The 144,179-nt window shown below is 46.0% G+C and overlaps 2 protein-coding genes and 1 long non-coding RNA gene across 4 annotated transcripts; all 3 read right to left on the bottom strand.

Moving 5' to 3' along the window:
• Positions 1–60,892: 60,892 nt before the first annotated feature.
• On the bottom strand, positions 60,893–64,889 carry LOC147000684 (uncharacterized). Its single transcript, XR_015045769.1, has 3 exons — positions 64,585–64,889; positions 61,565–61,673; positions 60,893–61,123 (listed from the first exon to the last, which is right to left on the bottom strand). It is a non-coding gene; the product is annotated as an uncharacterized LOC147000684 (long non-coding RNA).
• Positions 64,890–79,260: 14,371 nt separating this feature from the next.
• Mrps6 (mitochondrial ribosomal protein S6) lies at positions 79,261–130,619 on the bottom strand. Its single transcript, XM_021184592.2, has 3 exons — positions 130,443–130,619; positions 92,234–92,373; positions 79,261–79,753 (listed from the first exon to the last, which is right to left on the bottom strand). The coding sequence occupies exons 1-3, from the start codon at positions 130,485–130,487 to the stop codon at positions 79,561–79,563; spliced, it is 378 nt and encodes a 125-aa protein (XP_021040251.2). The 5' UTR covers positions 130,488–130,619; the 3' UTR covers positions 79,261–79,560.
• Slc5a3 (solute carrier family 5 member 3) lies at positions 100,276–130,531 on the bottom strand. 2 transcript variants are annotated; one of them, XM_029470337.2, is made up of 2 exons: positions 122,085–122,502; positions 100,276–112,080 (listed from the first exon to the last, which is right to left on the bottom strand). In XM_029470337.2, exon 2 carries the CDS (start codon positions 111,741–111,743, stop codon positions 109,587–109,589), a length of 2,157 nt encoding a protein of 718 aa, XP_029326197.1. In that variant the 5' UTR covers positions 111,744–112,080; positions 122,085–122,502; the 3' UTR covers positions 100,276–109,586. The 2 variants fall into 2 exon arrangements, with proteins under 2 accessions (XP_029326197.1, XP_021040939.1); XM_021185280.3 differs by lacking the exon at positions 122,085–122,502 and adding an exon at positions 130,443–130,531 and having other exon boundaries at positions 101,404–112,080.
• Positions 130,620–144,179: the final 13,560 nt, after the last annotated feature.

Here is a 144,179-nt window from a genome sequence, read left to right as displayed (position 1 = left end):
GCTCCTTTGTCCCTGTGGGCTAGATGTCCCCGGGGAGAAGGGAAACACACACACAACCCCTATACCTAAGGCTCAGGGAACATCAAGGTAGAGGTGGAAGGGAAGGCTGTAAGAGCCAGAGGACCAGGATATCTGCTGCTAGACAGTGTCTTCCAGACGTGATAGGGAAGCTACACCTACAAAACAACATGACCACCTAAACAAAACCTGCATAACGACGACTCTGGTTGACATGCCAATGTAGATGGGAGAAATTGCACAAGCTGCCCCCCCCCCATTAGATGGAGACCTATACGCAATCAGTGGCTGCTGAGAGAAGGAGAATGGGCTTTCTCTAGGTGTGAGCCTCCTGATAGGTTATCCAAGCCACAAATGGTCAGCTCTAAACATATGTACACACAAGCAGTACTAAATACACTCAGAAGGACATATAGATCGATCGATGGATAGATAGATAGATAGATAGATAGATGAATAGATAAATATATAGATACATGGATAGATAGATGAATAGATAGATGGGTGGATGGACAGATGGATGGGTAATGAATAGATTAGATAGATAGATAGATAGATAGATAGATAGATAGATAGATAGATATTTAGATGGATGGATGAATGGATAGATGAAAGATAGATAGATGAATAGATAAATACATAGATACATGGAAAGATGGATAGATAATGAATGGATAGATAGATGAATGGATAGATGATAGAGGATAGATACATGAATAAATATATAGATACATGTAAAGATGGATGGATGGATAGACAGATGGATGGATAATAAATAGATTAGATAGATAGATAGATAGATAGATAGATAGATAGATAGATAGATAGATGGATAGATGAATAGATAGATAGATAGATAGATAGATAGATAGATAGATAGATAGATAGATAGAACAGGGGACCTCGGATGCCTTGAAGGAGGAGTGTAGTGTGCGGGTGCAAACACGGGCTGAGGGAGTGAAAAGACACAATCTATGTTCCTCCCTCCTTCACTGACCTAAGCTGAAATGTCCTCCACCCTCCTCTAACAGGATGGGAGATGTGGGTAGGAGGAGCTAGCAAGCAAAACAACAACAGCAACAACTAAAACCTCAAAAAATTCAAGTAAAAGAGGCCAAGGGAAGGCAGAGTCCAGTGCATATTCACCTCGCTCTTGGGAAGGCATCTTTCCCAGAGGAGCCCCTAGATCCTCAGAGATGCCCAATCCAGCCTTGGGTTCATGACAGGACCCAGACAAGACCACAGCTGGCTAATGAGACTGACTGTACCTGGCTTCTGCCAGGCCAAGCCCTGACTGGATTGGTTCTGAAGAGAAATATTTGTACTAAAGGGATTAAGTGGACAAACGATTTCATCACCTCTTATCTATCCTGGCTTAGAAAAACAGCAGACGAGCCGGGCGTGGTGGCGCACGCCTTTAATCCCAGCACTCGGGAGGCAGAGGTAGGCGGATTTCTGAGTTCGAGGCCAGCCTGGTCTACAAAGTGAGTTCCAGGACAGCCAGAGCTATACAGAGAAACCCTGTCTCGAAAAAAACCAAAAAGAAAAAAGAAAAAGAAAAACAGCAGACATGGTGTGGATCAGCGGCCCCTCTGCACCTTGTGCTGTGGGGATCAGCGACCCCGTGGTGCCTGTGCCTGTGCCTGGCTTCTCTTGGGAGCTGCCTTTTCCCAGAGCCCTGTCTCAGTTTATTTTGCACTGCCCACTTCCTCTGGAACTGCGAGAGGAAAACAGGATTTTCATGGATATCCCCAGGTGCCCAGCATGGATTCCTAAGCATTCCAAGGCCTTCTGAGCACTCAGAACCCAAGGCTATCATCACTTTATGGTCTATCCATGTGAGTGGTTCAGAGCTCTAGCCCTCCAGACAAAATGCCATCTCTCAGCTGGGAAGAGCTCTAGAGGTCCTTCCAAGACCCTGACCCCTTCAGCCAGCACAACTGCACAGACACACAGATGCACAGACACACAGATGCACAGACACACAGACGCACAGATGCACAGCGTCAGAGTGTGCGTTCAGATCGTCCACACGTGACCCTACTCTTACGTACTTCCGCTCTCCCAGCAACCATTTTGTAGCTCATCTTTGGACTCATGCACCCTCCCTACCCCTAGACCTGAGGCCGAGGATTCTTGCCTCTACTCCCCCATCACTGGGCGTGTATCTCAGACTACCGCAGAGTTCTCTTAGGCCCAACACTTCTCTCCAAACAAGCGCATACAAACCGAGAGTGGGTATTCCTGTGGCCAAGTCCCGCTCGCCCGCATACCCTTCCATCCGCCCATGGCATGCAGGCACTCCTCTCCTGCAGCTCCTCCTTCCTCTCCGAACTCTCTCCGAGGTTGGGAAACTGTAGCAAACTCCTCAGCCTCTGCTCTTTCTTTGAGAATTCCCTCCAGCTAAGCTTTATGATTCCTGCTATATCACAGTCTCCTGAGGGAGCGCGCGCGCGCGCGTGTGTGTGTGTGTGTGTGTGTGTGTGTGTGTGCGCACGCGCGTGTGCGTGTGTGTGTGTGTGTGTGTGTGCGCGCGCACGCGCGTGTGCGTGTGCGTGTGTGTGTGTGTGTGTGTGTGTGTGTGTGTGTGTGTGCACGCGCGCGCGCGTAGGTAATGTTCATGGGGGGCTGGGGAGATGGCTCAGCGGTTAAGAGCACTGACTGCTCTTCTTCTGAGTTCAATTCCCAGCAACCACATGTAATGGGATCTAATGCTCTTTTGAGACAAGGTTTCACTATGTAGCTCTGGCTGGCCCTGGAGCTCACTATATAGACCAGACCAGCTCTGAATCCTAGAGATGCCTGCCTTTGCTATCACGCTGGGCATTGTCTGTCTGTCTGTCTGTCTGTCTGTGACAAGGTCTTCCATATCCCAGGCTGGCCTCAGATTTGGTGTCAATAGGGATAATATTTGACATTGGTACCTCCTGAGTGCTGGGACTCCCAGTGTGCAGAAGCAGGTCTGGTTTGTGTAGTACCAGCTAGCAGGGCTCAGCTGAGCCACATCCCAACCCTGTATTTTTTTTTCTTTAATGTACATTACAGTTAATAACACACTTACTTGTATGTATATACTGTCCAGTTTTCCCAAAAATCTAACAGATTAATAGGATGTTTTGTGAGAACTTTATTTTTTTTTCCTTCTTTCCATTGCTTGCTAGTAATAAAACATCATGAGCTTGTTTTCAAAAAAAAAAAAAAAAAATGGGATCTAATGCCCTCTTCTGGTGTGTCTGAAGACAGCTACGATGTACTCATATACATAAAATAAATACATCTTTAAAAAAAGAAATGTTCATGTAGATATGTGTACATATATGCATGTGGAGAGAGTCCAGTGATACTAGATGCGTCCTTGATTAATCCCCACATACCAATATCATCATCATCACCATCACCACCATCATCATCATCATCGCCATCGCCATCATCACTGACAGGATGCCTCAGTAAACCAGAAGCTAATCAGTTAAGTTAGGCCAACTGTCCAGTGAGTTCAAAGGAGCTTCCTGTGTCTGCCCCACCCAGTGCTAGGGTTACAGACACACACACTCCTACACTTAGCTTTTACATGGGTTCTGAGAATATGAACTCAAGTCCCCTTGTGTGCACAGTAGGCACTTTATTCACTGAGCTGTTGCCAGTGCTGAGGAAATTAAAAACAAAAACAAAACAGGAAAGCCTCCATACCTGTTATGAGGTCCCACCCACTCACCCACCACCGCTAATTAAGAATTAATATTATCAACTTATTAATGTTAATTATACAATTAATTGTTGGTGTTAATAATACATTAATTAAGAATGTTAATTTGTTTTTATTAAATAATAATTTATGTAAATTATGCAGGATTGATCATCACCAAGCCCTAAACAGTTCAAGATGGTCGCAGAGTGTGAAAAGACTCGAAGCAGCCTGTGGAGCTGCCCGGTAGCCTGTGGAGGCAGCTCTGCGCCCTAAATATAAAGATTTTATTAGCCCGAGCAGAACCTTGGTGTATGCATACACTCAGCAGGAGCTGAGGTCACTTCAATGCCCCAGGCTGACCCAGAGAGCCTGCTCTGTTGCCTCTAAAATGGAAATTCTTGAGTGTTGGGAGTCGACTCCTAGCAGAAAGCGGCTATCATCTCTGAAGCCATCTCGGGCTATTTACTTACAGGTTGGTACTTTTCCATCCTGATGAGAGGTTTGTTTTCCTAGCTTGATGTTTTTGCAAGCAGCCCACCACAGCTGAACACACTTTGATAACAACCTGGTCTTCCCAGACACATCCTGGACTTGCAGTTTAGTGCCCCCAGCTGCAAGGCACTTGTGGTTAAGTGTCTCCAGCTGCCCTCCCCAGCTTCTGCTTATATACCCATACCCATTGTTGCCTTCCAATAAACGAGACTTGATCAGATAGCCTGTCTTGTCTCCATTCTTCACAGCCCTTTTTTTTTTTTTTTTTTTTTTTTTTTGAGATAGGGTTTCTCTGTATAGCCCTGGCTATCCTGGAACTCACTTTGTAGACCAGGCTGGCCTCGAACTCAGAAACCCGCCTGCCTCTGCCTCCCGAGTTCTGGGATTGCACCACCACGCCTGGCTCTTCACAGCTCTTGCTCCTCCATCCCCACTCTCTCTCTTGTAGACCCCGTTGACTGACCCTCAGACCGGGTCACTTGAGTCTGATGCTCTTGACCCTGAGTGGGGAGGAGGGTGTGTCTTTCCAGCTCTCAGCCCCTTAGCGCGATCTAGACTCGGAGCTCCATCAGACCACCTGCTTGAGAGGCAGTCCAGGTCCTCATGCCGTATCTAGCACATCTCTGCACTTGACACTTGTCCTTACCCAGCAAACTCGATGGCAAATGTCTCCCACTTCCTCCACCTCCGTTCTCATCGCTGCTTCTGAATCCTTGTCGCTTGCCCAGCTCAGCTCTCAGCCTCCAGGTTCCTTGGACCTCTTCTCTAGCGACCGTCTTCGATCCTCTCCCTTGGCCTCCCAATCCCATGTTCATACCTGGACATGGTCAAGCTCAAGGACCCCTCTACCCCTTAAGCCCAAGTGACCCACGCACTAAGCAACTGTCTCCTGCTCTAGCCCCTCTCAATCCCGTAATCCAGTTCTTATCATCTGTTCTGCCTTCCACCATATCCTACTTTACACTCAGTGGTCTAGTCTTCCCCCAATACTAGACACCCCCTTCTATAATCATGCAACTGCAGTCCGGGGAGGGGAGAGGAGGGAAGGGGAGGGAGGGGAGAAGATGAGAGGGGAATGGAGGTGAGGAAAGGGGAGAGAGGCAACCTCTCCACCTCCATCTTCTTCCTTCAAGGCCCCTTCTGCCACTTAGCCAGTTCACTCCTCACCACGCCCCTTGCGCTCACTCCTCACCACGCCCCCTACGTTCACTCCACCACCACTGAAGAAACCCAGCTCTGTAAGGTCTCTAACCACTTCCATTCTAAACAGAATGGCCACGTCTGTACCTCTCTATTACGGCCCCGCTGACACCTCAAATACTACCGAATACTCTCTCCCTTTGGCTCCTTCACATTTTCCCCCTTCCCTTCTCCATGACTTCAATGTCTGGTACTCCGCCCACAATTGGGGCGGGTCTTCCCGAATCAATTAAGTCAGGGTCTGTTTCAGGTCTTCTTCGCCCTCTACTTTATCCTTGGGTGATCCCTCTGTTGCCATTACTATAAGCGTCATATAAGTGCTGGTTTGTTTTCTCTGCAAAGACAGAACTATCAGTGGGTGGCTTCTCTCCCAAGTTACAAAACTGCCCTGGGCCATGGTGATGTGTGGGCCCCAGACTGTGTAGTGAGTGCATCTCAACACCCTAACAACGCTGTGTCTATCAGCCTTCCAGAAGAGGGAACCAGGCAGGAAACTCTCCTGCGAGGACAGGACTCAGAAGTGACCGCATTTCTTCTGCACAACGTCCATCAGTCAGAAGCGAGATGAGGGCCTCCTGAGCTCTGAGGGATGCTGGAAACAGCAGACTTCAAACCCCTCCACGTTTGAAAGAAAGACAAATAATGAGAAGAAATTTAGCAAAATTGGGCCACAAAAAAGTGGTAGCTTTTTGTCAAGTTAAAAAAATAAAAAGTTTTCCACTCTACCACCTGTCTCTATAATTACATAAAAGAAAGGACATCTTAATGCTAAAATTGGAGATGACATATTCTCAAAATAGAGAAAAGTCTTTTAAGTGAATTTTAGATTTAGGGAGGAAGCACTATGCTGTCTTTGTGTTATCTGAGCAGCTGTCTTCTGACCTGAATGGAAGCCCAGACAGAAGGATGGCTGAGAGGGTCACCTACATCATTTATCTCTCAAAGCCATTGACTTAGGGGCAGCCACTTCCCATGTCATTAGACGCTGGGATCCTGTGTGAATCGCTTACTGCTGTGATAAAACCAGAGACTTTATCTGGACTTACGACTCCACAGTCTATTATGCTATGGTGGCTGGAGCAGGGAGTTGCGTCTTCAATGCCAGCTGTAAGCAGAGAGAGCAAATTGAACGTAAAGAGAGGTTGTCTTCTCAAAGCCAACCTCCAGTGACCTTTTTCCTCCAGGAATGCCACACCTCCTAAACCTCTCTAAACAGCACCACACCCGGGACGCGGTGCACCAAGCTCAGCTCCCACTGCATGCTGGTTGGGAGCTTTCTCCGTCTCTTTTTGTTTCTTGATTCTCTTTGTGCAGTGAGGCTCACTGCTGTGGCCGCCTCTCGCATCCCTCCACAGACCTTTGAACTATGTCAGAGTTCTGCAAAAGTCATCCTGGAAGGTAGCTGTCACCTCCGCTGGTGCTCCGTGCAGGGGAGGGGCGCTACATCTATCTGAGAATCTTGAAAGGTGAGACATGTTAGTCAACAGGGCCCCCTTCTTTCGCTTCCTGTAACCTCTGTAGAGGAACAAGACCCTAGACAGACCCCCCCAATGGGGACCCTTGAAGCAGGCTACGCATGCGCTGTACCCCAGTGGCCGCGAGGACCACGCTTTGTCTGAATTGCTGTAAAGTGAGTTCCTACTACACGTGACCCTTACTTTTCCCCTTGTTCAGATTCCATCCCACCCTGTACCCTCCACATTTCTCTGGACTGGAGATCTTATGTAACAGAAACCCCTGACCTCCAGTGACCCACCTACCCAAGGGACTGAAGTGATACTTAAGAGCTGGGGAGTCTCCTGCCAGCGCTTCTTCTACCTATAGGAAGTGGAGGAGGAAGAGCGTTCTGAACCCCTGCTTGCTCTCTCTGTCTCTGTCTCTCTGTCTCTCTGTCTCTCTCATCTCCCTTCCTCTCTCTCTCTCTCTCTCTCTCTCTGTCTCTCTCTCTCTCTCTCTCTCTCTCTCTCTCTCTGTCTCTCTCTCTGTGTGTGAGTGTGTGTGTGTGTGTGTGTGTGTGTGTGTGTGTGTGTGTGAAAACTCTCATGAGTATACATGAATGTGCATGCCACCAAAGGTAAGTCCTAGCTGTCATGCCTTAGGATCCATACAACTTTTTATTTTTTTAAGAATTAAATATTTTGATCAGAAGGCCTGGGAAGGCAGACCACGCCTGAGATGACCGCTGCCTACCCCAATTTCTACCCCATCTGTGGTCTGCTGGAGTGCATCAAGGGCCCAGTCCTGCAGATCCCAACTTGCAGCATCTCCAGAACACAGGGAAAGTCTGGGACATCCCAGAGGAGTCTCAGCGAGGATCCAATATGGATGGGATAGCAGAAGCCAGAGGCCTGGAACCAGACCAGTGACTCATTGCAATGAACATTTGCAAGCAAAGATGTGTGGACCAAAGGGTGTACTGTGGGACACACTGTCACACACCACAGCTTCCACAACGAGATTTTTTTTTTTCTTTTGTGGGGAATCTTTTTTCAAGAGCAGAAGGTAGGTACACAGGGCCAGGGAGGTGGGTGGGATTGGGATACATGATGAGAGATTCACAAAGGATCAAAAAAGCTAAATTAAAAAAGAATTATCTATTTTATGTGAGTGTTTTCACTTGCATGTGTGTATGTGCACTGAATATGTGCCCAGTGTCCACAGAAGCCAGAGTGCTGGATCTACTGGGCTCAGTTCCATGTGGTTGTGAGGTGGGTACTGGGAACTGAGCTTGGTCCCCTTCAGGAGCAGCCACCCTCCAGCCCCTGTGGTGTTTTTTTCTTTAATAGTTACTATTTTTATTTCATGTGTACATGTGAATGCCTACATACATGTATATGTACTGTGGCTGGTGTTCAAGGAGTCCAGAAGAGGGCATCAGATCCCCTGGAGCTGGAGCAGTTGTGAGCCTCCCAGCGTGGCTTCTGGGAACCGAACCTGTTCTGTTCTGCAGGAGTAGCCAGGGACATCCAGCTGACCTAAACCCTGAGTCTGCTCTCCAGTCCTTCAACTTGGCTCTTCAGGCAGTATCTCTCACAGTCCTAGAACTCTCCAAGTAGGCACCCAAGAGACCTGCGTGGGGATTACCAGAGTGAGCCACCGCACCTGAACACACATGTATATATATATTTTTAAAGTGGCTTTTGGGAACTGATCTCAGGCCCTTGTGTTTACATGACAAAGTTCTTTACTGACAGGCCGTCTCCCAAATCCACACAGCCTTTCTCTCTTCCTGATGCAGAGTATATTCTGAAGATCCAGGAGCATTCTCAGGTGTGTATCTAGGAAGGAAGCCAGCCAGGATGGGCTGGCTTCTGAACTGCTTTTCCTGAATTCTGCCTTTGAAGAAAAACAAAACAAAACAAAACAAAACAAAACAAAACAAAACAAAACAAAACAAAACCCTCACTCAAAGATCCCTTATAGCCTATTCCTGGATCCCAACGCTATTGGTTTTTTTTCCCAAGAATCCTTTTTTTCATCTCATTCAGACACTGGAGAACTTCTACAACTGGATTTTGAGAAAAGGCTTTGAGAGCATACAATCCAAGGGAAAACTCATGATAACTGGAGAACCTGAGGCTCAAAGAAGTCACGTGGCCACAGCACAAGGTTGCATGGTAGCCATCCCCCGGATTTATATCATGTGACCAGATATATTCAGCTAGGTACCCTATAGGGGCTAGCCTGAAAATCTGGAGTCTTGTTTTGAAGGATGAGTTAGCTGAGGCTGGCCCTGCCCCTTGGAGTCTCTGTTACCCCCTGTGCCAAATGGAGTTGCTAAACAGAGAAGTCACACAGGAAATTCTCATGGAAGGAGTCTTCAAATCTGTTAAGAAAATGTTCCCTCGTTACGGAAGAATGAGCCGAGATGCGAAACCAGCCCTGGTTTTTCTTTTAACCAAGAAGAGAAATTAGTGGCAAGAGAATATTTTGATAATGAATGGAAAGCTTGTCGAGACATTCCTGAGCAGGGAAAGGCAAACAAACTTTGGGTTTCTTCTCCTTCTTCTTCTTCTTCTTCTTCTTCTTCTTCTTCTTCTTCTTCTTCTTCTTCTTTGGTTTTGTTTGTTTTGGTTTTTAATGAGAGTTGTCTCAAAGGAGGACAGAAGGGGTTTACAAGTCTCAAGCCAGTTTGAAGAGATACTTGGGGTACAGAGTCTGATGTGGGTTTCTGCTCCTCCCATGCACACACAGTTTACATGTGTACCTGTGTGTGCATGTATGTATTTGTTCATATGTGTGCATGTATATGTGTGAGTGTGAGAGAGAAAGTGTGTGTGTGTTATCTCCTAAAGCAACCCTAGTTAATGGAAAAATTTTAAAATATTTGGAAATGATCTTAGAACTTTACAGGACAGTACAGTATCTATTTCAAAAACAACCTGGAAGCATTTGGTGTCCACTTTGGCCTGGTAAATTTCCACTGTGGGCAGCTCTACAGAATTCCTTCATTCCAGCCCAATTCACTTGGAGTGGCATGATTTGATTAAGAATTTCTTCACTTTTAATTGCATGCCAAGCCTCCGGGGCATCGCTTTCGGGTGGCCCCCAGTGACTGGAACAGGGAGGAGAGCACATGTGATCCTCTAAAGGTTTGCATCTGACCTGGTCCTCTAGTGAAATCCTGTCTGGCCCCTGGCAAGCTCACGTCTATTAGAAACAGACCTGGCTCAGCTGGCAGTGAGCTTTTCTACGGTCCATTACAAAGAGCATCCAGAGGAAAGACTGAATCCACAGAGCTCACAGCCTCTCGGGGAGGTGGATTCTTGATGTATTTGGCTGAAGTCCACCCACCCCCTGGGAAATTACATCCTGAGCTACCCTGCTGCAAACCGTGCCACCACAATATGGTAGGAAAAGGCTTAGCATCAAAAATCAACAGCTACGTGAGTCTACTCTGGTGCAAACAAGGCGATAACAATTTCACTGGCAGGCTTGGGAAAGGTACTGGAGATATAGACTAATGCGTACCATGTGGTTAAGTCCCACAAATAGTATTGAAAGATGGGGCCCTTGATTTTTGAGGCATCTGTTTGTAATGGTTAGCTTCCATTGGCTGCCTAACACCATAGAATCACTGAGGAAGGGGTCCTAGTGTGGGGTATTCTAGATCAGGCTGCCCAGTGGGCCTGTCTGTAGGGGATTATCCTGATTGCATTAATTCAGGCGGGAAGACCCACTCGCTGTAGGTGGGGCCCCGTCCTGAGCAGGAGCATCCCGGAGAAGATGAGTGAGTCAATGATTACCAGCCAGCAGGCATCCATGCTTTGCTCTCTTGAGGGACTGAAGAGTTCCAAGACCAGTGCAGAAGTTCTAAGCCTGACTCTTTCTTTGCTTCGGCGACTATGCATTTGATGTAAAAAGTTGCTTCAGGTTCCATCTCCCTGACTTCCCCAGGGATTGACTGGAGCCTGAGACTAGGACCGGAATAAACCATTTCTTCCTTAAGTTGCTTTGGTCAGGAATTTTATCGAAGCATCAGAGAAGGACTTGAAGCCCCTATTACCTCACCCTCTGTGATAGTTTGCATATGCTCTGCCCAGGAAGTGGCACTATTTGGAGGTGTGGCCTTGTTGGAGTAGGTGTGGCCTTGTTAGAGTGGGTGTGGCCTTGCTGGAGTAGGTGTGTCACTGTGGGCTTGAGCTTTAAGACCCTTGTCCTAGCTTCCTAGAAGTCAGCCTTCCACTAGCAGCAGCCTTCAGATGAAGATATAGAACTCTCACCTCCTCCTGCACCATGCCTGCCTGGATACTGCCACGCTCCCACCTTGATGATAATAGACTGAACCTCTGAACCTGTAAGCCAGCCCCAATTCAATGACGTCCTTATAAGACTTGTGTTGGTCAGGGTGTCTGTTCACAGCAGTAAAACCCTAACTAATTAAGACACCCTCCCTCAAAGATTCCCCATTTTGATCACATATCCATCCTACCCCATGTACTGAGGTCTCATGACCCGGTCTGGGGGAGGGGCTAAAGAGAACCAATTGTCCTTTGTTCCAATGGGATGAAACTAAGGCCCAGGTTGGCCCCATAAGACTAATTGCTACATGTAGGGGTCATCGAGCCATGGGACTGGCTTCTCTCCTGAGAGACTGTAGCAACATTGCCCGCATTCCCAGCATGCTATTTCTCAAGCTGATGTTCCTTATGAAACCAGCCAGAGGATGAGGCCAAGATCAAGAACCAAGGAAAGGACAAATCCCGCGGGGCTAACCAAGCATCCCCAAAGCCTGTCATCTCCGAGTTTCCCATCAGTCCCTGGGACAGAATTCCTGGTAGCCTGAAGTCCCCAGACAGGAGGTGTCGTGAATGAGGCCCTCAACATGACTGGCCTCGGAGTCTTTACCTGGAAATCCCCTTTTTCCCCCTAGTCAGGCGCTCTTCCCGAGAGCGCACCTCTCTGCTGGCAAACAGTCCCCCTGCTAGGAACTCCTCTCTTCATTTGTGCACCCTCCCAATTATGTACCCTCCCCATAGGGCTCTGATCCAAATTAGTGAGCCTTATTACACACACATACACACACACACACACACACACACACACACAAATAAAAACACACCTCACGCATGCGCAGTAGGAAGTTACCATTCTCAAACAGGAAACTGAACAGGAACCCGCGCAAGACCGTTGTGGCACCTTTCAGAAAGAAGCGCTGAGAGGACCGGGTAGGATGTGTGGAGGGGAATAAACAGAAATGTTCTGCTCTGTTTTAGTTTCTTTTCCCTTTGTTACCACGGAATAGTTGACAAACGCAACCTGGGGAAGGAATGATCTGGCTTGGTTCACAGACCAGGTACAGTCCATCATGGTGGAGCGATGTCATGGGGCGGCTGGCCACGTGGCGCCCACAGCCCTAAAGCAGAGATCATGCAGGTGCTCAGAACTTTCTCCATCTTACTGATTCATTCTGGTCCTTCAGACCCTGGAATGGTAGGAGCCACAGTTAAGGTGTGTCTGTCCACCGCAAACAATCTTATCTAGAAACTTCCTCGTGGGCGCACCTAGAGGACTGTCTTATATGTGATGGGAGATCTTATCAAGGTGACAATCAATATTAATCATCACAAGTTTGGGAATAATTTACAAAAGAGCCCGGGGTCTGGGCAACTTAAAACACCATCCATGGTTTTAGCTGCGGTGTCACTGGGGACTTGGTTTTTTTGTTTGTTTTGTTTTGTTTTGTTTTTCAGTACAACTACTCTTTGCATTAGGATGCTTGGGCCACCAAGGCAGCGGCATCCATAGGTAAATTATTCTCCTATGTAATCCAATCCCCTGGAGGGAGCTTTGGGATGGCTGAAGAAATGGTTCTCAGATGGCAACAAGGACTTACTTCTTTCCATTCCTGGTTTTGGTGTGGGCTTTGCGTTCAGACTGGTGTCAAGACCGCGGCAGGAATTCTAGGCATTTTAATAATGATCCCCACCGAGTAAACAACTCCCTTTGCAGACTATGCCAAACTCTGCTGACTCAAGGCCCCAGCACTAAGGATGGCATTTAGTTGTCCAGAGACATGGACCAGACCTTGAAAAGGCAGATAGCTTGTTCTGAAGTCACCAACTAGGAAACAGGAGACTCGGTATGTAATGTACAGTTCGTGGCCTTAAGAAAGAAGAAGCCCAACCCCCAGGGGATATCAGTGAAGCTTCTGTCCCACACCATGAGGCAGGGAGTCAAGCCTGGGGAGGCTCCTGCAAGAAGCCCTGAAAGCACTTCAGTAGTAAGGCAAGCCTTGCCCGGAGCACTGGTCCTTTTACATCCCAGAGCTTTATGCAGCTCTAAACATAGCACAGGGAGACCTCTGCCAGGACAACTCATTACTGAGCACCTCCTAGGACCTGGTCCTAGTGGAGGGCACAGCAGCAGGCTCACAAAGGGAAGACAAAAGATAGACTTGCCTGTGCGTCTAATCTTTTTTTCAAAGATTATGATGGGCGGGGAGCATGTGGCTCAACTGGTAGAGGGCTTGCCAGCATGGATAAGGATGCTCTGGGCCTTCTCCCCAGCATCACATAAAGCAGGAACGGCAGTTTAGGTTTCTAATCTCAGCATTGGGGGGCAGGAGGCAGAAGCAGGAAGACCAGGAGCTCAGGTCAGCCTTCACCAGAGAGTGAGCCCTAATGGCAAATACAGCTCTAGGGCCTGAGGGATCTTCCTCTGGGTGCCATCTTCAAGAAGGAAATGGAATGTCCGTGTGGACATGAGAGACACGGGACCCCGGTGCATGAAGAATAAGAGGCAAGATGCCATGGAGGGCTGAGGCACACAAAGTGCAGCTCCAAACTGGGAAAACAGTAACACCAGACTAAAGGGATCCCACACACCAGTCTGATAAGTCACGGGATGCTTACCGCCTATTTGGACTTTGGGGAATGAAAATGGGAAAACGTCTATCAGAATTCAAGCCGGTCTGGATGGAGAGTATGAAATCCTTCTAATGGCCGATATGATAGCCTCAGGCCATAGGATGACTGTGAGAGGTAGGTCAATGGTCAGCGTCGTCTCCCAGTGGGGATTGCTCCAGCCGAGAGGATCAGAGTCCAGTTCCCAGCATCTGCATGTGGTGGCTCACAAACACCTGTCCCTCGAGTGTGGGGAGCAGCTAATGCCTCTGGCCTCATCCCCTGCTCTTTGCCCCTGAGTACACTGTCCCTAGTCCAGGCATTTGTGTGTTCTCCCCCACAATTTCCTCAATTCCTCTCCAGTATGGTGTCATGGCAAGTCCCTGGTCCCTGGGTCTGGAGGCCACTTCTGCAGCATTGATTTGTATTTTCTTCCACCATGACCTTCCTTGGTGGATCTCTTGAGTACTGAACTGCCTTTTTAAATAAAAATGATTCATTTTATTTTTAATTGCATGCATTTTGATGATGCCAAAGAGATACCTGACATGGGGGGACAGCGCGCTTAAGAGGCAAAGAATGCAGGATGTTGCCAAGGACATTTGAATGTGGAAGAAGAAACTGCAAGAACAAACAAACAAACAAAAAAACTGAGGCCCTTCACTGTTTAAGAACCAAGTAGAAGTCTGCATGAGGAAATGTGCATTCTCCACAGGGAAACTGAGTCAATGCACGGAGGGCACCATAAGCGACCACAGCGTGAGCGAACTGGAAGACCAGGATTTTCCAATCTCTGACAAAGACGAGAAAAGAGAAGTAAGAGACATGAACATTGAAATGAAGAAACCAAATTATGTGAAAGAGTTATAACACATATCTATTTTTTAAAAAAATAGAAAAATTCTTGAAAAAAAAAACTAGTGGCTAAGAACTCTCCAGAATTAAAATAAGATTCGACCCCAAACCTAAGAAAGATAACTAAGATAACTGAATACATAAATATAAGTGTCCAAGTTCCATGTCTGTTGCTCTGATAAAACACTGTGACCAAAAGCAACTTGGTGTGGTGGTGCACACCTTTAACCCCAGCTCACACAATGCAGAGGCAGGAGGATCTCTGTGAGTTCAAGGTCAGCCTGCTCTTCATAGCAAGTTCCAAGCCAGCCAGGGCTACACGGTGAGACACTTTCTTAAAAACAAACAAAATAGGCAACTTGGGAAGTCAGGGCAGGAACCTGGAAGCAGAGAGGATTGCAGACGCCAGAGGGGACTCTGTTGGCTTGTTTGTTCTCTGGGCTTAAATCCAGCTACCTTTCTATAGATCCAAGGACCGCCCCACCCAGGGTTGGCACCACCCACAGAGGCTATGCCCACCCCCAAACAATTATTAATAATAATAGCTTTAAAATGCCTTACAAGCTTGCCTAAGAATCACCAGACCCAGGGTCAGCATCACCCACAAGGGGTAGGCCCACCCCCAACCACCATTAATAATAATAATTAAAAATGCCCACAGGCCAATCTATGAAGCGTTTCCCCCCCAACGACGCTCCCTCTTCCCAGACGACTCCAGTTTGTGTCAAGCTGACAAAACAACCAACCAGCACAACAATGAGACTACAGAACGACAGAAAGAAAAGGAAAAATAATCGTCAAGGCTTTCCAGTGAGCTGGGGATGTGGCTCAGGTGGCAGGGTGACCTGGGATTCTTAAGATCTGGGTTCCATCCCTGACACAGCGTAAAGAGGCAGGTAGCAACCTGCCTGTAATTTCAGTACTCAGGAGGCACGCTGGGAGAATCAGAAACTCCTCGGCTACAAGTTCAATATATGAGACTCCACCCAGGATGGTGCGGAGAAGGCTTAGGGGTGGAGAAATGGCTCAGCGGTTAAGAACACTTGCTTCTCTTCCAAAGGACCAGAGTTCAGTTCCCAGCACCCACATGGTGGCTGACGACCATCTGTAGCTTCAGTCCCAGTAGAGTTAGCGCCCTCTTCTGGCCTCTGCTGGTAATTCATGCACATGGTGCACACACATTCATACAGGAAAAACATTCACATAAAATAAAAATTTTAAATCTGTTTAAAAAAAAAAACGGTTTATAGGGCAAGTGGCAGGGAGAACCCAGAGAGTTTATTTTTTTATTTTCTGGTGACCACAGAACCAACCTCAATATTTCCAAGGAACAGAAATAGAAACGATGCTTTCATGACGGCTTAGAAAGTACATCAAACTCAGGAGTCAGGAAATCCAGCATGGGGAAGGTCCTTATCAGCTACACTTCAGAGAGGAGGCTCATGCCCAGAATTTACAAAGAACGGCCAACTTTATTTATTTCATGTATATGAGTACACAGTAGCTGTCTTCAGACACCCCAGCAGATCTCATTACAGATGGTTGTAAACCACCATGTGGTTGCTGGGAATTGAACTCAGGACTTCTGGAAGAGCAGTCAGTGCTCTTAACCTCTGAGCCATCTCTCCAGCCCTGAACAGCCGACTTTAAACACAAATAAAATTGCTGATCAACAGATGAGCCAATGAGCCATCTCAAAAGAAGAAACATGGGTGGCCAGGGCGTCTCTTTTTAGGTTTATTTGTTTATGTATTTTATGTACATGGGCACTCTGTCTGCATGTGCATCTGCACACAGTAAGACAGCATCAGAGAGTTGTGGGCCACCATGTGGGTGCTGGGAGTTGAACTGAGGACCATTCTCCAATGGCAGCCAGAGCTCTGAAGCACTGAGTCACCTCTCCAGCCCCAGGCCAGTATGTGTTCTTAAAGTGTCTCACAGACCTAGTCTTCAGGAAAATGAAAATTAAAGCCACCTTCTCACCTCGGCAGAGGTGAGACAGGATGGGACAGGAATGCTAGGCTTAGGCTAGGCTCCGTGTCACTCCCTGTTGTTCCTGCTCTTTGGAGGCTCAGGCAGGAGGGCCATGGCTTTAAGGCTAGCCTTGACTACAAAACTTAGACCTGAAGCCCTAAAACAAGGACTGGGGTTGAAGCTGGGCAGTAGGACATTTGCCGATTATGCACAAGGCCCAGGTGACATCCTCACTACCAACCCCTCGTGTGCAGAAAATTAGAATAGAATAATTATAGAACAAAAAAATCAAACAAACACAAAAACCTCATAGAGCCAGCTAATAAACTCAAAGTCGCTTTCTTTGAAACACAAAATGCATAAACCGCTGCCTCATAAAACCCAAGAATAAAAAGAGAACAAACAGATAAAATGAGACTTAATAAGTCCCAAGAACTGGCGTAACCACGGAAACCAAACCCATCACGTCAAGGTGCTTTGTCCAATGTTATAAAAATAGGGTTTCAAATCCGTGGACGGCATGTTTTCTGTGCTCTGGAGTCGAGAAGGCCAGGCTGGTGGGCCCCAACCCCACAGAGAAAAACAAAGACTGACATGGCTGCTTTAAACTGGCATGCACTGTCTGTGTGAAATGCCTACTTATAATGCAAAAGAGCTTCACTACATTTTATTTCTGTGTTCCTGAGACTGCTCAGGGGGCCAGAGAAAAATGTGGGGTAGCCTGGTCTACCTGTCTCCATCTTATTCTTTTGAGGACAGGGTCTCTCATGGATCCTGGAGTGAGGCTGGTGGCCAGCAAGGCCCCATGATCCCTCTGTGTCCACCCCATAGTGCTGGGGACATCATAGGTGCGTACAGCTTCCCAGATAGTTTTGTGGGTGTAATAAGATCAAGATAATTTATCCAGGAAAGAGGTGCTGAGTGACGGACTTCAGGAAAGCCCCTTTCCTATGGAAGCACAGAGCATCAGGAAGGAATAGCGAGGGGGGGAAGGAGCAGTGAATGATGGGAAATAAAGACCCATCGGTTTCTGTCTGAGTTGTCAAAAACAAACTTCTACTACGGTGACAACATCCCAAAGTGCGGGAGAGAACCCATGAACAGAAACTGTCACGTTATTGATTAAAACTTAAGGGAAACTATTGGAAATAGGTTAACAAACCAGGGAGACCTAATAAAAATCTCGGGGAATTGCACCAAGAAGTATAATTCTAAAGTTAATAACTGAAAAAAAGGAAACATAAAGTCACGTGACATAGCCTTGACCAAGGCGGGTGGTTTCGTCGACCCTCCCTCGATTCCGTTGATTTGTAGTTTGAAATTAAATTATTGTGTGCAGAGGAGCTCCAGATTCTTCAGTCTCTTATTGAATTGATCATTTATGTAATAGAAAATTTCATTTTCTCTTTAATAACATGTCTTGGGAAACATGCGGGGTCTTATTGTTTAAGAATTTTGTTCATGTAAAAAGTGTCTACTCTTTCAGTCCCTCAAGACAGTTTCTTACCGACTTCATGCATTTGGCTGTTTTCTGCTCAGTGCTGCCAGTGGGGATAAGGGGTGGGGGGGTGGGGGCTAGGGGTGGGGGTTCAGGTGTTTGTGTTGGGGAACAGGGCCATGCACAGGAGCACAGGTAGCCTCTGAGGAGCGATGTCCCTGGAGAAATGTGACTCTCCCTTCCACACCAACAATCGTCCGACAATAGCTCATCAGCTAGAGTGTGGGAGTTCGCAATCATCTCCCAGATCCACACAGGGATTCTGTCTGGCTTTCCCTCATACACTTCTTGTGCATGCTGTCACGAGCACTGCGTTTATCTGTGCCCAGCTGCTCTGCAGTCTCTTATTCTCTGCAACCTGTGGGTTTCTGGGCTAATTGCCATGTACTGCTAAAGGAAGGCTCTCTGCTGCGGGCTGAGGGATGCCGTAAACTAAGGGTACAGAGATAACTCGTTAGCCAGTTTAATATTATGTCCGTCGAGCAAAACAATAGTGGTAGGTTCTCTGCTGGGGCCTGTGATCTACCTCTACATGCTGTGGGCAAGTTATGGGCTTAGTGTTATAGAGTGGACCTTAAGTCCAATGAGGAGTGTGGTTGGTAGCTGTAACACCATTAATGCCACTATTGCACCAGTGGGCATGGCCTGACAAGCTGGTCATTATTGTAGCTCTTGGGTCACTTTTCTCCTTCAGTACTGTGAGAAGCACCTTCCTATGCCATGAAAGCTAGACCATAGGAGTGAAACTTCTCTGTTAGCACCAGCTTGATTTCCCCAGGGCCCATGACTCAAGTGTATGGTGGCTCCAGCAGTAGGGTCTTACCATCACCTTCTGGGGAGTAAACAAGAGCAGTAACCCACAGCCTGAAGTGTTTTGGTGGTGTATGGCAACTCACTGGCCATTTCTGCCACTGGGATTTTTATTTGGTAGCCTATGGTGTCTAGAAGGGCACACACACACACACACACATGCGCATACACACGCACATGAACATGCACATAGCACACACACATGTACACACTTGTGCACACACACACATGGCATGCACACACAGACACACGTGTGCACACACACACATTCGGCAGTGATAGGCTTCCACATGGCCTTCTTTAAGGTGTTTAGTTATTCTTCCTGACACCCCCTCTTCTACCCTAAGCTCCCACCCCACTCCCCTCCTACGTCACTATGCCCCACATTACCTGCGTCCTATCTCTCCTTGTTTGAAAGACACTCCCTGTGGTCCCCAACCAGTTTTCCCACCTCCACGAGTCCTCCAACTCAAGCATACATATTCAAAGATTCGAAGCTGGCAACAGCATATGAGAGAGAGCATACAACATCTGTCTTTCTGTATCTTAGTTACCTCACTCAGAATGATGATCTCCGGCTCCACCTACTAACCTGCAAACTTCCAACTTCAATTTCTCTTAGTAGCTGAATAATATTCTACTTTGTGAAGGCAAGTATGTTTTTATTACCGTTCATCACTTGGTGGACGTCTCTGCTGTTTCCTGGCTGTTGTGGGTACGACAGCAGTGAACACAGATGAGCAGGTGTGTCTGGCAGACTGTAAAGTCCTTAGCTATATTCTCAAGGTGGTGTAGTTAGCTATATTCTCGAGGTGGTATAGCTAAATCATGTATCAGCTTCATTAGATGCACTGTAGTCAGTTGCTGACTTCCGCAGTGACTGTACCAGCTCGCAGTCCCCCCATGAGTGAAAAAGTGTCCCCCTTCTCCCATTCCTATCCATCATCTGTTACCATGTTTTAAATCTTAGTCCTTCTGACTGGGGTAAAATAAAAATCTTAAAATAGTTGTAATTTGCATTTCCCTGATGTCCAAGGACATTTCACATCTTAAAACTTGTTTATTAGCCCTTTGTAGTCCTTGCTTGTGTTTAGTTCCAGGCCCCAGTTTTTGTGGGTTACGTGTTTTCTTGATGTTCTGGGTTTGTTGGTTTTAGTGCTTTGTATATTACAGACATTAACCGTCTGTCAGATACAGAGCTGAGGAGGATTGTTTTCCCGTTCTGTAGGCTGCTTCTCTGTTGGAAGGACAATGTCCTTGGCTGTACAGATTCTTGAGTTTCCTGAGGTCCTGTTATCAGCGGTTAACCTTAATGTTGACACCACCAGAGCCATGCTCAGAAAGCACTTCCCTGTGCCAATAAGCTGAGGGTGCTGCCCTCCTTGCTATCCCCTCAGTCAGGTTCAGATATCAGGTCTTGTGTTGACAGTCTTGATACACTTGGAACTTAGCTTGTTAAAGATTCGAGATACGGCTCTGCTTCTATCCCATGGGTAGCTGTCCAGCCTGACCAGCGCGATTTGTTGACGATAGTATGCTTCTAATGTATGTTTTTGCCTCTTCGTAAAAACCCAAGTAGCTACAGGAAATCATACTACATCTAAGTTCTCAATTGTATTTCATTGATTAATTTGTCTGGTTTTATGCCAGCAACCATGTTGATTTTGTTGTTACAACTCTGTTATATAACTTGAATTCTGGGATAGGGAAGTCTCTAGCAGTTTTTTGTTTGTTTGGTTTGGTTTGGTTTGGGTTTTTTTTTTGTTTGTTTACTTGCTTGTTTTTTAATTGTTCAGGATGTTTGGGGTGTCCTGAGTCTTTTGTGTTTCCATAGAAAATGTAATATTATTTTTTAAATTTCTATAATGGAACATTTCCAGATTCTTTTTTATTGAAGCAGTATTATCCTGATACCAAAGACCCAATGAGAAAATGAAATTGTATTAGTCTTTCTGATAAACATAGATGCACAAGTTCTCAATAAAATTCTTGCACACTGAGTTCAAGAACACAGTCTTTCCCAGAATGACCCACCCACATTAAATCAATATGAAGTAAATAATTTATATAGACCCATGGCATTCACTGAGAGAGAAGTAACAATTAAAAAGCCTCCCAAGTCCAAACTTCCCAGTTCCTGATGGTTCAGTACAGATTCTCCCAGTCCTTCAAAAAAGAGCTGACCTCAGCGCATCCCAAACTGTTCTTCAAGGTAGAGAAGGAAGGAACATTTCAAATATACATATTCTTCAAGCAAAATCAGTAAATGCCATGGTTAATCTACATTGTCAACTTGCCAAAATTTAGAATCCCTTAGAGACACCTCTGGGGGTATCTGAGAGGGAATTTCTGGTTTGACATAGAGGGAAGACCTGCCCGGCATCAAATGAGCTTAAACACCAAGCTGGAGAGAGAGAGAGACAGAGAGAGACAGAGAGACAGAGAGACAGACAGAGAGACAGAGAGAGACAGAGAGACAGAGAGACAGAGACAGAGAGACAGAGAGACAGATAGAGAGACAAAGAGAGAGACACAGAGAGAGAGACACACAGAGAGAGACACAGAGAGAGAGAGAGAGACACACACACAGAGAGATAGAGCAAACAGAACAGTCATCTCTACCAGCTTCCAGGCTGTGACGACAGCATGATTAGCCACCTCACGTTCCTCCCACCATGTCTTCTACATGGAACGGACCACATCTGTTCAAACTGTTAACCAAAGCGAATCCTTCCTCCCTAACGTTGCTTGTGGTCAGATATTTGGTCAGAGTAATGAGAAATGTTAACCCCATGAGCAAATGATAAAATGAGAGCTGTAAGTGGGTCACAGTACAGGTTGGATTTCCTTAGTATATAGAGCCCCTACAAATTATAAAAACACAACAAAATATGAGCAAGCCCATAGAAAACTAGGCTCGGGCTGGCGAGATGGCTCAGTGGTTAAGAGCGTTGACTGCTCTTCCGAAGGTCCAGAGTTCAAATCCCAGCAACCACATGGTGGCTCACAACCATCCGTAACGAAATCTGATGCCCTCTTCTGGAGTATCTGAAGACAGCTACAGTGTACTTACATATAATAAATAAATAAATCTTTAAAAAATAAGAAAACTAGGCTCAAATATGGGCAGGCTGCAGACCTGCACATGGTTCCTAAACACAGGAAAATATGCTCAATGCCAATCATTAGAAGTATATATACATATATGCATATATATTTACATATACATCATATACATAATATAATCTACATATACATATATATATATATATTGTGATTTTTTAACAGAAATCCAAGAATTTGAAAAGCACCCTCAATTCTACCCCATGTACAATTGAGGCACTCTCATACAATGCCACTGAGGACCTGGTTGGGCATCTCCAGCAGACGGCAGAGAGTGGCATCTGTCCCACAGAAATGTCCCACTCAGCAGTTACCCTGTGCAAAAACAAAATCCTGGACCTTGCGAGGAAGGGCAGAGTGACCCACAGAGGCACAGGTTAAGCACAAGGAAAACAACTCACACCTGTAGGGAACTGCCTGGGCGTGTGCGTGCTGGAGAGTAAAGGGATGTAAATAAGAATGGAAAACAACACTTCCCCTGATGTAAGAAAAGATGTCCCACATTACAGTTAACTGGGCCGTAACCTACAGTAAATAGGAGCATGGTATTGTGCAATACCCACCAAGCAAAACACACCAGGAGAATAACATATATGCTATTTGTATGTTTAAAAAAATTTAAAGGAAGCCTAAGTAAAGTTTCTTATTATGACAAAAAAAAATTTTTTTTTATAGAACCCTCAATACATCAACGTCTCTAGGGTGCGGGCAACACGGGGTGGGTGTGATTTCCTAGGCAGAGCAAAGCCTTCTCACTCTGTACTTGTCACCCAGGAGCAGTCCGGCTTCTGCTGTGCCACAAAAGGAGCTCACGAGGTTGTCTTGGTTTCACAGAGCCTCAGGTGGGCATAGTTGAGTCCCTGCACAGGTCACAGGACTTGCTCGGGCCTGTCTGATGAAGTCAAAGATTATTCTAGAATCTGAAGTCCAAGGCTGGGAGGGAATTCCAATTCCCAAAATGAAAACACAATTACTCAGAGGCCATGAGGCAGGGAATGAGGGCTCCCCTTTCATGTGCCCTAGAGGGTATAAGAGGAACCCCAGGACCCACCAGTCTGAGTGGCCAAGCTTTCTGGGAATTTCAAGTTGACTTCTAACTTCTCTATTCCTGAGCACCCTCCCTGTCTGGCAGAGTTGAAAGGGTTTAGGATCACCTAACCAAGGAAGGCCAGAGACCTGCAAAGGAAGCCGTAGCCCTACCTTCTAGATTGGCCTGTGACAGAAGTGAGGCTGAAGCCTGGATGTCAGAGTCTGTTTTTGTTTTAACTTCCCAGGGGAAGGCATTCTGTAATGCAACCAACAGGCTTGTTTACGTCTTCAATGGGCCTTTTTATGACCCTGTGGTTAGACAGTCATATACAACCGCTCATGCTAGTGTACTGTCAGGAAACTCAGACAATACCTGCAACAGACAATTCTGGGTCTCTCTGAGTCTCAGCAGAGAGGGCCTTATTTAGTCACAGTGTGCCTTCCACCCCCTCCACCCGAGTCACCACCTGTCTGCACAGAAGCACTGGGCATCTCCTAGGATCCCAGCACAACCTAGAACATCACAGAGGTTTACAAGCTCTAAAATTCCTTCTGCTTTCAAGAGAGGCAATGATAAAACAGTGTATACCGGCCCCTCATTGCTTTTGGCCTCCTGGAAGCCACTATTCTCTGTCACAGACCCTCCCAGAGCCCTCCAGCATGGTGATTTTCAACCCTCCTAGTACTGTGACCTTTTAACATAGTTTCCCCATCTTGTGGTGACTCACAACCATGAGGTTATACTCATTACTACTTCATATCTGTAATTTTGCTACTGTTATGGATCATAATGGAAACATTTGATATGCAGCATATCTAACATGTGACCTCTGTTGAGGGGTCCTTTAACCTCAAAGGGGTCACAACCCACAAGTTGAGACCCACTTGGAAGTCATAACAAATCTTCAATAAATGCCTGCTCATGGCATGAGAGTTGTTAGGGTCAGAACTAAGGCACTGGCACTCTGATGAGCTAGCCTCAGACCACACACACACACACACACACGACTGATTAAGAACATGATTAATAGAAATGAAGTCTGTGAACAACAACGAAAGAAAAAGGAAAAGGGAGAAAGATATCAGCGTGGCCAGATAGAAAGAGGAACACATAAAGAGGCCCAGCCACCACCCTAAATCCATCTTCTTTGTGCTGACTCGAGGTCTAGGTTTAAACAGACCAAGGGGCTGGAGAGATGGCTCAGTGGTTAAAAGCTTGTTGCTCTTGCAAAGGATCCCATTCAGTTCCAGATGATTTGATGCCTTATTCTGGCCTCAGAGAGCCCCAGGCATGCACGTGTCACACATACAGACAAGCAGGCAAAACATGCATATAATAAATAAATAAATAAATCTTTAAAGTAAATAGAGGTCAAAAATGTATCCATAGCACCGCAGTCCTGGTCAAAGTGTTGTCTACCTCATCCCAATACAGTGGGTCTGGGACCCAATCTCTTCTGCAGAATGGTCTGACAAATTGTCATAGCTGCATGGGATCTCGTCTAGAAAACTAGCTCCTCCTTTGGCTGGTGCCAGGATTCAAGTTTTCCCTTCTCCCACCCTAAGACTCCAAAGAGAAACTCAAACGCCTTGGGTCCATTGTCTCTATAGTCTGACAGCCAAAGCCAAGGTCAAAGGTCAAGTCCCTTTTGTATATGTTCATTCTCCCCAGGGCCGTTACACGTACGCCTTCCCAGTGACAGCACTCATCTTGTTCCACCAATTGGAAGGACTGCAGCCCCACCTCAGACCCACTGGTCAGCATACGTTCCACTCCTGAAATGTTCCTCCCCTCGAGATCCACAGGACACACCACAGTACCTGCTTGTTGGATGTAGTGGTTAGTTTTAGTTATCAACTTCCCAGAACCTGGAATCACCTCATAGCTCATATGAGAGATGTTCTAAATCGGATTGACCTATGGGCATGCATCTGAGGTTTGTTTTGAGTATTGATTGATGAAGAAAGACACAGTCCATAGTGGGTGACACCATTCCCTAGGCAGGGGTCCTGAACAATATAAGACAGGGGAAAGTTAAACGAAGCAAGGATCCATCCATGTATCCTCTCTCTCCTCTGATCTGTGGATGTAGGATTTTAAGTTTCTGCCTTGATTTTTTTTTTCCTCCAATGATGAACTATATAACCTGTAAACCAAATAACCCCTTCCTCTGCTAAGTTGATTTTGGTCAGGATGTTTTATCATAGCAAGAAAAGGAAACTAGAACACTGAGTCTCTGCTCAGAGACCGCTGTCCTCCCCAGGTCTTCCTCACCACTCTATTAAAAGCCGGTTCCCCATTCTCCCAAGTGCCCCTCCCTTTTTTATTCTTTGTTTTCCTCCGCCTTTCTGACCCCACCTTAAAACAATACACTTGTCCTACTGCCTTCCAATATACTCTTCCATCTCCCCAATGAGAATGTCAGTTTCCCTGAGGGTAAGATAGAGGAGTACTGCCTGACACCTGGGAGCTTAACAAATACGTATCCGATACATAGAAACAAGTGTTGCTCGAGTAACTCTGCTGTAGTGCTTTGCAGTAAGTTAATTGACTAAAATGTCCTCCATTTCCCTTTGTTCGCATGAGTAAAATTTCCCTCCATGTACTTTCCAACACTGCCAAATTGGGAGTATTATTTGGTTTTAGTTTCACAGGAGACTCTGGTTTGTAAGGGAGCAAGGAATGAAAACTATCTGACTCCATAGATGTGAAAACCAAGACTCAGAGAGGTGAAGGTTCCCCAGCCCGTCCCTGGGTCACCATGGGAACCAGAGGGCCTAAGTCTCTCCCTGGGCTGGATTTTGTTTATGGATGTAGGGATAACAAAGATTGACAAGGGAAGAATGCAAGAGACTTTATCTCATCAGAGTTTTACAGGACACAAGAAAAGCAACTTAAGGGAGCAAGGGTTTGTTTTGGCTTATAGTTGCAGAGTCGGGGTTAAGTCTATCATAGCAAGGAGAATATTGCAACAGGCAGGCTGAGCAAGAAGCCGGCTGATCACACAGTTTCTGCTCAGGAAGCAAAGAGAAAGCAGGAAGTTGGGGTGGAGGACAGAAAACCTAAAACCTCGAAGCCACCAAGCCACGGCTGCTCACTTGGTCCCTCCAGCAAGGCTCCACATGCAAAAGGGTCCATGACCTCACCAAACCGCAAACTATGTGAGTTGGGATCAGGAATTCAAACAGGAACCCAAGAAAAACTATTTTGAGCTTAGTCTTGTTAACCTAGGATAAAGTCTAATTGAGAGCAAAGCATAGTCTATCTGCTAGGGATTGAGCCCGGTCACATCCAGGAAGACCGATCCGCAGCTGTGAGGATGCCTGTCACTCTACAAAGCGGACTTGGAGCTTGAGTTGACAGTCCCTGGATTTGTTGGACTTGTGAATAGAGCTGGAGGAAGTTAAGACTTAGAAGGGATTGGCACAGGTAGCCTAGTGCACAGAAGGCCAGAAGGGGCTCCCAGTGTCCCAAAGCTCAAATGGAATCAAAACCAGGTATGCTTGCAGCCCAGCTCAAAAGCTCTTCTGTGGACCTCTCTGAGACCTTACTAACAATGGCTGCCAACTTCTTGTTTTTCTTTGATCCTCTCAACGAAGAGCCAACATCCATGTAGAAATACGTTTCTGCACAAGATAAAACCTCATGAGGAATGCTGAGGCTTGCCCCGCCCCAGCATAGCTGCTGCCATTTTGTTCCATGCCTGCCAGCTATTTCATATTGTTGTTGTAATATGCCTGCCCGTCACTGACACAGAAAAAGAACTTGACACAGAGCAGGGTCATGCTGACCACATACCCTGTTATGTTCTGTGTGTTCTGAGGTTTGTTACTCTTAAGGAATTCTACAACCATGAGCTTCACATAGGACCCATTGTATTAAAAAAAGGTCAATATGAACGGTTATGTCTAAAATGGCTTGTGCCAGGGCCGACCATTGAGCGGCACTTCCAGCACCTGTGTGTGAGCTCACTGTGGTTTTTGCGGTTTCAGCCTTTATAAGCTGCCCCTGAGAAATGTCCAGCACACATCTTTAAGCTGTTATCCTGGTCAGTCAGTCTTGAGGGGTGTGTTCAAGAAGCCATCCCCGTTTAACTGAGATTAATGTTCTTGTGGTTTGTGGGGGTGACTCCTGGGCCCCAACAAGATGGACCCAGAACACAGCAAGGTCGATCCTGACTGTTCCTGCCCACCTAGGAATCGTGTGAACCCTCCGGATTGAGAGGGGAAGATCCATTCTCAGACATGGAGAATTATGGCCAGCTTTTACCGAAACAGATGGGAAGATGGTTGCATTTGTATTTCTACATTCATGGCTGCCTTGGGGGGGAGGGGGCCAGAGACTGGAGTTCTAGTTTCTATGTTTCCATGAAGAGGAGCAGAGAAAGATGCACAGGGGGTTCCAAGGGCTGAGGCCTCTCATGCCTTTGACAACAGCGCCCCAAGCCTGCTGAAGCACCTGCCTCTGCCCTAGTTCCCAGCTGCTATTCTGAGCCTTGGTCCCTACCTCGGGGCTTTGGAGTTCTTTGTGGGTTTCTATCTCTTCCTCCTTTGTCTATCGGCTCTTCCTGAGATACTTTGCTCCAAGAAGCAACACACCTGTCCTTTTTACCTTCTTGTTTCTCTCTCCCACCTCCTACATGGACAGCTGTCACTGTCCTCTGTCCCTGCAACCTGTTCCAGGAAGAAACCACTTCTCTTCCAGGAAGAAATCACTGCTTTTCCCTATTGGCAGCAGCTCCTGGAACAAGGGTTCCTGTTTTCCGGGTTATCTCCTGGATCAAAGGACATAAACAGGTCCGGGCCCTGGTTGACATAATTCATGAGGAGGAGTGCTTGGTCACACAGCCCTGGGGTTCTGGCACCTCCCCGTCCTCCCATGGCAAGTTCCCAGTCTTCTCCGCCCACACCTCACACCCCCTCCTCGCTCTGAAAAACCAGCATGACCCTTCTCAGTGGCTCTGGAATTTTCTGTGCCTGTCTGAATCACAAGACTGTCTCACTAGGTCAGTCGCTTGTTTGGGACTCTTCATTGCTGTCCCACATCTTTGCTAACTTGACCCTTCTCTCTAGACCCCCACCGTTGTCCCAGGGTGGGCCGATCAAAGAAGACGCCCTGTTCTTTATCCCCACTACATACAGTGTCCCACCCAGGTCGAGTATTGGAGGCGACAATCACGGGCAGGATTTATAGTGTAAGTGGGCAAGGTGAGAACGGGCGTTTATAATATACACAAGGAGAAAGTCCCCACCGTTCCTACCCACTCCGCAGTGACACACACCACCGCTGTCTCAAGGATTTTTGCTCACAAAGCTGCTGTCCTAGAAGTGGAAGAGCAGCGCGGTTTGGGTCCTAAATCAATAAGCAGGCCAGGCTGGGCGGGCGCCCCCGCGATCGCAGCCCAGTGCTCTTCAGGGGCTGCAGCAGAGAGCATGGAATTTTCCACCAGTGGGCAGACCCGCACAGCCGCGTCCCATTGGTGGAGCGCGGTGGCGTCGCCTGTGAGGGTGCGGAGGTGAGCTCAGCCACGCACAGTGGGCTCTGCAGAGGGCGGGGCCGGGAGGGAGGCGGGAGAGGGACAGCTGATCCCCAGCCATGGGGCTCTGCAACTAGACTTGGGGGGCAGGGGCAGAAGATGCTCCTCTTTGTTCAAGCCCCACCCCTCCTCCCTCCGGTCTGACTCCAGACCCCTGCCCCTTTTTTCTGGTCCTTGTTTAACCCGTTAAGCTCCGTGCCATCAATAGATCCTGGATCAGATCTGTACCACGGCCCCAAGTGGGAACCCACCCCACAGGTCCACCGCGCAGCAAAGAGGTGAAGGATGATGGAGACAGCAAGTGGTCTTTTTGCTTCTCTTAAACGAGAGAGAAACCCCCACAAGGACTGTAAAATACGTGCAAGACAGGAGAGGCAGTGTCTAATCAGCTCGCGGGCGCGCGCGCGCGCACGCGCGCGCACACACACCCAAGGCTACTTAGAGGAATTTGTGTGGGAGCCAGGCCTGCTACAGCTTTTAAAGAAGCCCCGTTTTGATTCCTATGGTTTCCCGTGTGTTGCGAAATCCACCTTAGTGGCCTTCCTTTGGCGAACTGGAAATGTTTGTTGAGTGAATAAATGGACTCTGTGACAGCTAGGTAAGCCCTGGCTCATGGGGTTTTATTCATTTGTCATGTGACCTTGGACACCTCACGATTTCTTTGAGCAACTGAGGTTGCAGAAACTTAAATGGAGAACTATTCTCTGACCCAACAATCCCATTTGTAGGCTCTAGGACACGGCAGAACAACCTACAGCAGACCGACAGAGTTCACTCCCAAGTGCCCTCGGCGGGAGGATGGGTAAACAGAAGTGGGCTCCTGTACACTGGGATAGTACTCCGCTGTGGAAAGGGAGGGCATACTGATATGTGTCAAGCTGACCCTGAAAAGCATGCCAGGTGCAATAGGCAGAGGTAGACAGAGGCCATAGAGAGCCGTGTGCCTGCTGAATGAGTCTGCAAAGACCCGCACAGCCCGGGTTCCTGAAGTCGGGGTGAGGGACCTGGGCAACCACCTGATGCCTACAGCACACGGGAATCCCCAGCATTATGGAGTACTGCCACTGGAGTCTGAAAAATGCTTAATTTTATGTCGTATGGATTTCCTCTTAATAAAACAATTTTATGTTTTGTTTTGTTTTTTTAATTTTGTGTGTGTATGTGTGTGTGTGTGTGTGTGCGCGCGCGTGTATGTGTGGAGGCTGGGGGTTGACACTGGAAATCATCCTCATTTGTTTTATTACTCTTTCCCTTTATGCTTGGAGGCAGGGTCTCTCAACCAAACCAGAGCTCCCCACATGCTAATCTTGCTAGCCAGCTTACTCTGGGGATCTTCTGTCTCCACCTGCCTGGGCTGGAATTCCAGGTAGATCACCATGCCACTCGGAATCAGCGAGGGTTTCTAGGGATCTGAACTATGGTCCTCAAACTTCCAATGGCTTTAACAGCCAAGCTACCTCCCCAGCAGTTAAAACAATTTTTAATGAAGCAAATGACAAAATTGCCTGCCTGAAGATGAAATAGAATCACCTATTATAAAAAAAGGTTTGAGCAAGTTAAAAGCCTGCATTCTGATTTCCTCCATATTATTTTCTAGCGGCAGGGGCGGGGGGGACGGCAGGGGAGGCTGGGGAAGGATGCATTTTCCCAAGTTTTCAGCTAAAATTCAGTCAGCCCAAGGCCCACTCAGGTACCAGTTACTGAGGGTCCTGGGACTGCCTCAAGTTCCTTGAGTAGGAAGACTTAGACCTAGGACGTGAGGGTGCCAGAGAGCTGGAGGCGTCCAATCCCTGTGTTGCTTCCTGGTGCTTCCAGTCACTGTTCTGCAGGGCTTTGAGGCACCATGGAAGCCAGAGGAAGCTGTGATGACAGGATGGAGTCCTTAGATCTAGAACAGGCTGCTTGGTCTGGGAGCCAACACCAATCCTGGCTCTGCCATCTTCCACATGGTGGGGGGAGTACAAGCCAAGGCTTTTGCAGGACTCCATTTTCTTATGTAACCAATGGGGGTTAGTGGAAAAAAAAAAAACAAACCATTGAGTCAGCTAATGCATATGTGAACCTGAGGAGGAACCTGTGCTCAGAGAGCATCAACTGCACAGAAGAGGAGAAGGGAAACCATGTTACATGAATACAGAGCTCTGCCTGGAGTGGCAGGACAGGGACAGGGAAATGCTGTCCCAGACGACAGGGATGGGAAAGACAAATAAATGGTTTGAAGGGATAGCCTGATTATAGAGCAAGCAGGTGTTGTGTCCCACATCACCATCCCAAGATATGAGTGGCTCAAAGATAGGGTTGATGCTGACATTTGTGACCTCCCACACACACATACAGAGGCACACAAAGAGCATTCTTTTATCCTGACAGTGGAAGGAGTTCTGTCCCTTGTGATAAGAAAGTTAGCAAGCGAAGTTCTCAAGGATGCATCTGCAGTGCCCAGGCAGTGGCATCCTGAAAGGAAACTATGAATGAGCTCAGCTCTGAAATAAAAATCTTTCCCTACAGGTGTCCTCTGCCTCATCTGCAGACTCCTCCCTGCCTGGGGTGAGAGTCATCTGGGAGGCTGGGCCTTCTACAAATCAGCCCTTAGCAGCAAAACGGAAGTGAGAATTTAACAGAACAGGGCGTTTCCTACTTCCCATCCAAGACCGTCCTCATCCTTTGCAGTATCCGCCACCATCTCATCATCCCACGAACTTGGTTGGACCTGCCCCAACTTGCCTTCTCATGGTGTGCTAGCATGAGAACTTATTGCCCGCCGCTTTTGTTCCCCCTGGTAAGAACACACTCAGGGCAACCGGAAAAGGCAGAGCACATGGGGTGGGAAACTACCCCAGCGCATGTGCAGATGGTTTGTTTACTACTTAGAACACAGGTGTCAGTGCCATCTTATAATGGCGAATGTGAGGACGGCTCCTTACAAGAACTGAAGGGAGCACCAGTCAGACGGTCTGGGGTACATCTCCCCTCCCCCTGCATGGTCAGCTTGTGTCCCCAAAGTTGGCTGCCACCAGCCACAGAGTGAAGAGCCCAGTGAACAGGCATTCCTGGGAAAAGTGCTCACCAACATCCCAGGGGGGAAAAAAAAAAGTTGTTTGGCCATAGGTGTTGTCAGACTTCAGGCTCCCTTTAGTCTTCCAAACACTCCTGAAGTTTGTCCACTGACGATTGGTCCAGCTTGTAAGGATACAAAAAAACCCCACAACCCTTCAGTTCTTGATGGTGTGTTCTTTAAATAGCACCTCTCACATCTTCCTGTATACTTTAAAGATATATTTTTAAAAGTGTCTGTGTGAATGTATGCACTTCATGGGTATGTCTGGGGTAAGTGGACCGTGCCGCCAGACGGAAGAACTGGTAAGATTGAGCCAGCCTAAACTCCAGGAAATCTCAGAATTGAGAATGGTAGGTGTAAGCCCAGGTCCCTGCCAAACTACCTGATCTGGAACAGTTAACCATGACACCCCACTGAGAGGACCATGACAATTGGTCACATAGCAAATAACCTCGGCTTCTCCATGCTAAGGAGGTGCCTGGATGGGCCCTGAGTGATTAGCCAATGACCTTCCTTTCCTGGACATTGCTATTCACTCTCTGCTTCACCCTGAGTAAGATGTATGCATTTACATCCGACATCAAATAAAGCAGTTTGGACGAGCAAGAACCACTCCTTCAGCAAGGATAGTGTGTGTTTGGTGGGGGGGGGGGGGGTTGTCATAAAGAGCCCCACCCAAATCTCCCAGAGCAGACCTCCTCTCTTCCAGCCCCTCTGCACTCACTTGGATCCAGACTGGATTCCATCCCTGTCCTGTGCTCAGCCTGGAGTGTGTCCCCTCCTGCCTGGAGTGTAGGGAAAATGCAGACCTCCTGACCCTGTTCCCAACTCCCCATGGCCCCAGCCGAATGGGTACACAGGAGGTCTGAAACCACAGCATTGGCCCAGACGCTGCTGTTTTCTCACCTGGGAAAACTTGGTCTGGGACCTCATCATGGACTGTGTTCTGCCTCCCCTGAGTGGTTTGCCGGAGGTGCTCAGGCACCCCAGTGTTGAGGCAGACACAGTCCACAGCCTGACAAGTGTGGATGCCTACAGAGGCCAGGAGGTGCCCCGGAATTGGAGTTAGAAGCCATTGTGAGCAATCTGATGTGGGCGCTGGGAACTGAACGCCATCCTCTAGAAGAGCAGCCAGTGCTCTTAACTGTTAAGCCATCTCTTCTGTCCAGTCATATGCTTTCAATCACCCACAGGTTACCTTAGAGTGCGTAGAACAACATCAATAGTTGTTAATGTTGGATTTTGTAGAGCCTGGTGGCAAAACAAAGCAAAAAAAAAAAAAAAAAAAAAAAAGAACAACAACAAAAACCAACCAAATATCTATTCAGTATAAATGCAATCCCACGCCCCCTTCCACGGGTTTTAAATCTACAGTTGGTTAAATCTGAGAATAGGAACCTGCAGATATGAAGACCCAACTGTGCAGACACTGGGATTCCACAGGAGACTGGATACAAAGAAAGAAATGCCCTTTATTGGACCAGTCTGATACCACAGATCTACATGACTGTGTGTGCGTGTGCGTGTGCGTGTGTGTGTGTGTGTGTGTGTGCTTGTTCGTGTGTGTGTGTGCTTGTGCGTGTGTGTGTGTTGCTGAGAATGGAACCCTGGACTGCCCACATGTTAAGCAAACCCTCAACCACTGAGCTACCTGTCTGCCTGACATTTTCTGAGGATTTATCTGGGTGTTTGTGTGTATAAAGGTCTCCATACATATGTGCATGCGAATGAGTGAGTAGCCGAGGAGGTCTGAAGAGGGTGTTGGATCCCCAGGGAGTTGAGAGCCACCCGACACGGGTGAAGACAAGCATGGCTCCTCTGAAGGAACCACAGGGCTCTTAACTATTGAGCCATTTCTCCAGTCCCAACACCTGAAGTGTTTTATGTCTCTGGTATATTACTGCCCACCCCCACCTACCTCTACCCATCTCACAGACACAGGGAAAGCACTTCGCCTCGGATGGCAGGAAGCTCGTTGGGAAATGTGCCCAGTAAGTGAATACATTCAATGGTTAGGATTAGAACCAATCCCAGGGACATTCATTCCCCACGCACTAATAGACACATAGTGCAGAAATGTTTAAATATATGTTTAAAGACAACAGAATAATTGTAAGAGTGGGAATCTGGCCGTTCAGGGATTACTACTACGTTTACAGTGCTGGCTTACACACTTTAGTGCCCACAATTATGGGTGTGCACCATGCACCTCTGGAGGGGTCTTAGGTCTCTGAGTCCTAGACCAAGGAATTAGACAGAAGCACATGGATAAACAGCAAGCAAACGGAGGGGTTTAAGAATGAAGACATCCCCACGGGAGGGAGTTAGAAGAAAGAGAAGGCTAGCAGCTTTTGTTTGCATTTCTCTGGTGGCTAAGAATGTTGAACACTTTCTAAAGCAGTTATTGGCTGTTTGTTATCTTATTTTATTGAAAACTGCATGTCAGTTTTCATCGGCCTGTTCATTGACTGGCAATACTGCTGTTTAAAATGTGAAATTCTTTAGATATTAACCTAATGTTCTCTCTCCTGTGTGGATCCTAGCTTCTAATTATTAAATGTGTGTGTGTGTGGGGGGGGGGTTGGGTGCAGATAAGTGTGGGGGGAGGCTGGGAAACTGGAAAGGAGCCCGTGAAGGGGGAAAACTGAGCCTCCTGGGAGGAGAGGGAGGGAGGGAGGCAACAGAACATCTGAAAGAGAATGTCACCTGTAGGATCCTGTTGCCTGTCTCTTGAAGGCAGTCACAGTCCCTCTGAATGAGATAGAAATGGCTGACCCCCTCCAAGGACAGCACTCCATAATACCCGGAAAAAAATTAGTATATAACATTAGTGTGTGTGTGTGTGTGTGTGTGTGTGTAATACACTAATATATATGTATATGTACACTAATGGTATGTGTGTATATATACACACACATATATATGTACATATACACTATATATGTGTGTGTGTGTGTGTGTGTATGTATATATACTAACATATATACTATATGTGTGTGTGTATAATATATGTGGCATTTTAATATAAAAGTGGAACCACTGTGCTAGATTCAATTAGTGAGCCCTTTGCTTTAACAAAAATCATGTTACTTCTCATGCAAAGAGATAATTTCAAGAATCACTTTCAAATCATTTCTATAGCTGCACCAAATTCTTGAACCATGTGAAGGTGTTGGAGCATACCTACAAAGAAGGATGCATTGCAGGGTGGAGAGAGATGGCAGTGAGTTCTCATTCTCCAGTTACCCCAGGATAGCCTTGCAGAGTGGAGGATGACTCCTTGTTTCAATAGCTACCCCAGGCTATCCCTGTTGCCACAGCGCTGTGGTCAGGAGTGCCTGGGAGACTGCTGTGAAGGGGGAGATGGCCTCTCTGCGACATCATTTGAAACCACATGATTTTTTAATGCTGTGTAGTATTTCATCCAGTCTATAACTGATGATTTATTGATAATCGAGTTGGGTTGTGTATGGGTCAGGAGCGGTGTTCAGCTACAGATATCAAGTTCCCAAAAGACACTGAATACAATGGCGATTTCATTCTCTAATATGGGGAAATGCCGGGGAGGAAGCAGTGCTGGCAATGGGGTCAGAACGATGCTGTCGAGTTTCCCCCAAAGCATCTTCCTGTGTTCTCTCCTGATGCCTGATGCTTTGCTGGTATCCTGTTGCCCACTCCCAGCCTGCCAAGAACCCAGAGAACAGGCTTCCTCCCAAGGGCTTCCTCCCTCCAGCTGCAAACCCGAGGATCTGTGAGTAAAGGAAGCGAGGGTAGAAAGCCCTAACTGATTGCCATGAAATCCTTTCACCAAATCTTAAAGCTTTTAGCACCCTAAGGTCCCTCCAACACCAAGTCTTTGGAAGAAAAGTGTACCTTTAAAGAAATGCAGTGTCCCAAGGCTTCTCAAATAAGTGTCCCTTTAGAAATCCGGGGGGTTGGGGGGGGGGCAGGAGCACTGGGAGAGAGGAGGGAAATTAGCTTGGGGGATGGGGAAGGAATCTCTGGGACGACAATAATGGATGAAACCTTTGAACTATAAGCCGGCCCCAATTAAATGTTTTCCTTTATAAGAGATGTTGTGGTCATGGAGTCTCTTCACAGCATCAGAAACCCTAAAACACCAACTACGATATAAGGCAAGGCCTTTATCTCCTAAGCTATTACCCCAGTGCCCCAAGTGTATATGTCTTCTGTCAAGTGAGAGATGGTGGTACATGCTTGCCAAGCCAGTACCTGCAGCTACAGAGGCAGGAGAATCACAAGTTTAAGGTCACTTTCAGCTACAACATGAGTTTAAAACCAGCCTACCTCAAAAGTTCTAAGATGCTGCCTCAAAAAAATAAACAAAACAAATAATTACACAAATATGTAAATAACTAATCAATAACAGCCCCTGGCACATGCCATCATTTCTCTTCTCCATGGGAGAGCTTTTAGAGCTTTGTTACAGCATAATACAGTTTGTTCCTCTAAACTCCAGTTCTCTGAGCTGTGTTGATATTGACTTGGAACTATGTCAGCCTATGTTCCCTGGACTGCAATCTCTAAGATCCCAAACAATGTCTTCTTTTTTACCGTGGAAGATTCTGAACTTGGGTTGATAGAGGGAGGCCTCCACATGAACAGAAGACAGCAGGCAGTTTCCTATACTGCCTGTGCATCTCCCTGCTGCTGAGACAGCTTGTTGTAAACACTAGCCTATAAGGCTGACAGCAGGAGCTCAGGCCTTGGACTCCACATAACAGAGCCAGATGCAGGGGTGAGAATCTGTAATCCCAGCACTCCCATGAGATAGGAGGCAGCTAATCACAGGCTGTGGCATGCGTGCCTCCACTTAAAATCACACATAGACACACATGGACGCGTGCAGTAATAACTATGATGTAATAAAATACGTAAATTATCTCCCCTGTCCTTTTGTAATGGGCCACCAAAGTTAGGACATTTTTGTTCGGTTAAAGAAGGATGTGTCATTTAGAGGGTATAGAAAGGCCTCGAAAGCAAATTAAGAACTTTGAAAAAGATAAGCCTTATTAAGTAGCCAGGTTGGTCTCAGACTTGCAATCCTCCAGCCTCAGCCTCCAGAGTCCCTGGATTGACAAGACCAAACTGTGGGTGATGAACCAGGGGCAGATGAGGTGCTGAGGTCATCAGGCCAACTGCTTGTGCAGCTACATATCCAATCATGCCTCAGTGTGAGGGGTTGTCAACACTGAAGGTAGGAGTTTGTGTGTGTGCCCATGCACACACACCTGCCTGTGGGCCTAGCTTATGAGGGTTCCCCAACAATAGATACAGCAACAGTGACTTCCCATCTCCCAGGGCATGATCTGTCAGATATAGCTCTTTGCCCACGCTCACAAATGTCACACAGTCAGCCACAGTGACAGACAAACAGCCCAAAGCCTCTACAAACATAGCCAGAGAATAGTTTTCATTGCTACAGTTCAGTGGCTCCCACTCCAGGCTGCATCTCCAAAGCACCTCCCTGGGAAGATCTCTGGATGCTCTGTAAGCCCTGTGTCCCCTGGGGATGCTATGCTGCCAGCAGCACCTGGCATCTGACACTGCTGATACCCAGCAAGCAAGACTCCTGGAGGGAGGCAACCATGGTGAGAAGCAGGAAACAAGAGCCCTGCTTGCCCCTTAGCAAGTAAATCAGCCTAAGCTGCTACAATATCGATATCCATCTCAAAGGCCAGAGGGAATGAATGGAGCTCTGGGTTCAATGTCGCTCCCCAGAGCAAATGCCTCACTAAGTTCCATTTTCCTCCTCAAGCTCGGGTCTATTGTCCAGCATGTTCGAGCCAATCTAGCCTGGAAGTGAGTAAGCTAAAGATAAAACCATGTCTTGTTCAACCCTGCTTACAAAAGCTCACTCAACCAGCAGTGACGGAAGAGCAGGGTTTTAATATTCGGCCATTAGTGAGGGCACTGGCTCCTGGCTTCAGGCAGATGGCGTTAAGACTTTAAAACGGAAAGTGGTATTTTCTTCACTCTTGCTCACAAGGGACTAGCCCACGATGAGGAGCCACAAAACTTAACCCTTTGAAAACGGAAAAGGTAGAAGTCTGTCTTCTGACATCAAGGGCTATGCTAGGCATTTTGACCTGATCGTTAGACGCTGTGAATATGCACAGTAGAATCATGGTACCCAACAAGTGTATGCAATTGCTAGGCATCAATTAAAAACATTTTAAAGGTGTGGTGGTTGAATATGCTCGGCCCAGGGAGTGCCACTATTAGGAAGTGTGGCCTTGTTAAAGGAAGTGTGTCACTATGGGTGTGGGCGTTGAGACCCTCATCTTAGCTGCCTGGAAGTCAGTATTCTGCTAGCAGTCTTCAGTTGGAGATGTAGAACTCTCAGCTCCTCCTGCACCATGTCTGCCTGGATGCTGCTATGCTTCCCGCCTTGATGATAATGGACTGAGCCTCTGAACCTGTAAGCCAGCCCCAATTAAATGTTGTCCTTCTAAGAGTTGCCTTGGTCATGGTGCCTGTTCACAGCAATAGAAACCTAACTAAGGCAAAAGGACAAGAACATTTTCAGTCCCTTGGCCAAACTGAATCGCATCTCCTGCCAGGAGCTTGATTCTCAATTCTGTCCCTTGTCCCAGACCATTCATTCAAACCAAGGACTCCCTGCTGTGGAGGTCACATCCCGCCTGCCACTCCATACAGTCCCAGGCTTCCTCATCCACTAGCAACCTGTTGGCTCCTGAAGACACAGAGGGAAGGTTGCCTGGCTCAGAAGGAAACATCTCCAAAGGCAAACAGACCATGCCTGCACTCCACTGCTACAGGTGTTTCTATGCAAATGTCCAGTGGGAGGGTGGAAAACGCCGGAAGACCGAAGAATTGCATCTCAGTCTTGTGGATGCTGGAGCTCACCGAGAATTTCTCCCTCGTACCTCATAAGCAGCAGCCAAAGACTCCAGGAGCCTCCTTCCAGATCTCTGAACCCTTGATACGTGCAGTAGAGGATATTCAAACACGATTTCCCTTCCCTTCCAAGCAACAAAACTGTCTGAGCACAAACAGGACATGTGGTGGATGCTAGACAGATCAATTTTGTCCCCGGCCTGTCAGAATGTTCACTGGAAAGATGGTGGGACATATATGTGTGCTTATGTGCATATGCGTGTGTGTGTGTGTGTGAGTGAGTGTGTGTGTGTGTGTTTATTGTTTCTGAGCCCTAAGCCAGTGCTGGATCTTGCAAAGCAGACTTGGAAGTAAATGGCTTGAGCTCTCACCTGGAGCAGCTTGGCAAGAGTCTTAACATCTGGTATGGCCTTGGACTTTACATTAGCCAACAAATACAGCGAGATTTTCTGTGTACATATAAAGAGATGTGTAATAAGGGTGGATTGCCTTGTAAAATCATGGGATGGGTAACGAGTCTTAAGACCTGCTGGGTGGTGTCAGCAGTGAACATGGAGTCCAGCAGGCACCTGATAGCACTTCCAGGATCAAAACAAAACCAAAACAAAAAAAGATCAGGTAGAGAAATAGAGATAGTAGAAGAAAGAGACAGTTTATAAAGAAGTGACTTCTATGACAGTGGAGGTTAGAAGCTCCGTGTAGCATGCTCGAAGGGTTGGAACTTTTGTAGGCCACTCGCACAGGGGCACCATTCCTTGAGTTTACACATCATAGGCTTGATCCTGCACGTCCTCCCTCCCTGCTACCTGGGGGCCCTTCCTGGTTTTACTCTCTGCCAAGCTGCTTTCCTTTCTATGTTAACCTCACAGTCTTTCCTGCAAGATTTTTCCTGGACTCCACAATCCAACCTGCTATCCCACCACAGTGAGGAGGCAAGCTAAGAAGATGACCTGCCAATCTAGGCAGGACTAAGCCTTCCTGACAGCTCATGGCCGTACGGGGGTCTCTTCCAAGTCCCGTGCGGGCAGTGTGAACACTGCTCTTCTGATAACTAAAACTGGACCTGAAGAACAGCATATACAGTTCAGGAAAATTCTAGATGGCGCCGTAAGGAACAAACGCAGTGGCTGGGCTGGACAGATGGCACCACAGAGACAGCACAGCATCGTTCGGAGAGTTCGAGATATTTGGGGTTTGGCAAATCCTAAGATGTGGGCTGCCAGGTCCCTCCCGCTGCCCCGTCTACCCCTGCCCTCCCCCCCAACCCAGTACTTTTTGAAGGAATTAAACCCGTCTGTTTCTGATTTGCTGACATGTGAAGAGCTTCCAAAAGTGGGTTTTCAAGATTGGCTTGGACAGAAGGAAGCTACAGGAACCTTAATTATTGCTATTTTTTTTTTCATTTTAAAACACGGACATGTGTGCTTATATAATCCGTGCTGTGCCTACGAAATCAAAGCCCAGCTTCATCCTATCCAAATACTTTGCCCTGGCCCTGCCAGACCCAGATACCTGGAGTCAATCGGGGCCAGCTACAGAGGAGAAACTCCAACTTCAGTACCCAACCAAGAAATCCATCCTGAAACCCTCACTCTCCTTTGCACCCTTTTCTGCTGTCCTGTGCTCGGGAAATGCCAGGGCCCTATGGATTGGGGTGTAACTCATGGCTCCTTCATGCCAACTCCATGGAAACGCTTGGCTGAGTAGATCGTGAATCAAGATATCTCCCTCTAGAACCAGAGTTTTGGGTTTTTTGGGTGCCCTCATCCCTCTCTCCCCTTTAGGGCACTACATGGTTTCTTTTTCCCTTTGGGGTCCCCTCCAACGCACCTCTGCTTCCCTGAACTCCTCCTGCTCAGAAGCGGTGGTTTTGGTCTCGGTATGGACCCTCGTGTCCCTGCCCTGGACCACAACTCTTACTTGGAGGTTCTTCAGTCTGTCTCCAACCCCCTGCTTCAGGCCTGATGTATGGTCTGCAGACATTAGTCTTTTGATGACTGAGGCCATGAACCACAAGAGAGAACAGGAAACCCTGCAGAATATACAGGTGCGTTCTCCACTCCGGCAGCTGGATGACTCTGAGTGAAGCAGACTCCACCTCCTCTCGCCCTAGCACTACAGCGTGTCCTCCTGCTGCTTCTGTCTCTTACAGCCCAGGTAGCCCTTGTTCAGCTGTCCCTCCTGGGGAAGCTGAATCCTCCCAGCCGAGCTCACGGGCTTCTCTGTAGTACACCACCCCACATTCCCATCCTGAGGGCGGTGGGAGGGGGCACCGAGGCATGTGCATTATTATGTCTTGAGCACAAGGTCACCTGTACAATCCACCCTTCCTCCAGCCTGCTGTCACCTTGAGGTACCTACATTATGCTTTTCCCAGAGCCCAGCAGCATGGAGGTGACACATCCTATCTATTGCTGACCAGCTTCTTTCTCCACCCTAACATCAGGCATCAGTCATTGTCACCGGGTGGCCCAGTACTGTCAAGGCACAACCTAAGAGTAATTAGCATGTTATCAGACACTCTGAAACCAGAACCCACCTGGACGAGTTTACAAAGGCTGTTTGGACAAAGTACCTTGGACAGGGAAGCTTAAACAATAGGTATTTTAGTTTCAGTTCCCTAGGTCAGAAGTTGAAACCAAGGTGACAGACAGCAGGGTTGGAGCAGAGGGACAATCTGGTCCAGGCTCCTTCCCTGGACCTCAGTGGTTTCCTGGTGTCCTTTAGCTCCTAAAAGCATCACTGTAGTCAGCCCTCATGTTCCTATGGTGTTTGCCCCCATAAGTCTGAGTTCCTATTATCTCTGGTCATACTTGAATAGGGCCCACCCTAAGACCTCATCCTAACTGCTTCATCTATAAAGACCCCATTTCCAATTAAGATCTGTGATCATTAGTTTTTATTGTCAACTTGACACAATATAGAATCACTGACTGGGAAAGACAGCCTGACTTGGTGAGTGAATGTCTGGATTAGGTTTGTCTGTGAGCGATGGTCTTGGTTACACTAAGTGATGATGTAAGACTCAAAGTGAGCCTTAGCTACGAGACTCGAGAACGGGGTTTGATGCAAAAGCAAGAGGTTTATTGTTCCAGCGTGCTGAGGTTGTCCTGCACCCAGAGAGGAGATGACTTCTCTTTCTTTCATAAGCTTTTTATACAATTTTTGAGGGCAGATTATAGCAACAGCAAGTAGCATGTAATGATGGGTGGTCCTGGTGACCTTTACACTAATTGGCTGGGCAGGGAGGGGAACTCAGGGACCTTCCCTAAGTTCCAAGTCAAGGCTCTATCACTGTGAGAAGATTCAGCCCACTGTGGGCAGCACCATTCCCTTGGTTTGTATCTTAGTCTGTTGAAGAGTGGAGAAGGAAGTAGCTAGGCATGCATGTGCTCTGTCTGTACTTGTGACTGGAGTTGCCCCTGCTTTAAAGTCCCTACACTGGCCTCCCCACAAGCACAGATGGTGACAGGAATTGTGAGGTAAAATAAATCAGCTGAGCTGCTTTGGTCAGGGTGTTTCATCACAGGAACAGGGATGAGATAACAAATGTACCGTTCACAGAAGCCAGGGATTCCGCCTCTAACAACACTCTCCTGGTAAAGAAAGAAAAAAGGTTAAAACCAGTGTCCAGGAGCCATTTAGTATATATCCAAACTGGGATGCCTTTTGAGAATGAGGGGGGACCCCTATTAACAATTCTGTGGCTGCCACAGGCCCAAGCCAGGCTGTCCCAGGCCCTGGGCTACCCTCTGTGGCTGCAGTGGTTCCCAGCCTTTCCCAGGCGAGGATGTGTTTTTATCTTTGCTTTTACCATTGCTGCAAATCCCTCTTTGTTTGTGTTCTCCAGGAGTCCAGTGTGTTTTACACACAGCTATGGAGCAGCTAGGGATTAGCTGTACCTGGCTGGAGTAAACTTGCTGTTTCCAGGTACCAAACACAAGGCCAATTTCAGCAATTAATTTGGCCAGATCAAGTTTGGCCCTCTTCACACCTGTTCCCTTGTTAATTAGCCCCCGATCTCCCAGGAACAGTTGGAGCACTGAAGGCCGTTCCCTTCAAACCACTGAAGACTCAGATTCGGCAGGGCCTCAGTAGACACTCAGCCACATCCATCATCCACAGGCTAACAGCTTCGGTCCTTCCAGCTGGAGGAAGGACACCCATTTTCCTTGTAGACGCTCCTTTGTGGCTTCCCAAGAGAAGGGTATGTTCCCAGTGGGGTTCCTTTCTGAGACTGGACAGGAGTGGGGTGCTTTAAGTGCCCGTCTAATTAGCAGAGTCTGGTATGAGTCCTCAGGATAATGAGATAGGAAACAAAGACAGCATGCACGCCCATTTCCTGATATATTTTGCCCTATTTTCTTCCTTTTGGAAGATGACCTAGTGTTAATGAGAAATGAGTCACTTATTGTTGAGGTACAAATAGAAAGATAAGTGACATCAGTAATTAAGTCACAGGCCCTCTTGGGTATAATGGAGCCATTTGTCGGGCAGTCGTGTTCAATTAATTAATTCCATTAAAGCTACCTTGTCTCTCTGCGTTGAGCCTAGCCGTTCAGCTGTCAGCTCTTAATAATTTGTATTATACAGAAACAGAAAGGGCTGAATCAGTGTATCACAAAAGCAAAAGGAATATGCATACCACCCCAGGAAACACAGCTAGCTTATTTGTGAATATGAGAAGCACTGGGCAGGGGGCAACCCTGAGCCCCTTCTGCAGTGGTTTGGAAGGTGCCCTCCCAAGTCCATGTGTTAGAAGCTTGGCCGTAGGCCTATCACATTACTGGAAAGTTATAGGACCTTTAGGAGATAAAGCCTAATGCAAGGAAGTTAGTTTCCTGAACATGTACCCTTAAGGGGATGCTGGGAGCCCAGCCTTCGCTCTCTTGCCTTTCCCTAGCCTCTCACACCATACTGTATTGGGCTGTTACATGCCTAAAATGAGTGGGTCAGGTGACCATGACTGGAAACCTCTGAGACTCTGAGCAGAGCCAACCTTTTCCTTTACTGACTTATCTCGGGTGTTGTGTTACAGTAACAGAAAGCCGACTCAACAGCCTTTCCTCCTTGGCTTGAGAAATGTTTTGAGTGTTCCTCAAATCAGATCTCTAGGAAGGAAGAGAGGGTGGGGTCAGCTCATCTCAGTGCACCATCCCTGGCCACAGGCAAGGCCTTTGGTCATATGGCCATTCTCGGCCACAGAGATGACATGGAATGGGGCTAAGGTGCCTGGGTGAGCAGGTACAAAGGAGCCTAATCTATGATTACCCATTTCAGCATTTTTCAAATGTAGTTTTGAATCTGATTCACAGAGCAGGCAATCACCCAAGGGCCACTGCTACACTCAGGCCTCAGCTGGGGTTCCACCTGGCAAGCCTGGTGAGGCCTTGCATGGAAGGAGGAGATTTGAGGTGGGTGGTCCTAGGAGACAGGAGTCTGGTACCACATAGAGTGAAGCAGGGAAGGAAGAAGAGCTGGGAGGGACCTCTCTCATCTAGGAAGCAGAGAGCCTGCTCCTCTCTCTTGAACCTCCTGCCTCGGAACAAGAAAAAGGACCCCTGGCCTTAAGCTTTCGTCCTTGTGGGGGGGGGGTGTGTTTATCCCCTTACATTTCAGGGTTGCATGCATTTGAATGCCAGGCCATTGTCTCAGAGAAGCCACGGGGAGAAAGAGAGGCCTGTGGCAGAGATGAAACAGGGGACCATCTGGTGCCAACTGCATAAAGCTAGTCTTGCCAGCCATGGCAGACATCTAAGGCAAACCCAGAGGTCAAAGAGTCACACTTGCTCCCATATGAAATTCATACATTATGAAATAAATACATTATGAAAAACAATTCTTTTTCCATGTTATCAGTGTCTATTATAAAAACTTCATGTACATTAGAACCCTTCAATCCATATATTTAAAATCAAGCATTAGGGGTGTGTTTCTGAAATCCCTAAGCCTTGCAGCATGCCCACGTGCCTCATTTCTAGAAAGTTCTACTTCTTTAGCACCTAGGAAACAGTACACAAACAAATTCCATGACAACCATGTCAAGTCCACCAGATAGAAGAAGGAAGTCAGGAGAACCTATCTTAATCACAGTGCTTTGATGCTCAGATTAAAAATTAGGTTGAAATTAACTAGAGGCTGGGGCATCAAAGACTGCTCTCATGACCTCATGTCTAAAATTCTGATATACTGGGCTTAAAATATCAACTGCTATTTGTATCTATTTGTTCGCTATAAATGAAAAGCCAAAATTAAGCATAATTATTGCTATCCTTTCTCAAACACTGGGTTTCTGATGTCCAAGGTCATTTCCCTCGAGGGACAGACTTTGATGTGATAAAGGCCATCGTCAGAGACAGTGCAGATGGCCAAGAGGCCATTTACCGAACCGTGAGGATGAATTCCACCATGGCGCTCATGTTCCCAGTGCTTCATAAAGGATCCACTCTGGACAGGGACCGAAGGGCACAGAGCTAAGAATAAAGGCCGCTGGAAGCAGGGTGATGGTTAGAGTCGGCTCAGCTCACAGATGAACCACTACCAAGTCTGAGCATGCTCAGTCGAACAGCTGTCCCTGTCTTACACCGGCCCAGAGCGTCTGGAAATGCTGAAGGAGAAGAATGCTATTCAAATACTCTCTAAAAACTCTCACTCGCTGAAAAATTCAGAAATACACAAAAGTCCAGAAAGCACATTAAGCCCTCAAATGCTCTGTTCGCCCAACTCAAGCAACTCCACAGCCAGTCTGAGATACCTGAGTTTGAAGAAGTGATTTTTTTTCTCCTACAGACAGGAAACCCAGGAAGGTTTTCAGGGCCTGTGACCTGGTAGCTCTGTGGTTCACTGGCTCCATTCAATCCTCTCTTTATATGAGGGAACGCTATCTTCTATCCCTCTCTCAGGCTATTTCTCAGGCTTGCAGCAAATGAAGTGCTCTCTGATTCAGGGATGGAGACATATAATCCTAGCGTTAAAGGATGGAATTTTCCAACGCGAGAAGCCGCACAAGTGCGCAGGCAAAGCACCTCCGCCACTGTGAGCAGAGGCTTCTCAGAATCTCCAACTGTGCAACAAAGCCACGGGGAAATGGAAGAAAAAAGCCTGACAATGGGATGATTGTTCCTCCTCCACCAGCAACTGCTACAGCCTACCCCTTGGTGGGCTGGGCTGGCAAGCAACAAGCAGATGTTGCCCGGCCCTTCCAACACTGGCCAGCAAGCCCAGAAGGGCCTGTTGCTTTCCAGAAGACCACAGTTAGACACCATGGCTGTGGTCACCACATTATCTCATAAGACAGAGAGAGGTATGCAAGCCAGCCAGCCACCCACCATGGCTCATTCGCTCGCTCACAAAGAATCCAGAGCTGGCGGCGTGGATGGGCTTTCTGGCTGTTGGTCCTACCACTTGCCTACTACACTAGAAAAACAAGCAGAAATGGGCCAAGAATCTGCAGTTCCCTAAACCCTAAGATATCGACCAGCCTATCCAGCGTTTCCATCCAAGGAATTGTTGGTTCCGACACAAGAAAACCCTTAGGGGTAAGAACGGAGAGTCCAAGAAATAAATGCATGTGGTTATTTTTTGCCACTTACTGGCCCTTGTCCACACTCTGGAAAGAAAGGAAAATCTATTTTAAACACCAGCTATTCAGCACTGAAATCCCACTGGTCTATCTATAAAGCCTGTCTAATTGAAATGCTGACTCCAAATTTTAAGACTCTAGGGTCTCCAGACTCGAAGTGTTGTCCACTGTCTAGGTACAAAACAGATCTCACTCCAAAGGGAACATGAGACGGTTTGTTATACGAGAGTCGCCATGGCTTGGGAATATTCAGGTTGTCAGGAGTGGCACGTTCCCCTATGACACGGCTACATTAGCTCTTATAATCACAAAATAAAAGATGGTCAGGAACCAAAGCATCCTCAAATGCTCCCTCCAGTGACCATCAGGTAGGTGGCCAACCAGAAAGCCGAGAAATCTCTGTCATAGGTCACAGATGCCACAGATGCAATGCTTAGCTCCGGGGCCCTTAGAAAGTGGTGATGTTTCACATTCCAAAGTCAAGACGATAGTTAAAAATGTCCCACTCACAGTAGAGGCCCACTGAGAAAACCATTCCTTTCTGGTCAAGGGAATGGGATCTCTGGCCTGGGTGGTAACCTCACATTTCAGCTGGGCAAGTGAGTAACCTGGGAGGGGAGCACCTCTCCCTGGGAGGGGGAGCACCTCTCCCTGGGAGGGGGAGCACCTCTGCCTGAGAGAGGAAGCACCTCTCCCTGGGAGGGGGAGCACCTCTGCCTGAGAGAGGGAGCACCTCTCCCTGGGAGGGGGAGCACCTATCCCCGGGAGAGGGAGGACCTCTCAGGAACACGATTCCCATCCCAGAAAGGCAGATCCACCTCCGCCATGCCATGGAGGTAATACAGTTTTCCTTCCCAGACTCCAGGCTCCATGAACATGTGCTTTCAGGGCCACAACCACACAGCTTCACGCACCAGTCCCTTTCTGTGTAACTTGGACTAAGTGTGACTTTTCCTTCTCTCTTCCTCTGGTTTTGCCTTTTCTCTAACGACACCCATGCTGTCAGGTGGCTTGCCTATGACCTCCATGTCGGCTTTCACTCAAGCACATGGTCTTTTCTTTTCTTTTCTTTTTTAATTAGATATTTTCTTTATATACATTTCAAATTTCAAATGCTATCCTGAAAGTTCCCTATACCCTTCCCCTGCCCTGCTTTCCTACCCACCCATTCCCACTTCTTGGTCCTGACATTCCCCTGTTCTGGGGCATATAAAGTTTGCAATACCAAGGGGCCTCTCTTCACAGTGATGGCCGCCTAAGCCATCTTCTGCTACATACGCAGCTAGAGACATGAGCTCTGGGGGTACTGGTTAGTTCATATTGTTGTTCCACCTATAGGGTTGCAGGCCCCTTCAGCTCCTTGGGTGCTTTCTCTAGCTTCTCCATTGGGGGCCCTGTGTTCCATCTTATAGATGACTGTGAGCATCCACTTCTGTATTTGCCAGGCACTGGCATAGCCTCATACAAGACAGCTACACCAGGGTCCCTTCATCAAAATCTTGCTGGCATATGGAATAGTGTCTGGGTTGCACAAGGTGTTTTCTATTTCCCTTCCCCATCTTCCTCTTCCAGGCAGCCACTGGGCTTTACAGCTTGCTGTCCTGGGAGTTTTCTTTTAAACAAAATTGTTCTCATGCTTCCTTTCATTACTAAATACTTTTATAAACAAGATAACCCTAAGAGGGAGTTGCAACTTCCCTGGTGACACTGGTGGGATTTCCCACAATTCCTGATGACAGGAAGGATGTAGAGATGAGTCACAGGTATGGAGCAAGGGCACTAAAGCCCAGGAGAATATTGACTCTGGAACTACAACATTCCAGCACCAGAGCGTCACCAACGCGCTTAGTCAGCCCACTACTCTGCATGGTCTTCAGTATAATCTTCAAGGAACTTTGGTTCACATGAGGAATGATCAGGAGAAAGTGCTGAGGCAGGAGAATATGGAAGAGGTCTAGAGGGAGGTCCGGATGTCTGCAATGTTAGGAAATAAAAGAAACTAGCTGGCAAAGAGGAGACCTAGAAACATCCCAGCCCAGGTCCACTAACTCCAGCAGGCACTACTCCAGAGAGTCTGAGGGGGACCAGTGGCTCATTACATATTGTCTTAGTTAGGGTTTTACTGCTGTGAACAGACACCATGACCAAGGCAACTCATAAAAGACAACATGTAATTGGGGCTGGCTTACAGGTTCAGAGGTTCAGTCCATCATCATCATCAAGGTGGGAGCATGGCAGCATCTAGGCAGGCATGGTGCAGGAAGAGCTGAGAGTTATACATCTTGTTCCAAAGGCAAACAGAAGGCTGGCTTCCAGGGAGCTAGGAGAAGGGTCTTAAAGCCCAAACCCATAATGTCACACTTTGTCCAACAAGGCCACACCGAATCCAACAAGGACACACTTCCTAATAGTGCTACTCCCTGGGCCCAGTGTATTCAAACCATCACACATACCACACAGACACCATTGGATGGAGAACTAAGATGCTAATAAGATATGCAGTGCATGAAGCTATGTGCAGAGCCACATGTAACAGAGGGATCATGAAGGAGAAAGTCAAGCAATAACCACTAAAGGCAAGAGTGTGGAGGACAGAGATTAACATTTGTGGCACCTTCATCTTTCCCCATCTTATTAATTTTAAAGATTTAGTTTCTAATTGCGAGTGTATGTGGGGGGGGGTGGAGGGAGAGGAAGAGAGAGAAAGAAGGAGAGGGAGAGAGAGAGAGCACGCGCAAGCACACCACCACCTGAGTGCGGGTGCTCACAGAGGCCAGAAGAGGGCGCTGGATTCCGTGGCGTTGGAATCACCGCCCCTTGTGAGCCATCCAACCGAGGTCATGGAAATGGACGGAATTCAGACCTTCTGCAGGAATAGTGTGCACGCATAGCCGCTGAGCCTTCTCTCCAGCCCCTGCTACCCTCATCTTTGTGATGAGGATCTCTTAGTGAACCTGGAGCTCGTGATTAGCTGGTGTGGCTAGCCAGCAAGACTCAGGGATCCTCCTTCCTGTTGCCAGCGCTGAAATTGCTGGTGCACACAGCCATATCTGGCTCTGTGTGTGTGTGTGTATGTGGAGAGAGAGAGAGAGAGAGAGAGAGAGAGAGAGAGAGAGAGAGAGAGAGAGAGTTAGTTCCAAGGATCAAGTCAGATCCTTATGCCCCATAGCAAGCATTCTGGCAATGGAGTCACATCCGCAGCCCCTGGCCCCACTCTCAGCACGTCAGCACTGCCTGAACCACTGTGCCTAGCTCCATAGTGCTCCTTCCCCCATGAAAGTGAATATATATCATACGCTCATTTTATATTTATATTTTATATATATACATATATATACATATATATATATATGTATATATATATATATATACACACACACTGTCCTGATTCCTTTCTCTGAGACACAAGAACCTGGAACCCCTGGCGCTGCATCAGCATCCTCACGGTTGCCTGATTCAGGTAACAACGCTTCTGAGATTAGCTATGGTATTCAGCAATAGATAGTCTTCAAAGGAGATTCCTGTGCTCATGAGATAGGAAAGAGCAGTGAGACACAAAGGGTTAACTAGAGAAGAAAGGACTCATCTGCAGCAGGAGGTGTGTGCATCAGCGCACATCACCTGATCCTGACCACAGGAGTCAAATGTAAAGCTCACAGCTTCACTGAGGCCTCATGGAAACAACTAGAGTTGAACAAAACCATGTGACAGAAAGGCTGCTATATGCAAAATCGTTGGGCAGCTCACGCCATTTGTTTACCACTGCACTGCAAGACACAGAGGTTACACGGGCACTCAGCATTAGTGTGCTCCGCGGTCAGCATGCCAGACCTGACAGAGCCGAAAGCATTGGGCAAACATTAATTGCTGGATGAAGAGGCTACTGTGGCAGGGTCATCTGGGTCTGACAGGGAGCTATGGCTTGCTGGGTTTGATCAGCACTCTGAGAGTCCATTAGCCTGGGAGATCAAATTCAGAATTTGAAGTGTGGTTTATCCTGAGTGGATATCGCTTTTGCATCCGAACACGGCCAGGGCTGTAGATCAGTAATGGAGCCTCTTTGCCTAGAACACACGAAGCCGTGGGCTGCACCTCTGCTATCTACCCTGCACCTCTCCACTCCCCCCACCTCACCCCTCCATTGCCCCACACCTCAGTTCTCTTCTCCCCACACCTCACCCCTCCACTGCTGCCTGCCTCACTTTGAATACAAATATTCAAGGGGCTGGGCTGCTCCGGAGCTGAGATTCCCCAGAACCCATGTAAAAGCCAAGCACAACGCAACGGTGTGACCTGTAACCCAGGGCTGGGAGGGATGTGTCCCAGTCAGACGCTGTGGGTTTAGGCTCTGCTGGTCTGCGATGCCTAGCAAATACAGTGAGCTAAGGGTTCAGTGAGAGCGCCTACCTCACAAGATAAGGTGGGCAGAGACCGAGGGGACACCCATCCAACCTTAGCCTCTGGTATCTGCATTTGCAGAACAGGTAAATGTACCTTTGCACACACACAGCTTTTTAAAATGTGTTTCTAATGAAGACAGAGGCCTCTGTACTCCAAAGCTCAGCTCGTCTTTAGTTAAAAGAAAAAAGGAATGCCATTTCACCGACGCGATCGTGCTCGTGACAGGAGGGAGTTGGCTTTGCCTTTTTATTTCAAAGGCAAAGAAAATTACTCTTCTTCAGCGTTGTTGGCTGGTATTGCTCATCCAAAGGAAAATAAAAATGCAGAGAGCAGCCTCGCCTGCCTCTGCCTTTCCCATCTCTGCTTCACCCACCGCCCACCTCCCTCAGACAGAGCCTCAGCAGACAACAGAGTCGCCCTGCGCCTGCCAGCTGTGCCCAGGTCTCCTCACCCCTCCTGGCTTTGTAGATCCCAAAGGTCCTGAAGTAGGAGCTTAATTGTCCAGTGACGGAGCACATTTGGTGTCATATGATGCTAGCTCTGGCTTTTGAATTAAGCTGTTTATGAAAACAAGAGAGATTGGAGTGGAAGAAAATAACGAGCACACTTGTGGTTTCCCTGTCAGCTTTCATCACACACAGATAGCCATCAAGTAGAAAGAGGCTAAGCTCTCCCACAGGTGACCAGCGTGCCAGGAAGCAAGAGACTGCCTGTTCTGTTACAGAAATGTCTCCGTCCTGGGAAACCTTGGGACAGTGGACTACCCTGCAAGGTCTCTAGGACCCAGACACTGTGACTGTCAACTTGACGAGATTTAGAATCTCCATGAAAACAAACCTCTGGGTAGACGGACGTATGGGGCAGCTCCTATGTGGTTGGCGCCATTCCATGGGCTGGGGTCCCGAATGAGAAGAAGAAAGCATACTGAATACCAACATGCCTCTCGTTTCTTCTTCCTGCAGATGCAGATGTAATGGTGCCCCAAGTCCCTATGGCCAGAACCTCCTCGCCAGGACAGACCCACATGCCTCTCTCCAGCTGCCTTTGTCAGGATCCAGTGATCTGAATCTGCAGGTTGACTAAGTTGGAAATCAGCAGGATCTGAGGGGCACTTACCCTGTCACCTCAGCTCCTGCTCATTTCCTTCATTGCACTCTAGAGAGTAGGGTCAGTAGGGCTGTTTGTCTGTTTGTTTGTGGTTGTCCTCTTGTTATTATTCCGCTAGCTGTTCTCCCTGCTCACTGTGAGCTCTGTGTAGGCAGGTGTGCTGGTTTGAATATACTTGGCCCAGGGAATGGCACTATTTGTAGGTATGGCCTTGTTGGAGTGGGTGTGGCCTTGTTGAAGGAAGTGTGTCATTGTGGGCGTGGGCTTTAAGACCCTTATCCTGAGGGCCCTCAGGTGTAGACTCTTGGCTCCTGCTGTACCATGCCTGTCTGGATGCTGCCATGTTCCTACCTTGATGATAATGCACTGAACCTCTGAACCTGTAAGCCAGCCCCAATTAAATGTTGTCATTTATAAGGCTTGCCTTGGCCATGGAGTCTGTCCACAGCAGTAAGACCCTAACTGACACACCAGGGAAGCCATCCAGTTTGTATCAGTAACCCTAGAATATTTCCCAGCCAACAGATGTCCAAGAAGCACATCCTTAGCACAGGACTGTCCCTGGCTACTGACTCCTGCCTCTGTGAAGATGTGTTGTTAGCATTCTGTCTAAGCTCCACCCCACAGTTACCTGGCAACAGCCAGGTAGGCCTGACCCACTATAAAAGGGGCTGCTTGCCCCCTCGTCCCTCTCTTGCCCTCTTGGGCTCTTCCCTTTCCTCTCCCTTCCTCACTCCCCTCCCCCGCTCTTCACGTTGTCATAGCCAGCCTCTACTTCCCTACTTTCTCCCCCTTTCTGCCTTTCTCTGCCTCTACCACCCTCTCAACTCACTGGCTACTGACTCCAGCAGAAGCACCATGCCCTGCCGGTGTGAAGATGTGTGCCTTCCTGTAGTCATGTGTCTCTGACATCTGCGTGCAACCCTAACACAGAAGATGTTAGCCACCTGCCAGTCAGGAAAATGCAGCCTTTGATTCTCCAGTGTGCCCTCTGGCCATAGATGTTCCCATGGTCTTCCCTTCGACTGAGATGTTTGCCTCTTGAGCTGAATAGAAGAGTTGGACTGCCATTGAGAAATGCCTTTGGAAAGATCTCCCTGTGACTCAGTGATGGCCAAACGACTCTGTACTAAGAAAGGTGCCAAGGTCAGCAAGACGGAGAGTGACACTGCTGGAGAATGTCTGCCACAGAAGGAATGGTCATGAGTCCACATTCTCTTGCAAAAGGCCAACCAAGTGTGATAGAAACTCTGGAAAAGGTTCCTGTAGCCAAGCAAGCTATGTCACTTCCTTGCTACCTGCCACCAAAGCCCTCAGAAGAAAGGAAGATGTTTGACAGGTGTCTGATGTGACAGGTTTACAAAGGCTTCAAGGACATCATGACAGCACTCAACACAGTCTACCGGCCATGGTTTTCTTTCTTTACCAGAGGAAAAAATAACTGTCTGCCCACCAAGGGCATCTTGGACTTGGCCTGTGCTAAGGCACTGGCCTCCTCTACTCTTGTTTAGATCTGTATAACAGCCTTTGCAGAGGCCATTAAAAGGATTGTCGAGACATGGCAGAGTCAGTGAAGAAGAGCGGCTCAGTCTCTACAGTTTTCCAGAACATTCTGGTGACCTGGTTCTATACTAAGCCCCTACTCCTGGCTGGGAACTGAGAAGTCTCCTGGTTCCAATAACAACTTTAGTTTTCAGGTCACTGTAACACCGTCCCCCACGCACCTAGCTTTCCTCCCCTGAAACACACTGTAGCACTTGGCCAGTTTGTTCCTTTGCCACAGACTCCTCGCTAAGCCTAAAGGATGCTTATTAAGTCTTGTCACAAATCCCAAACCCTAACTCCGGCATGTACGTTAAGAACAGTTACCCACCTCCTTCGGCGAGGACGGTGTACACCTTGGGAGAGAGGGCTTGTATGCAATTACTTTCCCGCTGTAGGACAGAAGCTGGAGAGAGGCTCAGAAGTGGTGCGGGTGTGACTGGAATTTTAAGGACAAAGCCTAGACACTAGCAGCCCCAGCAGGCCAGGCTTGGCCACCTGTTCACAGGATGCTACTAAAAGAGACCCATTTGGTGAAGAGCAGAGGAAGCAGATTTTTCAGATGTGATCTGCACCAGGCACAAGTTATAGGCCTGTCCCCTGAGTCCATTGCCAGCAGAGCACTGAGGTGAACCTTAGGTTTAAGGAGAGAAAGATCTGTGGCAAGGCACAGACGTGTGCATAATTAAGCAATCCTAGTTAAAGCATAGTGTGGTCTATCACTGCCTCAATTTTGGTTCTGCACAGGTAGGTGTGAGGAAGTCTTATCTCTGCATTGTTGGATAGTCTATTATTGTTGTTGTTGATGATGTTGATGATGTTGTTTGCTTGCTTTGGTTTTTCCAGATAGAGTTTCTTTGTGTAGCTCTGGCTGCCTGGACCTCTCTGTGTAGACCAGGCTACAGGAGATCCACCTGCCTCTGCCTCCATAGTGCTGGGATTAAAGGCATGCGCCACCATGCAGTGGATGCTGTACCTTTAATTCATCATCTAATTACTACAGTGTGGCCTGGTATCAAGGCTTCTATGGTTTTAACTCGTCCCTTCTGGCGAAGTGTGCAGCCCTTTGGATTGTGTTGCTCTGGAAGTAGCATGCTAGCCTCGGGTTGCTTTGGGTATTTTCATCCATATGCCTCGGTATTCCTGATATGCCTGGTTGTGGCTCTGGTGTTCTTAAAATATACAGGTTTATGTTTTTCTCCAAATTTGGGGAACTTCCAGGCACCTTTTTTTTTTTTCCAATTTCCTTAAGTACATATGCATTCTTTCTCCTCCCCACTCTTTTATACAAGCATGTGTGTTGTAGTATGTGTCTGGAGGCCAGAAGCTGACATCATGTGTTATCGTGAGCACCTATATCATGGTAAGTGTCATGTGTGTCTTGGTATGTGTCTGGAGGCCAGAGGCTGACGTCAGGTGTCTTCTCTTTACCGTGAGCATGTATACCATGGTATCTGTCATGTGTGTTGTGCTATGTGTCTGGAGGCCAGAGGCTGACATCAGGTGTCTTCTCTTTACCGTGAGCATGTATACCATGGTATCTGTCATGTGTGTTGTGCTATGTGTCTGGAGGCCAGAGGCTGACATCAGGTGTCTTCTCTACCCGTGGTTAGTAGAGCTCACAGGTCAGGCAGTCTAACTGCCTAGTGCCTGTGATCCTTCTTCTCTGCCTCCTATCCTTAATGGATATTGGGATTCGAACTCCAGTGTTCATGCTTTCTTAAGAACCATGTCTGCCCACAGAGCTGCCTCCCCAGCCCCTATCACTTCTAAGATTCATAACAGGACTGTTGGGCATGCTGGCGTTTCCTTACAGCTTCGTGAAACTGTGTCTTTTAATCTTTCTCCTCTGCATTGCTCCGATTTAAAAAATCACTGTCTTTCTTTTTCCATTCTTGTTTTTTGTACTCTGAGACAGGAGCTTGGCTGCATGGCTCAGACTGACCTGAACTACGGCCCTCTGGTCTCAGCCCTGAATGCTGGGGAAGTCATGCCTTCAGCTCCATCACTGATGCTCATTCCTGAGCATCTCACTCCATCCTCACGACAGTGAGATTTTTATTTCTGCTATATTAGATTTCATGTCTAAAATCTGCTTCTGGGTCTTCTTTATGACCATATAGTGGTTTGAATAGTTTTGGCCCCCCATTGACTCATATGTTTGAATATGCTTGGTCCACAGGGAGTGACACTGTTAGGAGGTGTGGCCTTGTTGGAGGAAGTGTGTCACTGAGGGGTGGGCTTTGGAGGGCTCCTCCTCCGCTCAGGCTCCACCCAGTGCAGAAAAAGCTCCCTCCTAGCTGTCCAAGGTTGCCTGTTTCTCCTGGTTGCATTCAAATCAAGATGCAGAGCTCACAGCTCCTTCTCCAGCACCATGTCTGTCTGGACGCTGCCATGCTTCCTGCTTTGATAATGGACTAAACCTCAATTAAACGTTCGTCTTTATATGAGTTGTCTTGGTCATGGTGTCTCTTCGCAGCGATGGAAACCCTAAGTGAGGACACTCTTGCTGGCTGCCTGCAGATCAAGATACAGAACTCTCAGTTCCTTCTCCAGCAGCATGTCTGCCTGGGTGCTGCTGCCATGTTTCTTGTCCTGATTATAATGGACTGAACCTCTGAAATTGTAAGCCATCTCCAATTAAGTCCTGTCCCTTGTACTGGAGCTGCCTCAATCATGGTGTCTTTTCACAGCAGTAAAACCCTAACTAAGACAACCACCTTTATTTCTTTTCTAAGACTTTCCATCTTTTCACTTATGTCAAGAATGTCTCCTCTGTATTTTCTAGCACTTTTACACTAGCTGCTTTAGATTCTGTGTCATCTCAGCAATGACACCTGCCAATCACCTTTTCCTGCGCACGGTGAGATTTCCCAGTTTTTTTCCCCGCTGCAGGCTGCGCATCTTTCATTGCTTCTTAGACCTTCTGTTGATTAGAGGACTCCAGACCTTACAATCCCTACAGAGAATGGTGCTTTCTTACTCCTTGAGCTCAGGCCTAACCTTCTGAGAGCTCTCCCATGGGTTCTTCATCAAGAGCAGCTCTACTTTCCAAGACAGAGATCTGTGCCTGTCCTTGGCCAGTGGCCCGTCTGGAACCTGGGCGATGGCTTTCTCTTTAGTTCAGCTGTCAAGAGTGATGTACTGTTTAGGGTCGTGTCTATTTTACTCTGTCTTAGGAGTGAACCCACACATTAGGAACCCATTTACAGGGTGGCTTTTCCTAAACCTCTGACAGGTACTTTCTGGTTCCCAGAAGCCCAACTTTTCTCTCCTCTGGTTGGAAAGTGGGAGCTTTAGCAAGCTTGTTCTGCCACAGGCTCCCAGCCCTGTCTCCGTATCTTGGGACAAGGAAGAAGCTTGGGTGTAAACTAATAGTCTTAGTCACAGGTACTACGGCTGAGATGAAGAGCAGCCACTCCTTAAGAAAATGCCCTCCCGGCTCACCTATAGCCTGAGTTTATAGAGGAATTTCCTTAATCCAAGTCAGCTCCTTGCAGATGACTCCAGCTTATGTCAAGTTGACACAAAACTATCCCAAACAATTGACCCCTTTCAGCTTCATACACAAAGACATGACTCCCCCAAAAAGCTACAACCTTTTCTTTCTCATTCATCCCCAAAACTTCACATTGAAAACATAACTTTAAAAGTCCCACAGTCTTACACATTCAAACACATTAAAAATTCAGTCTCTTTGAACTATTCAGTCTCTTTAATAAATCCAAAAATCTCTTTTAAAAGTTCAAAGTCTTTCAGCTGTGGGCTCCTGTAAAAATCAAAACTAGGTAAAATACCTTCTCACTTGAAGAGGGGAGAACCAGGGCACAGTCTCACAGAAACAAAGCAAAACCTTCAACAGTGTAAATAACTCAACGTCCAATGTCCATGGTCTTCTGGGCTCCTTCAAGGGGCTTGAGTCAGTTTTACCCTCTGCAGCACACACAGCCTGTCGTCTGGTGTCTGGTGTCGTTTGGTGTTTATCTTATGGCACTGATGTCTCCACAATGCTGGAGACTTCTCTGCTGCCACTGGGCTGCACATTCCCCAACAGCCTCCCTTGAGCTCTCTTCAGGGACTCCAGCCCAGCAACCCCAGCTGTTCTCCATGATCCCTTCATGACTCCAAAACCAGTACCACCTGGGTGACTCTTACACTACCCAAGTTCAGCTGCAGACTTGAGATACAACCTTGGCCACCTCTGGAACACAGCTTCTGTGTGCTGACCCTGAGGGAATACTTTCCAGAAGATTTCACCTCTGTAATGATGGCCTCTTCTTAACCAGCACTAATTTCTCAGCCCCAGCTGACCAGTGTGAATTGTCCCAGTAAAGGTTTTACTTCAGTGGTTCTGGTCTCCTGTTAATCACAGCTGATTCCTTAACCCAAGCTAACCAGAAACACAGATTCTCAACTCAAAATAACAAAGGGCCCTGATAGTGTTTAGGTGACTCTCAAACTTCTCTCTGGAATGTCTGTCATGAGCCAGGCCTCCTTCCTCTGCACTACTCTCAACTTTCTTATCTTCCAAGCTCCTACAGAACCCCTGTGGCCCTCCACACTCAATGGCTTTTCTAATCTAACGTTCCAAAGTCCTTCCACAATCCTCCCCAAAACACGGTCACATCTGTCAATACTCTACTATGCTGGCACCAACTTAGTTAGGTTTTCTATCGCTGACGTGAAACACCAAGACCAAAGCAAGTTGGGGAGGAAGGGTTTATTCGGCTTACACGGTCACGTTGCTGTTCATCAGTGAAAGTAGTCAGGCAGGAACTCAAACAGGGAGGGAACCTAGAGCCAGGAGCTGATGTAGAGACCACAGAAAGGTGCTTGTCAGTTTGCTTCTCATGGCCTGCTCAGCCTGCTTCATTACAGAACCCAGGACCACCAGCCCAGGGATGGCCCCGCCCACAATGGGCTGGCCCCACCCACAATGGGCTGGGCCCTCCCCCATCAATCACTAATTAAGAAAATGCCCTGCAGGCTTGCCTACAGCCTGGACTTATGAGGCATTTTCTCAATTGAGGTTCCCTCCTCTCAGATGACTCTAGCTGGTGTCAAATTAACATAAAAGTACCCAGTACATTTGGTCCAGTATCAACCTGACAACACAGACACCTCACTTTTCAGTGAGAACCTTCCCATTCTTATTTCTCCCCAAGATGGCATGTTAATATTAAGATCACAATTTATGTTTGTTTGTTTGTTTGTTGTTGCCGGGCAGCGGTGGCGCACACCTTTAATCCCAGCACTAGGGAGGTAGAGGCAGGCGGATTTCTGAGTTAGAGGCCTGCCTGGTCTACAGAGTGAGTTCCAGGACAGCCAGGGCTACACAGAGAAACCCAGTCTCGAAAAACAAACAAACAAAAGATCACAATTTAAAATATAAAAAAATTTAAAAGTACCATAGTCTCCTTTAAAATATCCAAAACCTCTTTTAAAAGTTCAAATTCTTTTAACTGTGGACTCCTATAAAATAAAAATTACTTTCTTAATTCGAGAGGTAAGAATCAGGGCACAGTCACAATGAGATCAAAGCCAAACCAAATCTAACTGTAAATAACTCAGTGGCCAATGTCTGGGATCTACTCACGTCCGAGGCTCCTTCAAAGGCTTGGGTCACTTTCTGACTCTGCCCTCTGAAGCACACAGCTTGTCTTCTAAGCTCAGGCCGGCTCCTCTCCACCACTGCTGCTGTTGTTCATGGTCATTCCAAGAAGAGGATCATGATACCAGAGATCTCTGCTGCCTCTGGGCTGCACTTCAGTCAACAGCCTCCCCTGGGCTCTCTTCATGGTGCCAAGCCTCAGCTGCTCTCCATGACCCCTTCAATCCTGGGCCTTCAACTGCCACTGAGGCTGCACCAACACCCATGGCCTCTCCTGGCCTCTCCCAGTGCCAAGCCTCGGCTGCTCTGCATGATCCCTTCTCGCCTTCAAAACCAGTACCACCTGGGTGATGCTCACACCACCACACTGAGCCTGCCAACACGAGCTACAACCATAGCCGCCTCTGGAACACAGCTTCTGTGTGCTGACCCTAAGCAAACCCTTCCCAGAAAATTTCACCTCAGTGATTCTGGTCTCTTCTTAATCAGCACTGAGGTCTCAGCTCCAGCTGATCAGCATCAATTGTTCCAGGAACTCAAAGACTTCACTTCAATGGTACCGGCCTCTTTTTAATCACAGCCTCTTCAGCCCCAGCTTGTCAGACAGATTCACAGAAAAGGCCCAGTGGAGTCTTTGCTCCCTTCTGATACTTACAAGCCAGGACTCCGTCTTCTGCACTGCTCTCAGCATTCTTACCTCCCAAGCTCCCACAAAGCATCGCTCTGAGCTGTCGACACTCAATGGCTTTTCTTGCCTAAAGTTCCAAAGCCCTTCCACAGTACTTTCCCAGATGTAGACACTTCCGTCACAGCGATCAATCTCTCACTATCCTGGTACCAATCTCTGCCTTAGCTGGGGTTACTACAGCCGTGATGAAATGCCATGACCAAAAGCAAACTGGGGAGGGAGGAAAGGGTTTATTTTGGCTTAAACATCTGTTCATCATTGTAGGAAATAAGGAAAGGAAGACAGGCAGGGCAGGAACCTGGAGGCAGGAGCTGATGCAGAGGCCATGGAAGGGTGCTGCTTACTGGCTTGCTCCTCATGGCTTGCTTGGTCTGCTTTCCTATAGAATCCAGGACCACCAGCCCAGGGATGTGATCCCTCTACACACACACACACACACACACACAAGGAATTGGGCCTTCCCCCATCAATCACTAATTAAGAAATGCCTGATCTTAGGGAGCTATTTTCCTTTCTCTCTCTCTCTCTCTCTCTCTCTTTCCCTTTTCCTTTTCTTTTTGGTTTTTTGAGACAGGGTTTTTCTACGTAATCCTGGTTGTCCTTGAGTGCTGGGATTATGGTCATGTGCCACCACCGCCCCACCTCTCAGATGACTTTAGCTCTTGACAAGCTGACACCAAAACAGCCAGCACACCCTCCGTTTTGTGCCTGCAGCTTCTCTCTTCACAAGGAATATTCCTTTCTCTGAATCTTCCTGAGAGGTCTTGTGCCCCAGACATCAAAGGTTGATTGGGGCTTGGGTAAGGGGAGCTGGGGGAGGGGGAAGAAAGCTATATGAAGTTGTTTTATTTCTCAAGTATTAGAAGGCCCCCTTCCTGCTCCTTAAGCCAAGCTAGAGAGGCACCCTGGGACTTTGTCTGTACCAGTGCACATGTCTGGGTCTCAGGCTGGCCTGAATTTCAGGCCGGGTGATGCTGGAGATTAGCAAGACCTGAGATTTGTCATCTTTGTCTATAGGTTGGCATTGGCTTCTTGGTCTTCAGGCAGCTGGGTCTTTCATGCATTCTGTATGATTTTCATAGCAGCGTTCAATGTGAGTCTGGAATATGCTTGTGCAGCTTCCAGCACAGTTCCTGATACAGTTCTTGTTCCCCTCTGAAACTTCATGAGCCTGGCTTTCACTATCCACACTTCTATTGGTATCTAGGATCCCGAACTCCCATCAGAATCTCCCATCAAGCCCAGAATTCTAGGACTTCTATAACCCACAGCTCCAGAAACTTACACATGATTGTCACAAACTTGTTCTAAAGACCTAAGAACCACAAGGATAGTTTATCAAAGTGGTAACCCCACTCCTGGTACCAATTTTCTGAATTAGCTACTTTTCTTATTGCCATGACCAAATACAAGAAGCAACTGACAGGAGAAAGTTTATTTTGGCTCGTGGTTTTCTGGGACAGTCCATCAGGTTGGGGAAAGCATGAAGGCAGAAGCAGCCCCTGAACATGGTCACTGTTCTATTGCTGTGAAGAAGCACTGTGACCACAGCAACTATTACAGAGAAAGCATTTACTTCCTTAGTTTCCAAGGTTTTGTTCATTATCATCATGGCAGGGAGCATGGCAGTATCCAGGCAGGTGCTGGAGCAGTAGCTGAGAGCTACATCCTGATCCTGATCCTCTATAGGGAGAGAGAGAGAGAGAGAGAGAGAGAGAGAGAGAGAGAGAGAGAACTCCAAGGCTGGCATGGGCTTTTGAAACCTCAAACTCCCGCCCCCCAAGCCCCCCCCCCCCAATGACATACTTTCTCCAACAAGGCCACCCCTCCTCCTAATCTTTCTAATCCTTTCAAATATTGCCACTTGGTATGAGCCTATGGGGGCATTCTTATTCAAACCATCACAGCTATGGTGGCAGGAACATGAGGCTACTTACTCACACTTGGACCAATCATAAAGCAGAGAGCTGAATGGTGGTGGTGGTGGCAGTGGCACTCAGTATGCTCTTCACTGTTTACTCTTTTATCTAGCCCAGGGCCCTGGTTTGTGGGGTGCTGAGGGTCTTCCCCTCTCAGCTCATCCTCTAAAGACACCCTCTAGACACACCCAGTGGTATACCTCACCATCATATGCATCTCTAAATCCAATCAATTAGCTTCAGAATTAACCAGCACACCAGGTACAAAGGTGAATGTCGATTGCAAGCTTGCAGAAACGTTCAACCAGGATGACCTGTTGGCAGGGCAGAGACGGAAGAGTGTGACTCTGGGATATCAAGAAGGGCAGAAGATAATAAAGTCCACTTCAAGCCCATCAACACGGCAGTTAGGAACTGGGCTTACCCTGGGGTTACTGGGACTGGTGATACCTGGGGGCAGCCTGCCTGTGTAAAGCAAGGCCCTTACTGAGCTTCTCCTCATCAGCGGGGGTTCAGACCTGGCTGGTTTGTAGGCACACTAGCCACGATCAGCACAAGTCACAAGTGCCACTCATTTACACCCATCCCCCCAGCCTAAAACTTTCTCCTAAGGTGCCAGGGGACAAGTCAATCTGAAGGATCAAAACCAGACCGTGGTGTACAGCTCTCCCCTTCAAACTGAAGCCACCCTGGGGGACAGGGGTATCGTTATCCCATGATTAACCATAAATAGGGTCCCGATGGAAAGTGGGAAGGAAAAAAGACTACTCTAATGGCAAATTTTTCTTTTTTAGGTTTAAAACTCTTGCTAAAATTCATAGTGAGTCAGTGCTTTGGAATAAAAGTATCATAAGCCAATGCCCCGGGTATCATACACCAGTGCCACAGGTATCATACGCTAATGTCAGGGAGGTGCTGTGGGTGTCCTTTTGTTGCTGTTTTGTTTTGTTTTCTTTCCTATGTCAATGTGGCTTCACGAGTGTGAGATTTCAAGAGGTGAAGATACATGGATCCACCCTACGCGATCCGATCTGTAAATCTGTAGATGGTCAGGTGCAGCCTGCCTGAGGTACACTCTAAATGGTACCACAGGCCCATATCATCGTCTCCTTAAGATCCCAAGCTGGAGGTTCTGACTTGCTTCAGAGTCACACAACCCGAACTCCCAGGGAAATCTAAATCAAGGCCCCTGAACAGGCTGGGGTTATTTCTACAGAAACAGGGCTTCTAAGACATTTCTCTTAGAACAACAACAGTTCTGCTGAGCTACATACCCTCCAGAGGCCAGGTCATCCACAAACCTTTATGGTCAACATGGGGCAACCATCACCATAACTGAACTTAAAATAGTTCCGGTACCATAGCACACATCTCCCTTCTGCCTCTGGCGTCTTTCTTTCTTTCTTTCTTTCTTTCTTTCTTTCTTTCTTTCTTTCTTTCTTTCTTAACTTCTTTCTTTCTCTCTTTCCTTCTTTCTTTCTTTTAGATTTATTTATTTATTTTATGCATATGGGTACACTATTGCTCTCTTTAGGCCAACCAAAAGAGGGCATCAGACCCCATTACAGATAGTTGTGAGCCACCATGAGAGTGCTGGGAATTAAACTCAGGACCTCTGGAAGAACAGTCAGTGCTCTTAACTGCTGAGCCCTGTCTCTCCAGCCCTGGCATATTTCGTATAAATGAAATTATGCAATATGTGCTCTTTCAGGAACTGAATTCTTTCTACAGCTATAGTTTTGAGGTTTATATATGTGATAACAGGTAGCATGTTACATGTTTACATGTTACAACATGTATCAGTACTGTATCCCTCTTTAATTCATTAATTAGGGGGGTTGTTTTTTAAAGTTTTTATTCATTATTAGTAGTCAGAGTGTATGTGTGTGCATGTGACAACATGTAGCATACTACCTGTTTACATGTTACAACATGTATTGGTACTGCATTACTCTTTAATTCATTAGTCAGGGGCTTTGTTTTTAAAGTTATTTATTAGTAGTAGTCTTAGTGAATGTGTGCACGTGTGTGTGCTCGGGAGCACATGTGCTACACTGTGCTTATGGAGGTCAGAGGACAACTTCCAGAATTGTCACCTTTTACTCTGTTGAGACAAGGTCTCTCTGGCTGCTGCTGCTGTATTGCAGACTCCAGGCTAGGTGGCCCTTGAGCTTCCCCTGGCTCCTCTGACTCTACCTCCCATCTCACCGTAGGAACGGTGGCATTACAGACGCATGCTACTGCATCTGGCTTTTTAGGTGGAGTCTGAGGATCGAATCCTGACCATCAGGGTTGGATGGCTAGCACTTTCAGCTACTGAGCTATTTCTCTGGTCCTTTGTGTCTTTAAGATAGGGTCTTGCTATGTAGCTGAGGCTGGCTTTGAACTCCTGCCTTTTCTGCCTGCACCTGTGGAGGGCTGGAATTATAGGCAGTGACTGCTGTGCCAAATTTGCATTACTCTTCATCGAAGATAGCCTACCACTGTGTGGCTAGGTCATCAGGTAACTGTGTCTGTCCCTCAGCTGAGGGGCAGTCAGGTTGTCTCTACTTCTGGCTATTAGGAACACACTGCACAGACTCTCACATGCAGGCTTCTGGGTGGGGGCTTTTCAGTTCTCCCAGGATCGAAGTTGCTGGGTGATGCACTGACTTTACGTATATGGGATTTCAGGACCTGCCAGCCTGCTCTGAACAGCTGCTGCCTCGCCCCACATTCACACCAGCAGTGTGCTCAGGCTTCCGGTGCCTCTACGAGAGTAGGATGCTTTCTAGAGCGACTGGAGAAAGAATAGACGATAGGGAAGAAGTGAGCATCCATGCCCTTCCTGGAGAGCTTTAGGAGACACAAGAGATCTGCTTCCCTTTCATCCGCCCAACTGAAGCTGGTTTGATCAAAGCCTGTCCCCTGAATGGAGCGCAATTAGGGAAGGGGCTGGGCCCTCTTATGCGATTCCATTTTCTCTCTCAGAAACATAGGTAGACGTGTAAGCCTTTACTTAAGTTCAGCTACAAGTAACATCTGGTCCGTGACAGATGGCACAGATGAAGAGTGGTCCCGTAAGATTAATTATCCCGTGAAGCCATCTTGGATTGTGCCAAGTCTGCCGTATGACATCCATAGAACACAGAAAATGTCTAGCAATGCATTCTGTAGAACATACACCATGGCCTGACACTATGCAAAAATAGCAGTGGGAAAACGGTTTAAAAGGCGGGTTCAAACCTGGGGACTCGGGATGCAACAGCAAGCTTCTGCCAGGCAGCGCACAGGATGCACGAGCCTGGGTGAGAGACGAAGGGATTCTGAAGGGAGAGGTTTGCCCTGTCAGAGCAATGGAGAAGTGCCCTGTGCGGCCATGACGAAAGCCTCCACCAAACCCAGAGGCCAGGTAACATCTTCAGCCGGTCTGCAGAAAAGAGCAGAAATGCAGAATGGATACTAGGTACACAATTCTCTCCAGAAGCCTGGACAACCATGCCCTGCAGCCATGGAGGGCATCATCAATGTGACACAAGACCAGGATCTACAGCTAGGTCAAGGTTGGCTATGCTTTAATTATGTGCGACAGGGTCCTACTATATTCCCCAGGCTGTTTTCCAACTCCTGGGATCCAGTGGTCATAGTCTCCCACGCAGCCAGGATAAACGTCCTACGCCTGTATTGAATCTTATGTTCATGAAGCAGACAAGGTGCACATGGGGAGTTCTTCCTAATGTCAAGCCGAATTCCAATTTGCCATTGTACAGAGTTGCTCATGAGCTATTTCCTCCATACCCAACTAACTCAGGGAAGTAGCATTATGGGGTGTGTGTGTGTGTGTGTGTGTTACTGTCCACACACTCTTCAGAGCAGCCCTGAAGTCAGGGCCCTACAGTGTAGTGTAATGCAACAGCCAGGTTCACACGGGACCAGATTAGCAATTGGGTTGGGAAGAAGAGCTGCGTCCCAGATGACCACACCACACAAGCTAGTGTCTGTACCTCTTCCTCGAAGGCCACCTGGTTCCTCTGGTCGTGTCAGCTGGGTCATTTTTGCAGTGACTGGGCGTCTCCTGGCTGTCTCTGCACACTTAGGCTTCTTACCACACAAGTCGCTGGGTAGGACCGAACCGTTAGCTCCTGTGCTCAGCCGTTCTCCTCACTCCCCTTTGCAAAACCTTCCTCCTCATTCTACTGGCCATCCTTTGACTTCCAGTTCAGGCCATAGCTGAGGCCTGGCTCCCCTCCAAGCCTCGCTCCTCCTCACAGGCCTCTCAGGACCAGGGCATGTCACCATCGGGGAGCAGTTCAGTGTCCCCACAGCCAGCCTCTGTGGCTCCCAACTGCTCTCAGCCGCACCTGCTCTGGTCTGCTTCATACCCACCTGGTCAGTTTCTCCAGTTTCCAGAACTTTCTCTTCCCTTGTATTTCTCTGCCTCTGAAATATCTTTCTCCAGTCTGACATGCAAATCCACCAGGGATCTCTGTTCAGAATCCCAATTTTAACGGCACTCAGAAATCTCCTTCTCCGTCCCTGTGGCCCCGGCTACGCCCACACTCTCCTGCAGACCTTGCTGTCAACTGTTACAACTGGAACACCCCCACATCATATCTCACCCAGCAAGCGGCTGCCTAGCCACAGCTTTCTTGAGACCTGATTCATCTTCAGCAGCGGCACAGTCCCATCTCATCCTGTACCGCGAGAACCCATCCACTGTCTCAAAGCTCTGGCTGTTTCCTCTCTGCCTCCAATAGGGAAGGCAACATTGTGTACGTTAGAGCATTCATGGAATTTTACAGGCATTCACAAACAAAGCAATGGTAAAACGACTGCCAAATCAGAGAGAAAACTGGTCAACACCCTGCAAAGGAACGAGCCATAACCTTCTCCGTTATCTTTCTTTAAAAACAGAAATCAACACGTTCGCATTCGTATTGACTGCACCTAGGTTTACCAAGCTTTAAAAAGCAGAGTCAAACCTATTTAAAAAAAAAAAAAAGTTTGTTCTCTGGAACGAAGTTATTCTTGGCTGAGCCCGCCGATATCCCAGCATATCAGCCTTTTGCCTTGTTTCTAAGTTTCAGCTAAGTCTTTGTTGTTTTACACTTTTCAGACCCAAAACTTGTAACCTCGTGAAGGTCTCATGTAGCCCAAGTCTTAAACTTGCTTTGTAGCTCAAGGATCACATTGAACTCCTGACTCTCCTACCTCTACCTCCCCAGGGCTGGATGCGCAGGCCTGGACCACTACGCCCAGTTGACGCAGTACTAAGGGGCTGAGCCTAGGATCAAACACACGCTAAGCAAACACTCTAACCACATCCCAATCTGTGGGTAAGTTCTCTTAATAATCCCTCAACATAGAAAATCCCATACTAATTAGCTAAAACACCTCCAATCCTACTTGATACAGAGTATAGACAGAAACATAGACACATACATGGATACATACATACATACATGGATACATACATGCATGGATACATACATACATACATGGATACATACATACATACATACATACATACATGGATACATACATGCATGGATACATACATACATACATGGATACATACATACATACATACATACATGGATACATACATGCATGGATACATACATACAAAGATAGAGTGAGAAATGGCTTCCGTGTCTCTAAGTAAGTAGAGTTTTAGATGAAGATGCTGTTCTGCTGGGGGAGACTCCTAAGAGTACCACTCATACCCCTTTGGGCTCAAGATGACCTCCAAAATGATTGTAGCTTGGCAGGATGTCACACAGCATGACACAGCAACACGAGTGTGATTCTGGTTGTGCTCCCACACAGAGGGTCACCAGCCCCCAGGCAAGTCCTGGCTAAGAACACAGACCAAGTTCCAGGACAGGTTGCTCAGGACTGGATGAGGTGAATTTATACTTTCATCGAGATATCATGGAGTCAGAACTTCAGGGAACCGGCTGGCCGGCTGTCTTGGAGCAGCCTGCGTCTCCCGTGTGCAGCCTCCCGGCACTGACAGCCATACCCACCCATGCAGGGTCCTCAGCTTGCTGGCTCTCCATCACCATGGGGCCACTTCTTCCCAGCCTGTACTGTGTGCAGATGACAAACAAGTCCTCAGCATCTCCATGTAAAAGGCTGTATTTACTCAGAGATGGCTTTTAAGATGTAATTTGTTAGACTGAGTAATCCAGAGGGCTGTCACCTTAATTTTATTATCAGCTTTGCTTTGCTCAAAATCCCTTGGGGCTCCACTGAACCCAGAAAGAACACAGTAAGGGCCCAGGGACGATGACATCACAAAGCAGGCCTACTGTCTGTCTAATCACATTAGCACTGTCCAAACGGAAGCCGCTGCTCCTGCGTCTGTAACGCAGGGTGATTTCCTGGGCTGGCCCCTCAGATTGTTTCCTCATTGGTACCAAACATTTTTCTAATTTTTTTTTTTTTTTAGCATGTAGTCGGTTTTTTTTTATAAAGTCAGAAACTACTAACAAAAGAAGAAGAATTTAAAAGCCCATCACCATCTTCCTCAGAGAGAATTAGTGTCCGTGGAACAGCACTCAACATTTTGGACTTAAGAATTTATGCCTGCTGGGCATGGTAGTGCAAGCCTTTAATCCCAGCACTCGGGAGGCAGAGGCAGGTGGATTTCTGAGTTCGAGGCCAGCCTGGTCTACAGAGTGAGTGCCAGGACTATGCAGAGAAACCCTGTCTCGAAAAACCAAAAGAAAAAAAAAGAATTTATGCCTTTAAAGATGTTTAATTATTGAGGATTTAGTTTTGTAAGCCCCCATCCACACCATCTCCCCCCACCCCCAAAACACAGGAAACCTGAGCGGATGTCCAGCATCTCAAACTGCTGTTCAAGCTTCCATCCACAGCATGCCAGTCACCACTGTCATGAACAAATTCACCCTAAGAACAGCCCTCAGAACCAGCCCTCTAAGCAGCTGGAGCAGGTTAGAGGCGGAATTCAATGGGCCCTCCAATGCTAACGAAGGTCCCTGCCAGGAAGGCACCTCAGGCAGTGAAGACCTCCACAACAGGAAGTCCTCTGATGTACACTAAAGACCTCTGTTCTAGTGGGCCCAGAATATCAACTGCCACGAGGTTCTGCTATGGACTTCAGAAAGGAAGATGCAGTTAGGCCCTGGTGGTTAACAGTGAAGGTGGCTGGTGCGGTACCTAGACTCTGGCTGTTGTGAGAGTGAGACAGCAGGCTTTAGTTGAACTAGATGGTGGGTGTGAAGGAGATCGAGGAGTCCAGGATCTCTCCTGCAGAGTGGGCAGGACCTGACACTGTGGACGTGGGACTTCTGGATGCCTGCTAGGATTTAAGGGGACTCTGCCTGCAGGGTGTCGGAGAGGTCGTGGGGAGCCCAGAGAGAATCCCGAGTAAAGACAAAATCCGAACAGAGCTTAACAGAGTAGGTATTTAAAACCAGGGAGGAGAGACAGATGGAGCTAGACCACTCCAACACAAAGCTGAAACAACTATTGTCAGAAAGTAAGGAAGGTAAACCATAGACCTGAGAAATTCTGTCGCCCTTCGTCCTCACCCGCCTGCCGGAGACTGCAGTCACCTGACGCTAAGAACCCTCAGGGACAGACTCGAATGGGCTGCCATTTTGGCGCATGAGAACAGACAATGATAAACTGCCACGCCCAGGTGATGAGGGGGTGGGGCAAAGCCAGGGCCTAGGAGCGGGCCTTCAACTGAAAATTCTATGCTCATTTCATTTCTGAATATTTTTTTCAAAGCGACCAAGATTTTTTACAAAATCACCATGGAAACATGTCTCCTGTCTCATCCCCCCCCTCCCCCCTTCCCCGGTGAAGAAGGCGAGCAGCGGGAGGCAGTTACGAGGCCTCCACAGATGGGCTAATTCTCTCTGCTAGTCTCTTAGCACAAATGGTGGTAGTCCTGACCACACACAAAAAGGAACACCCTGTACTTCTCAAATGCCCCACCACCCACCCACCCACCCACGCTTCAGGGATGCTCTGTTCGGCTGGGGCCACTGAGCAAGCGCTTCTTCTTCCCGATAAACCCCACTGCCTCTTGTGAATGCCCGACAACCTGCTCTCAGCCCTACCTTACCCCTGCTGAAGCTAGGCCATCATTCACGTCACACGAGCAAACAGCCAGTGCAGAGCTGCTGTCAGAAGGCACATCTTATGCAAGCCAGAAGGCACAGCCTTCCCTCTTGGCTAGCCACAAGCTAAAGGGTATCCTGGACTCGATTAACTTCCCAGTCTGCTCTCTAGTGACAGACAGCCTTTGGCTCCATCACTATCAGCTCCATCTACCACACCACACTCACCTATGCTGGGAGCTCCCAAAACAACAAGCGCTCTACTCCATGCTGGTTGCCCCCTTGCCAAGTGAGATGCTGTCTCTGCTTGCAAACTTCCCGGGCCACTTCCACTTCCACGGTGATTGGTTTGGATCCCAGCTATTGTTTTTATCATGGCCTGTGATTTACAGTACTGAGTATTTCCACTTCCTCTCCTACCTGTGAGGGCCTGGGGTTGGTAGCACTGCCTAGTGCACCCCTGTATCCTGCACAGTGCTACACATTATATAAATATGCCCCTGGAGCAATGCACAGAGAAGAAAGGCTTTGTGGGAACTTACAGAGAGCCAAGAAGCATGCTACAAAGAGGCCTGGCCTCCAGAAACCCCTTTGATGACCCACAATGAAAAATCTCTAAAGGAGCCCAGCTCTGCTCCTATAGTAATGGAGCCCGGAGCCCGAGTCAGGGTGTGGGACAAGAACAGCCCAGGAGAAAAGGTCACTCACAGCAGGAGACTGGGCTGCAGGCCAGCAGGGTCTGCCTCCAGAAGGGTGTACAAGCCAAAAATGGCCTTGGGAACTGAGCAGTCGGGCTCTCACTGCCAGGTCCTCCCCTGTGGCTTCAGAGGAGGGTATTTTCTCTGAACCTTACGCCTTGTGCACAGCACTGGAAGACTGGCTTCACCGCTATGAGGAGGGTAAAGGTACACAGAGCTCAGTGGACAGAGCCAATGCCTAACTAACTCTTACACACTCAGCATAAGGCAAACATAGCTTAGGCCTAAAGCACCCCATCTCCATCACCAAGGGCCTCTGTCGATGTTTCACGGAGGGCTTGCTGACGGTCGCTAACTCGGAGGCTTGTTGAGGATATCTTCCCCCAAAGGCCTGCCTCAGAGAAACCTTGGGCCTCAGCTTCCACGTACCTCCCACCTCTGTAGGAACACCTCATGCCCTGGCTCTCCACAGGACTGAGCTATAGTCAGTATCCATGGACCGCTGACAAAGCATTGATATTACAGGACCTGAGGCCACCTCTCAGGACCTCTGCAAGTCAGCTGGAGATGTAGGAGAAAGCAGGCTGGGATGAAAAGTGTCACGTATATTAGCCTGTCTAGCCTCCTGCTCTCAACTGTCTCCAAAACCTGCTGAGTCAGAGAATCATGGGTTATGTGAAGGGCAGTCGGGTCAAGCCAAGGTTATCAGTGAAGATGACCCTGTCCAAAGCAGACCAGACAGTCAAGATTACAAATCTAAGAGAAGGCCCTTTTGGAAGATGTGAATCTACGGGAGCTCTGACCTTAGGAAGCTCTTAGGCATCTGCAGCTCAGGTTCCCAACATAACCTCTAGACTTCCACGTCTAAGCTCCCTTGGTGTCTTGTCATGACAAGAGCCTCCCCTCCCAGTTCTGTGTTCTTGGGTCTCTGCTGGCAGGCACGCTCACCCTACGGGCCTCCCTTTCTCATACCCTGTGCCAACCGTTAGTACATCCTCTGTACTTTGCAATGGACTGTCAGCTGCAAGGAGGGTCCTTGCACTTGCTGTGCACCACCGCTTACTAAAGAAGCAGTGGAGCTACCCAGTACCACCGCCACAGGATTTTGAGACTGCTGGTGAGTAGAACACAGCTTCTGCTCCAGTCCAATCACGCGGGACCTGAGACTGCTTTGGTTGGGGAGGCAGAAATCCGGCCTCAGTAGGGCCACAAGCCTCTCCGGTCAGAAAAGCGCCGGGGTAGCTAGGGCGCAGGATCGGCTGACACTCGCCAGCTACCCACAACACTCGCCACAGGATCTTAAGACTTCTGGTGAGTGGAACACAGCTTCTGCTCCAATCCAATTGCGCGCGGGACCTGAGACTGCATTAGTTAGGGAAGCAGAAAACCGGCCTAAGTAGGACCACAGGCCTCTTCCGGCCGGACCAGCACCGGAGTAGCTAGAGCGCAGGGTCTGCTGACACCCGCCAGCTACCCACGACCCCCGCCACAGGATTTTGAGACTGCTGGTGAGTGGAACACAGCTTCTGCTCCAATCTTTAAACAGTGACAACGACAACAACTAACCCCAGAGATTACCAGATGGCGAAAGGTAAACGTAAAAATCTTACTAACAGAAACCAAGACCACTCACCATCATCAGAACCCAGCACTCCCACTTCGCCCAGTCAAGGGCACCCCAACACACCGGAAAAGCTAGACACGGATCTAAAAGCATATCTCATGATGATGGTAGAGGACTTCAAGAAGGACTTTAATAACACACTTAAAGAAATACAAAGGAACACTGGTAAACAGGTAGAAGACAGTAAAGAGGAAGCACAAAAATCCCTTAAAGAATTGCAGGAGAACACTGCTAAAGAGTTACACATCCTTAAAGAAAAACAGGATAACATAATCAAACGGGTAGAAGTCCTTACAGAAAAACAGGAAAACACATCCAAACAGATGATGGAAATGAACAAAACCACACTAGACCTAAAAAGGGAAGTAGACACAATAAAGAAAACCCAAAATGAGGCAACACTGGAGATAGAAACCCTAGGAAAGAAATCTGGAACCATAGATACGAGCATCAGCAACAGAATACAAGAGATGGAAGAGAGAATCTCAGGTGCAGAAGATTCCATAGAGAACATCGGCACAACAATCAAGGAAAATCTAAAATGCAAAAAGATCCTAACTCAAAACATCCAAGAAATACAGGACACAATGAGAAGACCAAACCTACGGATAATAGGAGTGGATGAGAATGAAGATTTTCAACTCAAAGGACCAGCAAACATCTTCAACAAAATTATAGAAGAAAACTTCCCAAATCTAAAGAAAGAGATGCCCATGAACATACAAGAAGCCTACAGAACTCCAAATAGACTGGACCAGAAAAGAAATACCTCCCGACACATAATAATCAGAACAACAAATGCTCTAAATAAAGACAGAATACTAAAAGCAGTAACAGAAAAAGGCCAAGTAACATATAAAGGCAAGCCTATCAGAATTACACCAGATTTCTCACCAGAGACTATGAAAGCCAGAAGATCCTGGACGGATGTTATACAGACACTGAAAGAACACAAACTCCAGCCCAGGCTACTATACCCAGCCAAACTCTCAATTAACATAGATGGAGAAACCAAAGTATTCCACGACAAAACCAAATTCACACATTATCTCTCCACGAATCCAGCCCTTCAAAGGATAATAACAGAAAAAAACCAATACAAGGACAGGAACCACGCCCTAGAAACAACAAGAAAGTAATCCCTCAACAAATCTAAAAGAAGACAGCCACAAGAACAGAATGCCAACTTTAACAACAAAAGTAACAGGAAACAACAATTACTTTTCCTTAATATCTCTTAATATCAATGGACTCAACTCCCCGATAAAAAGACATAGACTAACAAACTGGCTACACAAACAAGACCCAACATTTTGCTGCTTACAGGAAACTCATCTCAGAGAAAAAGATAGACACTACCTCAGAATGAAAGGCTGGAAAACAATTTTCCAAGCAAATGGTATGAAGAAACAAGCTGGAGTAGCCATTCTAATATCTGATAAGATTGACTTCCAACCCAAAGTCATTAAAAAAGACAGGGAGGGACACTTCATACTCATCAAAGGTAAAATCCTCCAAGAGGAACTATCAATCCTGAATATCTATGCTCCAAATACAAAGGCAGCCACATTCATTAAAGAAACGTTAGTAAATCTCAAAGCACACATTGCACCTCATACAATAATAGTGGGAGACTTCAACACACCACTTTCACCAATGGACAGATCATGGAAACAGAAACTAAACAGGGACACAGTGAAACTAACAGAAATTATGAATCAAATGGATCTGGCAGATATCTACAGAACATTCTATCCTAAAACAAAAGGATATACCTTCTTCTCAGCACCTCATGGTACCTTCTCCGAAATTGACCACATAATTGGTCACAAAACAGGCCTCAACAGATACAAAAATATTGAAATTGTCCCATGCATCCTATCAGATCACCATGGACTAAGGCTGATCTTCAATAACAAATTAATAATAGAAAGCCAACCTTCACGTGGAAACTGAACAACACTCTTCTCAATGATACCTTGGTCAAGGAAGGAATAAAGAAAGAAATTAAGGACTTTTTAGAGTTCAATGAAAATGAAGCCACAACATACCCAAACTTATGGGACGCAATGAAAGCATTTCTAAGAGGAAAACTCATAGCTCTGAGTGCCTCCAAAAGGAAACTAGAGAGAGCACACATTAGCAGCTTGACAACATACCTAAAAGCACTAGAACAAAAGGAAGCAAATTCACCCAAGAGGAGTAGATGGCAGGAAATAATCAAACTCAGGGGCGAAATCAACCAAGTGGAAACAAGAAGAACTATTCAAAGAATCAACCAATCAAAGAGCTGGTTCTTTGAGAAAATCAACAAGATAGATAAACCCTTAGCCAGACTCACTAGAGGGCACATGGAAAGCATCCTAATTAACAAAATCAGAAATGAGAAAGGAGACATAACAACAGATCCTGAAGACATCCAAAACACCATCAGATCCTTCTACCAAAGGCTATACTCAACAAAACTGGAGAACCTGGATGAAATGGAGAAGTTCCTAGACAGATAGCAGGTACCAAAGTTGAATCAAGATCAGGTTAATGATCTAAACAGCCCTATATCCCCCAAAGAAATAGAAGCAGTCATTAATAGTCTCCCAACTAAAAAAAGCCCAGGACCAGATGGGTTTAGTGCAGAGTTCTATCAGACCTTCAAAGAAGATCTAATCCCAGTTCTTCACAAACTATTCCACAAAATAGAAACAGAAGGTACTCTACCCAACTCATTCTATGAAGCCACAATTACTCTGATACCTAAACCACAAAAAGACCCAACAAAGATAGAAAACTTCAGACCAATATCCCTTATGAATATTGATGCAAAAATCCTCAATAAAGTTCTTGCTAACGGAATCCAAAAACACATCAAAACAATCATCCATCCTGACCAAGTAGGTTTCATCCCAGGGATGCAGGGATGGTTCAATATACGGAAATCCATCAACGTAATCCAGTATATAAACAAACTCAAAGACAAAAACCACATGGTCATCTCGTTAGATGCGGAAAAAGCATTTGACAAGATCCAACACCCATTCATGATAAAAGTCTTGGAAAGATCAGGAATTCAAGGCCCATACCTAAACATGATAAAAGCAATCTACAGCAAACCAGTAGCCAACATCAAAGTAAATGGTGAGAAGCTTGAAGCAATCCCTCTAAAATCAGGGACTAGACAAGGCTGTCCACTTTCTCCATACCTATTCAACATTGTACTTAAAGTCCTAGCCAGAGCAATTCGACAACAAAAGGAGATCAAAGGGATACAAATTGGAAAAGATGAAGTCAAAATATCACTTTTTGCAGATGATATGATAGTATATATAAGTGACCCTAAAAATTCCACCAGAGAACTCCTAAGCCTGATAAACAGCTTCAGTGAAGTAGCTGGATATAAAATTAACTCAAACAAATCAATGGCCTTTCTCTACACAAAGAATAAACAGGCTGAGAAAGAAATTAGGGAAACAACACCCTTCTCAATAGTCACAAATAATATAAAATATCTTGGCGTGACTCTAACTAAGGAAGTGAAAGATCTGTATAATAAAAACTTCAAGTCTCTGAAGAAAGAAATTATAGAAGATCTCAGAAGATGGAAAGATCTCCCATGCTCATGGATTGGCAGGATCAACATTGTAAAAATGGCTATCTTGCCAAAAGCAATCTACAGATTCAATGCAATCCCCATCAAAATTCCAAATCAATTCTTCAACGAATTAGAAAGTGCAATCTGCAAATTCATCTGGAATAACAAAAAACCTAGGATAGCAAAAACTCTTCTCAAGGATAAAAGAACCTCTGGTGGAATCACCATGCCGGACCTAAAGCTCTACTACAGAGCAATTGTGATAAAAACTGCATGGTACTGGTATAGTGACAGACAAATAGACCAATGGAATAGAATTAAAGACCCAGAAATGAACCCACACACCTACGGTCACTTGATCTTCGACAAGGGAGCTAAAAATATCCAGTGGAAGAAAGACAGCATTTTCAACAAATGGTGCTGGCACAACTGGTTGTTAACATGTAGAAGAAGGCGAATCGATCCATTCCTATCTCCTTGTACTAAGGTCAAGTCTAAGTGGATCAAGGAACTTCACATAAAACCAGAAACACTGAAACTTATAGAGAAGAAAGTGGGGAAAAGCCTTGAAGATATGGGCACAGGGGAAAAATTCTTGAATAGAACAGTAATGGCTTGTGCTGTAAGATCGAGAATTGACAAGTGGGACCTCATGAAACTGCAAAGCTTCTGCAAGGCTAAAGACACCATCAATAAGACAAAAAACCACCAACAGATTGGGAAAGGATCTTCACCTATCCTAAATCAGATAAGGGACTAATATCCAATATATATGAAGAACTCAAGAAGGTGGACTCCAGAAAGTCAAATAACCCCATTAAAAAATGGGGCTCAGAACTGAACAAAGAATTCTCACCTGAGGAATACTGAATGGCAGAGAAGCACCTGAAAAAATGTTCAACATCCTTAATCATCAGGGAAATGCAAATCAAAACAACCCTGAGATTCCACCTCACACCAGTCAGAATGGCTAAGATCAAAAATTCAGGTGACAGCAGATGCTGGCGAGCATGTGGAGAAAGAGGAACACTCCTCCATTGTTGGTGGGATTGCAAGCTTGTACAACCACTCTGGAAATCAGTCTGGCGGTTCCTCAGAAAATTGGACATAGTACTACCGGAGGATCCAGCAATACCTCTCCTGGGCATATATCCAGAAGATGTCCCAACCGGTAAAAAGGACACATGCTCCACTATGTTCATAGCAGCCCTATTTATAATAGCCAGAAGCTGGAAAGAACCCAGATGTCCCTCAACAGAGGAATGGATACAGAAATTATGGTACATTTACACAATGGAGTACTACTCAGCTATTAAAAAGAATGAATTTATGAAATTCCTAGGCAAATGGATGGACCTGGAGGGCATCATCTTGAGTGAAGTAACACAATCACAAAAGAACTCACACAATATGTATTCACTGATAAGTGGATATTAGCCCAAAACTTAGGATACCCAAGATATAAGATACAATTTACTAAATGCATGAAACTGAAGAAGAATGAAGACCAAAGTGTGGACACTGTGCCCCTTCTTAGAATTGGGAACAAAACACCCAGGGAAGGAGTTACAGAGACAAAGTTCGTAGCTGTGATGAAAGGATGGACCATTTAGAGACTGCCGTATCCAGGGATCCATCCCATAAGCAGCTTCTAAACGCTGACACCATTGCATACACTAGCAAGATTTTGCTGAAAGGACCCAAATATAGCTGTCTCTTGTGAGACGATGCCGGGGCCTAGCAAACACAGGAGTGGATGCTCACAGTCAGCTATTGGATGTATCACAGGGCTCCCAATGGAGAAGCTAGAGAAAGTACCCAAGGAGCTAAAGGGATCTGCAACCCTATTGTTGGAACAACATGATGTACTAACCAGAACCCCGGAGCTCTTGTCTCTAGCTGCATATGTATCGAAAGATGGCCTAGTCGGCCATCACTGGAAAGAGAGGCCCATTGGACTTGCAAACTTTATATGCCCCAATATAGGGGAATGCCAGGGCCAAAAGAATGGGAATGGGTGGGTAGGGAAGTGGGGGGCGCTATGGGGGACTTTTGGGATAGCATTGGAAATGTAACTGAGGAAAATATGTAATAAAAATATTAAAAAAAAAAAAAAAAAAAGAAGCAGTGACCTCCCTCGGGATGCCACCAGCCAAGGCAGAGTGGACAGACAGAAAACAACACAACCTGGAAATCACTGGCATGTGCTGAAACCCACTGTGCAGCATTACTCGGGGCAGAGGGACAATGCCTTCATTTTTAAGCATCCAAACAGGAAGTAGCCTACACAGCTGCTCTCCGTAGCCAGCCTCCTTCCTAACACTGTGCCACGAGGCTCTCAATACTTGCCTGCCCATGAATGCCCAATGGTGTCTGAGGGTTGAGGAGGAGCAGAAAAGAAATCAGCAGTGCCATGCTTGGGCCATAAGAACAGATGCTAACCCCGCCAGCGACAATAACATGAGAGGCAATGCCAGCGTCAGTGCTGCAAGATAGACCAGAACCAGAGAATCCCACCTACCATGTGGCAACTGGGTCCAGGTCGAATCCAAGCTAAACTTCTTCATCCAAATGCCTGAGTAACAACGCTCCCTTCAAAGGCCTGAAAAAGCCAGGCATGGTGGCACACACCTTTAATCCCAGCACTTCAGAGGCAGAGTCAGGCGGATTTCTGAGTTCAAGGCCAGCCTGGTCTACAGAGTGAGCTCCAGGACAGCCAGGGCTACACAGAGAAACCCTGTCTCGAAAAAAAAAAACAAAAAAAAAAAATCAAAGGCCTGAAAAGATTACATGAGGTTAGCACACATGTGCACATGGCCTGCAATGTGGGTTTCATAAACTGAGGGTGGTGACACCCAAGTAAAGGTGCATGGGATGCAAGCTGTCTGGTGGACAGATGTGGGCTCTGATGAGCCCTGCAGTTTTAGGAAATTCAAACTGAATGGGAAGTGGTCTACTTCCCCAGATAATCTCTGCTCCATCCCTTTTATTTCTAGTCGTGAATTCTGGTCTACTGCTTTTTTAAAAGTTTGCCTTATTTTTATTTTGTGTGTCTGGGTGTTTTGCCTACATGTGCCTGTGTACCACAAGCATGCAGTGCCCACTGAGGCCAGCAGAGGGGCTAGAGTTTCAGATGGTTGTGAGCTGCCATTTAGTGCTGGGAACTGAATCTGGGTCCTCTGGAAAAGCAGCCAGTGTTCTTAACCTCTGAGCCATCTCTCTACCCCTGATTTGCTGCTCTTCACAAAATGGTTTTATAATTTTTGCTTGGAAGAAGTTGAAGCCAAGTGCGATCTGGGCTCCCGTGAACAGGAGCTCTGCCGAGGAAGCCCTGGCTGGCGTTGGGTTTCACACACAGGTCTGTGTCCCCTGTCCCTCCTTTGCCTGTGCTAAGACAACTGGGTTGCATAAAACAACACAGCCAGCTCCAAGCTTATAGCAACAGCAGCTTTGTCACCTGTGAGGACAATAAACCCTGAGCAGGGACCATCTGAGAAGTCTGAGGGGCCACTCCTTTCACCAGCTCCAGGGAGGCCAAGGATGAGAGATTACTATTATTCTATACTAACATTCCCGGGACTATTGTTCCAGGGAAAAGCCTAGCGGTCACCATCCCACTGCCTTCTTCAAAGGCTTCCAGGGCTAAGGGAGAGTAGACAGGAGGTAGAAGCCAGTGATGAGACAATGCAGGTCCAACAGCCCCAACACTCACGGACCTCCTCAAAAATCACTGACTGCCCCATGGACAGAAGAAAGCACAAATTCTGTAGACTGTCCAGTAGTCCAGCAGCAGACTCACCCAGATCCCAAACTTCAGGGTGCTCATAACAATTTGGGGTGTCACAGCACAACTGGAGCTGCCAGCTTTGGGGGTGCACTGTGCTGGGGAGGGGGGAGAAGCAATACAGCCGCCAGTGTTGATAAAGTCATGTTTATTACTCTGCTCCCAGTGATCCATATAGGCTTGCAAGACAACCAAGTGTGAATGACAAACATTTTGCTCTTGGAAACGCTGCAGTGGTACTGTGAACATCCCCACTCCCGACAAGCCCCACAAGTGGGATGAAATCTCATCAGAGACGACAGGGCAGGTCTCGGCCAGCAGTTTCTACCTCCTGCAGCAAAATGGTCATGGGCTAAAGTATCCTAGACAACACCTACAGCACCCATAGTGCCCTTAGAATTAAATATAAGGCCAAAATCTGGTCAATCTTCTCACTTCTTCCTCCTCTTTGTTGAATACAGTTTTTCTTCAAGTGGGACTGGGACTATGCCGTCACACTCTTTTACTTCCTGGGTCAGAGGGTGTTTCACAATATTTGGTCTAACCACATCAATGTCTCGCGCCAAGTGTTCCAGTATGTTCTCCACAGCACTTGTTGGAGCATAAAAATCCACCAGGAAATACCTGCAACAAGACAGAAACAGGTGAATGCGAGTCTGAAGGACTACCCACCTGCTCTGCTCAGCATTGTGATCTTTACCTTCCCAGAGATCACTACTCACACACTCACACTCAGCTGCAAGTGCAGTGGGCACACCCAGCCTCCTTCCAGACTGCACTTATCATTATGGCCCAGTAAAAGTTAGACAGAACCCCCTTCACAGCAGCAAGAAGGCTGTGACACCAGGCACAGCAGGGAATAAAAACAGTTGTAAGACTGTGTACGTAGAATTTTCTACCCTATCAACAAGAACGGATTTTATATCATCTACTGATTCTTCTTGTGGAAACATTTATTAGATGGTCGTCTAATTTCCCAAGGACTTTACTAGTGGCTTGGTACACCTAAAAGACACAGTCAGGCCATGAGTCAGCCAGCCACTTTCCACAGTGAGGAAAAGGACCTGGCGCTCGCCTGTAGGAACGAGAACTGACAGTCGGTATAACATTCATCACTCATGTCAGCGTGATGCCAAACGGTATAACAGATAAACCATATCAATACCCTGCTGGGCAATGTCACGAGGACTGTCCACTGCCCACCTCTGCTGTCCACACTCAAAAGCAGCCAAGTGTCGCAGTGCACACCAGCACTTAAGACACAAAGGTACGGGTATCACTTCAAGTCAAAGCCTCTACAGTGAACTACACGTCAGCTATGGCTATGTAGAGAGATCCTATCTCAGAAACCCAGAGGGCAGGGGCAGAGGTTAGGCCTCCAGTGCACTGCTTGATCTGGACACTCCAAGGTCTGGCCATGTTCTATAAAGAAGGCTGACATCCTTCTTTATAGCTGCGCTCTCCCAGCTCTCAAAGCACAGCCCCAACGTTCCCCTTAGTGCTCACCCCCTACTTCCCAGGTCTATAGCCTTCTCAGAGGCCCCCTGAGCACCTCCTGCAGCAGCCTCACCGCAGCCATGCTTCCGCTGTCTCCCTCACTGCCCTGCCCTGCCCTGCCCGAGCACTGCTTCACCAGTAGCATGGTGAACATCTGTTTACAGTCTGCCTCACCCCTCCCTGGGGCTAGCCTCTGCTGCCCAGTGCAGGAAGGTGCTTTCTGTATGTCCTTATGTGCAAACAGGCTTATGCACCTGTGAACAACCCCAGCCGCACTCTGGTAAACAACTGAACGGAACTCACTGGGGCACCAACCAACAGACCAACAGTAAAGGCATGAACACTGAGGGGCACGCAGTGAAGAGAAGAACAAGCAGGAGATGGAGGCGGGTAAGAGGGGGTGAAGGGAGGACACTGCAGTCAAGAAACATGTGCATATATGAAACCGACGCAATGAAACCCATAATCAGGTGTAATTAATGCATATGACAAAGCATTTTAAAACACATTAAACAGTGGATCAGTGAGTCAAAGACACCAAAGGGGAAAAAACAAAGTACTTTAAATGGAATAAAACTGAAAATATAAACAAATGACTGGAAAACTCACTAAAACAGTGCACAGTGGGAATGTATGGTACTGACCACCGGTGCAAGGAAGAACAGTAAGTTCCAAAGTGCTGTCAGCTTCTACCTCAGAAAATGCAAAAGGAACAAATTCAACCCAGTCACCTGAGGGAGGGAAAGTGGATGAGAAGATGTTTCTAAAAACAAAACAAACAAAAGGTAAACGAGGACTCAAGTGAGGCCAGATGCTATTTATCACATCACTAAATTAGCAGGACCCTCGCCCGCAGCGCATAGGAACACATCAATCCTGACAACAACAAAGGTGAAATGATTGCAAACTTTGTGACTATAAGAACACTGGGGGAAGAGCTGGGCGTGGTGGCGCACGCCTTTGATCCCAGCACTCAGGAGGCAGAGGCAGGTGGATTTCTGAGTTCGAGGCCAGCCTGGTCTACAAAGTGAGTTCCAGGACAGTCAGAGATATACAGAGAAACCCTGTCTCGAAAAACAAAAAAACAAAAACAAAAACAAAAAACAAAACAAGAATACTGGGGACTGTGAGGAGCAGGTGAGGCAGCAGTCCCAAGATGGTGCCCGGGACTGCAGCTAAGTCTTGTGACTTGCACCTGACTTCCTCATACACCTGAAAATAAGCCACGACCATCGTGAGAGCTGCACAGGTGCACCATGATGCTGGCAGTGTAAACAAGTCCATATTTGGTGGAGACATGCCCCTGCCGCCCTGACTGGCTGAAGCTGCGTGCCTGGTGAGGTGATGTGGCCTGCTGTGAGTGGATGGGGGCTTAGAGTAAATAAGCAGACCTCCCTGGGTGCCTGGGGTCCCCTTAGCAGCATTGAGGCCTTCCTGCAATAAAGGTTGTTGAGAAGAATCCGACCATGTTGTGTTGTTCTTGCTGGTAGAGAGCAGAGGCAGTGGGGGACTACTGAGGAGAACTTGTTAATGAGTTTGACATGTCAGGTACGAGACAGCGTTCATTCTAGAAGAAGCAGATCACAGACAGAGTTCTTCCCCATGAAAGTCACCAACTCTAACACAAGCCCAGGGGAAGCTGGGAAACACAGCTCAGCTTGTTTATGGGGCCAATATCACCTTATGACAACACCAAACACAGATCCCACAGGGACAAACCGGGAAGATGAAAACATCAACAACAGCCCACAACCTGACCACAGTGACACGTGAGGACAATGTTATCACAGCCAAGTACAGCATCTCCCAAGAATGCAGTGCTGACTTCATATTGGAAAACAACAGAATTCACTTCGCTGAGGAGCAAGGAGGAAGGCAGGGTAATTTCAGGAACCATATAAGTACAGAACTTAAACCTCAGGGCAATTCCTGAGAAAAGGTCCCAAGAAACTATGCATAGCAAGGATTTTCTAAAATCCCACAACTAGCATTTCCCAGACAAAGAACAGATGCCCTCCTTAGCACTGCACTGCACTGGAGATGGCCTGACAGGACAATACGGCGAGAAAAGTCGGCAGGAAGCATCAGACTGGCTTCCTGCCTCAACCACCTTAGTAAACATCGGATCCAAGGGCCTCAAATACACGTCTTCTTTTCTTTTCTTTTTCTTTTTCTTTTTTGCCTTTAAAGCCCGTTCCCCTTGCTTCAACCTCCCTGAGCATTGCCCATGTTATATATATACATTTACTATGGCATCTAAATTCCCAATGTAAAGTTTTCTTATTCTAAATAAAGATTATAACAGAGAACCTTTCTGTTATTTAGACTAACGATGGGTAAGAATTTTTCGATAATTCAGATGTCTGTTCAATCTGACTCACAGTTCATCTCAACAAACTTAATTTTCCAGTTCACATAGAAATACCAAGAATGCACAACAGCCAAACACCTTTGATAGAGAATAAAGCTGAGCACCAAACATCACCTCTTCCCAAGCCTTAGAAAGCAATAGTGATGCAGACAGCGTGGGCACACAGACACATGCAGTTAGAAAGCAATAGTGATGCAGACAGCGTGGGCACACAGACACATGCAGTTAGAAAGCAATAGTGATGCAGACAGCGTGAGCACACAGACACATGCAGTTAGAAAGCAATAGTGATGCAGACAGTGTGAGCACACAGACACATGCAGTTAGAAAGCAATAGTGATGCAGACAGCGTGGGCACACAGACACATGCAGTTAGAAAGCAATAGTGATGCAGACAGCGTGGGCACACAGACACATGCAGTTAGAAAGCAATAGTGATGCAGACAGTGTGAGCACACAGACACATGCAGTTAGAAAGCAATAGTGATGCAGACAGCGTGGGCACACAGACACATGCAGTTAGAAAGCAATAGTGATGCAGACAGTGTGAGCACACAGACACATGCAGTTAGAAAGCAATAGTGATGCAGACAGTGTGAGCACACAGACACATGCAGTTAGAAAGCAATAATGATGCAGACAGTGTGAGCACACAGACACATGCAGTTAGAAAGCAATAGTGATGCAGACAGCGTGGGCACACAGACACATGCAGACAAGTATAATTGATTCTTTTATTATTAATTATTATTATTATTAAGGTGCAAAGACAGGGCACAGGAGAAAAGTCTTTTCCTTAATGCTTGAAAAGGTACACTTTGTTCCTTAATGTGTACCATACAGGAAAACTAACTCAAAAAATGGAACAGACTGAATCAAACATTAAATATCTAAAAAAAGAAAGAAAGCCTTTCTGACCTTGGGACTAAGCCAAGATCTATCAGACAGTACAAAATGTACAATTAATAATAGGAAAACACAACAAAGGAGACCATCGACATTAAAGACAATTCTTTAAGAAAAAAGGCAAGCTGTAGTCACGATTTGCTAATTATATCTCTAATAAACTATATGAATCTAGCATACAAAGAACTCTTAAATTTTAATTAAAAATAAAAACATAGGCCGGGCGGTGGTGGCCCACGCCTTTAATCCCAGCACTTGGGAGGAAGAGGCAGGTGGATTTCTGAGTTCGAGGCCAGCCTGGTCTACAAAGTAAGTTCCAGGACAGCCAGGGCTATACAGAGAAACCCTGTCTCGAAAAACCAAAAAAAACAAAACAAAACAAAACAAAAAAACAAAAAACAAAACAAAACAAAAAAAAACCTAATAATAAATAAATAAATAAATAAAAACAAAGTAATTTAAAACAAAAATAAAATAAGCCTCAATTTTTAAAGTTGTAAATGGGACAGACCAAAGGTAGACTTTGATAAAGTACAAGGAAAGATCTCTGAGTTCAAGGCCACTGGGACAAAGCAACTCCCAGATCCAGGTGTGGTGGCACACACCTTTAATCTGGGCCACACCTTCTGCTGGAGACCTACATAAGGACGTTGGAAGGAGGAAGATTTACTCTCTCTTTCCTTCACCTGCTTGCTGTGTGGGACTGAGCAACTGCTAGATCCTTGGACTTCCATTCACAGCTGCTGCTGACCATCCTTGGGAGTTGGACTGCAGACTGTAAGTCATCAACAAATTCCTTTACTATATAGAGACTACCCGTAAGTTCTGTGACTCTAGAGAGCCCTGACTAATACAGAAGTTGGTACAACTTACAACAATAAGATACAATTTAAAACCAGAGAGTTAGCCCTCAAAGCCCTCCCGCAGTCAGGCACTTCCTCCAGCAACGCTGCACTTCCTAAATGTTCTTATAGCATCAACTTGACACTCAGTACTTAAATACAGGAGCCTATGTGGGACATTTCTCATTCAGGCCACCACACCATTGGAATGGCTTCTTGGGGCCACACGCAATGTGTGTCTTTACTCAATGAAGGAGGTAACAGCTTGTGATGGCTATGGGGGCTACGCAACAACCTCCCTACACTCTCTCTCCAAGGCTTAATTCCATTTATTTTGACCCAACACATACACACAAACTAAAGGGTTGTAACCACCCAATTTATGAATCGCTCACTTGTTCAACCCTAAATCGTGATTACTTACCTCAAGCAAGGTTAGGAAGCAGAGTCTAGAATGTTCCGTGGGAACTGTCTTAAACCACCTCCTCCATGCTAATGGCCAGTATCTTTTACTCATTTATTTCATTTTGGCTACTTGGTGGTGGGTGGAGTGCTTTAATCCAACACAGTCCCCAGCATTTTTTCCCTTCCTATTGTCCATTCATTCTTTTACTGGGTATTTATCAAAATATTCTTCCAAACCACAGCACACTCTCTAAGAGGCCTTATTGATTTATTCATCTATACTTTGCTTAGTGTCTCCTGCTTCTGTCCATGCACAGCCCTGCGCTGGCAGGGGACAAGGAGGGGCATCCTGGCCCGGAATGCATCAGCACTCCTGTCAGCTCTATGGTGCCCCACGCCTCCCTCTGTAAGTTCTAAGTTCTACCTTCCTACAGTCCAGAGTCAACTTATGTAAACACCAGTTCTGAGCCAACCTCGGTTTTCACTACAGTAAACAGTAGGCAGTGCTTTCTTCCACTTCCCACCCAACTGCCTCACAGATTCCTCAAGCACACCTATAGGCAGAAAGATTTTGATGGTGTAAGGAAAAGCGAGCTGACAGATGCCAAGAGCCGACTTGGCCACCTTCCAGGCGATGGCTGCAGTCTTCCTGGTCACTGCGTACCAGCCCATCCAAACCACACACACAAAGCTTTCGGTAGCATTCTGCGGAAAGAGCAAAAGGAACGCCCAGGATGGAAGCGCTGAGCACAGGTTCCAGAAGCCTCCCAGTGCAGACCTTGAAAAGACGAATCTTAATGCACTTTAATTTCCAAAATGTCTTCATGTCTTCAAGGAGGGCAGTAGGAACCTTGTGTGTCAGCTGAGGAAATGAAGAAGAGGCCATGAAGCTGAGTGTCGGTCTTGCCCGGCATCCTTTTCTAGTCTCTCTCAACATCACAATCCAATGTCAACAAGAACAGAGACTCAGGAGGCTTCTATGGCCTCCTTAACTCACCCCGCTGCCATGTGTGTGTGCGTGCGTGGCCTTTCCACTCCCAGACACGCGTAAAGCTGCTGACAACTTTGGGACCAAAAGACTTACAGAATTACAGGCTGTGACCGATAGGTGGGAAGGTATGGCCCAATCCCTTTCACTTGAGGAAATGACAACCAGAAAGGGAACTAACTGGTCTACTTTTCCACAGTGTCCTATGGAAGGAAGCCAGGGCCCTAGGCTGCAGCTCCTCCCTTGCTACACAGCACTGGCACTCTGGAGGCTTCTCAAGGAAAACCGCAGGCTTGGAGCTTTCCAGAATCAGCTGCTCTCGGCCTCTGGGTGTCTCCATTGCTACCAACCCTGTGACCTTTACCCTTTAACTTACTTCCACCAGTCTTCCAGGCCATTGGCAACCAAACCCAAACAAGAGCTCTGGCCAAACTGCAAGCGGGTTTGTGCCCACAACCTCAGCATGTGACTACCATTTCAAGCTTATCACTTTGCTGATCTGTGCCTGGGGCTGATGTGGGCAAAGACTGTTTCTACTCCCCAGGCTCCTCATTACACCATGGAAATTTCCAGAAAAGGAAACACCCAACAGAGAAGGGGAAAGTAGCTCAGAGATGGGCAGATACACTGCATCCACCTCTCCTTGAAAGCCAAACTATCACCACCATGTCCTCTTTCTCCTCCTTGAGGTCCAGGCATACTCAACCTGTGTGTTTGAGTGGCCCAGTCTATCCATGGCTTCTTACACACAGAAACCAGCTGCAAGGTTCCTGGTTGCTTCCACAGTATCCTTTTCTTTCTTAACTACTTCTCTAAACAAGCTTAGGCAAGTGTGCATTGCAGACAAACCTCAGAAGGCTGAAGCAACCAGATGCACAGGCGACCGCCTCTTAGAACAGTCCTTTGGCCAACTGACATTTTAAAAGTCACCAAGGTCTGGTGCTATTAGTCCAGGCTTCTACAACTTCCACAAGATCCCCACTCCTCCCAGGCTACTACCATCCACACTCAGCTGTGGGCCAGACAACAGAGCACTGAGAGACACCACCCCAGCCCCCAGTTACAGCTCTGCCTCCTATACCCTTAGAGGATGGAGAGTTTCAGAAGGCAGCACACTGTCTTTCTCCTGACAGCCTATGAAGGCATAAAGCTGAGACCTGTGCCGAGAAGGCAGTTCTGCTATCAGCGCCCTACAACCTCCTGCAGGCTCTATAGGCTGCAGATCCAGAGAAGGAGACATGAATAAGGCTAAAGAGAGACCAGGGTCTCCAGAGGATGGGAATGTACCTCACTCGCTTTCAGAACTGCAGCCCTGCAGTAGAACAACTGCTGAGCACAGCGACTTAGATAGAAGGGAAGTGCGGAGGGTCTTGGTATGTGGACCTCTCTCATTTCCATTCATGTCACTATGAGTTCCTCACTCATGGCAGAACCACTTACAACTATGACTCCCCTGCAACCGCCCGACGGGCCTGAAAGAGGACATCCCAATCAAAGAGTGACAGCAAAACACTCCAATCAGTTTCCATTTCCCATTTTTATTTTAACCATTAATTGAACCAATAAGTGGACAGATCATTTTGGGGGAAAAAAAAATCAGTGTGATAATCTAAAAGTCTAATCACAGTATATAACCGCCTTTTAAGCACATGATGTACACAGAGAAAGCAGCACACAGCAGGCAGCCAGGTGGGTAAGCAGTCCTATGGCGGCCTTGAACACAGAGCCCAGCAGTGTTTACATTTAAAGCTGTTTTCTGCATGTGGTTTTAACAATACGGAGCTGTCCCCAAACTTCTCCCTTCTCTGCTGAGCTACACACCAACACCACAAAGGTGGAAGTGAAGTGCTCATTGTCTCCAAGCAAGGAGAGCTGGGGCCAAAACAGGTTCAGAGCACTAAAGCACATCTCATTACAGATGCAATGTTCAAAAGCCAGAGAGCAGTGAATGGCTTCTGCACAAAATGGCCTACAGGTGGCACCTTACCCTCCTCTGAATTAAGACAATTTAACTCCACCAAACTCTCCACTACAAGGGCCAGGGCTCCAAAGGTCTGAAAAGGCCCAAAGAAATGGCTTCAGAGGACAGGCCATGCCCAATACTGGAACAATGCGCTCAAGCTGGCTCCCTGCACAGTAGTCCTCTCCCAGGGAACCAGCGTCCAGAGCTGCCACTGCTCTAAAAGCTAGCCCTCGCCCTTCAGAACGACAAGGTCAGATCAGGCACTAGGCTAGGTCACTGTCCAGAGCTGAGCCCCCAGCCCCACTGTTAGAGGTGTTGGTAGTGTTTTTAGATATAAAGGTCACATTCTTTCAAACTCCTCTTGTCTGAGCCCCACAAAAAGAGCTCTCTTACACTGGAGCTATGCTCTTTGTCACCGTCCCTCTCAGACACCCTCCCCTTCCCAGTGGCACACAGTGGAATTTTCCATTGAAGTGCTCAGTGGCTCCCGGTGGGTGGGGAGTCTATAGCTGCAGAGCATCCTGGAACCCGTCTGTCTGAAGACAGAGTCATCTATGTGGATGCCTGTGCCTAGACTGTCTTGGTTAAACCTTTCTGATCCCAGACATCACAGAGGTAGCGGATTATTCACCTTAATGCCAAAGGCTGTCTACAGACAAACCCATTTCTTTTTCTACCCATCTGTTGGCTCTCATGCGTTGTAAAAATGAGTAATTCTACAAACCTTGGGGGAAATGCCACTTAAAAGAAACCTTCAAGGACACAGCATCCCCGCCCCAAAACAAGCTGCAGAACATGTACACACAGAGACAGAGCCATGGCACAGGCCTTCACCTGATGCTGGCAGGAAAACATACGACAGAAATGTTAACTAATAGGAAAACTATAGAGGAGACTCGATCTCCTCTAGAGAGGGCGCCAGCGCTCTCAAGCTGCAGACATACTTGGGAGCAGTCAGTAAAATTCCGCTCATTCACCAAAGAGCTGGTCACTCTGCTCACTCTTCTCGGCCGTAAATAGCAGGGTATCCTGCACATACCCAGCAGAGCTGTGCCATAAGCATCTACCCAAATTTAGGCCAGAACTCCTCTCACAACTGAAGAGTTCTTATGGACATGGAAGTGAGCCCAGTCCCCTGGTCAGTGGCAGGCCACCTGAGGCACACAAGTTCAGCTCTGTCCTCCCTTCAGTACCTAGTGCAAAGAGCTTCAAATGGTATGTAGCCCTGGAGTGAGACTGACTGCTGTGTCTGCAGTAGGGCATCACTAGCCCTCAGGAAGATGCTAGCCCTTTATAGAAAAGGCCAGGGAAACATTTACTCCCATTGCTCCCTCTACAATGTTTGACAACAAGGGATACCTCCAAAGGTATCCTTTCCACCAAATAGACAGGTTCGCGGTGAGTCTGTGGAGGCACAAGGGGAGAGCATGCAGAGACCTAAGTGGGACCAGAGCAAATCCAGAGGGAAGGATACTTGCCAGCTTGTCTGAAACCGGCAGCTCTAGGTTCCAGGCACTGCCTGTGACAACAGGTGGTAACTGAAGCCAGGGCTTCCATCTGGAAAGCTGATCCATGAGAGAGAGCAAAGGTTCCCAACCACTCCCACTGGGCCCAAGAGGCAGAAGATCTATTCAAGCCTGCTCCGTTACAAGGTCAGGATCTGGCAGCCAGCTGACCTGCAACATGGCTGCCTTTGGGAACACAGAAAAATTATATACATAAAAGCTACAGGTGTCTGAGACCTTGTCTCCACTTTGATAAGGGTGACCATTTGGAGCCAGGTGGAACACACAAGAAAAATTTTAATGAGTTTTATATGATACTCAGCTGAGCATACACAAGCTTCATCTGTATACTGGCCTGCGAGTTTCACCATCAAGGTGTTGTGGGGAGCAAGTAAGTTCGTAAGTTCCCAGGAACAGATCTGCAGGCCAGTCTCCAGAACATACCTGCTTCTCAAGGGTCTGACCAAATCAGTATGTGCAATAATGACATTTCTCCTTTCGGCATAAACTTGTTATAGATCTGGCATTATGAATAAATAATAATATCAAAACCACTTTCAAAGTGTACCTCATCAGGGGAGGCAATCCAGCTAACCCTCCAACTGAAATATTTCCCCACCTAAGCATTTCTCTCCTTGCTCTCTTCCTTCGGCCTCCTTGGCCTCTGGGCAGCAAGGGGCCAACTGGGGAAGGATCTAAGAGAATGGCAGTGCACTGCTCTGTCCTACTGAGAAGCAGGCATGTGGCAGACTCTGTGACCTGTGTCTAGCACGCCTCTGCAGTGAAAGCATCACTATTCAAACTCCCCTTGCTGCCTCCTATCGAGCCCAATCACCAAGACATCCAATCACCGACAGCTGTGACACCGGCAACCCCAGCAAGGCCAAGCATCGTCCAAGACTCGCCTGCGGCACATGGCACGGCAGCGTATGAACGTGGGCCCTGGAGGACACACAGGCCTATTTAATTATGGCACACACTGTTCTAGACACACACTGACTCCTGCACACAGAATCTGTGCCTTGGCCGAACTCTGAGTACACGTCACAACCTTCAGCACTGCTGAGATGAACCAAAACTCTAAATGCTAAACACGTCATTGACAAACCAATCTTGTTGCTTAGCTATTTTCAGTGCACTTTCTATGGTATATCATGTGTGTAACACTTCTTGATTACCCACAATGCATACAAGCTATCTGTCAAATGGAGAAAATGCCTACTGCAGGGAAGGCTAGCTAGGCTTAATGACTGAAGAATCCAACTGGCTTCAAACTCCCTAAGGCAGGCAATAAGAAACCTTTTCTCAGGCAATTCTAAATATACTAGACCTCACAGGCTCGCTTAACAGAAACACTGTGGCAAGCATCCATTACTGTATAGAAGGAAAGTGTCGTGCTTGGGCCAGAGACATGGCTCCCGTGGAAAGGCTGGGGTACAATCTGGACCACTGGAGCTCAGTTCCTAGATCCTACAAGGAAGCAAGAGAGATCCAACTGTCTAGAGTTGTCCTCTGACTTGCGCGTGCGTATACACACACACACACACACACACACACACACACACACAGGGGGAGGGGGGCACAGATGAGCACTTCTTGCTGAAGGGCTCCTCATGTTGATATGCTAATGTGTCTATGGAGAAAGGTCATATAAGGCCCCACATGAACTGATGTCACACACCCAATGTGTGCTTGTTCCGAATCTCTGTAAGTTAGTGTTCAGATAGAGCACTTTGAAAACAGGACCTTCTTCAGATAAATGCAGGCAATGACTGTTCTCAGCCACACAAGCCGAAAACCTGAGGTCTTCCTTGTGGTGCTTGCTCATAGTGCACACCTGTAGTGAACTGCAAAACCCATTCTTTGCTAGGGGCTCTTCTCTCTCTCTCTCTCTCTCTCTCTCTCTCACACACACACACACACACACACACACACACTCCATCCTTGTTGTTGTTACTGTGGAAGAAGCCCAGCCACTGGTCCTTTCTGTTTCCTAGCAACACTCAGGCAATCTGGCAAGGCCCTCACAAGAAGCTGCACACAAATCAAGTCGAGGCAATGACTGTGTCTGCAATGTGTGACTTCCCGGACCACCCGAGTGTGCTGTACACACCGTGAAACCACAGAAATAAAGCAGTGCCCTGACACAGTGCCCTGATGATGTCCCTAAGACAACTCAAACATGGGACTTGAAACCAGTACCCAAAGATGTCCAGGGACGCTGGTGACTGCACAAGGCACAGAGTACCGAGTGAGAGGCCTGGACAGAACGCACCTTCAGAAAACTGAGCGCTGTGTGGAGTGGCCGGATCATCTCTGTGCAGCTGGCTCCGGCTCCAGGCCAAAGAAACCCACTTTGCCTATGTACGTGTAACCTGAGATATTCTGAAGGTAAACGTTCTGAAGCTGAAAACAGAGCTTCCCCAGCAGGAGCCTGTAAGCCGTGACACTGTTCTGACCCACCTGGTATGGTCAGTGTAACATCCCAATCTGAGACACAACACTGCTTTTGTATGTGATACCTGCAGGACACCCGGGACCTACGGGCAGCGGCGCTGTGACAATGTCTAAGACGCTCAGCGTTCTTTCCGAAGCCCGCACTGAATCCATCTCACGGAGAAACTTACCCTCCTCGGCTGTGCTGCTGGCTGTGACTCGAGATCCTGTATGGAAGTGCACGCTCACCCAGGCTTTCCAAGTTCCTCACTATGGCTCCTCGGTCCATCAGGGATTCTATTGTACGTTTCAAAGCAGCAGCGGTCTCTGGCTGTTTTATGTTTTCATTTTTAAAGAGAAAAAGAAAAAACAGTCACAATCAATATGAAAACTGGAATGGGGATTAAGTCCATACTGTTCAGGGGCCAGCACAGCACCATGGATCTGGAAGGCAGAACTAACCAACGGAGCCCCAGCAGGCTCACACAGTGCCAATCACTGTCCATCCTTCTATATTATGACTCAGAAATCCCAGGAAATCAGCCTACAGGCAGGGCACCTGACTAATGTGCCAGCCACAGCTAAGGGGGAAACGGATTCAATTCCAAAGGAAAACTGGTAGATCGTAATCAGAAGGGCAAAGGGTCCAACCTACACCCTCGTGGAGCTAATAATCTAATAAAGAATTTAACAAAGACACATGGGAGGGGACCAGAAAGCAGAAAAGGACAGTGGTCTTGATACAGACATGTGCATGTGGCTGCACTTGTGTGGGTGCCCAGAACCCAGGCCTCACTGGTCAGCCAGTCTAGCCAAACTCTGAGCACAGTTCTGGTGAGAGACCAAGTCCCAAAAAATGAAGGTGGCAGGTAAAACTTAGAAGATACCTGAAGTAAACCTGTGTTCCTACCCCCACCCAATCCCTACAGGCACAGGTAAGTACACCATCTGTCAAAAAAGAAAACAGCTCCCTAAGGAAGGCAGGAAGCACATTCTTTCACTTTGTATCAAAACCAAGGCATGAGCTGCCTGAGAGGACTAACTCGTTCTGCTGTAATTTTAAATTAGTCAGCAGTTTAGAGAACACCTGAGGGCTGGTGAGATTGCTCAGTGGCTAAGAGCACTCAGTACCCAACCTGAGCTTAATTTCAGGGACCCACACGGTAGATGGAAAGGCCTGGCTCACACAAGTTACCCTCTTACACTGTGGGAAGTGAGCCTACACTCATGCACATGAAATAGATAGAAGTTTTAAGAAGAAACTGCAAGAGAAACAAAACATTTTTGGTTATTAAGGTTGCTTAATATTTTTTATATTATATTTTTATATTATATCAAAAAAAAGCAGACTCCCAAAGACAGGGCCTCAAACTTTGTTTTGGCAAATTAAATTTTAAGGGAACACAGCCAGCTCATGCATTTGAAGTGTTTATGGCTGTTTGTGCTTAAAGCAGATTTGTAGTTACAACAGAGACCAGATGGCCCCAAACCCAATAATTACTATGTAGCCAACCTCTGTGCCAGCAGGGCCTCAGTCCATTCACCCTAAAAGATACCACAAATCAGCCAAGCCAGTGACTGAGATAGAAAGTGGATTCCCAGCAGACAGGTCGGCAGGCTGATGAACAACACTGTCAGTCTCAACCTGCCATAGGCTCAGAACCAACTCCATAACTCTCTATTCTATTGACCCATCCCTAACCTAATTCATATCTCGCCACACATGGTCTTGTGTGGTGCTGGAGAATCCGGGACTGGTAAGAAAGTTGGTGCCTATCTGGATTTACGTTAACATAGCATGTTGCCCTACAGTAGAGCCTTGAGCAACAGCAGGGTTTGTCGGTGCCAACCCCCTTACACCTGAAGCCCCAAATCCAAAACTAAACTTGATTATCCAAACACCTAACTCCTGGCCAGTTAACCAGAAGTCTCGCTGATTAACACTGAACAATCAACTAGCACATATCAGATGTCCCGTGTGCTACATGTGCAGAAAAACCTGACAACCAACAACCTCCTTGCCAGGGCAGAGTAAGAAAGGAATTGCTCGTGGTGGTCAGCTGCATGCTGGGAATTATAGAGGCTCCTGGTAACACCTGCGCTTACTGTACAAGCAGCAAGACCTCGCTGGGAATGACCACGGTGGTCTATCACACAGCACTTGACTCAACACAGAACTTAATATTTTGCCTTTAATTCTCCTGATACTCTCAACTAAAAAGTGTTGTGGATTCCTTTTAGCTTGTGTTTTGTTTTGAGACAGGACCTTACTCTGTAGCCTAGGCTAGTCTAGAACTTTCTAGGTAGCCCCAGCTGGCCTCCGATTTTGGCAGTTCTCTGCTTCTACCTCCCAAATGCTGGGAATATAAAAATAAGCCACCATGCCTGGAAGTGTGCTAACTTCTAAGCTTGTACAGTTGCTCTGTATATATTTTATAATAGTAGGTGAGCAAACAAATTGTTATCTATTTTATGTATTCACCACATGGTCTCTTCTTTTCCATAGCTCTAAGCTTTACCTGATGACTAAACATGCTAAACACATCTTGAAATGTTTACTGGCCATCTGCATTTGTACCTTTGAAAACTGTTGAGTTTATTGGCTCACTTGCTGATTACAAAATCGGGGGGTTGATGTTTAATTTCTGAGGTTCTTTATACATTTTAACCATCAAGCCCACCTGAAGCACAGCTGTTAGAGGACTTCTCCCACTCCGGAGCCTGCCTTTGTACTAAGCTGGGTTCCTATCCCTTCTAATTTCATGGAATCCCACTTGCAAATTCTTGGGCTTACTTCTGGTGCTGTTAAGAGTCTTTTTCCAGAAAGTTCTTCCCTGTGTCTATATTCTGATATGCTTTCCCTAACGTCCCCCTCAGCATCTCATGGTTTATATTAAGGTATTTTATCCACTTTGAATTGATTTTTGTACAGATTAGGATACCAGCTTTCCCAGGTAAAATTTTTGAAGAAGTTATCACTTTTCCAGTATGTTTTTCACACCTGTGTCAACAATTAGGTTTCTGTAGCCTCGTGGGCTCATCTCTAGGTTCTCCAGTCAGTCCCACAGGGTGTACAAGTCTGCGTCTGTGCCTGAGGCGTGCGCTCTTCGTCACTATGGTTCTGTAGGGTAGTTCTGACTCCGGTATTGTGGGACTTCAAGAAGTATGCTTTCTCTTAGGACTGACTTGGCTAGATAGGGTATTTTATCTTCCATGTGGATTTCAGAATTCTTTCCTTCTAGTTGTATGTATTTAACATTGTCAAGGGCTGCACTGAACCTGTAGCCTGCTCAGTAACATGCTCCGTTTCTGCCACATTAACCCTGCTGATCCATGGGCATAGGCAAATCTGCCATCTTCTACCATTGCTTTCCATTTCTTTGATGTCTTTCAAGTTCAATCTATGTGGCTGGCTTATTCCTACAGTTCTGTTGTTATTGCTATGTATGAAGAGTGGGCACTTTCCTAGCAAGTTCACTATGGGTACAGAAATCCCACTGAGTCTGTGTCCTGATACTTTCCTAAAATACACAGCAGCCCTCCAAGTTTGCTGGAGCGCACAGGGTGCCTTACACATAGGACCGTGTCATGTACAAACAGGCAGCATGATATGTCCTATTACAGTCTTTTAATTTTCTGCTCTTTCCCATTGCTCTGGTTGAGAGCTCAAGTACAACACCAGAGAAAACCTGCCTCATTTCCGAGTGTTGGTGCAACGTTGACCACACACTCACGGCACAGTCTACCACACTAACGATGTTCCTTATGTCTCTCCTTTGCCCAGAACTGCCAAAACTTTGGTAAAGGCCTTTTATGCATCATCATAGAATCTCGAATGCACCACCCTACAACCTGGAGTGAAACCAGCTTGGCAGTGATTTGGCAGTGATGCGATTTTTTTTCTCGAAGTGTTCTTGAATTCAGTTGCAAATGTTTTGTTGAAAAGTTTTACAATTTACGTTCATCAGATTAAACGGCCTGCAGTTTTTCTCTTTGTTCTGCCCCTATGTGGGGCTGATATCAGGGTGAAACCAACTTTACAGACCGAGTGCTTCCACTCTCTATCCTGTAAACAGGGTGAGAAGTACTGCAATGTCCACCTTACAAGTTTGATGGAGCTCCATGGGGCTCTGAGAAGAACATGGTTTCTTATCTGCTGGACAGACCGTTCTGTAAACATCTGGGAATTCCAACTGCCCTATGATATGATTTAACTCCGTCTGTTGACTGAGTTTTGAAGACCTGTATGAAAGTAAGAGTGGAGTATTAAAGTCTCCTGTCATTACTGCAACAGAGCCTTTCCTGTTTGTTTCAAGAAACTGGGAGGCACATCAATGTTTACACCTCTTCTATCAGAAGTAGTTCCTCGCTTCTGACTAGCTCTGGTATGAGACGAGCTATGCCAGCTTCTTTCCAACCTCCATTTTCTGGGTGAGTTGACTTTTATCCTTTGACTTAGTTTCCTGATTATCTCTGCCAGTCAAGTGTGTCTAAGGCAACAGGTAGTTGGTCTTATTTTCTAATCCAGTTAGTCTTCATCTTCTAACTGGTGAGTTGATGCTATTTCCATTTAAAGTTATACTGAGGGATGCTGACCTGACTGCAGTAACAAACACAATGCTCGACAGTCGTCCTTGTAAATGCAACAGACTAAAGACGGTACTGGATTAAATTCTGCTAGATTCATAGAGCAGGCATCCCAAACTGAAAATCACTTACGGTGTGCAGAACAGTTCTGGGCAAAGCACCCAGCAACCTGCACCCAGCCACCTGAACATGACTTACAAGGAGTGCGCTATAAAAGAGAAGCTACTGTACAAAGTTTACTACAAGCAATGTCAGGAGTGTGCCTAACTCCCTGGTACCAGAAATGGAAGTCAAGACTTTTGAAACTGTCCTTTGGAGGGAATCAGGAACAAACCAAATACTATTTCTTATGTCTCAAAATATTCATCTGGAAACACCGTCTTTAGTCTGTTGCATGTGTCCACATGTGCAGGGACACATGTTGCTTCCTCTTCATTCCTGCCAGCTAACATCAACAGTGTCAGATCTGAGCCACAGCTGCCTAGCTGTCTAGGACATACAAGAATGAAGATGGTAAAGCATTTTCACAGAGTTCTTGGCCATGTCTTCAATCCCAGAACTCAGGCTGAAAGACTTTGAGTTCAAGGCCACTCTGTCCTACTCCACAGGCCCTGACTTCAAAAAACAAAAACAACAACTAAGATGACAACAGATATGAAATGCGTGCCCTGGGCTAAGGACAAATCTCTCTCTCAAGTTGCATGTGTGAGAAACACAGTCCTTGAATTTTATGCTAAAGATATTTGGAATAGGGCCAATAGGTTTACATAGGAGCGGCTCTGTCATACTCTGACTTCGTTACTGTCCTGTTGATGTTATAACTCAACAATGTCCTCAACATGCTGGACTGGGAGAGAACAGTGAGGGATGCTAGCACCATGTTCTTGAACTTCCCAGGTACCACAACCATGGCTCAAAGGAACTTCTATTCTTCACAAACTATTTCTCTGTTACGTTGTTAGAGCAGCAGAAGACAAATGAAAACCATGTTCCAGAGAATAGAGTACATCACAGCACACTTTAAAACGTACATTTATTTCAGTAAAGGATGGAAAAATAACATTTCAGACAGAACTTTGAGTGAAAACCTGAGCAATGGGATCTTTAGACTAAACTCCCTAAAACAAGGACTTTCTGGGAGTGAAATGAACATTATTAGGGCAGGGGGACTGACAGTGTTCTACTACTAAGGGATGGGTGGGTGGATGTGTCTGCTTCCCAATGAAAGTCCCAATGAAAGTTCCCAATGAAATTATTTTAAAAAATACATTTGAGGGGCTGGAGAGATGGCTCAGCGGCTAAGAGCACTGACTGCTCTTCCAGAGGTCCTGAGTTCAATTCCCAGCAACCACATGGTGGCTCACAACCAACTGTAATGAGATCTGACGCCCTCTTCTGGTGTGTCTGAAGACAGCAACAGTGTACTCATATACATGAAATAAATATTTTTTTTAAAAATGCATTTGAATTCCCAAATCCATATTCCTAGCAGTTTTAAAGCCATTTGCAGACATCCACATATGCAAAGTGGTAAAAAATAAGGCTCACTCACCTGCTGCACATTCCCATGCCCCACACTCTGTGGGCTCATTCCATAGACAAGTGTCCACCTTGCAGTCTATTTAGTGCCACATTTATGTGGGGCTCTTTGTTGCTGCCTGCTTTTTGTACATGTATGGTTTCATAGATGATATTACTGTTTAAAAAACAAAAGGAACCTAAGTATGATATTGACATAGTGTGCAGGCAACAATGGGGCTCCAGAAACATATGGGAGTTTTGATGCTGTTGGCCTCAAGCTGAGTCCTAGCACACTGCTATATACTAAATGTGGTGCCTTAAGCAGAAACAAGTAAAATAAAGACTATCGGTTGACAAAAATGGGATCACGGGAACCTGGCCAAGGGGAATTAGTATTTACCAACAATTTGTAGGATCTAGTGAAAAACGGTCCTCACTCACCACACCACATCTCTGCAGTTTTGTGTACTAAGTAGGTCAAGTATCATAATAAAATGGTTTGATAGGTAGGACCTTTGAAACATCAAGTCTTCATAGTCCTAGATAAGTAGAATTGTAAACGCCCACTATGCTATTGGTGGCCAACATTCTTTCAGGGAAGAATTCTTTCAGGGCAGCAGCTCTAAAATTTCAACCTTCAAAAGCTTACATACAAGAGCAGACCCTAAGACACACCAGGAAGTTGGAAGAGTCAATGCTAGCTTGTGTCTAGTCTCTAGAAAACCCACTAACGCTTCTAAGAGGACTTTATCGAAGCATGCATGACAAAACACACACGCGTGTGCATGTGCACACAAACACACAAAGTATACAACATAATACACTGATACACACTCTAGGGTAAAGTCCTGAAAAACTGGAGAGAAAAGAAACAGCCATGGGAAGGAAGAGCTGGAAAACTACAGGAAGGAGGACCAGCCTCTGAAACTTGGGGGTGGATGCCAAGGTGCACGTGCAGGAGTCTTTGGAGTGGACTCCTCAGAGGTAGGAGGTACAGGCCCTGCTCCAAGTAGGGTGCCATGCCAAAATGGCTAAGAACCAAAACCCCGTGTTCTCAGAATGGTGGCTCACCACGTTCCTCTTCCCTGGGGGCCTGCTGAGGACAGAGCTAAGAACCTCACACTATGGTAGTTCTCTGAGCTACATCTCCAGCCACACCCTTCAGTTCAAAACTTTCTGCAGTCAATCTGGTTTTTTCTAAAGATGTTGCAGGATTTCCCCAAGGAGGAGGCCACGGAGGTCAAATACTGAAACTGAGAAACGCCTTCCATGAAAGACCAACATGAACAGAAAGAAGCTGTCTTGGAGGAAGTGACCCAGAAGGCAAAGCTCCGTCGGGGCTCCAGCAGACCCAGGAAATAAAAGAAGGACTGTCACAAGATGAGGCACAGAGTGCTAATAAAGCAAGCCTGACACAAGTTACTTAAGCTTGTCTGTCCACAGAATTAGCTGGAGATACAGTGTACAAACTCCTCTGAGCAGAGGAAAAAGACTGAGAAAATAATGTAGCAACCTAAGCAAGCACAGGAAGGGCCAAAGTGAGCAGCCACAGCACCCCCCAGGGCTATATTGCCACACTCAAAGAGCCCACCTGGGGCCAGAGACTTTCAGCAAAGCTTTTAATTATAAAGTTTTGGAACATGAGACATATAAGCCAGGAAAATATCCTATTAGGCTTTCAAAATTTCCACTATTTTCTAGTTTCTAGTTTTCCAACTTAGAATTCTATATTCATTAAATATGCCATTAAAAAGTCTTCTAACCTTACAGAGTTTAGAGTTAAATGTAACAAGAGGGTTAATATTACCAATCATTGGAGTTCAAATTCCCAGAACCTATGTAAAAGCTAGGCAGGCACTGTGGCCATCTACAATCCCAACATTGGACTGGAAGCAGAGACAGGAGATCCCAAGGACAAGATAGATGGCTAACTACAGTTAGCAAGCTCAAGCAATTGAGGAAGATACTGAATGTCAACTTTACACACATACACACATACACACACACACACACAGAGAGAGAGAGAGAGAGAGAGAGAGAGAGAGAGAGAAAGAGAGAGAGCCATACACACATGGATACATTAAACAGAATTGAAGCCAGTAGATGTAGGTGATGCCCTCTAAATCATAAGATGAGATGCGCCATTCTCCTACAGCAATGAGCGAGCATATGCAGACCATTTTCTACCAAATACTTGATGCAACTGGGACAGAGAAAGAACACAATGAACCTAGAACACTCTGGTATACTAGAAATAGGTACTTCAAACACTGACAGAACCGTGTCAAAAGAACACACAAACTTTCCTGAAGGTCCCACTAGCTAAATCTGGAAACACATGAACAACAACAACAGTAGCCTATGAGTTATTGAATAAACTAACTCAGAGTACACACTGATGAGGAAGATAAGCATTTTGTACTGTTAGTTACAACTTAAACAAAAAGTTCATGTAGATGCTCAAAACAATGTGCTCTGTTTGATGGAGAATAGTAAGTGCTTTTATAGCCTTAAATTACCTCACAAACTATCAGAAGAAAAAATAACCAAGTATTCAGATTAATTTCAACCATAATGGGATAACAACAACAGACCACTAGTGTAAGTTCTGAGAACATACTACCATTATGTTGTATTCCCTCCCCAAACGTACAGTCTAATCACTAGGAAATAAAATGGTCCCACGTTGTGAGACAGTCACAGTCACAGATCTCAAACATGGGGCTGGGGAGCAGGAGTTTGTCCCAGATTAAGGGAAACAAAGGGCACAGAGCTAAATGTAACACCAGACCGCTGTAAGACTTCTCTTTAATGAGCTAACCAACAACACCTCAAATCTTTGGACTAAAACCACTCAATGTTACTTTCTGGCTTTTTACACTAATTATGATTGATTGTTCTTGTCATAAAAAGGCACCAAGAACTAAAGGGGGCATGTGAGCAAGAAGCTGTGCATCTGCAGGCCAAGGTGCCAGGAGCAGCTCCACCAGGAGGGAAGACATGCCCACACTCCCGTGTCTTCTCCAAACTCCAGTCATAAGGGAAAATCCAAGAATATTCTTATTCCATGTTTTACATAGTTCACAATGGTTAATATATCAACACCAGCACGGGGGTTTCTGAAAGCACTTGAGAGTCAAGTCTATAAGAACTTAAGTAAAGTATGACTTGTTCAACTAAGACACAGAACACTGAGTTTGGGACAGATATTCACACTGAGGCACAGAAGTGTAAAGTTTTCATTTTATTCAAAGTTGGTACAGAAGTTCTAACATTTCCATAAAATAATTACTACACTTCAGTTACAAGGACAAGATACCACAGAAAGGAACGGACTTTGCAAGAAATATATTCATCTTAAATTTTCAAATACTTCTGCAGGCTAATGTAGCAGCTTGCAAAATAACACGAGTACACACGAACATAGTGTTTGTGGTCAGCAATGAGAACCAACAGCTCTTTAAGCAGATTTGCTTCAGGTTTTTTTCCCCATTTTTAAACAACAGCAACACTTAACACAGTCTACAGTTTTAAAAATCAGTTGTATACAGAATAGGCTAAAATTGTCACAGATAATTAACCATTTTAAATCTACAGTTTTAATTGTTTTCCTTTCAAGATGGAAGTAACCTGGCTTATATCAAATTCTATTTTCTTTGAAACTGAAGCCTTACACAATGAAATGGACCCGATTAGTGAGATCTGAAAACGAGAAGAGTATGAGGACAACAGAGAGTAAACTGGAAATAATTAAAAATTAACTGATAACAAACTAGTGTTAGTCTACTCTATTATAACCAGGCTTGGTCTAAAACAATACCTGACTAAAATAATACATGTATGTAATGTGCAGCCCCAGTATACCGACTGGTGTCTTTCCCAGAAATCTGAACAAAGTTTTCACAGGCAGTACACTGGTGAAATATTTCTCAACGCAGACATCTTTTTAAATGCATTAATACTTACATATCAAAATTATTTAGATAAAAACAGCAGTATTCTGCTGACATTTGGCTTTAAAATAAAGGAATGAGTGAAGCAATTTCACAGGATAGCATTAGAAAAGGAACTGTTTTCTTCTTGAAGAAGACTACTAACTTTTGCACAGCAACTATTTTTGATATCCATCTTGTCAAAAAAGGAAAAGAACAAAATAACAACAAAGCAAAGCAGAAAAGCCTAAGAGTTCATATGGTGATTAGCAACCGTTCCAGACAAAGAAAGGCAGCTGAGCAAGGGACAGGAAGCCCTGCTGGGTCTGAACTTTGCAGGCCCTCAAACTGAAGCAAAACCAACAAGGGCAGTGGAGTAATGGCTCCATACCATCATGCCCACCACCACAGTCGGTCAAAATAAAGTGTTTACATCTTACTAACCCCACAGACAAGTCCATCAGCAAAAGACTCGGTGATCTGTTTGCCACTCAAAAGTCTGAGATCTCACAGTGAAATTAGGAAATTATACATATTTACACTGCTATAACTACATTTCACTTAGTCTAACTAAAGCGGTTTTCCATGAAAAACATTTCTGCCAAAGAAATTTTAACAAGTATTTCATAAAGTTGTAATAAACCCTTAAAGGTACAGAATACAGTCTTCAGGCCTGAAAGGTTAACTGCTCTACACTGTCACACATTGCTAAGCCAAGGACACTCCTCACACACTCCTCCCCTCAGCTCCCACCCCCACACTGCAACCTGCAGGTTACCTGCTGTAAAAGTCTGTTATGGGTCCACACGTCTAGCTTGTTGCTGGAGGGGAAAAATCTGTCCATCAGTGTTCATGTGAACTCTTCTAAGACGTATCATATACTAAGACCTTGTTGATCTGTCTGTCTGTCTCTCTCTCTCTCTCTCTCTCTCTCTCTCTCAGCAACACTGGTCTATGCCCTCTAAGATCTTTGTTAGAGGTTACCAAGCCTCTTCCTAAGAAGAAAAGTATCCAAGCAGAAGAGGCACTCTCTTTTCTGAGGGCTGCATCTTACAATGTAGACAGAAGCCAACAGGGCTCATTCTCACTCCTGGTAAACATGGGACTATCTGGAGGTAAGGAAAACAAGGAGGAAGGCAATGCTGAGTGGGAAGAGATGCCATCTTCATTTCTGCGTGCACACCTACAGTTTTCCAGTCATCTAGTCTAGGAGTTAACGGAACAGATTAAAAGCTTTAGTGCCACTGTGAAAAGCAGTGTCATGTTGAATCTATCCAGAAATAGTTTGATGTTCAGAACACAGAGATCCAACTTTTTACTAAAAAGTATAGTTAGGCACATAAAGAAAACAAAGGTAATGTCATCTTATATAAACTATATAAATCAATATAATACTTGCACTATTTAATGTGAATATTTTCATGTATTTAGAGTACTGGTGACAAGTAACATCTCTTCTAGATGAGATTTTTTTTAACTGTTCACATTACTACAACTTACAAAGCTGCCACCTACTCTGCCCACCAGGCCTCGCTCTCTCCATCAAAGCCATACAGACAGAGGATCTCACTGAGGACTGGGCTGTGACAGTGGGCTCACCACCTAGGCTTTCTGGGCTGTGATCTTCCTAACAACTTGGGACAAAGCCTGGGTGGGTTTATGACTGGCACTTGTGGGTTAGTAAGAATGCTATTAAGTTTTGTGCTTTTCACAAGTGGAAACACACACTCATGAACACGGTTTTGTGCTTTCAATGGACCTCTAGCCTCTACTCACACATGGAAATATGAACTATTGTTCTTCAGATGCCCTTAACAAACCTATATTGAAGTTAAAATGGATACGAACTTATAATGTCACTTTAAATTTTAATTATAGATATAAAAGCAAATAAAGATGAATAAATAACATTAATACAGATACTCAACTGCCTTGTTTCCTTGAACCAAAAGACTGCATAAAAGTCTAGAAATGTGCACTTTGTACTAGTCTCCCTCACTAGCTGCAAGTTTAAAAACAGAGAAAGCTTACTACTAAGAAAGGGACAAGTGTGAACTAGCGCATCAATGCTGGCAAGCAGAAGGCACCAACCCAAACACAAATCTCAAAACTTGATTATACTACAGAAAACCTTGTATACCAGCATCTGCCATTTAAAGATTTCAATGAGCCCAATTCTTCATCTCCAATTTACGCACGCACCCACATGCACACAAAAGTTACTAATAGCATTCTATTTTCAGAAGCCTAGGCTATATTGATAAATTGAACATTAAATGTATGTGTGTTATTTATATATAAATTTATATATCTAGCAGCACTAGGAAAGTAGGGTGAATTCATCTATTTACGCTGTGGGTACACTGTCAACTTGTGCTGTCAGGAAAATCACTAGCATTTCCCTAGACACACACTGCTGGGCATGAAACAAGGGTGGGGTGTGGGGTGTGTGTGTGTGCCAGCGAGGAGCTCCGTTCCTGGCACAGAAAACCACTCCTCTACACACAGAAGAAGCAGACCTTCTGCAGCACATGCACAATGCACTGCTGAAGAGTAAAGACACACAGCACATCTTTTCTTTGTTTCTGAGAAAAAGGCTACAGGCCAACGGCTGCTGGCTGCCAGAAAAGTGAGCGGCTTACATTCAAACTAAACCTTACCTTTTATAAAGGGGCAGAGACAGAAACACGAATGATCAATTTCACAACATTGTTACAAGATCAGTCAGTAGTAAAGCCTTATTGCCAGCACAGGAGAGTGAGAACTTTACCTGAAGCCCATGATGAAGTGTGGGACTTGGCACGAGTGACGCTCTTACACAGAACCTCTGCTCACGTCACTCCTAGGAGTCAAAGCAGCTAGCTGAGCAGCTACAGTGTGCAAGACAGTGCAACGGAACAGTACCACATCAAGAGATGGTCTTCATGAGAAAGGTCTCAGTCCGGCACTGCTTATGCGGCACAAGTGTTTCTCTTTATAGCAACTAAATCAAACCTTTACCCTCATGGCAAAAAAAAAAAAAAAAAAAAAAAAATTGCTCTTTCTGCATCACGTGGCCGGCACCATCATCTCCAAGCAAGTTCTGTGAGAACTCACCGCCGACTGTTTCCTGCCCACAACACTAGTGCTTTACTATTAACCAATACAAATCTGAGAAAGTGTTTCTGCAAACATTTATTCCCAATAACATTGTAAGCTACTATAGGTTTAATAGGTTTAAAAGTTAACTGTTTAACTCATTATTTGGTTATAAGTCCTCAGTCCTGGGGTAAAGGAAGACTTTGGTACATCAAGACAGTATGTGAGATAAACCAAGCACTACGCAAGAGATCAGAAAATACTGAAATAAAGGGCAGGCTACGGAGCAATGGAGACAAGAGAACCAGAACAGAGCTTGGAAACTCTGCTTAGGACATGAGCAAGCCTACAGAAAACGAAGCCTAAAAGCTTCATTTTACTAAACTATCAATACTAGGTATCAGCCACTTTAGCCTCTCTTCTGTTAACAGCTGTTTCTCCTGCTTAACATTAAACTAGAAGTTAGCAGGCTGGACCTTACTCCTGGAGAGGGGCTTGCGCCAGCTGACAGCCCAGATGCTTCAAGGTTCTGGGATTTAAAGAATGTGACTCTACACCTTTACAGTTTGTTTTGTTTCACTTTATATACAGTGGGTTCTGCCTCCATGGATGTCTGTGCGAGGGTGTCAGATCCTCTGAAACTAGAATTACAGACAGTTAAGAACTGCCATGTGGGTGCTGGGAACTGAACCCAGGTCCTTGGGAAGAGCAGTACTCTTAGCCATCTCTCCAGCCCCTGCTGTTCATATCTGGATCTCACGGGGATTTGTCACATCTTGAAATTTTGCTTTTATTATTACTTCTTAGAACATCTGTGCACAAACAAGGAAGGCTCTACAGTCACATAATTCAACAGGAATGGTCTTGTGCAAATCTTTCAACGTAAACCTAGAGAATGGTGACATGTTTCCTTCTAGAAACCTATGTGGTCCCTTTCCACTCACACCTCCAAAAGGAGCCGTGCAAGGGAGTGAGGCATGAGGGAGGAAGCCATTAGACCTAATTCGTTACTGAGCAATGACAAAGCGTATTTATCTGGTGGAAAATAAGGCTCACCTGTAGATTACACTAAATGGTACTTGGAGATGAGAAGGCCACGCACCCGGAATAAGAAAGACTCCTGATGTAGGAATTGAAGGATTCATAGCGACCCTGGACAAGGCTTTTAACCTCACTCAGAGAACTCATAACTCCACTGATCTGTCCTTAAATGGGAAGTTTCACAAAGAATCTCTGACCACTTCTTATGGTGACAGCCATAAGAGTCATGGATAGACTACCCAGGTCAGCCTCTCTGTGCAAGACAGTGGATCCTTCGAGCTGGTGAAAGGAAGCCCTGGAGATGAGATCGCTCAATCTGAGACAAAGGCAGCTGCTATTGCCTGATGTTTCTCTATAAACAAAAGCAATCACTTCCTAGAAGAACAGCCAGGAGAGAGCAGCCCAGTTGTTTATTCTTGGGATGGCAGGACACAATCTTCTGAGAGAAAGAGAAACCTGAAACCCCACAGAAGAGCCATCAATCATTGTCCCAGCCACTGGCGCAAAGGAAAATTAAAATTAAAAATAAAATTAAATTTAAAAACCCTTCTTTCCGGATCCAAGCAAGAACTGCCTGGGAAGACAAGCATCTAGAAGCTTGGCTATCTATCACTCAGAAGAGAACTACTTCTCACCTACCTCTGTAGACCAGCAGCCTCACCTACCTCACGGTTACTTTCAATCACTATTTTAGTCAATGTAATCTTGGTCAATTCCAAAGCTTAGCTTAGATAAACACAAAAACACATGTGTAAATGTCTACAGATCCATGCCATCTTTTAGGACTCATATGCACGTGAAGGATGAACATTTTGCTAGTCTAAAATCAGGCATCATCCCAAGAACAACCACTGTAATGCCCTATAAAGGCTGAAGGCTGGCCCCTTGAAATGAGGCTGCCGTCGCATACACATTCAAGCACAGGATCTATCACTGGGAAGCAGTGAGGAAGACAAGCTTTAGAAACTTCACACTAAATAAAGCGATGTTCACAGTGGTAAGAACACACATCGAATGCATATGCTAAGTTATTCCTTATTTATGAGCATTAGTTCTCTACACTTGACCTACAGCTATTTACACACAGATAGACACATTACGGTATACATTATGTATCTTACTATAAGTCAACAAAAAAGGGGTAAGAGGACTCTAGCATTCCAAATTATTAGGACTCAGCACTAAATAAAAGGGAGAAATTCACATAAACACCTCCTATTCACTTATGCTATACATACAAGGATGAGGAAGCCCACTTGGCCAATGTGTCAGTGTCTGCGAACTTGCATAGGAATGTGTTCAAAGGAAATGTTAATTCCTACAACTTAATCCAAATTTGGACAACCCAATATTCTGTAACTTTCTCAAAGACTGAAAGGTTATCTAAAAAGAATTGTTTAAGAGAAGACAGCGACAAAGCACAGATAATCCATCCAAACACATGGGCAGACTCGCAGTCCACATTTGGAGAACTGACTCAACTTTCCATTCAAGGGAAGGATGGCCCCTATCTACTTGGCTCCGGGTTATAAACCGCAAAATAGAAACTAAGAGAAAAATTGTACAAGGCACTCTAAGTTCTTCAGAAATGCATGCTATTCATACATAGATGACTTCTTTAAATTTCCAGACTCAGTCCCTCAGAAACCCTCCAGAAGATAGGAAGACTGTGTGTGACAATCTGTGATCCCTAACAGCACTGGACTCGTGAAGTCCATCATCTGCAAACAAGTCGATGCATTACAAAAAAAAAAAAAACAAGGAAAGTTATTGTTTCGTTTTGGTTATCAGGACTGAGTTTGATTGAAAAGCTATAAAATGATCTATAAAAGTAGTAATTCTCCTTAAGTACAAGGCTTCATAAAAGTCATGCAATTTAAAAAGTTATCAGCTTAAAGAAAGTAGATACAGAATTTGCTTTCTTCATCTCTAATGGAGAAGAGGCAGTGATGAAGACATAGGACTACACACATCATCCCTAGGATTTTTCTCGAATTCCTTCTGCACTATGTTCAATAAGGAGAAACAGCCTACAAAAAAAGATCTGCTGCCCATGGATGTGGCAATTGGATACCAAGCTAAGATAAGGTCAATATTAAGAGTCCTCCACAAGTGTGATATCCCCCACAAGCACACTGCTAAACCCTAAAGTCCCTGTTCGTGGCAACCGAGGAACATGCAGGCCATCCTACAGAAAACCTACTCTCATCAACAGTAAGACTGCCAAGTGTTCTATGACTGACAGCCAGTTCATAATGAAACATACTCATGTGCTAACTGACTGTAACAGCATCTATGTATATACATAGCAAGCCTTCAAAAAAGACAGAAACAAGGAAGAGAACTTATAAGGAATGTAGTAGAATATCAGACTTAAGACTGTTCCTCTAAAACTTAACAACAATGTTTCACAAGCTAAGCAAGTGCCAACCCCAGCACAAAAGTAGTGTTGACTCTCCTCCACAATACTGAACATCTTACGATTGGACCCATTTGGGAAGGCATTTGGCAAATAAGGAATGTTAATAAAATGACAAGGAAGCAGCTAGAAAGCAGGTAAAAACAATGATTCATCATCTACTTAGCATTACATATCAGTCATTGCCTGGTAGGTGATAATTCTCAAACTATATTTTAAAATATTCTTATCTGATCAATAAATGTGGGGATCATCAGCAGTATTTACTTCCCCCCTAATTAAAAGCAAAATTAAAAAGTCAGCGGAGTATGGTTCGGTTTAGGTAGGAAAAAAGGAGAGGGAGGAGATGGAACCAAGTGTGCTCCACACGGCTGCTAACATTTCCACACAAGCAGTACAAAAGGACCTGCAGGGAAACACTCTTCCTTTCTCTTGGCAAGCAGAATCCATAGACTCATGCTAATGACCAACCACACACACACAAAGTTGTCCTCAAGTCATTACTACACAACACATTAGACTTTCAGGACCTAACTAATCATACAGTCTCTACAAATTCATTTTTTAACTGTAGCAGGGTTTAGAGACAAAAACCTTTATAAATGAGCAAATTTCCTTCAACGTAGGGTCTACCAAGCCTTGGCAATGTAGACAGACACTTTACTCACGATACCTTAGCCCATGTTCTGTCCTAAGTGATACACGAGAATAATTGCTCTCTCCTTACTTTGGTACAGAAAACTCTGAAACCACCTTTTTTGCAAGATTCACTCTGCTCTGTTTCATGTAAGCTGAAGATTTACTTTCCCCATCTCTGGGGAAACAGTCTTACAAACAGATGATTTTTCTGCTAAGGAGAATTTGGCTAAAACCTTCAGCGTAAACAATGCCTGAGAGGTGCAACAGTTACATTTTTGTTTTCAAAAACCAGTATTTTCTCTTAAGTGTCTCACCATATCCTTAAGTTCATAAGGAGAAATAAACAAACATGAAAATTCCAAGTGAACACACAGCAAAAAGTCCAATGTTAAGTATCACTTTAACTTGTGGAGTCTCTTCTAACATTTGTAAACACACAGCCTCCTCATCCATCAAGTCTCTGAGGCTCCTCTTGCTAAGGCTTTTACTCTTAAAGCCACAAAACCAGTCTATGAACTTCCAATACCGGCTTCTATTTTCCGTTTCCTTCTCTCTTTCTCTCTCACCCATGAGAGCTGCTTGCCCATTGGAATAAGCATCTACTGGTGTTTCTGCCTCTGAATGACCCATGGAAGCCACTGGGTTGCCCTCTTCTCGGCATGTCACCAGCAGATTAACGTCTTCAGGTTGCAGTCCCTTAATGCTGTCTTCAGACTTCCCGTTGGGAATAGTATGGCTGATGACTTCGCTATTCTCACTGCACTGCAGCATGCTCTTCTCTTGCATTTTGTATGGTTCTTCTTTCTGAGAACAGCTCTCCTTTGTCACCAGGGTCTTCTTTGACCAAAAGGTAGTGGTACGAATCTGATCCTTTGTGGGAGGTGGTGTGAGAAGACTGACAATCACAGTAATGAGTCCTGTGATCCAAAATAATGCCGTAGCCACGTACATATAATGGATGTCTTTGATGAAGCCTGGCCTGTTATCAGGTTGGTCACACTCAGGAGCACGGTAGGTAAAAGCCAGTATCAAACGGACAGCTCCAAGAACAAAGCCTGCCATTCCACCATAGAAAGCCCCTTGCTCATTGCAGCGTTTCCAGAAAATTGCCAGAAGGAAGAGGGCTGCCACGGGAGGGGTCAGATAATCTGCCACCTCCTGGATGTAAAGGTACATTTGGCCTCCTTGCATCTCCACAATAATTGGCACCCACGCTATGCTGATGACAACCATAAAAGCCACAAATATCCTGCCCACAATCATTAGTTCCCGGGAACTTGTACTCTTGCGGATAAGTTTGTACACATCGAGGGTGAATATGGTACTGGCGCTGTTAAAGATGGAGTCCAAGTCACTCATCAGAGCTGCAATCATCACTGCCATCATCAGGCCCCGAAGGCCCACAGGAACCAAGGTCATCACCAGGCGTGGGTAAGCAATATTGGAGCAGCCAGCTCTGCTTCCACACACTTGCATGCAGTGTTCTGGGTTGATGCAAGCTATCTCATCAGCAAACACTATCCTGGAAATCATTCCTGGTACAACTATGATAAACATTGGTAGAAGCTTCAAGAAGCCAGCCATTAGAGTGGAGCCTTTGGCATGAGCAATGTTTTTGGCTGCTAGAACCCTCTGTACGATGACTTGGTCAGCACACCAGTACCATACCGAGGCTGGGGTTTGCCCAAGAATGAATCCAGGCCATGGAACATCTTCATCTGTTGGATCTCTCAACATTTTTAGGGCATTCGCCTTAGGATGGACCATACAAGCATTTGTGTTGGAAAGGTTGTACTTCAACAAAATGGAAGCAACATCAGGTGAGGCCAACATGTACCTTCTCTTAACTTCCTCAAACCCTCCAATCTTCACCATGCTAATAACCATAAGTGTGAGCGCCCCAATGATCATGAGCAGAGCCTGCAGAGTGTCTGTGTAGATCACTGCAACAAGGCCTCCGGTGACAGTCAGCAGAGCAGTCATGCCAATGAGCAGGATGACAGACACATAAAGGTTCCAACCCAAGGACTCCTGGATAAAGAGGGCACCTGAATACAGATCCACTGAGAGCTTGGTGAAGATATAGAGAAGCAGAGACAAGGCTGCAAAATAGACCTGAATCCTATGGCCACCGAACCTCTTGGACAAGTACTCAGGCATGGTATACACCCCTGAGCGGATGTAAATGGGGATGAAAACCCATCCCAGAAGTTGCAAGAGCAGTAAGGCATTGAACTCCCACGCGCCCACTGCAAATCCACTCGCTGCTCCAGATCCTGCCAGCCCAATGAAGTGTTCACTCCCAATATTGCTCACAAACAGAGAGGCACCAATCGCCACCCAGGTCATAGAGCGCCCGGCCAGGAAGTATCCACTCACAGTGCTTCTATTAGATTTCCACATGGCAAAAAAGCCAATGCACATGACCAGGATAAAATACAGGGCCACTACGGCAATGTCTGCTGCCTCCAGTACAGCCCTCATGCTGGTAACTGGTGAATGAAATGTCCGAATGACAGAAGCGTCCAGCTTTTTATTTACTTATTAGTAACCCCAGCCAAGTCTGTAAACCACGCGTGCACTGGACTACACAGAGCAACACAGCAGTTCAAAGTCTTTGTCCTTTGCTTTGCTGTCTTGATGGTGGTGGCTGTGATAAACTTGGAAGGAGACAGTTTACATTTCCTCCGCTTCTCAATTGGGACTGAGAACTTAGCTCGTACTCTTAATCCACTCTCCACAAGACCATCAGCATTTACTCAGGTGCTGGAGGAGAAATTCTGAGTTGCAGCTAAGTCTAGTGAAGCCTACTGTACCAACCCTGCAAGGCAGCAAAGACAAAAGACAAAGATTGAATTAGAGGAGTGTCTCACCAAGCGATGAGGAAACTTTCAATCGAGCAAACATGGCACAACATTTATTATAAAAAGAAAAACACGTTTATAATACACTTTAATAACTACAGCAAAGCACAATCAATACTGTCACAGAGGATAGAGACAGCAGCCATTGTTTTGAGGTAAAAATAAAGACTTATCAGTTGCATCTGCCACCCATGTAAATAATCCTTTCTCGTCTCACTCTAGTAGTCTCAGCTCAGAACAGGGATGGGAATCGTAAAGCATCCTGAGAGAGCACAGGGACACTACATTTCCCTAACAAATCAAAAACAGAATTTCAAATACTATAAACCCTTCTAGCACTGGGGAAGGGGATAACGTTCTGGCTACCTAGAGTCCTAGACGCAGGTCCATTTACTTGGTGTCAGCATCTACCTGAGAAGTTAAATGTTCCTACCGTCAACGCATAGTCATAAGGAAATCTAGAGTTATAAATGGCTAGTGAAAAACAAGATACCCTACACAAAAGTGCTACAACAAACAACTTCCCACACTGCACACAGCCCTCATGATGCTTATGAAACTTAGAAGTAACAACATCTTCCCCTTCCTTCTTCCCTTTCTCAGGTAATAATTCCAAAACAAAATCTACGAAGAGGAACGCACTGCACTCAAGGTTTGATCTTATAGAATATTTCCAGTACTGTGATGTGTCTAATTCTTTCTTCCTGAATGGAGAGCAAAGGGAGATGGTGTTCTGGAAAAATGAATAATTTGTTATTCTTCTTCTAAACCCGAACAAAAAGTTGTCAACCATTAAATCATCTTCAATAAAGCCATCTGACATTTTCAGTTCTGGATTAAGATGATCTCTCTGTAAAACACACATTTAAATGTAACTATAATTAAGTTATAAAGCTGATGGTTCTCCAATTAGTAAAGAAATAAATCCTAAATCTTCATTTAATTATAAAAATAGCTGACAGATCATTAAAAATACTATTATTATTCAAAGTAATATTGTCACATGCTAAGATCTAAGTGGCTGTGCTTACTACTGAAGAAACCTCAAAATAAACAGTTTCCCATGCTTGAAAAAAAAACATTGCTCCTATAAATCTAGGTATTTTGTCTTTAAAAATCAACAGTAAACTTAGGAGCCATAAATAAAAATAAGACCATCTTAGGACAGCTTGAAATAAAACTGTACTGTTAAAAACTTGAATACACTAAATAAATAAAATAACCAATAAAAAAACAAAAAACTTGAGCATACTTTTACCAGGAAGAAGACAGAGTCATTTCCTAAAGACTAGAGCCCTACACACTCGTCTGGTCTAATCCATACCACTCCCGAAAGAATGGTTCTCTACCATCTCAGCACTCTTTTACATAGCACACAATAATTGCACCTACATTTAAAAAAAAAAAAAAAACTGCAAATAAAAATACCCACATTAAAATCCTGCCTCCTGAAAGTCATGTCAGTGATAAGAGACTGCCAATAGCAAAAGCAAAAAGCAAAAAACAAAACAAAATGAAAAACCAACTTAAATATCATTACTTCAAGCTTGCCAAATCCTGAAGATATTTTATAACTGCTTTCTGAATTCTCCAAATCCTTCAGGTTTAACAAAAATAAATCAAAACAAACAAAAAAACCTTCCAAATTATTTAGGACAAACCTTCCAATAATTCAGTAAACTCTAAGTTGAGTAATAAACCTATTTATTTAGAGGGATAGCTTTAAATGTTTCAATGTAAGGGCCATTCCCATCACAGTGGAGAGGTCAGTCAGAGACCTGCCTTTCGTGAAGATACCTATGAGGCAAGGACCGCTGGACCTTGTCATTTGTTCACATGCAAAGGTAAACCCTTGCTGGTTCCAAGGACCTTCACATAAAGCTCTTCTTGGTGGAAATTTAGCATGGGGATTGGGGGGGGGGGGGGGAGGTAGAGAGATGGCTCGGCGGTTAAAAGCACTGTCTGCTCTTCCAGGGATCCTGAGTTCAATTCCAGCAACCACATGGTGGCTCACAACTAACTGTAATGGGATCTGCTGCCCTTCCCAGGTGTGTCTGATGACAGCTACAGTGTGTTTGTGTGTGTGTGTGTGTGTGTGTGTGTGTGTGTGTGTGTGTGTAAAAAAAAAGAATGAGAGTTTAGAATTTAAAAAAAAAAAAAAAGTTTACCATGTTTTTCAAAGGCTGAGAAAACATTCAGAGCCTTTGTTTGGATGGAGGAGGGGATCCACTTGTGACCACTGTTGATGTAGCAGCTTATGTGTTCAGAGACAAAGTACTCAGAAGCAAAGGAGACATTTCCTGGTTCTATCACTAGAAATCAGTGCTAGGACCATCACTTCTGTCAACTAGGACTCCCTCAAGGCATCAGCTAAGCCACATTCCACTTTCTGTAGAATGTTCCATCTGGCTGAAACTCCCATCCAAGGTCTGAGTCCTACCTTCCTTAGATCTGAATCACAGAAAACAGAGCAGCCCAATCTGAGCTCAGAGCTGTCCAAGGCTGGACACAGGACACGCCTGTAACCCCAGCACTCGGGATGCTGAGGCAAAGGACTGCTTCAGGCCCAGGCCTGCGTAGGCTACTATGAGACTGCCTCAAGAAAACGCAAAGTGTGTTTGACTCTGTCTTCTCTCTCTGGGTCCTTCCAAAGCTACAGACGACAGCAGCTTCTCACAACACTGTAATAGCCTGTATGCTTTTAGAGTTTTCTAACTTAAAACTACATACAGGGATTAATACTTCCTAGAGAATTCAAAATAGAAAATACTAACCAAAACAGGTCACTTCAGATTGTACAGAGATACACATACTACAGTACAATGACAGTTCACTTCAAGTGTCAGTCACAAGAAGACATTATCAAAGCCCTGAGTCTCAGCCTCCCAAGACTATTCCACATTTCTCTAAGTTGGGGGTGGAGTCCTAAATAAAATATACAATAAGTTTTGTATTTCTTTAATGTTTAAGAAGTGAACAATTCTTCAACAAAGGCGCCATGAGCGAGGGAGTCCAGAGTTCCTTTATTTAGAAAGAATACACATGGAAACACCTCCATCTGACATGCAACATTTTAAACTGTGGTTTGTATTCATAAGCCTTCATTCACAAGTAATAGTTTTCTTTGATATAACTCTTTTTTTTTCTTTAAAAAAAAACAAACAAACAAACAAAACATTTCCAGAACAGAACTATTTGGAGCATACAGAAATGGTCCCCCATAATAAAAGGTGTTTTGAGGTAGCAGGACTTTCCCCACTAAAATCGTGGGGATGCATTACTTATAGTTTCACACTAAGTCAGAATGCAGATTTGTTGGTCGTACATTTAAACAAATTAAATCCAAAGACAGAAGAGAAATGCACATGGTGCTGTGTCTGACCAACAAGAAAAGAAGGTGAGACCCATCAACTATGAACTCCTTTAGGCGTTAAAGACACAAGTATGACATAGAGGGTAACTATTTTATTTATATGCCAAACCAGGAAATTATTTGTAACAATCTATAAAATCCAGGGTGCATATGTCTAAAAAGAAAAGCCACATGTCATAAAAACCAAACAGGCAACAAGGGAAATAGGCACAGAGCTCAGTTTGGGCTCCTGTTGCAATTTCAAGGTACATGTGAAGTAACAAGGCATCAAGTAGTGGTTCTCAACCTGTGGGTAGCAACCCCTCAAGCAGTCCTTTCACGTGCGTCACCTAAGGCCATCCTGCATATCAGGCATTTATGTTTTATAATAGTAGCAAAGTCACAGTTATGAAGTAGCACCAAAAACAATTTTATGGTTGGGGTCACTACAACATGAGGAACTGTATTAAGGGCTGCAACATTAGTAAGGCTGAGAACCGCAGGAATTGATCATGTTGACCCTAAAAGTGACCAACTGTGCTGTCCTTAGCTTTGGGGTAACCTACACAGGGCCTCAGCACTGACAGTGGTAGGCCTAGTAAGTCAAGACTGTGTAGTAAGTAACAGAAATGAAAAATACTCAGCACCTGGTCACTGAAGGCTCACAAAAGGGTCCTCTGGAAGTCTCTTGCAATCACCTCAGTGTTCCATGAGCACACCCGAGGCTTCCTTTGTCTCCACTGCCAAGCCACAAACAACACAGTTTAACACCAGATTGCACGATCCAGCAAAGCAGTAGGTATGGGCTACGCAGACAGAGGTGCAAGTCCTTTAGTAGAGCAGGAAAGAGTGCCTCTCTGAAGAGCAGGACTTGAAGATCTGTCACTTCGTAATGACAATCTATCTCTGTGAACGTCAAGTATGATATGCAGCCACTGCCTAGATCATAGGGGCATAACCAACATAGAGAAAGTTCTGGATCCTGTCCCCCCCCCCCCCGACCCCCACAGCAGGGTGGTGGCTCTGCTCCATCACTCTCTCCAGCCTGAACACACCGGGAGTGAGGACTCTGCCCTTTCAGATTTACCTGTCCGTGTGCAAGGGGTTTTAGGGCCTTCGAAAATGTTCTTTACATACAGAACAAGTGGATAAAATTAGACAATGTATTCAGTGTCCAATTCACTTGCAAATGTCTTAAAGAGGTTCCCTACCACTCCATCAATTTACATCACTCTTTTGAGGAAACACCAAAACTTACGTCATCTTAGACTTCTCTTACATTTTCACTTGATGTCATCTTGAGTCAAAGTCCAATAATGAAAATTCTGTGAGTGGAATAATTAATGATCCTTGAGGCAAAGTATTAAGTACTCACATGGCTACTTTCTAATTTTACTTATCGAGAGGCAGAATGCAGACGTAACACAGTTTACCAGAGACACTTAAAAGCGAAAGGGACTTTTCTTAATATGACTGATATGGGTTTCAGTTAACCATGAGTACAATGTTAGGAGTTAAAACTGAAAAGTTTAAAACCCTCATGATCATCATAAAGACAGTTATTGTGATCATTTTACACCTGAGAAAACCAAGAGTTAACATGTCCCAGAATCTAGGTGTGTGTAAGATGGAATCTGTATCACATCAGTGTCTACATTGCTTCTGCCCATAACTGCAATGCAATATTACTGCCTTCAAAGAAAAGGTCTTTCTGTGCTGACAGGCAATGATAGATTTAAACTAATGATAGATTTAAACAAACAAACCAACCTCCACACATCATACATGTTTAAAAATGTGTTGGCAGGCTAGGCATGCCAGCATACCCCTGTAGTCCTTGCAAGGCTGAAGCAGAAGGACCACAAGCTTGAGGCCAGCCCAGGTTGAGTAAAGACCAGCTCAAAAGACACGATTCTGAGTGGCCAGAACATCCTCATGGCAACACACTGAGAATATGAACAGAACACCGCAAAGAGCACATGTAACAAAATCCAACTCAAGTATTTAAGTGCACTCACATGTAAGTGAGTATGTGGAGAAAGTGACATTTAAAAAGATTGAGGTCCATGTAGTGGGTATCATTGTTGCCTAACACATACAATGACTCGTGTGATTCCACACTGTAGACGGGCACTATTCTCCACTTCAGGGTCTGTTCCCCGTCCACCTCAACCCCTCCTGCCTGCCTGCCTGCCTGCCTGCCTTCCACATTACTATCCAATACACATCACACAACCAGCAACTGGACACCACCCTAAGCAAGCCCTCCAATGTCTATTTCATTCACAAGTACGGCACTGAGAATGCTGAAGTCAGGTCTCCTGCACAATCAACAAGCACCGTAGGCAGTGTGAGACGGCAGACTTAAGAGGGCTAGAAGGACAGCACACTTCCCTCCCTCAATTTCAAGCAGCTACAAATAAGTGCATGTAGAATGGCGGGCCGTCATTTGTTGAGATAGAAATGTATCTGGGGATGCCACCTGCCCCTCTATACCCCTCCAGCAGCCCCCTTGTCTGTCCTAGTTCCCCTTGGAACAGGTTTCACATTTACTGTTCTCTGTGTTGCTTTGTGTTTGTCTTCTCAGATGATTGCTCCTACTCACTCTAAGAAAGGCAAGCAGCGATCCCCTAAGCTCAAGCCACACAAACACAAGCCCAGGCTTCCTGCTGCTGCTAACTTACAAAGAACTCTGCCCTTCGCCACCTCTCCAACAGATCTGAGTTGCTTCACTGACTATAATAATCATCAGTGTTGGTACTTACTCCGGAACCGCCCACACACTAGGTAACACTCACCAAGTTACAGCTCACATGAAAAGGCTCCTGCACCAGCGCTACCAGCGCTACCAGCGCTGAGCAAACACCAAGCGGTACTGTTACATACAGTACACGGAGAAACTGCTCCAATCCTCACAGAAACTCAAGGAGTAGATGCAATTATCCCCAATTCATAGATAAGAACACCAAGACGCTGGGGGTGCAGGTCAGTGGTACAGCACCAGCCTAGCGTGTACAGAGCCCTGGGTCTGAGCCCCAGTTAAGACTAAAAACAAGCAAGAACTGAGGAGTGTTAAGGATCACCAAAGTACAGGAACACCCTCTCTATGTATGGGTACAGAGTTGCATTCTTTTGTAGTATTCTTCAGGAAAACACAGAAATGAGTATGTATCAACTAGTTGATGCAAGAAAGGAGAAACAACATTTGCAACCCACACCTGTCCTGCACAGCAATGCACCTGCAGTAATGGACAAAGGCTGGTGGTAAGCTTTAAAATGGATGGCATGCATTTGCTGATATGTCAGGCTTATAATGGAATGCAGCATGACCATCAACGCCACAGTCCTCCACACACATGTACAGCCTCACGTACTCAAATTCCTACCCACTACCTTCCAAAACCTATGTGGACTTAAACTAAAAGAGCACTGCAGAGACAGCAGACTCACTATGGTTACAGCCTGTGAGACAGGAGGAAAGTATAACCTGTGAGACGTGTTCAGATCCAGACTGGAGTAAAGGCCGTATAGAGACAGCACCAGACGTAAGGTGGCTGTGCTTAAAGAGCTACACAGTAAACGTCTTCTGGTTACAGGAGAAGTGCTGTAGTCAGTCATCTTTGCTTCTGCTTTTAATCTAAAGTCTTCCAGCATTTTGTATTTGATTCAGATACAAAAGTCAGCAGATAACTGCTAAAGAACAAAATGTCCACTTCCAAGTCTATTATTCCAGATGTCACCTGTTATAAAAGGAAAGGAGGTGCCACTTGCCATGGAGTTATCCAACATGGGTCACCAAAACCAGGTAACTGCTTAATTTCCCCAACAAAGGACACTGGCAGAGCTCCCGCCACCAAGCTGTGACATCCCTGTGATCAGTCCTACGAATCTGCCTCTAACCACCAGGAAGAACCGCAGAAAACCCCAGGTGAGCCGTGGACTATGCAAAGCACCAATGGCATTCTTGAAAGTCTGTACAACTGCCCAAGGAAACCAAACACCGAAAAGCGTGATCCTTGACTTACTACATTTTTTTTAACTAAAATTAAGCACATCACTCAGATCTTAGATTAAAAACAGAGATGATTCTAACAGCTTGTGATGAAAACTATGCAGTAGACTATCAGATCAACTGTTCTGTAACAGTTTAAAATTTTAAGGGTTAAAGAAAGTATAAAATACACTTCAAAAACAGGTAACAGAAGTAGAGACACCATAAGACTGACATGTTGGTGGATCTATTAGAGCTGAGTGATGCCTAAACCTTCTCACACCTATAAAATGTGGGAATATGCACCCCAAGGCAACATCAGACAGGTTATCAAATTAAAGAGTTGTGGAGATGCTGAGGATGCAGCTCATTGAGAAGCATGCAAGAAGCCTGAGGTTCAATGCCCAGGACAGTATAAACCAGACATGGTGGCACATGCTACATACACTTGGGTTGTGGACCTAGAAGAGAAAGAAGTTCAAGATTTTCTTGGTCACAAGTTCGGGAACAACTGAAATAACACGATAGCCAAGGTGAATGGAAAAAGCACTAAACAATTCCGCGCTGCCAACTCTTTCAAGCAAGGCTTTGTATCAGTACCAGCAGTAGTTGTCACCATCTGAACTGGGAATGTATTGCTACAACTCCATCAAGACCTCCTCAGGCTCCAGGTACTGCCTCAGCTCATCTACTACGTTTCCATCTGACCTGATCACCCTAACTATAATAATGGACCTTCGCACATTCTCTTCCTCTTTTCCATTCATGTTTCTTTATACAAACATTTCCTAGTGTCTCCTGTTAGAACCTGAACCTTGAACCCCATGAACACTGTTTATTAACCAGAGCATTCCTAAAATACAAGGTAATACTGGCTGGCACCTCCTATTGGTACCAAATAGATGTAAACTACATTCTTCAACACAAAAGCACTTTGACTAAACTATAGTAACTATTAGATAATCAATAGAGGCATGGCTCCCACTTCAGACTGCCTCGCCTGGTGAGCTCTGTGATGCTGAACACTCCCTTTTTTTCTCGTCCTCCTCCTATTCTTTTTCTTCTTCGTTGTGGTTGTAATGTAAATCACACTAATCTTCAAGATGGTGAAGAATCCACAGTGCAGGAGAAGCACACCTCAAGTACACATTCACACACACAGTCTTTACTCCAGCAATCATCCAGGCTGGGCATCACTACACCGTGAGCATCTATCCCTCTCTAAGGCTAACGACCATATGGCTCAAAGCAGTAAAACTCAACCAGGTCAACTTAGAGCTCACCTTCACAGGAGTATAGGGGTGTGTGTGTGTGTGTGTGTGTGTGTGTGTGTGTGTGTGTTCAACATACTTGGTTCCTGTTTTGTTTCTAGAAAACCTTTTCCTAAAACACTTACTACATGGCTTCTCTTTCCCCATGTGATGAGACCGACACCGTAACCACAGCATCTTCGTAATAAACCAGTCTCTAACTCTCCTAAGAAGCCAGTTTAGCTGTGTCCTAACTTCCCCTAAGAAAAAGAGAATTTTTCTTCAAGATACAAAACTAAGACCAGAAACAGAATAATTTAGCAGTATCCTGAATAAATCAGCACAAAACAAGTATGCTGCTGCAAACGATGAATGCAGGAGGCCTTCCTCTTCTATTTCAGGTAAAACAAGAAAAGAGTCTAGAAATTCAAAGTTTCAGAACCATTGTCCTTTAGAAATCAGAAGAGCAGATCTTGGAAACTTTAGAAGTGACTTCCAGTGATTTCATCCTAGTCAGGGAAAATATTTAATAACAACAATAAAAAAATGACATTAAGAGAAAGTCTCAAGTTTCTTCACTCTTTTTCTCATACAGATTGAATTTGGGGGGGGGGGGACACAACAAAAAAACAAAAATAAAAACTTACTTGGTCCACACATGAAAGTGGCATTGTTGTGAGACCAGAAGTGCTCCAAGTCCTCAGGCTTGGGCTGTCCCTGTCAGAACCTTGATGACTTACAGTTTCGAGATCACAAAGTCCATTCAGGTGCTCTCTAGAAACAGCTAACAATCAGCAGACAAGCAGTGCCCCAACAAAAGAGACACAGTCCAAACCACCTAGACTGGACCACTGCCTCAACAAGGTCAGGCAACGGAAAAGGCACACAGGAGCAAAAGCTCCTCTCGCTAGGAAACACTGCCAGGCACAGAGCCTGGGCTCAAATTGCACTTTAACTCACCTACTGAAACCCACCTTAAAACTGAATCAAAACCAGTACCCACTGGATGTTTCCATCTGCAATGCACTTATTGGACGTTAGCCATTCCTGTACTTTTCTAACAGAAACAAGAACTGCACACTCCTGGCGGGAACCTGGTCCCAGCACTGAGCATCCACAGCCCTACACTCCGGGCTACACACACAGCAATCTGGCTCCCGATGCAGCACCTGGGAAAATGAAAGAATTTAATGGCCAGAATAGATGTCGAGGAGACCGTTTTTCCAAAGTGAAATCCAAACAAAGCCAAAACAGACTCCTGCTGATTCTGGGAGGAAGGCAGCTAAGGCCCAGGGTCTGAAGCCTGAGCACCCAGGAGATACTCAGTTACCTTTGTGCTTTCACTTCCAGTTTTCCTTAAGTTCTTACCTAAGCACCAATCTCTTGAGTATTCAAAAACTGAGTAAAGACTCCCTTAGCAGGGACCCAGTAATCACAGAAGAAATGATTAGGGAAAGGAGAGCCAAACAAGTCGACTGAAACGTAGCCGACAGGACAGCTATGTTCACAAGAACCTGGGCCTGAGGTTTCAGATCTGCAATGATGTCAGGTATCTGGAGCAGGGTAAGGGGAGAAAGACAAAAAGAAAAGATTAGTTGAGGTACTAAAATGGTCCCTACGTTACAGAAACAGAGCCTGGTCACAAATAAAATTTAAGTCCCCAGTCTCGACTAAGCTCACTGTTTTTCCTAATGCTATATTCTGAGGATCACAGGTTAACAATCACCTTCTTCCTACGTAGACCCTGGCCAAGCACATCATTTTCCAGACAAAGCATCCCTGCCTGGAAGCGCTATTTCTTTTTTTTTTTTTTTTTAAAGATTGATTGATTGATTGATTTATTATATGTAAGTACACTGTAGCTGTCTTCAGACACTCCAGAAGAGGGAGTCAGATCTCGTTACAGATGGTTGTGAGCCACCATGTGGTTGCTGGGATTTGAACTCCAGACCTTCGGAAGAGCAGTCAGGTGTTCTTACCCACTGAGCCATCTCACCAGCCCTGGAAGCGCTATTTCTAACCCCTAAGAAATTAATAAAATGGGAGAAATCAAGCAGGCCTGGTGAGCAGGGTACAGTGGCTTACCCCTGTCAAAGCCATGCACAGGAAGCCGAGGCAGGAGGATGACATGGATCAGAGGCCAGCCTGGTAACACAGTGGAAACTCTACCTGGACAGGGATGTAAAAAGACAAAAGAGAAACAAAAACCCAAGCTAAGCATGCTCAACATAAGCCAACAAATAAAGAAGCGTAAGCTGACCACGCCGTCCCTCACAGCTCACACGGTCAGGCTCTTAGCTATGTGCACCTTGAAAGCCTCTCTTGCACACTTCAGCCTAAATGGCCTCACATAGTCCAACAATCTCAAACTGGGAAATAAACAGGGATTTTAGTTTGACTTTTTTTATTGTTATTTTTTATAAACTGAACATGTTTCATGTTTACTGAGTAGGTAATTAGTCCGTTATAAACCACTGAAAAATAATCAAGGTGAACTGTGTCCATATGAATGCCCAGAGAGGATTGGGACAGCCACTTAAATCCAATGAACTAACTCAGAAGTTACAAAACGAGAGTGCTAGCTCATCTCGACATCGACACACCTCATCTGGCCCATGGTGCCAACACTCTGAGAACCGGATTTCCTCTAAAACCTGATTTCTACAAGGAAGCAAGAGAGAAAATGGGCGGCGAGCATTATAATATTTTAAAACGGAGTGACCTGCACCAACCACACTAATCGCACGGGGCAAGAGCTGTGTTTCAGGGTTGGATGTTGATATAATAGCATATATATATATATATATATATATATATATATATATATATATATATAGTTTACCTTGTGAAGCATCAACAGTAAAGGATCAATGGAAATGAGGTAATGCATTCAGAAGCTGTTCTGGAGCCACACTGGATACCCACTTCCCCTTCAAAGGCCTTCCAGTAAGGATCATCCTCATTCAGAAATGAGAAACTGAGAGTGTAAAATGCTTAGAAATCTTCTTGGAAGTGCAAGTTCTATCAGCCTCTGAAGAACCTTCCAGGTCTCTCCACTGCCAGTTCTTATTGATCCTACCAGAGCAGCTAACCTCTTTATTTGGAATTGTATGTTTGTTTGCCTGTTTAGAAAACAGAGTCAAAGCACATACTGAAGCACGTCTCTTCATTCCCAGTCACCACATCTGATCAGACCATCCCTACATACCGTAAATGTTTTAACACATAAGCTGTATGTCTATTGGTCAACCTTAACATGAGACCAAGCCCTTGGAGAATGGAGATGATGACAGTCTCTTTGTTGAAGCTGTGCCAGCCATATCTACAAATGCAGCATCTACAATTCCCAGCCCGCTTCCTGACAGTAGAACGCTTCTGTAAAGCAATCCACACAGTACACAGACTCGAGCCCACTGTCCCCCCTTCTCCTGAGCTTCTCCTGAGTCTCCAAAGACTCCAACTTGGTTTTCTGAATAAAGCTTGCATTTATTTCAGTCCATTTATATGAAATGTAAAATACCATTAAAAAAAAGACTTTTCTACTACAAAATCATCTTGGAAATCAGTGGAACTTTTGGGCAGAATACAACACACAGTCCCAGGAAACTCACAGACTTGATATGGCACAGAGGGTCACCATGCTATATCCTATCAAAACCTACTCTACAGAAATAGTTGTAATTCTCAAAGGCAGCTGCGAACACCTGTTATGCACAGCACAGGAAAAGACAAAACTGAAACATAACTGACCCTAAAGAACTACAACCTAACACAGCAGGTAAGACACATTAACCAATTAGCTTTTAGTACAGCGTAGAAAGTACCCCATGAGGATGATAAAATACAGTGCACACATTGGGAATACCCACATCTATCTACACTATTAACAATGCAGGTCCTTGATACCTGTTTAAGGTAACAAGTAAGCTGAAAGGAACTTGAAGGCTTTCATGGAAATAGGACGGTAATGCAGAAAGGGGAGAGATCCCATAGAGGAACAATGCGATACATGCATGAAGAAAATAAAAGGGAACGGTAGACACAGAGATGCACAATTCTGTTATTCAGTGTGTTGATTGAAGAACACAGGAAATTAAGTCATGGTGTTAGAAAAGACCAGTTTGGAATTGTCCCAGAGACCATCATGATACCACACTTCACTCTCCTCTGTGAAGAGTATACCCCAACTCACCAAGCATTCACACGATCAACCACCATGAACTATCAGATACCCAATGTACACGATACTACTTCCTTATGAAAATTCATCTCAGATTCGTTAAAATATCTCAAGAACTTGCACTCCAATAAATTATGAGTACTAACTATTCTCAGTGAATAGTTCTCAGCATCCAAAGAAACCGCTGAAAAAACGTCAAGAATCTAAGAATGTTCATCTAAGGCAGAAAGCACATGCCCGAGACCTCAATAACACAAAGTTTTCAGTCTGAGGCAACAGAAACAGAAGTTACAAAGCACTAACATGTGATTCTGGGAACCACAATCCATTACGTTTTGAACAATACTGAGCTGGCAATGCCAAGGTGTTATCTAAGAGCCTACAACAAGCAGAGGGAAAAGCCAGTGTGGGGGCTTGACTCACAAACCACACCTCACCTGTGTGTCAAATGTGAAATACTGCAAAGAGGGAAGGATCACAGTAGGAAAGTCAGAAAACAGCACAAGTCATGAAAAGCTAAGAGAAATGTTGAGCCTGGACAGTGTCCATCCTGTGAAGAACTAGATGATAAAGCAAAAAGGGTCATACAACCTTACTTTTCTTATTTCCACAGAGCCACAAAATATAGCTCATTTTTCTCAACCATGAAATGTAAAACTGTTTCTCAGGACATGGTGGAGAAAGGGTGAGTGGCAGGTGAGCCAGTGTAGACTCTACTTCAGAGCAATGGAAGAATAGGAGGGACCAGCTGACTGCCTACAAGTTTTCCTTTTATGCAAATTAATAACCTACCAGGCATTTATTTGATTAACTCCTTAAATCTGACTTCCCTAGACAAAGATAATTACATGTTTTACAACAAATCTGATGGTTTAACAAAATGGCCTCGAATGAAATATTAAAAGGAGATACCCCTGGGCTGGAGAGATGGCTCAGTGGTAAAGAACACTGACTGCTCTTTCAGAGGTCCTGAGCTCAATTCCCAGCAACCCCACGGTGGCTCACAACCATCTGTGATGGGATCTGGTGCCCTCTGCTGATGTGTCTGAAGACAGCTGCAATGTACTCATAAACATTAATATTACTTTTTTAAAAAGGAGATACCCTTTTCTTTTGTATAAACTCATGAGAATATTATAAACAAATTCTAGTACAAAGCCAGTGACTCAGTCAACTAGAAAGTCTTCCTATTAAATCAGCTGCCACTGGCTTTTACACATCAATAACCAGACATACATCCTCCTCTCTCCTCTCATCCCTGACCCCATGTCCAGACAGACTTCTGTGTCCCAAAGCTCATCTACTAAATATGACAAGCAATAGCACATCGTGGGAAGTATTACTTTACAGGTCAGCTCTCAGTGCTGTAGACTATTTTAAGGTGATTTTACACTGAAAAGATCAAGTAGAAACCTCCATGTAAATCCGGCCTAGGCTTTAACTCTACAGCAGACGTTAGTAATGCGGCCTGAGTGCAGCTGGGGTAGAGTGTGGTCTCTGACAGCAGTGTCAGATCTACAAACCATGTCTGACAGGAAGGACTCCTTACCCCACGCCATCCTTGTTCCTTAGCTGCAGCTCAAGGGCAGGCACAAGACTCCTTCTATCACCTTCGGCTGTAGTGAGCTGTAACCCAAGAGAACTTTAATGCCAAATCAAAGTACAAAATTGTTCACAAAGCTCTTTTAAGTGTGTAGCTTCAAGCACAGCACAAAGAGCAATCATCAAAGATACAAGCTAAGCTATAATGGTCGGGCCCAAAAAACCAAGAAAATGACTGATAGGATCACCTGACAGCTGGACACTTCCACCTGAACTTCTACATCAACAACAACAGAAATCTCACCGTGTCCTACTTATCAAAGGTTGTCAAGCCAACCCCATCTGGGAGTTCTGAAAAGCTATCCTTTCTAGTATTACTTCAAGAATTTCTTGGACACAGCTCTAGAACATCTCAAAACACAGCCAGGCTGTGCTATCAGAGAGGCCAGGGTGAAAGAAAGCATATGAAACTCTTCAGCAGCTAGGCTGTAGAAGATCAGTGCCTTCTGCATCCTACAATTACCAACACAGTCTTCTGTAGCAACGTCACAGTATGCCATAGAACTTAACCTGCACACCACTTTAGTGACCTACTGTAAACTACACTCTGCTTTTTACTAAAATTAAAAATGGAGAGTATAAAACAAAGCTTAAGGTTTAATGAGCGAGCTATGTCCTTTACCCCTCCTGGAGCATTGCTGTTGCTCTCTGCAAACAGGTTCTTATGTATTCCAGGCAGGGAAGACACTGTATTACTCATCTCCGTGGCTCCACTACCAAGTGCTGTGACCACGGACATGTACCACCACGCCCTGCGTGCGATTCCTAGTTTTAAAAATCCCTACATACAAAAGGACATACAAATGCTATCTTACTGTACATTCAGCCATTTAGTAATTAAACTAGGTGTTATTTCAACCATTCACACACAACGACTCTTGAGTAATAATGACATGATTTCAAGAAATATTTCCTCGGGGCTGTCACAAATCCACCCCATCAGTGACCAATCATCTGACCAAAGGGTCAGGCCTAACAAAGTGCTCGGAATTATGTAACCGAACAATAGTTACCTACTGCACAGATTCTTCTTCTACACCCACTTCAAGTATTAAAAACCAAACCTATGAAGTCCTTTAGGGCTGGGTGTGGCTTTATCCATTTGAACCCATAGCTCTAAGGAGAAAGAAACTGCAGAGTGACGTCCAGCTCAAGAGAGGCAGCGCATCAAGTATTCCCAGCCTCACCAGCCCTCCCTCAACCACCTCAAAGTCCTCCTGAGCGAGTGAGCAGGCGGGCAGAGGTGGAGAGCAGCCTGCGCTCACTCCCCCACAGGCAATGCTTGTGAGAAGACACTGCTGGCATCTGCGGCTTGGTGTTCCCTCTGCAGCTCTGCCCTTCCTGTTTTCTCTCCTGAAGCCATTAGAAGCCTGGATAGGAGCTTCCAGTGTCAGCCAGTGTCAGCAGCTCTCCCAGGAAGGCACCTAAGGCTGTTGGCCCTAAGCTACTACCTTTCCCACGGCTTGTCAGCACCCTCAGAGTCCAACTCACATCCAACGTGCCACTCTACCGTACTCCTCAAGTTTTTATGCTAGAGAATACAGAATTACGACTTTGAAATAGCATTAAAATCTAAGTGCACAATCTTGAGGACTGTGGTCTGCACCTGTAAACACACAAACCTCTAAATGCATCAAAAACAAGGGCTCGTGAGAATCATGCCAACTGCAGAGTGAGGAGACAGCCCTAGAATTTTTAGAACTTCTATCCTGAGGTCTCAGCCTGAGAACTCTCACAGGCAATCTGCTACAAAGGCACTCACTATGCTATGTCAACATGTGTCTTTACATTTAAACTCTAAAAGCTCAATTGAAGTAAGTCAAGCCTGAGGTCAAGGACAGTAAAATAAAGTAAGAGTCACAATAGGGAAGACAAACCAAGACTGCTTTGTAGGCATGGGAGAAACAAGAGTACAATGCTGGGTAGGAGGCAGGGTCTCTAGGAGACTGCAGTCTCTCAACTCCCTTTTCTGCTTCAGCGATTGCTTACTCCCAGCCCTGGAACACAAGGCTCTTGGAGGAGAGGAAGGAGGGAGAATACCGTCACATGGAAGGGTGCACTATCAGGTATCCAACATGCATCTCAGAACTCTGTTTACAAAAGCTAACTGTCCTAGGCTGGAACTGTGGCTTTCCAAAAGCCTGCTCTAGGTGTGCAAACCACTGTGCCATTTTCTATTAAAACAAAGTGCATTTTCCTTTACACCCACAAGTACACACCCTGTAAGAATTCAGTTTTCTAAAGCTGAAAGCAAAAAAAAAAAAAAAAATGTCTAGACTCTGCACATCTTTACTTGTTTACAACCTTCTCAAAGTCAGAACTAAAAACCGAGGTTTGTCATTTTATCTAGTTTCTTTGGGTCTGTAAAGATCTTCACACATCTTCCACACTATGTTTAAGCGCCTCTCTTCCGTCTTCACTCTTCTCTAAGGTGCTCTGAACCTACCCTCAGGCCAAGATTTTGAGCAGGTTACACCCAACTTTTGAATCAGAGTGAACACATATCCACATCATGGTAAAATACATTTAGCCAATGTACTAGGCAGCCATGCTAAGCAAGAGTCTCTCATTCAAAGGAGTGCAAAGGGTCCCACTGCTACCTCACACCTTGAGGGAATGAATCTTGGTGGTCACATTTTTTCAGTTTCTAACATTACCTAAAAAAGTATAAAAGGAGGCTTAAGTAATTTCCATTTAATCAGAAACAGTCCCTTTTTAATACTTTCTCAACCCAGACCCCTCTGTTGTTCCTATTCTTTTAACGCTGTAAAACCCAAAGAGGAAGGAAGGTAGATGAAGTACTTTACCAAGAGGTGAGACAACGTTCTCCCGGAGCGAGGGAGTCAGTAAGCTTGGGGGCACAAACTTCTGGACCATCAGGTGGCTCTGGTGTCCTTTCCAAGCCAACCCTGTACAAGGCACACCTAACAATCTCCTCCTGCTGCCTGACTGTTAGCTGTTCCAGAGCCTAGCCCCGTGACCCCTGGCTTAAGTTGATTCAAACTGAAGCCACTGCTTGAAATTGACCCAAAGCCTACATGCCCAGGGCTAGAAGAAAGCTGCTTCCAACGCTCAGAAAAGGCACAACGGTTGCTTTTGTTTTCTTTTAAACTGTACCTGCTAGGGAAGGAGAGTGCGTGAAAGCACACTACATTACCGAATTCTCTCAGAAGAATGGGGATTTCAGCGACGACTGACTGACTCAGAACATAGCTGCCTCCGCCGGCCGCCGACCCCAGTCCGTGACCCGGCTGCTGGTGGTTTATCATCCCTCCAAACCTGAAAGTCCCTACCTCCAGATCAATCAAAAGCTGGGGGAAGGCATGTCTTCGGAAACACAAGCAAGGCCACAACTTGGATGAATAAAACGGGGCTAAGGGCACCCGGAGCAGGATTTCCGCTGGAGTCAGAAAAAGAAAGGTCAAAAGATTTTTTTTTTTTTTTTGGTGTGACAGCGGTGACAAGTGCGTGGGTACACAGCCGACACTGGCGGGCTTTGGAGGAAGGCTGTAACTGATCGCAGACGCTGAGGGCAGGCGATCGGGACGAGCGGCCGGCGGGGACGACGAGCAGCTTCTCGACGCGTGGGCGCAGAGCGGGGCCGGCCTGGGTTCTCGCGCGTGTGTCCTCCCGCAGTCCTTCCATCGGACTCCGGAGAGCCGGGGTCCGAGGCCCGCCCCGCCCCCTGGCCCGCCGCCTGCTCGGCACACCCCCTCCCGCGACCGCGCACACGCGCGGGCACACACACCCCCCGCCTCCCGCGCGCACGCGGCCGCGCCGGGCGCCCGACCCACGCGCCACCCCCCCCCACTTTGCGCCCGCGACCTCCCCGCGCACCGCGCGAGAGGACCCGGTGTCCAGCAGGCAGGACACGCGGGACTGGGAGGCCTAGAGGCAGCGGGGCGCGCCCGCGCGGGAACTCGGTCTGAGGGAAGGTCACTTACCCGCCGCATGGCTTTCAGAATCAAAGCCAACTCGTAGCGGGGCATCGCCCGGGATGGCCGCGCCGAGTCCAGGAGAGCCGGGGTCGCGAGGGCGGGGACGCGGGGCGCAGAGGAAGACGAGAGGGGGACGCGGCCGGTCAGCTCCCGGGCGGCGAAAGCACCGTGCGACCCCGCGAGGCCGGGTTTAAAGGCTCCCGCAGCTGCGCAGACGGCTCGCCCCGCCCACCGAGAGCCCCGCCCACCCGGCTCCGCCCCGCCCCTCTCCCGGAGGGCGCCTTGCACTTGCACCTCAACGGCTGCCTGCCTGCCCTCCCGGGCCGTGTCTGTGTCCCCCGAGCCTGCGGAGCGTGGACACGGTCTCGAGCAGCCCGTGGGAGGCCGTCTCCTCGCTCGGCACGCACCCGCTCCCCGCCGCCTCCGCGCCTACCAACCTTGGGCTCTGGAACCCGGTGGAACTTTCCAGGCCTCCCCGCCCACCTTCCCTTCCCGGGTGCTAGGCGAGCGTGTGCGCGTGCGCCGCGGTGCGGTGCGATGCGGTCTGGCTGCTGTGTGCCCCTCGCCCGCGTCTCCAGGGAGGAAGGCGGGGTGCTAAGGAGTGACTGCTGCACCAAGCCGCAAAGAAACAAGCCTGGAACCGAAGGGCTATGTAGGCATTTGCTGTGTGTGCCTAGCCTGACCCAGAAGCAGGTTAATGCTTCGACTCTCGCCAGTTATTCTTTAAATATATTACCCTTGCTTTTCAGGTAAAGGAACCTAAGGGTTCCCTGAAACACAGGAGTAAGAAGGGGCTTCGCAGAGGGTTCCAGGTTCAGCACTCCCCCGCGCACAAACACACACACACACACACACACACACACACACGTACACGCACATATAGAGCTAACTCGGGACTCCCCTCCTTCCGCCCCTGCTCCTGTTTCTTAGCTCTGGAAGGCACTAATTCCGCTGCAATGGTTGTCTTCTGCTCCCACCTTACCCCAGTTAAAAGGGTCTTTAAGTGAAATGTTCTTGTGACTTTAAAGTGCTCTAATAATACGGTCATTTACAGAGGGCTTACTGTCTGTAGCAGGCACGACACTGGGGCTGTTTGTTCTCACTTTAGCTCTGTGAAGCAAATTGTACGACTCGCCCTATTTTAGGTATTAGCAAACAGAAAAATGCAAGGATAATTTAATTAGTCCAAGGTCATACACAAACGCGTGGAAAGGAAATTTGTGTCCAGAATGTCTGGAGAATAGTTTGGCTGCCCCCACTTATGAACCCCACCCCATCCCCCATCTTACAGGCCAAGATGTTGGTCTTACTCAGTGGCGTTGGACATCTTTGTAAAGCACAAATGGAGACTATCTTTGTCACCTCCTCCACAGTCCAATCTCCACAGAAGATTATGGTTTTGAATACAACCTAGGATACCTGGGTTTTTAACATTTTCATTAACATTTCAAGGTTTGTCCTGTGCCCTTCAACTCAAACTACAAAACCACCTACTTAGCATCAGCCACACACCTGGTTGGTTGGATTTGTTTGTTTGTTTGTTTTCTTTTGTTTTGGTTGTTGTTGGGGGTCTTTTTAGTTTGTTTTGGTTGGTTGGTTGGTTGGTTTTTGTTTTTAAGTAGCATGCTACAAAAAAAAAAAAAAAAAAAAAACACAGAAGGAAGAAAGAATTTCTGGACATTGAGACGAGAATTCCAGATCTGTGTGACATCCCACTTCAACTGTCCTTCCTGTGGCCTAGTTTAGGAATGTGAAGATAAGAGTCTCACATGGTTGAGCCAAGCCAAACACCAAGCAGCACCCTGAGCTGACCAGCCTGGACTGCACCACAGCTTTTCCCTGATACCCAGGGACCAGTGAAGTCCTAGTTCTCTAGACAAATGGGGTGAGGAAATCAGCCTGACTGAACAATGCCTCAGGGCAGACAGCACCCCACAACCCTCCCAAGCTGTTGGCCACCCACAGACTCATCCCATTATTTATTTAACGTGGAAAAGAAATCAGCGATCCCAAGTCCCCCGCCCCTTTCAGAGTTTTGAATAAGTGGCTATGGCTTCGTTAATTTTATGGTTAAAATTAATGCTGATGCAAATTGAAATTTATCAAAAATAATTTTAAACTACATATACTGTTTGGTAAGCATGTAGAATCATAAGCCATTTCTATAGTATTTCATTTATTGATCTTTTAGGATCTTGGGGGAAAATATCTAATACGGTAGATACGTAAGATTTTATTGGCCAGAGATTTTTGGCTAATTTTCAAGTAAAGCTTTCTGAGGAGTCATAGGAAGAGAGAAGAAAGGCAGAAGTTGAAATCCAGGGTGCTCTGGTCAGTTCATCACCTTGCCATCTCATCTTCTACTACTGTGTAAGGAGAGATTTGACCTTGAGCTTCTCACCATAATTCTCAAGATAGCTGACCATCATCACCAGACCTAACATTTTGGCATTCGTTGTGAGCCAGGAAGCATTGTAAGTGCTTTTCATGTATTAATATTCATGTCTGACCATAAACTTGGATATCGTAACCTCTGCCATTACCCAGGGAGAATACGAGGCCTAACAGAGCTTCTCTCACTTGCCCCAGATCAGACAGGATTCTGGACTTGCACACTTAACCCAGCTACCGCTTGACCCACAGTACTCCAGATGACTGTAGTTGTGTCTCCAGCAACTCAACTAAACTCTCTTCTCCTTCTTCCTTCTCCCCTCAAAGCTCTGCAGGTCTGTTTTCACTTTCCTTAGCCCAGCTGCCCTCTCAGCTTGTCATTCTTCCCGTTCTCTTCAACCGCATGTCTCCAACAGTATCCGAACCTACTCTACCCCTTTGTCTGTGTCTGCCCAGGCCGTCACTACAGGGTCTCCTCACCTCCTGTCCAGGAGCAGTTTCCCAGGATCCTGGCTGCCATCTTGTTTTTTTAATATTTATTTATTTATTTATTTATTTATTTACTATATGTAAGAACACTGTAGTTGTCCTCAGACACTCCAGAAGAGGGCATCAGATTTCATTACGGATGGTTGTGAGCCACCATGTGGTTTCTGGGATTTGAACTCAGGACCTTTGGAAGAGCAGTTGGCGCTCTTAACCGCTGAGCCATCTCACCAGCCCCACCCCCACCCCCGGCTGCCATCTTGATGGTCTCTTCCCAGTCCCTTTCCCCTCCCTGTCCCTGAATGTGGCTGTTCTCCAACAGAGGCAGCCAATGTCCTACAATTAAAGGACAATGGAAACTAGGATTAAAGGCATGAGGGGGCCATATCCTGATTTCCTGTAATTCAAGTGCATTAGAATTTGGCTGGTATAATAGTCAGGGTTCTCTAGAGTCACAGAACCTATGGGTAGTCTCTATATAGTAAAGGAATTTGTTGATGACTTACAGTCTGCAGTCCAACTCCCAACAATGATCAGCAGCAGCTGTGAATGGAAGTCCAAGGATCTAGCAGCTGCTCAGTCCCACAAGGCAAGCAGGCGAAGGAGAGATAGAGTGTAAATCTTCCTTCTTCCAATGTCCTTATGTAGGTCTCCAGCAGGTGTGGCCCAGATTAAAGGTGTGTGCCACCAAGCCTTTAATCCCAGATAACCTCGAACTCAGAGATCTCCCTGTCTTAATCTTCTGGAACTCATGGCCACTGTGCCTCAAGATCTCTATGCCAAGATCCAGGTCAGAAACTTCTATCTCCAAGCCTCCAGATTAGGATCACAGGTGAGCCTTCCACTTCTGGATTGCAGTTCATTCCAGATAGAGTCAAGCTGACAGCCAGGAGCAGCCACCACAGCTGGAAAGGGCTTTGAGTTGTTCTTCCCTGCCAGGATCACAGTCCACTGTGGCACTGCAGCTGGGTGGTGGAAAGTATATAAAGCAAGTGAGTGTCCTGTCCATAGATAATCTGTTAGGAAACAAGGTAAATTATCCCGAATCATAAAGGCCTGGGCTGGCACAAAGATACCTTCGCTTACCAGCGTGTTCTTAGCTTCCCTCGGAGGATTGCTCTAACGGGTGAAGGATCCTCCTGTGGTCTAAACCGCGAGTTCTGAATGTTACTGGGAAGAGGTAAGCCATATATAAGTAACTCTGTGTGTTCACAAACACAACACCTATACAACTCCTTATAACTCCAGTTTCAGGGGATCCCCTGCCCTGTGTGCCTGCCCTGTGTGCCTGCCCTGTATGCCTGCCCTGTGCCTGCCCTGCATGCCTGCCCTATATACCTGCCCTGCATGGCTGCCCTGTACCTGCCCTGTGTACCTGTCCTGCATGCCTGCCCTGTGTACCTGCCCTGTATGCCTGCCCTGTGCCTGCCCTGCATGCCTGCCCTGTATACCTGCCCTGCATGCCTGCCCTATACCTGCCCTGTGTACCTGTCCTGCCTGCCTGCCCTGTGTGCCTGCCCTGTGTGCCTGTCCTGTATACCTGTCCTGTGTGCCTGCCCTGTGTGCCTGCTCTGTGTACCTGTCCTGCATGCCTGCCCTGTGTACCTACCCTATATGCCTGCCCTGCATGCCTGCCTGCCCTGTGTGCCTGCCCTGTGTGCCTGTCCTGTGTGCCTGCCCTGTGTGCCTGCCCTGTATACCTGCCCTGTATGCCTGCCCTGTATGCCTGCCCTGTGTGCCTGCTCTGTGTATCTGCCCTGTGCCTGCCCTTCATTCCTGCCCTGCATGCCTGCCCTGTGTGCCTGCCCTGTGTGTGGCTCAATGTGCATTTGTGTTTGTCAGTCAATGGGCCAATTTAGGCTGCAGCATTTCATACTTATTTTGCTTTTAACTGTTTTACCTGTGACCCCTCTAGTCATTCCTAAACCACTACATGCAACCGTCACGCACTCTCCACTACCCTCCCCTTTTAGTCATGCCCACTTAACTGGGATTCTTTCTTCTCAGTAAACACAGACTAGTCATTACCTGCCTAGATGAATGTGCATGTGCTCTCAGTGGGCATTTGGTGAGCTCTTTAACATCTTCTCCTTTTTCTGCCAATTTCCAAGTTGCTTTAAATTTTTTGATTAAGTACGTTTTGAGGGAGAGCAGCCTCAAACTGTTGACTCTGCAGCAACAAATAAAGAAAATGCAAGGTCTTCAAAGTATAACCCCCCTAACCTCACCCTCTTCTGTTACAAAAAGAAAAAGTTGGGGCCGGGAAGATGGTTCAACGGTCAAGAGCATTTGCAGAGGACCCAAGTTCAGTTCCCAGAATGTATACGTGTCAGGCTGTGATTCACTCCAGGGGAATCTAACACCTCTGGCCTTCATGAATGGGAGAGAGAAAGAGACCGAGACCTTTTAAAGTGATAAAGCTAAATCTTCTTTTCTCCTTGGAACAGTAATGGGATGTTCTTTAAGGGACGTTCTTACAACATCACTTCCTAGTGAAGAGATACTTAATACGATTTTTTTAAACTGTGGTTTTAAAAGGCAAAACACTTCCGCTGTCTCCACTTGCCAAGTTAGTTTTTCTTCACTAACAGTGCTGTAAAGTGTCCCCCAACAGCTTGTCGTGGGCCCACAAGGGTCCTTGATGTTCAATGTCAATAATGTTAGAGGGATAAAGCGGCTTTCTCTCCACCAGAGCCAAATCCTAAAGAACGCTCTGGAAGTATTTGTCGGATTTAGCAAAAGGAAGACAGGTCAGCAGCTGTAGGAAGCTGGAGAGGAGCAAACACCATCTGCCCAGGGGCTCCAGGGGACACCACACAAAGCTCTAGGAGGACCCCTCCCTCCCAGGAGCCAGGGGACTGAAGAGGAGCAGTGGATCACCTGGGCCAGGTCCAAGCTGCACAAGGAGCTCCGAGACTGCAGGTGAAGTAGAGGATTGGAAGGCGACATGCACACTTGCCAAGTGCAGAGAGCTGCAGCGAGCTGTTTTGTAGCAGGCAAAGTGGGCACTCCTGGGCTGAGGAGGATTGAAGAAGACATGTTAGGACAGCTGATCTGTAGCACACAGGATGCACTGAACATCTGAGGCTCAGCTCATCCTGAGCCAGTTTTGTTTGGCTCAGGCCACACCTGTCTTGGAGATGTCCTCACCTCTCTCTTAATTCCCAGGGCTTATTTCACAATTCGGTCCATTGGTTCTCCCCTCATGACTCCTTATAGCAAGAGTACAGCCTTCTGATAGGTCACAGTGGCCTCCTTTGTTACACTAGTCTAAACTTTTGAGGATGGTCACCCAGCAGGCCAACCCGAGTCAGCCAGGTGAAGACCCTTCCATACTTGCTGGTGAGGTCAATGTACAAGAGTCACCTACCTGTGAAGGCCACCCACCTCTGCTTGCAGGTGCTGTCTGGAAGTGGCTCTAGCGTGAACAGGGGAACATTATGTTCAGTGTGGGCTGAGCACAGGATTAGTCACAGGAATCAATCTTACAGGCATCAGATTAGGCCCAATGGCTCTCAGGTGCACATTGGCTCGGAGCAAAGACTGTTTGAGTAAATAGTTCTGTCCTGAATCTGAACTTTTTTGGACTTCCTTTTTATTATGGAACAAGACAACAGACTTATTGGAACGAAAAAGGGAAAAGCGGGGGGTTGGAAAGATGGCTCATTGGTTGATAACACTTCCTGCTCTTCCAGGGGTTCTGAGTTCAGTTCCCAGCGGCAACTTGGGATAGCTCCCCGCTCCTTTCAACTCCAGCAATGGGGAGTGCGAAGCCCTCTTCTGGCCTATGCAGGAACATGCACTCATATGCATGTATATGAGTGCACACACGCGCGCGTGCACACACACACACATGCGCGCTTCAAAATAATGAAAATATTGTTTCTAATGTGTTTAGGAGGCAAAATTCCAACAGAGAACCTGGGAGGTAAATGATTACATACTCTTCTGCAATGGAGAAGATACTGCAAGCCAAACCCCTCAAAAGCAGATGTAAGGGAGATTTTCTTGTTTTTTAAGTTTAGAATGTATTAAGTTAAAAGCTACACTATTCACTATTTCAATACATAACGTAGGGGGGAGGGGTGTGTGTGTGTGTGTGTTTAGGTTGTTTGTATTTTAAAAAATAAATCCATTAGCGGCAATAGCAGCAGCTATCTAAACTACCAGGGAAAAAAAATCCCTCGGGTACAATTAAAATGGCAAGCTAATCGAGAGCTTTCAGATGGTACCTCTCTGTATAACTCAGCTGGAACTGAGAGCCTGAGACTGGATGCAGGGTCTATCTAGGGAATGTAGTTCCCGACTTGCACAAAGCAGCCCACAGCAGAAAACTTTGCGCTGACCAGATGTTCCTCTAATATTATTGCAGATGGAACAAGTCATTTTAGCAATAATATGAACATCACGTGCGGTATTATTCAACTGTTAGGTTCTGAGATGGGTCCCGCACAAGGTTAACTTCCAGCAGTTGTCAGCTGTTTCGAGACCCTCACATCCTTTGTTATTTTTTCTCCTTTGCTCCAAAATATCCAGAATCTAAATGAGATGGTGTCTGGGAACAGGGATGGCACTTTCTCCTCAATCAAACGTTAGTCTGGCTGATGTTAGAGAGGAGAATCTGACCCTGTCATGAACAATCCTGTGATTAAAAGGAGACAAGCCCCCCCAGATACAACCACTGCACTATCAGGAACTGAGCAAGGTCTTTGGTCCAAAGGCTTTGGGGGCAGCGCTACTGAATGGCAAGCTCTGGGTTCCCAGCCCCTGGATGCAGACAGAGCTCTGGGGAAAGGTCGCCCACAGTGGTTACACTCTGAAGACCCCACACTTCACCACCCACTCACCCAGGACAACGAGGGAGAGCCCCCAAGATGTGGACCAAGACTTCTTCCAAATGTGCAGGTCTGATTCTGTCTCTCCATAGCCTCTCTACGGCCATGACTTCCCACTGCCCTCAGGATAGAGCCCAGATTCCTCCACAAGACTGATAGAGCCTTTCCTACTGTATGAGCGCCATTCCTCTGGTCACTCCTTGCCACGCCATTTCATCAGTCCACCCTGTTGGCGTTCCTATAGCTCTGCACGATCCTTCCCTGCTGACTTTGCCTTCCGTCTGGAGTATACATCTTTCCCTTCATCTGGCCTATTCCTTTTTTTTTTTTTTTTTCTTTTTACTATGAACTACGTCATATAAGCAGAAATTGCACAAAGCACGTGTAATTAAAAGAAGCGTTAGCTAATCACCCTTCCCACACCTCTGTAGAAATACCACCTCTCCCCTGACCCTTGTCTTGCTTTTCTTCATAGCATTATCTTTTGTATACATGTTGCTAAGCAACAGCATGTCCCTGCTTGGTCCCAGTGTTGTGTTTCTTGTTCTCCTCCACATCATTAGATTGATGAGTTTCATCCATTGAACCCAGCTCATTTTCTCTCCTGATACAGCACTCACTGTACAACCAAACCACCATGCATGAATTCTACCGTTCATGAGGGTGGGTTGGTTATTGGGAAGGTAATGATTACCAATAACCCTGGTGGGAACATCGTTGGACTTTCAGAATCATATCTAGATGTGTATGTGTGTGTGTGAGTGTTTGATAAGACCTGGACCTACGAATGGAATGTACCTTCATGGTATGTGAGACTCCAGCTTTTCCAGCTAATTACAAAACATTTTCCTAAGCAGCAAGCACGACTCAGCAGTTTCGTCTGCAGTATGCATGATTTTGCTAACTCCCATTCTGTATTTTGACCACTGCTCCCTAATAAAGCTCACTAAAATTCTGAGAGACTGAGTCGGTGTGCTGGATAGTTTTATGTCAACTTGACACAAGCTAAAGTCACTTGAAAGAGAGAGAACCTTAATTAAGAAAATGCCTTCATAAGACTGGGCTGTAGGCAAGTCTGTGGGACATTTTCTTAATTAGTGATTGATGTGGGAGGGCCCGGCCCGGGCCACCATCCTGGGCTGGAGGTCCTAAATTCTATAAGAAAGCAGACTGATCAAGCCATGGGGAGCAAGCCAGTAAGCAGGTCTCTGACATCCGCTGCATCCCCTCCTCCCTCCCTCCAGGTTCCTGCCCTGTTTGAGCATGTCCTCACTGCTTTGGGTGATGAAGTGTTACATGGAACTGTGAGTGAATTAAATCTTTTCCTCTCCAACTTGCTTTTGGTTATGGTGTTTCATCACAGCAAGAGTAATCCTGACTGAGACAGTCCAGGGCCCCTCATCAGTAGGCTGCCATTACCTGTGCTTCCTCCACCTCCCTAGCATCCCTTCTTGGATACACAGGATGGATGTGAGAAGATGCTGGCCATGTCCCTTGATGCTGTCCCTCCCATTCCACTGCTCCACTTCAGCTAAAGTTACATATTCCTCAGGCTACTGCTCTCAGTTGGTGACCACAGTGTTTGAATGAGAAATGCCCCCATAGGCTCGGATGTTCAAACCCTTGGCCATTGGTAGAGCTGTTTGGAGACTAGAAAGCCTTTAGGAGGTACAGCCTTGCTTAAGGAAGTGTGTCACCACTGGGGGTAGGTTGTGAGAGTTCAGAGCCTTGCCCCACTTCCAGTTAACTCTGCCTGCTTCCTATTGTCATTGATCATATGGTCACTGAGCTCCTGTTCTGGAAACCAGCTGTAGTCATGCCTCCTCCCCGACTATTTCTCTCTCTCTCTCTCTCTCTCTCTCTCTCTCTCTCTCTCTCTCTCTCTCTCTCTGGAATTCTAAACCAGTAGAAATTCTCTCTTTAAACAGTCAATTTTGGTCACAGTGTTTATCACAGCAACCAAAAAAGTCACTAATACACTGACTGAACATAATGTAATGTGAAGCCAGACTGGTGTCTAGCATATGTGGGACTGCCCTCATGCAGGTTGTTACAGCTCAGGAGGGTTGTGACAGCTGATGAAGGTTGTGACAGCTGATAAAGGTTGTTACGTCTAGAGTACACAGGGAAAGCCAAAATTCAACCATAGGAAGAAAACAACCTAGTCTCTTCAATGGGGAGAATATTGTGAATGGACACAGTGTCCAAGAGGAAGACAAAGGAGTCAGCCATCAATGCCATGTAATGGTTTGAAAAGATGTTCATCATTATCATTTTTAAGCAAATGCAACTTAACACTAAAGTGTGATGTCACTGTATGCCTATTAGAATAGAAGAAAGGACTCAAAAGGTCAAACAGAAGAGATGGAGAAGCCACTGAAACTCAGAGGGGCGAACACGGTGAGTTCGTTTGGCACTTTCTTCAATGTCCTCTCCAGATGTCATGTGACTCAGCCATTCTAGTCTCACTCCCACACAATGTAGAAAGGCCATAACCAAGCACAGAAACATTCACAAGCGTAAACTGGAAACAACTCAAGTGGCCAGCAAGAGGCAAATGGCTAAGCCAATCGTTACATAGCCACGTGATGAAACACTGCTCCGCACCAGGAAGGAAGGAATTATTGATATGGCTAGCAACATTGATGCCTCTCGATGAAGCTGAGTTGGAAGAAATAGATTTTTTTAAAGTGCATATTCAATGCGCCCATTTGTATAAAATTTTAAAGAATGAGAAATGACAGGGACATAGAACATTGTTTCCTTGAGTAGAAGTGCAGCAGAGAGTACAGGGAAACTGGAGGCCTCGTGGCTGGAGTGTTTCTCTTGGTTAAAGCGATGGTTTAGTGAATGTGCACTCAAACCAAGCATTATCCAATAGTTTGCCTTTGCTTGCTTGCTTGTTTTCCCAGAGCTGGGTTTGAACCCATGGCCTTGTGTGTGCTAGGCTAGTGCTCCACCTCTGGCTTCATTCCCATCTCTTTATCATTTTTATTTCTGAAACGGGGGCTTGTTAAGTTAGTTGCCAGGCATAGTCTTGAATTCTCTAAGTACCCCAGGTAAACCTCAAATTTGCCACCCTCCTGCCTCAGTCTTCCCAGTATGAGATTACAGGCATGCACCACCATGTCTGGTTAATTATATGCTGATAATTATGAGTCAATGATATCTCCAAGCTGTAAAAACATTCATAGCATCAGTATTCTCTGAGGAATAAATGTCATTTTAGGTCAGGCTTTGGTGATTCTATCTACATAGTCCCTGTTTCCCTTTTTCTAATTTCTTGGAAAGGGGTAAAGTTCACACCCATCTCTGGAATTCAAATTAATTAAGCTAAAATTAATAGTAAATATTGGATTAATTTTATTAACCCCTATAAACAGAACAAAGATACACAATAAGCGGCCCATGCTCCCGAGAAGTTATAATCTAGCAAGAGAAGATATAAAGGTGTCTTAAGTTAAATGGTCTAACAAGCTTTAAGTATCAGTTCTAAAGAAATGCAAAATGTTAAAAGACAGCAGAGAGCAGGGTGGTGGTGGCGGCACATGCCTTTAATCCCAGCACTCAGGAGGCAAAGGCAGGTAGATCTCTGTGAGTTCAAGGCCAGCCTGGTCTATCTAGAGAGAGAGTTCCAAGTCAGCCAGGGCTATACAGAGAAACCCTGTCTCATAAAAACAGGAGAGAAAGAGAGAGAGAGAGAGAACAATTTGATTTGCTGCCAATGAAAAATAGGGGCAAAAAATTCCAAAGTGAGGAGCTAGAAAGATGTCTCAGCAGTTATGAGCACTTGCTGCTCTTTCAGAGGACCCAAGTTCGGTTCCCACATTGGATAGTTCACAAGCACATGTAACTCCAGCTCCAGGGGATTCAATACATCACTTATTACTGTCTCTATTGATCTGTGACTTTAAGAGGAAATGGAAAACATAATTCCAATCCGGAAAGGATGGGGAACTAACATTCTCTGCCACAGACCACGTGGTGGGGCCTCCATTCGCTTCCTACAAGTCACTCCAGGTGTAGCAAGATTCGCTTCCTCCACAGTCACAGTCATTAACTGGCTGTGCCTTCCTTCCACTCAGTCAGTCATGGGTATCTATAAGGGATTGTCAGAGTATAATTACTGAAAGAGATAGGCTTCAATTAAATTTGATTTTACAGACTTACCACGGCTCATGGCTCAGATATCAGTTCTACACTGGGATTTTCTTCTAATTGAAAACATAACACACAAGTTTGCTTCAAACAATGGGTTCGATGTATTTCCATGTGCATTGGATAGATTTATTTGAGGTACCAATAACAGGAACTGGCTGTAACTGGTTTGGAAGGGAAGGATGAGTTAATAACTGTGACAGATGTCACTGGAGATTCAAGGCAATGTGCAGCTGACCCAGACTTTGGAACTGACTAGAAAGAGATCTTCTCTGTTTTCTGTTTCTCTTCCCATCAGGTCAATTCTAAGACCCCATTTTCAATGCCTTCCCTTGTGCACAACAATGAGAGCTATCCTTAACTCCTCAGTCTACACTTTATATAATCCCTCTACTGCCTAGACAGAGGCTGAGGCATGCCTTCCCACTCTGTTTGCTGATTAGCCTACCCTGGGCTAACAACCCCACATCATCAACCATATACATCTAATGGTATATGGTTGCAATATATTTGATCACACCGTGAACCCTGAGATTATGTTGTTGATTGGGAAAACCTGTTTCTAGTTATGGTGTTCTAATTTATTGGAAAGGGGTAAAGTTCACACCCATCTCTGGAATTCAAGTTAATTAAGCTAAAATTAATAGTAAATATTGGATTAATTTTATTAATCTCTATAAACAGAGCAAAGATATGCAACAAGCAGCCCAGCCTGAGTGTACACCTTTAACCCAAACAATGAAGAAAAAGTGAGTTTCTAGAAGGAAGCAGCCATGTTTGAAAGTAATGTCTAATTGAGTGGCAGACAAGGTGACGACTCAGAGAAAGATTTGACAGAATAGGATATGACATACTCTCAGGAGATGAGAGAGGAAAGAGAAGATTCTTGAAGAGCAATCTGGGGGGGGGGGTGTTACTAGGAGAGATTTACAGAGACAGGTTGAAGACAGAACAAGTTAGACACAGGGAAGAAAGAATGAGCCAGAGAATGGGAAGGAGCCAGAAGATTAGAACAGATTGTCAGAGTTAGTTTGAGGTCAAGCAGAGCAATTCAGTCACAGTCAGAGAGAGAGACAGACAGACAGACAGAGAGGCCAAATTGAGTCAGTCAGCTTGGAGAGGAGTTTGAACCAGCCAGCCAGAGATCAGAAAGAACTAGGAGAGTGAACGTATTCCGCAGCAAGTCTCAGAGGCTGAAGACATTCTAGGCCTAGATTGGATTGTATGGAGGCTAGAAGCTTCCAGTTCTGGGCCTAGGTTAGCAGATGAAGGCAGTAAGCCTCAGAGACCACATTTACTTCAGCGGAATAAAACACACTTTTACGTGAATCACCATGGCTGCCAAGAGCTGCCTCTAAAACAGTTCATGTAGAATTTACAGTGAAGGAGAAGCAACCCGGAGCATAGGGGGTTCGGTCTGCTCAAAGGGCAGCATTTCCCTCCACAAGTGTTGGGAGTTGTCATAACTTTAAGAAACATGCATGTAATATTGTCTCTCAGGTATGGAATTCAGATTTTAAAACTTAAAGGGGAACTATTAGGAAAGAGCAGAGGGTCGTGGGATGGAAGAGGGGGGAATAAGTGAGAGTAACAGAAGTTAACCTGATCAAAGAACAGTAAAACCATGGAGGGAAACATCACAGTGACACCCACTGTTCTGTCCAATGGAGTACTCCAACTTTTGAAACTGTTGAGACAAAAACATGAGGTAGAGTTGAGAGTGGTGACTCATACCCCAGAATTCAAGAGGCTATGGCAGGTCATGACTCTGAGGACAACCTCTATGGTCCATGGAACAGGTGTAAGAGCAGATTGTCTCAAAAACAAGAAATGGAGGAGCCCCGTGTGGTGGCTTGTGCCTGAAGGCTCAGCA

The sequence above is a fragment of the Mus caroli genome, unplaced genomic scaffold (assembly GCF_978045245.1).
Source record: "Mus caroli unplaced genomic scaffold, Mus_caroli_1 scaffold_17, whole genome shotgun sequence".
NCBI lineage: Eukaryota > Metazoa > Chordata > Mammalia > Rodentia > Muridae > Mus > Mus caroli.
Note: the sequence above shows the minus strand (reverse complement) of the source record. Positions and strands in the feature narration are given on the sequence as shown.

Bases quoted from the DNA above. Each gene is read 5' to 3' on its own strand.
- Slc5a3 (XM_021185280.3), bottom strand. From the start codon at position 111,743: ATGAGGGCTGTACTGGAGGCAGCAGACATTGCCGTAGTGGCCCTGTAT.
- Mrps6 (XM_021184592.2), bottom strand. From the start codon at position 130,487: ATGCCCCGCTACGAGTTGGCTTTGATTCTGAAAGCCATGCGGCGG. The intron at 92,374-130,442 runs GTAAGTGACCTT...AACATAAAACAG, and splicing joins TTCTGAAAGCCATGCGGCGG to CCAGAGACCGCTGCTGCTTT. The intron at 79,754-92,233 runs GTAAGTTTCTCC...GTCTTGTTGCAG, and splicing joins CAGCAGCACAGCCGAGGAGG to GTATTTCCTGGTGGATTTTT.